Source organism: Staurois parvus, unplaced genomic scaffold (assembly GCF_062004578.1).
Source record: "Staurois parvus isolate SC_StPar_1 unplaced genomic scaffold, SC_StPar_1.0 ptg000682l, whole genome shotgun sequence".
NCBI classification, from domain to species: Eukaryota; Metazoa; Chordata; class Amphibia; order Anura; family Ranidae; genus Staurois; species Staurois parvus.
The window spans coordinates 5,770,238-5,914,416 of NW_028318478.1; the positions used below are offsets into that span (position 1 = coordinate 5,770,238).

Sequence of the window (144,179 nt, forward strand, 5' to 3'; positions counted from 1 at the left end):
CACACAGACTTTGGTATAACATATTATGATATCTACTGAGTAAAGTTCCGCATCTCCAAGCATTGATTTATTAGTGACAACAACCTGTGTTAAAATCATGTATAACAGGTAACCGAATAGGTATTGGTGAGGTGAGCTAAAGTCACCAGCACTGAACCTGTGCGAAGCACAATGGAGCCTTTTTGAAACAGAGATATCTTGCATCTCCAATCCTATAAATAATAGGTTTATTCCTTATTTTAGGATAATGGGCAGAGCCAGCCCTTTCTGCTCTTAGGCCAACTGTGCATCTAGAATTGCTGGTTTATAGCACAGATTAATATTATTAGGGTCATATAGTATATTATGTTATTAATATATATGGCCACACATAGTATCATAGAGCCGTATATTATAGATACAATAATGTAAGAAAGAACAGTCATATATCTGGAGAGCAGTGATGCTATACTACAAAAATATGGCTAATATTAAAATGGAAATAAAGGCAACATTTTTTATTAAAATAAAAAAGAGAATATTCTTACCTGCTGTGTGCAATGATATTGTCCCTTTCCTCTTCTTTGGTGGTTCCCTGCCTGCCCTGTCTGCTCCTTCTTCCTCTGGGTGCCCCCATAGCAAGCCCTGTGCTGTAGAGGCACTTCTAACCTGGGCTGTGTGCGTCCATAGACACACACAGCGTGGCTTGGCCATGCACCCACTACCTCCTCACAGGATTGACTGACAGCAGCAGAAACCTATGGCTTCCACTGCTCTCTCTTCTTCTTTTCACAGGAGACGATGAAAGCAGTGGAAACCACAGGGACTGGGACACAGAAACACAAAAGGAAACAGGTAAGTGTTCAGGAATGTGGGGGGGGGGGGCAGAAAAAGTAATGGGACATTCTTTACCTTAATGCAAGGAATGCATTGGGGTAAAAAAAATGACTCTATAACTACTTTAAAAGAGAAGTGTATAATTTTTCTTCCCCATTTATACTCACCTAGGTGGATGCAGCCTTGGTCTGATGCTGCATCTATCCCCCGCTGGATCTAGGGTGAGAACTCAGAGACAACTGCTGATTGCTGAGTTCTCACAGCAGAGAGCGGTGACTGTCAGTCACCACTCTCTGCTTTGCCTCCAGAGCAGTACAGAAGGGAATGACTGGCTCAGCCTCTCAATGGATCACTGAAAGACTGAGCCAGGTGCTGCTCCAAACTCTGAGGTGGATCCCGACTTTGAAGTCAGGATCTTTACCCAGCCTGGACTAGCTATGTGACGTCGGTTGAAAACGGGTAACAGGAGTGCAGAAATAACTGCACTCCCGGGATCCACAGGAGAAGTACAGCCAAAAAAGCTTTACTTTTAGTGTATTACACCTCTTAAAAGTACACATTTTTGTTTAATTCTTTTTTGTAAAGAGGTGAGCCATTTACCTGACAAGGTAAATGTTCTGCACCGCCCTATAGCAGAAATACTGCTACAAGGCGGCATGGGTGCACAAAATCACATATATATATATATACGTGATTTTGCAGTTCCGGGTAGGAGGCCATTCGCGGCCTTGGCTGTCAGCCACTGGGTCCCGACCCGTAATTACTCACTTTCACCTGGTGATTGCGGGGTAACTACAATGGGGGACAGACCTGTATATAAACAATTAGATCTCTCCCCTGTCAACTCCTGCACACTGCTTTGTATGGCTCTGCATATCAGAGCCATACAAAGCAGTGTGCTTACAGTGGAAACCATTCACACAACACACTGTGAAACAGCACACAGTTAACCCTTTGATCACCCCACATGTTAACCCCTTCCCAGTGCCATTAGTACAGTGTCAGTGCTTTTTATTAGCACTGATCATTGTATTGGTGTCACTAGGGATGCCAGTGACACCAAGTCAGTTCCCCCAGTGTCAGAATGCCCACTGCAGTCCCGTTATAAATTGCTGATCGCTGCCATTACTAGTAAAAAAAAAATCCAGTATCTGGAATCTGCCATTTGTAAATGCTATAACTTTCACGTAAACCAATTAATTTACACGTATTTGGATTTTATTTAGCAAAGACATGTAGCAAAATACATTTTGGCCTAAATATATGAAGAGATCTAATTTTTTTATTTTTTTACTGGACATTTTTAATAGCAAAAAGTCAAAATTATTGTTTTTTTTTCTCAATAACCATGGGACCATGGAGAATAAATGTAACCACCCGCTAATAGGAAGTTAGATCACAGCAGCAAAAAATAGCAATTTAGAGGTGTAGAGAAAGCTGAGAGCAACAGTAGGTACTTTTTGGAGTTAAAGTGATTGTAAAGTTATTGTTTAAATTGCAAACATGTTATCATGTTATACTTACCTGCTCTGTGTAATGGTTTTGCACAGAGCAGCCCCGATCCTCCTCTTCTCGGGTCCCCTGCTGGCACTCTCAGCTCCTCAGCTCCTTCTCGTCTCCACGTACCATCACAGGAAGCCACTTCCTGTGATGACACACATGCAGACTAAATCCTGAGCCAGGCTGTGTGTCTATTGACACACACAGTACAGTTTGGATCTGCCCCACCACCACACACACTCCCTCCTCACAGGGTTTGAATGACAGCAGCAGGGGCCAATAGCTCCTGCTGCTTCCTCCATGTCCTGTGAGGAGAAAGCGAGAGGAGAGAGCTGCTGTTTGTGGGAAAACGCTGACTCAAGATTGGGCTCAGGTAAGTATTTAGGGGCTGGAGGGAATGACAACAGAAGGTTTTTTTTTACCTTAATGCAGATAATGCGTTAAGATTAAAAAAAAAAAATCTTCAGTCTTTACAACCACTTTAAAAATACATACTCTAATAGAATTTTTTAAACCTGAGTTTACTGTCACTTTAATTTTGTCTACCACAGAACTCTTATAACTGTGTGGTGGAAGGTTCGCAGGTAGACTACAGACCTTGAACTGAAAATTCCTCACTAAGCTGTGGAACTCAATACACTTGTCATGTAAACAGGATTTATTAATATAACATTCTCCCATCTGATATAACTACTGCATAAAATGTTTCATGGGACTCTAGCTTAAATGTTGTGTTCCTTTCAGATGAGAAGATACTACAAGTCTTAAAGTATTTTCTAATGACTGCAGATCCACACTAAGATGATGTAGCCATTAAAGGGATTTGCACACTGTGATTTTCACATAAAAATGACTGTTTAAAAAGTTATTGTGTAAGGTCCATAAATATACAGTATAGTGATCATAGAAGTATTAGGTTTAATATAGTTAGATCTCGTAACGACTATATAAGTACATTTCTTCATGTGCAAAAATATTCTAATTGACTGATCCAGGGAAAGCAATTGTAGGTTTTGAAAGTATATTGTTTCTATTATTATACAGGATTTACAATGCTTGATTGCTGGCGTACCCAGAGTGGTGATGATGCCCATGTCTGTGTATAAACACAGCCAAAAGGAGACTGCATGTCTATGTCACAATCATTCTTTGTAAAGACGATGGTCAGATATTGTGACTGCTGTCACTGCAGCGGTCAGATATTGTGTCTGCTGTCATGACACCTGTCATGGCAGAAATGTAAGGGCTGCCATTGTTGGTCTCCTTTTAAAATGCTTATTGCTTGGCTGTGTCTGACTTCATTACTGACTGGAAACAAATATGCTGATTAAGTTTGGCAATGTATTATACAAATAATGAATGATAACCGCACAGGAAATAGTAAAATAATCATAGACAATAGCACTATAGTACACACTAGAAGGTTAAACACGCTTAAAGCGTTTCTAAACCTCATACATGGGATATGAGCAAAGCATATCCCTCTATAGTGTGTACTTGTTGCAATCCAGAGTACTAAGTACCATTTCTGTTCACTGCCTTATTTCTCTGCTATAAGCATAAGTCATTTCTGACAAGTTTTCCTGACACCAAGAGAATATTGGTGACATTGGAGGGCACAGCCTGTGATTGAAAGCCTCAGTCCTGATCCTGTGTGCTGTATTAAGTGGGGGGTGTTCCTTCCCTCCAATCAGTTGTCAGAGCTCCCCTCACTGATGTACCTTCAGTTTCCCATCCCCTGCTTTTCAGAGCTGAGAGATTCTGTGTAAATTATACACTTTGGACTGATGTAGAACAAAGGGGCCCCTGACGATGCCATTTGTGATGAAACACATGGGGTGGAGCTACGTCCTCTGACGTCATTGTGCCGCATACCGCAGCCATCTTGTCGGTTGGAAACAATAGGCAAACCCATATGCTTTTATCACTGTTGGTGTATATTGTATTGTATTGTACTGTATTTCTTCTATTAAACACTGCTTGGTCTTAATACTATGCCATGAGGAGCCTTTGTTTCTCTTTTACATGCACCTCAAACATTCTGAAATGGTCTAACAAAGTTTAATCTTACGTGACTGCCTGAGGAGTTATCTTTTGGTGGAAAAGCCTTATGGTTCCATATTTTCTTTCTCATGTTTGCATAACCACTATTTTGAAGTACAACCTTTGTGGTGTGAGATGTGGAGGTGCCTTCAAGTGAAGTTTTCTGGTCCTGTTCTTCCATTCGATTGATCATAAACACTGTGTAAGATCGCTTGCTCTGTGGTCTCGCCTTCTGGTAAGAGGTTGTGTATGGTGTTGGTGGAGGACGTTTATCTTTTTGTGACATCTATCACCTTTTTCCAAAATGTGATATATGAAGGACTTTACCATCACTTTAAGGACTTTTTTTCTTTTTAGGATTTTCCTTTATCTATGTCAATTATGAGAGTTTAAGTGCTACATTTTGTATAATGAAATTTAATTCTCCTGAGAATTTTCTTCCATGAATACCTAAAGATTTAGGCTAAGTGCATCGGAACAAAAAATAAAGAAGTGGTTTTGTTTTTTCTGGGTTTTTTTCAAATGTTTTACTCTTTTTGCCTTTATATAGTAAGGAATAAAAACACAAAGAAAAAAGATGTAAAACTCATATGGGTAAAGCATTGGAAGTCAAACTATCACAGCAATGAAAACTGAAACATTTCCTGTTAATATAGGAAGTTTAACATTTTCATATCAAGGTGGTTAAAATATGATAAATGTAAATAATGTTCCCTAATGTAAATCCATCATCAATGCTGAGGGACAAGGAAATTTTCCCAACATCCAATGGTCCGAGAGGATGTGGAAGTATGTGGGAGGGATTTATAGGAATCTGGAAGGCCCCTTTATAGTAGCTGCCATCCAGGGGAATGACTAAAGGGGTACTTACTGCTTACCCCTTACAAACTCCCACAAAGAAGTAAAAGTAAAAAAAAGACACCCACACCATGGAACAGTCATTCACCATCTGTAAATAATGCCCCCTGATGTAGATATTCAATAAGAATGAGCTTGCCTTTGGTCCAAACCAATAATCAGTCATTAGCAAAGCAAGCTGTCTGCAAATTAAGAAAAAAAATATTAAAGTGAACCTAGCATCAGCTATATTTTTCATGTTAAGTGCATGCATGGTAAGTGTAAATATAACATTTAAAGGTATTTACAGAGATCAGCATACTCCCCCTGACAATATTTTTATTTACTTTAATCTCCAAAAAAGCCAGTGCCTTCTTTGTTCAGGAATCATCCTGGCTCAGTCTGTACCAGGGGCGGACTGACAACTCATGGGGCCCTCGGGCAATAGGGGATCATGGGGCCCCTGTGTCTTTGCCCACACTCAAAGTACACCCACAAAAGCCTATAAAAGGTACCAGGGGCATTTCATGGGGCCCCTTACTGACCCCGGGCCCTCGGGCAGTGCCCGAGTGCTCAAATGGTCAGTCCGCCCCTGGTCTGTACATTCTAACTAACCAAGAAAAAAGTATAAATGCTATTTTTTATTACATACTTTTTTTAAAATTAGTCAGCAATGGTAGCCCATATATCTTTCAAGACAGGTGCACTTTAAAAAAAACCATTATGTTTCATTTGTAATTTCTCCTCACCCAGTAGAACTCTAATGATAATCACTACAATGTATTTTAATACCTATCACAATCAGAGGGACATTTTCCAACAACTGATCTAAAGTGTTTTTGGATTTTAAATGTGAACTGTGACAAGAGCATAACATCCATTTGCAGAAGCCTGATTATCGTGGTAACACTTTGGTTATAAAAGACTAAAGTTAGCTTAGAGATTTTGGTCTGACTATGTGTGCATGATCTTACAGCTGGATGGTTTGTTTTTAATAGACATGGGCGTAGACTTTTATGCTGCTATTGAATACATTTGTATGTCTAAGCACTCTACTGTCAACCCCAGTAATATTCTTGTCTTATGAAGAAAGTCAAGCCATAATGTATATAAACTACATGGATAACAAGTCAAAGAGAAATATGGGGGGTGCCATTGTTTTTGAAAAAAAGAAAAGTCCAGTTGCGTGGCTGTTATCCTCAATCAAAGCTTTCAAGTCACTGACTCTTAAAGAATATGCAAATCAAGAAAGTTAGGGTAAAGTGTATACTCTGGGTCAGTGACAGAAAGCACTGAAGGCAGCATGTCAGCTAGGCAGCTAGCATTTTCAAAGGGCAAGTTAGCAATTGCAGCCTTCTTGTTTATTATAGGTCCCTCCTTCTGTATTGAGAAAGTTGTATGGATGTTGACTTCAGTATTGTATAGCTTACAATTTTTCATAGTTTTCCTGAAAACTAAAAGATCTTTTGGGAAATGTTACACTTTTCTATATGCTGCATTTTATTCTTATATACACACCTGTTCTATCTCTCTCATCCCTTTAAAATACGTTTCCAGCATTAAAATGGCTAATACACAACTGGATTATATTATATGACAGCATATTTCTACCTGCTCAGAAGGTGATTATTTCAGTATTGGCAGCTTTGTTATATAAAACATAACTGAAAAAAGGTTATTTAACATGATGGATGACTTACATGTGACTGGTTACAGGTGGAGTTCAGGCAACAATTTTTATGTTCACTGCTATTGTTTCTTCAAGCTGGTGCCAAAGATGCCTGTTCCGTGCATCAACACACTAGACTGAGCTAAAATGCATATCTTGCCAAAAATGAGCATACGTGCCTATGCCATGATCAGCTCGGAGAGATACTCAAAGAGCTTATCAGATCAAACAGTTCAGTGGTCTGATATTTTAACTGGCATCTAATGTCTATGCAAAACTTTAGGTGCATATATGTCTAAAATGACTGCATTCCTGAGCTCACCCTGACTTTACTACACATTCTAACTTAATGGTGGTCACGGGTGACTCTCTGATTTCTTTGATATGAAATTTAGCAACAACCAAAAGGATTCTTAGTGCCTGTCTGAAAATATACACACTTTCAAAATCCTAAGCCAAGCAAATGCTTGGCCATTGTTTATCATCCGTTAAACAATTTCACATCATTATTAACTAAAGTATTTGCAAAGTTCTATTTTATTATATTATTTCTTCATTTATGTTTCTCATCATGGCTTGTTGCCAACTGTCATATTGATAAGTAGCTACTAAGCTGACAAATGCTTGAGACACTTGACCTAAACAATCCATCAACACATGTACCCACCTAAACAGAAAATAAATTTTACAAAAAATTTGATAGGACAAAAATTATTCCTGTGTCAGCTAGTAATAACCATATTAGTCAAAGCTACTAATTTCAAAAATCCTATATGCATTTTGCATTTTCATTAACTAAATCAAAATAGATTAAAACTATATGAATGCAAACTTACAAATGCAGACATAAATACACAGAAAAAAATTAAGTACCTAAAATTGAATTAAAGAAATCTGATTTTATTATCAAAATAACTCATATTTGTAGCATTTAATTTAATACAGATTATTAACAAGTGTACTCATGACACCTGATATTAAAATCTAAAAATGTTGTAGTGCAAGTAGTTAGTCTGTAACTTGAAATACGCCACACATTATGCTGATGTAATATATGCTCTGAAATTATTTGCTGTAAATAAAGCCAGTAGATAGTAGATATAGACACATTCTTAAAAAACAAAAAAAATCCAACTTTTTTTGTCATTTATTTTTTCTTTTGTATTTTTCAGTTATATTTTAGTGTCCTACCACATCTTTTGGGTAGATGGTAAAAATGTCCTTGATCTGAGGGGCAAATGGTGTCTGTAAAACCTTTACTTTTTAACAGAGGATTCCAATATAATCAGCACTGTAGTGCAAACAAATCCTAAAAGGAGGGGAGATAGCGTGAATTTAAATTCCAAAGGGGTTCCTTTGCTGGTTTCCTAGTGCACCAGTCAGTAATGTGTTTGTGGGAATTCAGTCTTTTTGTCTCTAAGAGGGGAGAAAAAAGCTAAATCTACATCGGTGGCCCAGTCTAGGTTTGCCATTCTTTAGGATTTCTATTGATGTGAATGAAGTGGCCTGGGCCCTTTATTTGATCTACTGAATTGCATAAAGTGACAGAATTCTAATATATTTGTTTAATGCTCTTCAATGGGAATTCACTTTCTAACTTGCAAAAAAAGTCCAGATCTTCTAACGTCCTCTCTTCTTCTCTTAGCACAGAGACATATTTCATATAACCTTGCCACTGATTAGAGCAGAATTTAAAAAGGTTTTACAAATCAACAGTAAGAAATAAAGAAACAGATGTGAAGTTAGTGTGAATTCCTAAAGTAAGATCTGAGCCTATTGTAAGGGCACTGCAGGAGGTCCAGAGGGTCTATTTTCTGTGCTGTAATTGAAACATATTAATTAGGTAATTTGTTGATAGTTCGGTGAAAACAAATAATGGTCTCAATATGAAAAGAATGACATTTAGTATACTCACTTTATTTTTATACATGTTTGGCTGCTCGATTTATCATTTTATGCCAAGGTGACAAACTAGTTTGAAATTACTGAAAAAAAAACTGGGAATAAATATATATATATATAAGTTTATTTTTTATAACAGTAAATTAACAACTGTGTAAGTTGGTGTGTGAGCATGATGATTTTGTGTGTCTGCTTGTGCTTATATACACAGTATTCAGTATATATATATACTGTATATAATAAACATGAACCCCTCCTAAATTATATCAAATTTGTGACAATGCACTTTCAACTAGGTTATTTTTTTTTGGCCATTTATAACTGTTTGTTGACTTTGAACTTGAGCCATTAATTGGGATTAAGTAAAACAAAGCTGTTGATTCATTCAGTCTTCAACCTGCTTACTCGTTGATAAGCTTGAAATTAAAGAATTTTAAAAGCGAACAACAGCGTCTTTACTTTTTTCACACATTTTCACTTTCAATTAACGGGTCTTAACATGTATTGAAATTTGCCTTTATTGAAAAATGTATGGTAGATGTCAAGGCAAAGTGAACTTTATGCAGCGCACATTTCTGTTTTAGGAAGATGTTGCTATTTTGAAAGTGGAAAGCAATAGATATATTTGAGTTGTATGTTCAGATTGTCCAGAATTATATTTTTTATTTAGATATTTGCCACATCCACTTGTAGAAAAGAGTTTTCAGGAAATATCTATTTTATTTTTAATTTACATAAATCATTTCATTACAGCAGCAGCTCACTGCTGTACTCCCTGAAATATAGAGATATATACGGTTATTTGTTGTTATTGCAAATTCTCTATAATCTTCTATGTTATAAATGTTTTTATTGAACTCACTAATGGCGGTTAATATCCTTCCATCCTGAAAGTTCCACCACCCTTGCATGGTTGATAATGTGTATCTATTGTAATAAGTACTATATATCCAACTTTCCTGTATGAGTTTAAATTTGTAGGCTGATATTTAAAATTATAAAAATAATAGTAATAATAATAATAAAAATACATTTAAAGGCAAGTTTGTCTTCATTTACAAATCAGATCAGTGAAATGAAAGGTGTTACCCCTGCTTTTTATTGTGAAAGTCCACAGAGGTAAATCAATTAAACTCATTCTATAGATTAAAAACAAAGTATATATATATATATATCTATATATATAGATATATATATATAGATATAGATAGATAAATAGATAGTAAATTCTGTAAAACTAAAAAGTCTGCCCTCAAATATTTTGTGAAAAACACGCATTTTTACCTAAACTCAAAAATGTATGTATTTTTTAATATGCTATGTTTTAAAAAGTTGCATAATATCTAATATTTCTCTACTACTCTTGCAATATTTTCAACAGGCATACCTAAGACATTAGCACACTATCAATGTTAAATTGTGGGCTTTTTTTCATGACAGCTGCTTTCTGTATTATTCAATTTGTAAAAATACACTGACAGGTCTCTGTTTATTTTGAGTCATAAAACATAACTTAAATAAATTATCTATTATACTTTTTTGAATATACCGTATCTATAGATATTATACACATATAAAAAAGCAACTGAAAAAAGGAAAAGACACACGATCATACAGAATTAACATTTTAATGAGAAAATATTATTTGGACGACTAGGTTCATAATTTAACGCAGACACATATTTTTTTCTTGTAGTCTGACATACACACATGCTGTGAATAATAACATCAAAATATGCAAATGTCATGCCTTCTGTACAACAAGGAAATAGTGTGGCCATTTCTTCACAGTTTAGATGACAGTAGGACTATTTGTAATTAAATTAAATTCACCAAAGAGCAACAGTGTATTTTTGAGTTTGTAAACCTTAGCAAATTGGCTCAATGAAAACTAGATTGCGTCAATTCAAAGTGCATTATACACAATTTATATTCATTCTTATTCACATATTACATTTACATTTCCCTCCTTACTGAACATTCTGGAAAGTCCTTTAAAAATATGAGTCAAATTGTTTATCCAATTTGACAGCGCATTTTGTGATCCCCCATTTAAAAGAATCAAATAAATAGGTATGTATTTTAAATCCAGTGATGTGTACTGATTATCCAGTGCCTTTCAATTAATACTATTGGCAGCCAACAGGTATAGATTTTTCTTTAGTGCACAAACGTAATATTTACATTAGGGCAGTGTTTTTGTAAACAGCCTATTTGTTTAACCATACTCTGATTATTTTTAATTAATTTCTACAATAGCATTATCCTTTATGTGAACATTTTAAAATCTAATGACTTCTATTATGCTGTCAAAAAGTTGTTGCACCGTTTCCAACATAGCTTAATACCTTTCTGAGTGTAGATAATAAACTGTAAGTATAAGTAAAGTATAGAAAAAACTTTGCACATTCTACATAAGAATACATTCTCTAGAAAAAAGGCTTGATGTTAAAGTAAAGCATTTTAATTTCAAAGTTTAAAGAAACTATAACAAAATGCAATCCCTGGGTGATACTAACTGCCTTTTTAATTTTTTTTCATGTGCTGTTGAAACTTGCTACCTGAAAATGCCTGCCCTTTACTTTTGAAATATGTCGGATAAAAGATGTTCAAACGTGTTTAAAATAAAAGATCTGCTATGCAGCAAAATGGATTCAAGTGTATGAGGATGTATAAGTGATACAAATCCACACTGGATAAACAACTGGAACAGTTAACATGATGTAATAAACTCATCTTGAAATGACATTTTTTTTCATTTAGGAGATAATTAAGGTAAGTAAACTTTATAGTGATGGTTTGAGTTTTCTAGTTCAATAGGTCAGTGTACAGCCACAGAAAGCAGAGCAGAAGAAGGGCTAGTGAGAGTTTCACTAGGGGTGGCTGGGCTGCTTTGGCTGGTTGCTGTTTGGGGAGATGTTGGACTCAGGGACGGAGAAGAGTTCGAGAGAATAGCTGGGATATGGGTTGGGAGTGCTGGAAGCCCTGGCACAGCTGCAGGAGTGGGCTTAATAGGTACTGGGATAGCAGGTAAAGTTTGTCCTCCATGGCAAAGTGGCTTGATTGGCACCCCATATGCACTCACACTGTAATCACTGTTGGCCATTGATATAGGGGTGGTAGTGTCTATCATGCTGGAACTGTACATGTGAGGCCAACCTGTGCCAATGGAACTGCCAACTGTAGTCAATTGGTTATGAAGCGGATATGCAGCTGTCATTGGCTGCATTGTAGAAAATGCAAGTCCACCAGGCATTTTGTACTCTCTAGCAATGATGTTTTCAATGGCAAAAGGGTGTTTGAAACTGGATGTTTGAGAGACTCCAAGGTTGTAAGTTGACATCTGTGGCAAGTGGGTACCCGAGGCAGCCAGAGCACTTAGTCTAAGCTTTGCTTGCTGTTGCAGGTACTGTGCTGCGTCTGATGGCTTAGTAGGAGCCAGGTGGTCCGATTTCATCACCTTGAACCTCTTTCTACGTCTCAGGAAACTACCATTTTCAAACATATCACCACAGCTGGGATGAAGTGCCCAGAAACTGCCTTTACCAGGCTGATCAGGTCTCCTTGGTATTTTGATGAAACAGTCATTGAAAGATAAGTTATGTCTCAGAGAGTTCTGCCATCTTTGTGTATTCTCTCTGTAATAAGGAAATCTATCCATGATGAATTTGTAGATCTCACTGAGAGGTAGCATCTTTTCTTGAGAGCTCTGAATTGCCATAGCTGTAAGCGAGATATATGAGTAAGGGGGCTTCTGGTCACTGTATGTATTTCTCCCTGGCCGAGGCATTGTCACTATATTCAGAGGCAACCTGTATGTAGAAAGGGAAAGGTGTTAAAGTTAACTACTCTAAAACAGGATAGACAAATGTCTAACCTAAGTTTTACATGTTTTAAAATTAACTATATTCAACATAATTTTACATGTACTGTAAATGACAGGTTTGTTTAGTACACAGCAAAACAGAAAAAAAAATAAGTTCAGCACAACATGCAAGTCATACCTTAAACTTTTCACAAGTTGATGCTCTGCATCTGTAACACGGTCACAGAGTTTTTCAATATGGTGCAGAAAAAGAAATCCTGAAGCCTCTTTTCTGATGCTGCAGGTCTTAATTCAATCCGTTGCCAGACTGGTCCCTTCTTGGATAAACTCCGATCTTGTCTTTAGCATCAGAAATAAGCTCCTTTTCTGAGCAGCAGCTGAATGGGAGCAGGAGAAAGTAGTTCTCCTTCACTGGGTGGGAGATAAGCTAAGTAGTTGTGTCCATGTCCTTCCTCAAACCATCTGATAGTTTTATGTGGTGACATGAACAGAAAAGACCCCTGTAGAGGCGCTTCATTAATGTGCCACTTCTTTGCTATCATATGACAATCGCCTTGGGAGGAGGAGGGAGGGAGCAGAGAAGAGGGAGAGTAGAGAGGAGGGGGCGTGGGGGAAAGAAAGGCATAATCTGGTTTCATTTACACCTATTTACATGGACACCTTGGGCCAATAGAAATAATTTCCATTTGAAGACAAGGCAAGGGGTGAAAAGGCTCAGCAACCGGAATTGAAGTGTGATGGCACCCAGTAACAGTGTGTGTGAAGGTATGCACCAACCTTCCTGTGTGCATTGCAGGGAGCTTAGTCTGCAATTCACACTTACAAATGGAGCTACTGAGCAGTGGGATGTTTGACATGGAAATTGCTTGGCTGTGGTATTCTGTTTGTTCTATATTGTTATCTGATTTGTATTGTTAGCTAACTTAAGGCAGCGCTTTTACTTTTAACAGGAGGGGGAGGTCACTTTTTCTCAAGCTAAGCAAAAATAATGCAGTACGTTTTATGTTGTTTTACTAGGTAGGTGAAATTAGTTTAATGTTAGAATAAACACTGTATAGAAACGTAGAGTTAGGTCAATATACTTGTTATTACTTTGTTAAGTGTAAGTGCAACTAAAGACTCTGTTTCTCTTTTTATAGCCATAGTTGCTTCCGGTTCAGATGATAGAACTGTGCTTCTCCTCTTTGTGTCAAGTGTGCATGTGAATACCTACATATATTATGACAGATGACAGATAGATAGATAGATAGATAGATAGATAGATAGATAGATAGATAGATAGATAGAAAGTCACATATCCATTCTTGTTGCATGTCAACTGTATATACCTGCAAACATTATATTTGCCTACTTGTTTTTCAACTTTACAGATGTATATTTTAAAACTTGTGCAATGGAAAGCAGAGCATTATTGTGCATTTCGCAAAAATAAAGATTTTTTAACACATTGTATATAAGTGTATTATTTTGCTTAAATGCTCTTATATCATAATGGAATTGCTGTTGTTAATAGAAATGTGCTCAGATTTGTTTAAAGTGTTCTCCCAATCAACAAGTCTATGATTCCTATGCAAAAGGACTTGCTTAGCAAAACAGGTATTTCACTATTATATGAATCAGTATTTTCAATAGTAAATGATATGATGTGACTTAACACTATCAATATAATGTGTACTGTATTAATGTTAGCATTTCTTTTATAACAGTTTCACTACAGTGTAGACTTGCAGCAATTTGTAATGCAGACAGATCTTGTGTACCTAAGCCATGAGTTGCTGGTCAGCAGGGAGAGTGTATGCAATGTGTTAGTAACACAATATTAACAAGTCACAAATAGACATCAATGGATTAATACAGAAAAAGAGGTATACTACGAATGGTATAAGAGCAATTCATTAGATTCTAATGCAGCCCTATTCTAAATCCCCAGGGATGGCACTGATAATCTCTAGTCATTCAGGCACATAATAACCTTGTACTCTATACTTAAACAGCCGATAAACAGCCAGATGTTAAAGCTTCAAGATGCATCTTTATCACCTCTCCTCAGCCATAATATCTGTAAGTCCATATAACGTAAACTGAGAAACATGTCCTGGATGAAAAATAACTGTAACAACAAAGTATTAGTAATCCATATAGGGGGTAAAACATCAAAAAGTTAACCTTACCTGAAACAAAATGTGAATGTGAGCTACCTAGAATGCAACTGTCATTGTCCTTGTCTCTTTGCATTTTAGCCTCAAATAACCCTTCCTTTCCCTTATAGTATGATACTCTGAGTCTTCTGCTTCACAGGGACCGAGCAGGTGATTATCATGATATTAATCATCCAAATCTCGCATTTCCTGTTGTTCCTGCTATAAGTTGTCAGTAGGTTTATGGATCTTCCTCATGTGCAGTTTCAATTCTTTTCTCCAAAGCCAAAAAAAATCATAGGTTTGTAATAGAAAAAAAGTAAAACTAGTTACTTATTTATAGCTTTATAGCTTTATATTTGAATACCAACTAAAGCAACATGTTTGCTAAATGACTTAAAGAGCATAATGTGTTCAACAAACACACAAACATGTCTATGTGAGGCTTTTAAAATTGTACATATACAAATATACAAAATATAAAACCTCTGTTGTTAAAAAGTTAAAATATACAATACGTTTTTAATATAATACATGACACGTTTGCAATAGCAGCAGCAACTGAAGTCTTAAAAACCTGCATGTTTGGCTTAATAGATTTTGTCATGTCTGAATAGATTACTTTTTTTTATATGATTCCAAAAAAATGATTTTAGCTTTATGTAGTCTTAAAAAAAATCACACTTTGTTAATAAGCAAAGGTTTTTGGTAGTAAGAACATATCTTTACTGTGAAAACAAACAAACCTAACATTATGATTATTGCATGTAAAATACCAAGTTTCATATTTACAGTTCTTCAGTCTGAAAAATTTTTAATTAGCTATATACATGCTTAAAGAAAATAAAATGTTTATGCGTCATAATAATTAAGGAGAAAAAAACACTTTTAATTTTTTTACAACTGATAATTTACAGTTTTACGTTTTATAATTTGTAGGCACTTGCTGGCGATAGTGTATGTTCAGGATACAATATATATTTTCACTTATTATTATTTTACCAGAAATGTTACTGTTAATTTTTCTATCAATTTTTGTTATGTTTTCTGAAAACTGATTTGTGGCTATTTTCTAGAAATAGATATTAATAATTAATATTTTGTTGTCTGTTCATTACTTGTAATGCCAGGTCAAACTAAGGATGTTTTCTTTAATCTTTTGACAGTCAATTCTATATAGCAGTTCACCTATGTGACTTTATAGTTTATTGCTCCCAGTTTGTTAACTGGGTGTAAATTACCTTTCAAATGAGGTATCTTTAACCCCAGAGGGCTTTGTACATTTAGATGTAGATGAACAAAAGATGTGTTAGGACAAGCAAAAACATTATTGACAGTTTTCCTTGCTGGTCAGTAAATCACCAAATCGTTACTTAAACACGATGAATTTAGGAGATTAAACAATTTCATTAATATTGAAATAGCTTCTGTGATTCAGATTAGTCACTTGAAATGCAGAATCACGTTTCCCAATATTAACAGAAGCACTTGAGCACTAGCATAATATGACCTCCTAAATTCAGGTAAAAGAAAATAATTCATTTGCAGAAATCCTGACCTATATGCTTCCCAATATTTCATCCCTCTGCATTAACCAATAGGGTACCCTAGAAGGGCCCTGGTATTTTGTTCTACCCTCCTAAAATAAAAAAGGGTTAAAATGTATTTTTATAAACAATTCATTGGTGACAGTCATTTATAGATGAATACATGAAAATAGTAAATATGAAAGATTAAAATGAATTAGCTGTGTACATAATTAAGGCTTCTAATTATTATAGATAGATACATACATTACATTATTTTAATTTCTTGTTGTTAATATTAATATTGTTAATATTAGTGTAGTAAATTAAGAGCATACAGTATTATTGAATAACTTGTTGATTGTACCCTTCGTTAACTTTTTTAGGTATTCATAATAATTTAAATCACAATATAAATCAAAATTTATACAATCACAATCACAAATATAATGGCAGGCTAATATTTTTTAAATTATTTTTTACAAAATTGCACAGTTTTTAACTAAAAAACATATTGTTTGGGTGTGCCAATAAAATGACATTTCTTTTCATATAATTGTTTGTCCATATTTGCAGGAAACATTTTAAATTCAGAAAAAATATATGTAATAAATAGCATACTGTATGAATCTATGTATATGTTGTACATATAAGCTTAATGTACTCAGATATTGCCGAGTGTTGTACCTCTGTTTAAACCAGATTGTTAACAATGGTCTATTTCAAGTTTTACTTTTTAAAACACATTTAATGCATCTCATTATATGTTATTATATAAAATAGAGCTCATTTATTATATTCACAATACGGTATTAATGCTTTGATGTGTTAGTGAGGAAAAAAGTTTGCTTCCATAAAATGTGAATATAGCCCAACTTTTTAGGTACATTTATTAACACCAGGATTAGTTTCTAGAGTGTTGAGTATAACTACACCACCACTTTCCTTGAAATATTCAAAACCTGGTGGTGTGTATTGGAAAATGTGTTTCACTATGGCTTGTTGCTGTTAATAATGGGTATGAATAGAATGTGAAATGTGTGTACTGGGTGTCTTTTGAAAGTGAACACATCTCTTTGTGATGGAATGCAAAACAAATATAAAAAAGAGGGCTTTCTGGAGTCTCATTTCAATAAAAAGATTGAACCGTTGTTGGGAAAACAGCATAAAATACACATAAGTCAATTATATCAATGTGCTAAGCAAATGGGAATCTTCTTCCAACCACAGCTATTCAGTCTTTCCATCATGATGTGTAAAGCTTAGCTTTCTGCATGAAAGGATAGCAATAGACTTCTGTTTTCCCCAAAAGCAGGACCCCACACGTTTACAGGTTTGGTAATAATTTATGCTAATTTCCCTGCAATAAATCCACAATTCGTTTCAGTAGCATGCAGCCTGTTCAGATGGCCAAAGGAGAGAGGGATAAAAGTGACTAACACAATATTGGTTTTGATCCCGTATGGTTTGAATGCAGGTGTGAGCACACAGAGAAACCAGGACCTACCCTCTGATTCTAACCCCAAAAATAAACTAGCCCTTCTTTCAAGCCATGTTAATATTTACAATATAGAGATGGGGACTAGATGTTAAGCAGCTTCTTAGGGTTTCCTAGGCTTCAAACAATACACAGATCCAAACCAGATTTCTCAACTTGAAAGTATCCCCCACACATTTCTAGTTAAGTCCTAGATTATATTTGATGAACTTACTTGTGCTCCCTCTTGCTTATTGGCAATGAAAAGAACGCTGATAGAATTGGGCTTGGGGATGGGTGCCTTTTGTTGTAGTTGAAGGTTTTTCAGTTTACCAAAGTGATTTTGCTGCCTATGGGAACTAGGAACACAGACCAAACCCTTTGTTGCACAACACTATTTAACAAATATACCACATTGCAGTGAGAAGCTACTTTGCTTTCATTTAAATGGGGCTTTGCTGTTTGCTGCTGAGTATAATCCCTCAGTTCTCTCAATAACTAGCCATGTCTCCATATATCAGGCTTCTGGACTTATAAGCAAAAGGTAACTTTATTGTGTGTGTGTATATATATATATATATATATATATATATATATATATATAGATAGTACATATACCATATATACAATATATATATATATATATATATATATATATATTCTCTTGTTTAAAAATTTTATTTTGCTATATTAAGGCTTTATAGACATTTTAGAACAGAATTTTATAACTAAACAATAATAGCTATGATGCTAAAAGTGTATTATTGTGTCTAGTATAATTAAAAATATTCATATTTGCATAGCATATATTATTGAAATATACAGTATCAGTTAAAATTGTTTTTTTTTAGCCAATACCTTTATTTTTTTTTAATAGGTGCAAGATCTGCTTTCTACGTTTTAGTATCCTGCAGTGACAGCACGTAATACATGTTTGTGATGTTGTTGTTCTATGCTTCTGCTATTATACTTTGTGCGCATTAGTGTTTCCTGCTTTCCAGTAATCTGCATTTTGTTGTTTACTACTGAAATCTGCAAAGAGACATTAATACAATTCTAAAATAGGAAAGTCTGTTAGATTATTTATAGCACTTAGTAAGAATAAACATGTCTGATTTCTGCAAAGATCATCATGTGTTATATAAAAGTAGCTAACCTGCAGTTCACCAAGTTCACTGAAATTAAATTCCATTTTATAACAGATTGGCAGTTTGGCATTGCAGATTTTAAACATCTACCATTGAGAAGTAGTGAGATTCATCGTTCTGCAACCCTTAGCAATCATGTTTTAGTCTTTTATAGTCAGATTAGTAAAAAAAAAAAAAAAACATTAATTCTAATTGGTTGTTATTGATTACTGCTCTTTGTGCATTGCCACTGCTCATTATTGAAGAGACCTGTTAGTACATTACATGCATATGTGCTGGTTCTCTGTAAATCATAACTATAGTGACAAACATTCAAGAATAAAGGACATGAATTATCACATTTTTTCTGTGACTCACAAATACTAACATAAAATGTATTGTATAAAGGTACAACAGCAAGAACTTAGAGAAAAATTGCCTCAAAACTGAACCTATGATGTACAATTACATAATTACTTTTAGTGAAATATGCATGACAAAATGGTCATTAGATCCAGAGATACAGGGTTATGTTATATGCAATTCCCAACTTTTCTAGCAACATTTAAATTTTACTTTAAAAATAAAATTCCTGAGCCTATCTTTTAATCAGTTAATGAGATGCATAAGCTTATTGGCCTTTTGGTAAGTTTGGGAAGCAGGAGAGTGTAAAAGAAGTGCAGTATTACAGAGAAAAAAATGAAATTCGCATACTACTTCAGTATATTATATCTCTGAATCTACTGATTGTTCACTTACGATAGCTTGTGCTTATCTATTCTTTTCATCCTATGCTCTGTGTGAATTACTTACATTTATTTCCTTTAACTCAATGAGCAACATATTACATTATTACTGTTATTATTAATAATAATATGAATATTATTACTATTAATATAGGATTTATATAGAGTCAACAGTTCGCACAACACTTTACAAACTGAAGGCAAAGATTGCAGGTACAATTTTCAATACAAGAGGAACCAGAGGACCCTGCTTGTTAGAGCTTACAATCTAAAGCATATCGGTCAAACCTGATTATTTATTATAGTTGTTTGTGATTTTAATTTTTTTATTTCAGAAACACAGCTAAATGTCTAATTACAAATTTCAGAACATTAACACTTTGGGCACAAATGAAGTCTTTTCCCATTACTTTTACAATTGTCACAATCTCTTGTTATGATTGTCATTCTTTTCTTGAAGTTTTCATACCTTTTCCAGCATAAACTAATCTTTAGACAACATCTTTCTTCTAGGAATACTGCCCTTTTAGGGCAGCAGATTTCTCCTAGATTATAACTGTTGACTCTCACTAGTGTGCATGTGCAGTTCTGAGTCTTTCTCCAACAATGTGTATTGAGGCATCCACTACTGCGCCTGCACATTTCTTGTGTCTGCAGCTCCCTCTTCTTCACATGTGCAGTTTTGTATTCAGCATTGACGATGTGTTGCAGACTTATTTTACTGCGCGTGCTCGGTTTTTGTGTCTGTGGCTCCTTCTAGTTCATGTACTGATTTGTGTCTGTGGCTCCTTTTAGTGCATGTGTTGTTTTGTGTCTGTGGCTCCTTCTAGTGCATGTGCTGTTTTGTGTCCGTGGATTCTTCTAGTACATGTGATGTTTTGTGTCTTTGGCTCCTTCTAGGGCATGTGCTGTTTTGTGTCTGTGGCTCCTTCTAGGGCATGTGCTGTTTTGTGTCTGTGGCTCCTTCTAGGGCATGTGCTGTTTTGTGTCTGTGGCTCCTTCTAGGGCATGTGCTGTTTTGTGTCTGTGGCTCCTTCTAGGGTATGCGCTGTTTTGTGTCTGTGGCTCCTTCTAGGGAATGTGCTGTTTTGTGTCTGTGGCTCCTTCTAGGGCATGTGTTGTTTTGTGTCTGTGGCTCCTTCTAGTGCATGTGCTGTTTTGTGTCTGTGGCTCCTTCTAGGGCATGTGCTGTTTTGTGTCTGTGGCTCCTTCTAGGGCATGTGCTGTTTTGTGTCTGTGGCTCCTTCTAGGGCATGTGCTGTTTTGTGTCTGTGGCTCCTTCTAGGGTATGCGCTGTTTTGTGTCTGTGGCTCCTTCTAAGGAATGTGCTGTTTTGTGTCTGTGGCTCCTTCTAGTGCATGTGCTGTTTTGTGTCTGTGGCTCCTTCTAGTGCATGTGCTGTTTTGTGTCTGTGGATTCTTCTAGTTCATGTGATGTTTTGTATCTGGCACAACAAAATGTGTTACAACTCCCTCTACTGTACGTGTGGTTTTTGCATCCCTGTGCACATATGTCAGTCCACTTACAAACATCCACTCCAGCCATTGACAGAGAAAAGGTCCATTAAAGAGGTTTGGAGGTCATGTGACTGCAGAAACAAAAAAAATGGCATCAGTTTTTAATAAATAAACAGCAGATATTGAACAAATAATATAAGAACTGTTTGGGTCAATGATTAAATATTGCCTACACTTCTCTTTGAAGATAATAGAAATTATTATTTTTTTTTATTTCCACAACAGATACAGTTTTTTAGGGTAGCTGGGGGTTCAGCTTCAATTCATACCATTTGTTGCATTTTCTATAATCAGCGATGAGGTTTGAGTTTGTGGAAGAGATAGGGTTCCACTAATTCTCCTTGGTTTCAATTCATTGGAATGAGGAACCTATGTGCGAATGATCAAAATGTCTGGCCTGTGAACTGTGATCAGGTGCTAAAGTGTGGCCAATAATGGGATTTGTTTGACACCCATTAATCTTGGTTAGTGTTATTTGTGTGTGCATGTGTCTGTGTGTGTGTGAGCATCAACTTCTTTTGCTATGTAGCTGCCATTCCTCCTTTTTATTTAGTTATTTTTTTGTAGAGTGTTTTATTGGGCCACTCAATGATTGTTACCTATTTTGGAGCAAAAAGTACTATAACTTTTTAATTGTAACATGCTGAATAAACAGTGAACAAATAAATAAATAACATTGCTGAGTATTGTTCTAATGTAATATCAAGATGGAATTCATGCAAAACATGGAAGGATATATATATATATATATATATATATATATATATATATATATATATATATGGGTTCCAGGTAAACTCTTAATGAATGACATATATAAGTAAGTTGTTTTACATGGAAAATGATAGCACTCTCTCCAACTAGTTCTGAGATTAACATTGCTCAGCCAGACACCAGATGATTTTGCACAGTGGCCTTATTTTCTCTACTGCAGTTAACCACTTGTCCTCCAGAGGATTTACCCCCCTTCCTGACCAGGCCATTTTTTACATTACGCTGCTGTGTTAGTTTAACCACTTGAGCTCCAGAGGATTTACCCCCCTTTTTGCTACTCGGCGCTGCACTAATTCAACTGATAATTGAGCGGTCATGCAATGCTGCACCCAAACAAAATTTACGTCCTTTTTTCACACAAATACAGCTTTCTTTCGGTGGTATTTGATCATCTGTGCGCTTTTTATTTTTCACGATATAAACAAAAAAAGGCCAAAAATTTTGAAGAAAAACAATATTTTTTACTTTCAGCTATAAAAAATATATAGTAAACTTAAAGTAGGTTATAAATTTAGGCCAAAATGTATTCTGCTACATGTTTTTGGTAAAAAAAATCCCAATAAGTGTATATTGATTGCTTTGTGTGGAAGTTATAGCGTCTACAAACTATGGTATAAATACTGCAACTTACGCCATTTTTCTGCTATACAGCGCTGCGCTAGTTTAACGGACAATTGCGCAGTCATGCAATACGGTACATAAATGAAATTTACATTCTTTTTTCCCCACAAATTGAGCTTTCTTTTGGTGGTATTTGATCGGCTGTGCGATTTTTATTTTTTGTGCTATAAAAAAATGGCTGACAATTTTGAGGGAAAAAAAAACAATATTTTGGACTTTTTGCTATAAAACATGTCCAGTAAAAAAAATGCAAAAATCAAATTTAGTCCTAAATTTCTGCCAAAATGCATTCTGCGACATGTCTTTGCTAAAAAAAACCAAACGTGTAAATTCATTGGTTTACGTGAAAGTTCTAGCATTTACAAATGGCGGGAAGATTCTGGGATTTTTAGAGTTTTTTTTATACTAATAATGGCGGCGATCAGTGACTTATGGCAGCGACCAGCAACTTATGGTGGGACTGCGGGACTGCGGCGGACATTCTGACATTGGGGGGTACTGACTTGGGGTCACTGACATCCCCAAAAACACTAATACAGTGATCAGTGCAAAAAGAAAAACACTGACACTGTACTAATGGCAATGGGGAGGAAGGGGTTAACTTTATTTTGCAGGGAAGGGTTATCTGTGTGAGGGGGAGTGTTTTACTAGGGGGCGAGGGTGTGTACTGCACAGGACACCACTGATCGAGAGAGAGAAACTCTTCTGTCTCGATCAGCTCGTCCTCGAGCTGACAAGGAAGTGACAGACAGCACTGCTACTGCAGCTGTGCTCTCTGTCACTGTTTACCGCCGATCGCCGGGAAACAGCAGCTAAGGACCGGCTGTGACCCGGCGACTGACATCCGCGGTGGTGATCGGCGGGACAGATAGGGCAGTGGCGCGCCTCGTGCGCCCCCTATTTGTTCACAAAACACACGTTTTGAAACGTGGTTTTGCCTGCTAGTGCCGCCCTGTCGCCATATTTCTACAGTGGCTGGGTGGCAAGTGGTTAACTGACAATTGCACGGCCATGCAATACTAGACCCAAATGAAATTTATGTCCCTTTTTCCCACGTATAGAGCTTTCTTTTGGTGGTATTTGATCACCTGTGTGTTTTTAATTTTTTGCGCTTAAAAAAAAAGACTGACAATTTTGAGAAAAATACAATATTTTTGACTTTTTGTTATTAAACATGCCCAGTAAAAAATTAAAAAAATCTAATTTAATCATAAATTTAGACCAAAATGTATTCTGCTCCATGTCTTTGCTAAAAAAAAATCCAAATATGTGTAAATTAATCGGTTTACATTAAATTTATAGCGTTTACAAATGGCGGTATATATACTGGGATTTTCAATTTTATTTTTTATTTTACTAGTAATGGCGTTGATCAGCGACTTATAGCGGGACTGCGGCGTGCATTCTGGGGGGACACTGGGGGGAACTGACTTGGTGTCACTGACATCCCTAGTGACACCAATACAGTGATCAGTGCTAATAAAAAGCACTGACACTGCACTAATAGCACTGGGCAGGAAGGGGTTAACATGTGGGGCAATCAAAGGGTTAACTGTGTTGCTGTTTTACTGTGGGCTGTGTTAGTGCTTTACACCTTAAGCACACTGCTATGCAGAGCCATGCAAAGCAGTGTGCAGGAGCTGACAGGGGAGAGAACTGTATTGTTTACATACAGTTTTCCCCCTCCATGGGTAATACTCGGTGATCACTGGGTGCCGGCGTGTAATCACCGGCTGAGACCTGGTGATTCACAGCCGAGGCTACAAATAGTGGCGTGACTCGCCCGGAAATGCAAATTCAAGTATATATATATGTGATTTTGCGCACCCCTGTTGTCCTGTAGCAGTACATCTGCTATAGGCTGGTGGGAAAGCAGTTAAGCAACAAAGCAGAGTCACCTCCTTGCCTCCAGCCTATGATTGGACAGTGAAAGAGCAGCAGCACATAGATGAAGTAATGCCTCTATCCTTCCCTCCCGTTGACATGTTCTTTGGCACCAAATCTATATACAGTACATTTGATTGGCTCCTAGTGCCTTCTCTCCCTTTCCCAATTTAAATTCTACTCTACAAAGAATTACGGAACAAAATTAATTTTTTTAAATGTCATAATTTGTTGTGGATAGCGGCATTCATTGGAGTCTTACATCTTTCTGACTGGGGTCACTCTGGAATTTGAAAGGGTATATATGGACAAAAACAAAAATGTTCAGTACATCTGAGCAAAGCATGTACCTTTCCCATGTTTTGTCTTTTTAAAAACACTACAGCACCTGTTGATCCTACCAGAAATACAATGAGAAACTAACTTCCTGTTTGATTGGAGGACCCTATTGCAATGAAATCTTAACCCCAGCTGCATGCATATATGCAGCCCTGTTAAAACTACTTACCGTAATGAGAGCATGCTCCCTGTGTTCTCCCAGCACAGTAGCTGGAAGTGATTGGCAAGTTCTTGATCCATACTTGCAATCGGGAGCTTTCCGATCATGTGACCACTGTGATGGCCAGTCAAAGTGGTCACATGACCCAAAGGCCCACATCCACCTCCCAGCTTTTAAAATCCTTAAAGCGCTGGGAAGTGGTCGTACCAAAGGGTTACAGAGTAACTCCATTTTTGTTGGGAAAAAAATAAATTCCCTCTGAGTGATCCTTTGCAGGGATTTTAGGAAGTCTGTTGCAGATTCCTACCTTTTTTGCTCTTAATAAAAAGTGGTTTGCTCTTCTTTGTCTTTTGGATCTGAATGGGAATGACTTTTTTATTACTGATCAGCTGATTCACATTCAGAGCTCTAATGAGGAGAGTAACAAGGTCTGCATACCTTTGGAAGTGATTAACCCTTTAGGAGCATCTCACTAAAAAGGACATTTTTGTTGCAGAGGATGCCAAAAAATGGACTTGTATCTTAGTACAGACTTCTTTGAAAATCAGTGAGCCAATAACACAAGCAGGAAAGGACATTTCAGGGGAGTGTTTGTCCACCAACTGTGTACATAATGCCTCCAGGTTGCCGTATTGCATTACATTTTACAGGAAATTACAGCGCTGAAGATTGAAAAGGAAAGGTCATTTTTAATCAATTACAATATGGCTTGTGTAGCAATTGTATGTGATATATGTCTATATATATATATATATATATATATATATATATATAAATATATATTTATTTCTTCTTTTTTTTTTGGGTTCTCTGTAGGACTACAAAAAAACTTCCCTCTATGAGATGAGGAAATGAGGTGTTATATAGTCCATCCCATCAGAACTAAGCAGGACTTGATTGTCAAAAGACGTATTATTTACTCTAGAACTTCGTAGAATTAAAGTAATTTAAAAAAAAAAGAGCTAGGCAGGGCTGACAACACTGCTTGGGAACTCAGTTAAGTTAAGAATGTTAGGAGCATACTAAGGTGTCCGTTTATGACACAGAGAATAGCTGCGATTCAGAGGATCGCAGCTATTCTCTGGTCATTCACAGTTTATGACACTCAGGAGATCAGCGGAGAACATGTTCACCCTTCACTGGAGATCTGTGTTCTCCCTCCATATTCTCTAGCCCAGAGCTGGAGAATCAGAGGGACCGCAAACTAAGCAGCGATAATTTGCCTCTGCTTAGTAAACTGATTTATTACTGTAATCTCGCAAGATTATAGTAAAATCAGCCGTTTTCCAGCGTTTGTAGACCGTTCTCCCTTCGTTCGGAGAACTGCTTCATAAAAGGCATTCACTGGAGGTCTGTGTCCTCCCTCCAGATTCTCCAGCCCAGAGCTGGAGAATCGGAGGGACTGCAAACTAAGCAGCGATAATTTACTTCTGCTTAGTAAACTGATCTATTACTGTAATCTCACGAGATTATAGTAAAATCAGCCGTTCTCCAGCGTTTGGAGACCGTTCTCCCTTCGTTCGGAGAACTGCTTCATAAAAGGCATTCACAGGAGAACTGTGTTCTCCGAGAATGCCAGAGAACTGAGCAGCGATCTATTACCGCTGGTTCATAAACGGACACCTATATTTTCAGCAGATCAATGGGTATTTTTCTTTACTTGTAGTATTTGTATAGAGATAAAACATTGGACAAATTAATGTATTGCAGAGATGTCAGTTCTCACTCTGCTCCTTGGCATCACTTTAAATTCTCTCTGCTTTAACCACTTGAGCTACAGAAGGTTTCACCCCCGTCATGACCAGGCCATTTTTTTGTTTTTTGGCACTGTACTACTTTAACTGGTAATTGCACGGTCATGCAATGCTGTACCCAAACAAAATTTATATCATTTCACACAAACAGAGCTTTCCTTTGGTGTTATTTGATCACCACTGGAGTTTTTATTTTTTGCGATATAAATGAGAAAATAAAGACAGTTTTGAAAACAAACAATATTTTCTACTTTATGCTATAAAACATATTCAACAAAAAATTTTAAAATAAAATTTCTTCATAAATTTAGATCAAAATGTATTCTGCTGTCTTTGGTAAAAACAAATCTCAATACATACAGTTGTGCTCAAAAGTTTACATACCCTGGCAGAAATTGTGAAATTGTGGCATTGATATTGAAAGTATGACTGATCATGCCAAAAAATGCTTTTTTATTGAAGGATGATGATCATATGAAGCCATTTATTATCAAATAGTTGTTTGGCTCCTTTTTAAATCATAATGATAACAGAAATCACCCAAATGGCCATGATCAAAAGTTTCCATACCCTGGAATGTTTGGCCTTGGTACAGAGCAGCCGGCAGCTGTGATGCTTCTGACTGAGCATATAAGAAGACACCTGTAGTTTTCCAGACTGAAATTTCATAGTGGAATGGCACAATAATTGGCCATATCTTGCGTACCTGCCTGGAGAGGAGGTTTACTACCACTAAGCCTGTCCTTGAGGGGGAGACCACTACGGGGAGAGGGACGTGATCCCAGAGGAGTCTCTTGCATGGAGGATCTAGTATAGTGATCCAAAAAGTGTTTTGGCCCCTGGCGGGTCGAGGCAAGGAGGTGAGCGAGCAATACAGCCATTTGTGGATACGTGTCATTACCCACTTTCACGGGCGGGGAGGACTGACCATTTGGAAACTCGGGCAATGCCCGAGGGCCCGGGGTCAGTAGGGGGCCCCATGAGATGCCCTTGGTACCTTTTTCATAGGCTTTTTTGAGTTTGGGCAAGGACACAAGGGCCCCATTATCCCCTATTGCCCAGGGGCCCCATGAGTTCTCAGTCCGCCCCTGTTCACGGGTGTTTGTTAATTTTGAAGGATTAGGTGTTTTTACACCATTTTGGACTTTTTTCCACCTGCATAAAAGGGACATGCGTTGCTCCTGGATTGTATATGATATTCACGTTTGTGACATTTTGTAAGCACTATCACGAATGCAGTTATGTGTATGTTGTTTGCTGACACTCTTTTTGTATTTCAGCTATTTGTTTTTGTCTTTGTTTATTTTTTATGTGTACACATGCGTTTTTGATTGTCCCAATTTGGACACACTTGGTATATTGGTCCCATTTGGACCTTTTTTTTTTTCTTCATTTATCATCACCAATAGATCCTATTAGGATCATTTTTGGGCACTATTATGCACTAGTCTCATTTGGACTATTCTGCACATTTACATAATTTATAGATCCCATTAGGATCATTCCATACACACAGTTGTGTGATTATTGAGTTCACTTACTTTTTCACTTATTTGTGTTTCACAGTACCCTTCTTCACATATTCTTGATCCTTGAGAGATCATGGTGTATATTTAGAATTCACAGCCCACAGGCTGTGCTTATTAGATAAAGTCACTATATATACTTTGTCATATGTCACATATATATTTATTTTATTTGTTTATAGAAGTTTTGATACATATTTCCACTTCACCAGTGCGTTTATATTTATGCAGTTCTGTTATTAGCGCTACGTCATTTATTTTACTATATTAGCAACACTATCAACCCATGCCAGGGTGCTAGGTGTAACTCTGGATTCTGAACTATCCTTTTAGGCCCACATTCAATCCCTGTCCAAATCATGCCGCCTCAACCTCCGCAGCATCTCCAGAATACGCCCCTTTTTAACCAATGATACCACAAAGCTCCTAATTTACTTCCTGGTTATCTCTCGCCTCGACTACTGCAGCTCCCTCCTCATTGGCTTACCTTTACATAGGCTATCCCCCCTGCAGTCTATCATGAATACTGCTGCCAGGCTCATCCACCTTACCAACCATTCAGTGTCTGCTACCCCTCTCTGCCAATCCCTCCACTGGTTTCTACTTGCCCAAGAATAAAATTAAAAATACTAACAACAACTTACAAATGCCCCCAGCTACATCACCAACCTGGTCTCACAATATCAACCAAACCACTCAAGACCTCTCAAGACCTTCTACTATCTAGTTCCCATGTCACCTCCTCCCATGTTCGCCTCCAGGACTTCTCCCAAGCTTCTCCCATCCTATGGAACTCCCTACTCCAATCTGTCCAGCTATCTCCTAATCTATCCACCTTTAGACAATCCATGAAAACCTTTCTCTTTAAAGACGACTATCCTGCTTCTACCTAGTAAACCACCTTTTATTTCCTCCATCAGCTCATCCCCCCACAGTTATTACCTTTTGTATCACTCAACCCTTCCTCCTAGATTGTGAGCTCTAACAAACAGGGCCCTCTGTTTCCTTTTGCACCACATTGTATTGTAACTGTAATGTCTACCTTCATTTTGTAAAGCGCTGCACAAACTGTTGGAGCTATATAAACCCTGTATTATAATAATAATAATAATAATAATACTAATTGACACTGGGGGAACTGACTAACTGACATTGACATCACGAGTGACAATACAGTGATTTGTGCTAATAATATACACTATCACTGTACTAAGGACACTGGCTGGGATGGGGTTAACATTTAGGGGCAATAAAGGGGTTAACTGTGTGCCTAACAATGTTTACTAAGTGTAACGTGTGCTGATTTTACTAAGAAATGTGCCAGTCTTTACTCTCTGCTTTGCAAGGAAAGAATCAGCACATTGCTGCTGTCTGTAGAGAACACTGTGTTGTTTGCCAACAAAGGGCTCTCTTCCGTCATTCACTCAGCTGATCATGTATGGCCTGGACCACCTTGTGCGCACCAAATGCCTTTGCATTAGGCATTTTGTGCACACAACTAATATTTTTATATAAATATTATCTTGTAAAAGTTGCAATGACATCATCACTGTGCTGTACATAGCCTGTGCAAAGATCAGAGCTGTGGGAGGGACCCAGAAGGACCCACCCACTACATATTGTCTGCAGAAAATACAGGAGGGGGGTGGAGACAGGACCAAGCACTCTGCACAATGAAAGAGAGCAGTGTCTGGTCTACAAGAAGCTCCTGAACAGAGGCAGATTTTTACATTGGTATATTGCATAAATCTGAAAGAAATATCCAAAACACACAAAGATTCAAGTAAGTGTCAGGGCTCCAGGTATGACCAGAGGTATGTGAACTGACGCAGGGAAACGCAGGCTTCAGATATGTGATAAACAATATAATTTATTAATACTAACAATACAAAACGCAGTGCAATACTAAAACATAACAGTGCAAACGAACCAAACCAAACCACCCACAGATAACAATACATACAATGCAAGCGTCGTCAGGCAGGCCGGGTCAATAACAATCGGGCAGGTAGGTACAGGGGGAGCAGGCAGAGAGTAGTCAGGTCACGAGCCGGGTACAGCAACTAATGGGCAGGTAGGTACAGGGGGTCAGGCAGAGAATGGTCGGGGTCACAAGCCAGGGATCAAAACAGGAGAAGTAGCAGAGGTCCAGATCAGGCAGGGTTGGCAACGAATCAGACAGGGACAGGAACAGGAACAGGAACAGGAATACAGGATACAGGGGCCCATAGAAAAACACACACCAAGGCCCAGACTGCAGGTCTGGCCATCCCTTAAATACACCTGCATATTCAGCTTCAGGTGTTTGGCTGGCGGCAGGGTTGAGTCTCTGATTGCTGGGAGCACCCGCTGGCCAGCCCTGGTACTGCAGCCCACAAGGCAGGTGAGTCCCACCATTACTGGCAAGTCCATTCCTGCAGTAAGAATGCACATGCCTCTTAGACAATATTTGCTTATATTTTCATTCTTCTACTTTTTCTGGAATACATTGCCATATCAACTCCTTATACAGTCAAGTCCATAAATATTGAATTTGAAATGAAACAAACAAGATGTGCTTTAACTGCAGACTGTCAGATTTAATTTGAGGGTATTTACATCCAAATCAGGTGAACGGTGTAGGAATTACAACAGTTTGCATATGTGCCTCCCACTTGTTAAGGGACCAAAAGTAATGGGACAGAATAATAATCATAAATCAAACTTTCACTTTTTAATACTTGGTTGCAAATCCTTTGCAGTCAATTACAGCCTGAAGTCTGGAACTCATAGACATCACCAGACGCTGGGTTTCATCCCTGGTGATGCTCTGCCAGGCCTCTAATGCAACTGTCTTCAGTTCCTGCTTGTTCTTGGGGCATTTTCCCTTCAGTTTTGTCTTCAGCAAGTGAAATACATGCTCAATCGGATTCAGGTCAGGTGATTGACTTGGCCATTGCATAACATTCCACTTCTTTCCCTTAAAAAACTCTTTGGTTGCTTTTGCAGTATGCTTTGGGTCATTGTCCATCTGCACTGTGAAGCGGCGTCCAATGAGTTGTGAAGCATTTGGCTGAATATGAGCAGATAATATTGCCCGAAACACTTCAAAATTCACTCTGCTGCTTTTGTCAGCAGTCACATCATCAATAAATACAAGAGAACCAGTTCCATTGGCAGCCATACATGCCCACGCCATGACACTACCACCACCATGCTTCACCGATGAGGTGGTATGCTTAGGATCATGAGCAGTTCCTTTCCTTCTCCATACTCTTCTCTTCCCATCACTCTGGTACAAGTTGATCTTGGTCTCATCTGTCCATAGGATGTTGTTCCAGAACTGTGAAGGCTTTTTTAGATGTCGTTTGGCAAACTCTAATCTGGCCTTCCTGTTTTTGAGGCTCACCAATGGTTTACATCTTGTGGTGAACCCTCTGTATTCACTCTGGTGAAGTCTTCTCTTGATTGTTGACTTTGACACACATACACCTACCTCCTGGAGAGTGTTCTTGATCTGGCCAACTGTTGTGAAGGGTGTTTTTGTCACCAGGGAAATAATTCTTCGGTCATCCACCACAGTTGTTTTCCGTGGTCTTCCGGGTCTTTTGGTGTTGCTGATCTCACCGGTGCGTTCCTTCTTTTTAAGAATGTTCCAAACAGTTGTTTTGGCCACGCCCAATGTTTTTGCTATCTCTCTGATGGGTTTGTTTTGTTTTTTCAGCATAATGATGGCTTGCTTCACTGATAGTGACAGCTCTTTGGATCTCATCTTGAGAGTTGACAGCAACAGATTCCAAATGCAAATAGCACACTTGAGATGAACTCTGGACCTTTTATCTGCTCATTGTAATTGGGATAATGAGGGAATAACACACACCTGGCCATGGAACAGCTGAGAAGCCAATTGTCCCATTACTTTTGGTCCCTTAACAAGTGGGAGGCACATATGCAAACTGTTGTAATTCCTACACCGTTCACCTGATTTGGATGCAAATACCCTCAAATTAAAACTGACAGTCTGCAGTTAAAGCACATCTTGTTCGTTTCATTTTGAATCCATTGTGGTGGTGTATAGAGCCAAAATTGTTAGAATTGTGTCGATGTCCCAATATTTATGGACCTGACTGTATGAGCACCTACCAAAATCAACAATTTATTATGACAAATTAACTGAAATCAATTTAAAAAAAACTAAGCAAAACCTATACAATATATTTAAACAAAAGGTAACATGCCAACAATATACACATCTTGTATTAGAATGTACTTGAATGATGATGAAACATTAACCACTTGCCCTCCAGAAGATTTACCCCCCTTCCTGACCAGGCTATTTTTTGTGATACAGGGCTGCGTTATTTGAACTGACAATTGTGCGGTCATGAAAAACTGTAATAAATTAAATATATGTCATTTTTTTCCCACAAACAGAGCTTTCGGTGGTATTTGATCACTTCTGACAATTTTGAAAACAAAATACAATATTTTTGGCTTTTTGCTTTAAAACATATCCAATAAAAAAAATGAAAAAGTAAAATGTCTTCATAAATGTAGGCCAAAATGTTGCTGCATGTCTTTGCTAAAACTAATCCCAATAAGTGTTTAATAATTGGTTTATATGAAAGTTATAGCATCTACAAATGGCAGTATATATACTGGAATTTTTGTGTATTTATTTTATACTAGTAATGGCGGCAATCAGTGACTTATAGAGGAACTGCGGGACTACAGCAGGCATTCTGACAGTGGGTGGGAACTGACCAACTGCCACTAACATCTCCAGTGACACTAATACAGTGATCAGTGCTAATAAAAAGCATTGACACTGTACTAATGACACTGGGCAAGAAGGGGTTACCATCTGGGGTGATCAAAGGGTTAACTGTATTAGGGAGTGTTTTTATTGAGTACTATGTTTTAATGTTTTAATAAGCAGACCCTCTGCTGTGCAGAGAGATAGAAAGCAGCACATCCATGCTGACAGGAGAGAGATCTGTGTTGTTTGCACACAGGTCTCTCCCTTCTCAGCTTGATCACCGAGTGCGGGTAGAATGGCATGCAGGCGTGAGTCCCCTACCTGGGAATGCAAAATCATGTATATTTACATGATTCTGGACAGTGAAGCCCCCTGTAGCAGTACATCTGCTATGTGGCAGCAGGCAAGCAGTTAATTGAACTAATTAAAGTGTTACTAAACCCACGACCCTGCATTTGCTATATCTGGTTTCCCACAGTACACAGAACATGGAAGTGCAATTATTTTAGTAAATATAAATTGCTAAATACCTTTTCTCATCAGCAGTTAGAGCAGTCTTGTGAGTTCAGCAGAGCACTAGTTAAAGCTTGTAGGAGAAGTTTTCTTTTTGCTCTAGAGGATGCAAAACCCCTGACCCTCTGTCTGGACAGTGCTGATTGGCCCAGTGCTGATCACATACACTCTCTCAAGAGGAAACAAAAAATACACACTACACTGAGCATGTGCTTAAGGGCCACAGGTTCAGTCTGTCTTATCAGCGTGGACATTTGAACAAGAGGAGTGGCAGAGAATTCGGGATCAAACAGTCTTTTTACACAAAGCAGAGGATTAACCTCTTAGGTTCCACAGTGAGTATAACAAGCATGCTTTACTGCATATACTGCATTTACTGCATTTTACTGTTGTGTGTTTAGTAACACTTTAATTGTTCATCTAAAAAAAGAAGATGGAAGGAGAAAGAAGGAGAAAGAGGAGAAAACATGTACTGAAATTGTTTTGCTTTTTTTAAAATATATTTCCCTGAATACATGTGTTAGTTTACCTTTACAGAAAAAGGTAAATTAACACTGTACACCCTCCTCACCTCCCTTGTCCCAGCTGTAATCTGCAAAGTTGCTGAGCAGCACCCCAGCAACTGGTCCAGTGGTCCAGGGAGTTGAAATCCCTGCGCTTCTCCCTTTTCCCCATGCAGCACTACCAGGATGAGCCAGATCGATTCTGATCAGTCAGCGCAGTCACAGTGAATGAATGAGGTCCATCTTGGATGCAGTGCATGGGGAAGAACATGGATCTCAAATGGGGGGGGGGGATTGTTAAGTGTTAGTTGATCTTAACTTTTTTTTCTGTGAAGATGAACTAACCCTTCAAGCTAGGCTGTAATTCTGTAGGAGAAAAATTCACCCATAAATTGTGAATATAATACTAGCCTCATCCAGTCATGCACACATAATAACAAGGCAATAGTCAAAAACCCTTTTTTGAGAAATGGTTAAGCTACCCTCGTTGCTCACTCCCTATGAAAATTTTTCTTGCCAGACTGTCCTCTTATCTTGTAATTAAAATACTTTGCTTCACAGATGCAAAATAAATGTGCAGATCATGAGTTTCAGCTTCACTCTGACTTTCCTGACTGAAAGCATGTTTAGGATTAGTGACTCACAAAGGTAAAATCCAGTGACAGTTAGTTAACTAACATTATTAGAAGGAAGCAAGCAATGGCAGCCTCTGTATAGTCCTAAGTATGGGTTTCCTTTATGTAGATGAGACTTTCCCAAGAATGGGCTACACATTTGGCAACAGGTAAAAGAAGATGTGACACCTTATGGCTACAAATGGCTCAGTTTGTTCTTTGTTTTGTCTCCTCTTGTTTATAGATGAACTTCAGATTCAGTTCAACTATGAGTTTAGCTTGAACCTGAGCTGAGGACACCAGTGGCCACACAGCCACTGATTGTTATGGTGAACCATAACTACCAATATCACTTTGCAAAATAAACAAAGAAAAACAAAAAAAAAACCATAGGGTTCCTCAAAAATTTATACCAGCCTTCTATACTAGATAGGGGTCTGGTATGGAATTTAAGAGGGGACTCCACACAAAAGAACAAAAGCATAGGGTCCCCCAAAAATCCATACCAGATACTTACTCAAGCATGAAGCCTCGCTGCACAGGAAAGAATGTGCATCAAGTGTGCAGACCCCTTCTTGAACCATACCAGGTCATATACTCTCAAATACGAGAGGGTAACTTTCTAGGGGGAACTCGGCAAATCACTTCATCTTCTAATTGAATGGGACAAGGGTCTCATCCCCACATCCTTGGTCCAATTGATGTGGGGCACTATGTGGAGAAAAAACTAATTTTAATGCATAATCTGAAAGCTCCTTTTTAAATATAAAAGGTGCCCCCAGATATACATCCCCTCCATGTGAATGAGTAAGAGGTAAATAGTAACTAAACACACAGCACATTTTATAAAGTCCTTTTTTTGGAAAAATGTCTTGTGATATAAATCCATTGTCAGTCATGTTGTCCAGCAACGTAGTTCCACATCAATCATGATTAATGAAGCGTGCCGTATGTTGAGAGCATGTGACCTGATATGGTTCAGGAGGGGGTCATGCTTGCTGCACGCTTGGATAAGGATCTGTTATGGATCTGTTGGTTTTATGCATAAGGTAACACCTTAGCAGATCTTCATCAATGATCCAGATCCAGAAAGGATTTTTAGCGGAACCCATGTCTTTTTTTAATTTTCATTTTGTGGGGGTCCCTCTTCCTCTCTACCATACCCTCAACTAGGATAAGGATCTGGTATGGATGTTGAGAGGAATCCTGGCCACTTTATTTACAAACAAACCAAAGCAGCTAGGAAAGATCATTTAGTGGCATTTTAAATTGTGTATTTTTTTTCTTGTAAACATTTCTTTGCTGTAGTACATTGTACAGGTGTGCCATTTAAGATGCAGGTTTAGGGCATCCACCAAACATGTTATTTAACAGTTAGCCTACAGGGCACTTATACCCCCTTCCTGCCCAGGCCAATTTCCAGCTTTCAGCGCTGTCGCACTTTGAATGACAATTGCGCGGTCATGCAACACTGTACCCATATGACATTTTTATAATTTTTTTGTGACAGATAGAGCTTTTTTTTGGTGGTATTTAATCACCTCTGGGTTTTTTATTTTTTCTTAAACTAACCAAAAACCACTGAAAATTTTGAAAAAAAATGTTTTTCTTAGTTTTTATAAAATTTTGTAAATAAGTGATTTTTCTCCTTCACTGATGTGCGCTAATGAGGCTGCACTGATGGGCACTGATAGGCTGCACTGATGGACACTGATAGGCGGCACTGAGGAGGAGGCACTGGTAGGTGGCACTGATGGGCATTGACAGGCATCACTGATGGGCACTGAAAGGCAGCACTGAAACATGGCACTGATACGCAGCACTGATAGGCGGCACTGATAGGCGGCACTGACTGGCACAATAGGCGGCACTGACTGGCACTGATAGGCGGCACTGACTGGCACTGTTAGGCAGCACTGACTGGCACTGTTAGGCGGCACTGACAGGCACTGATAGGCGGCACTGATGTGCACTGATAGGCAGCACTGACTGGCACTGATAGATGGCACTGATTGGCAACACTGATAGGCGGCACTGATTGGCATTGATAAGTGGCACTGACTGGCACTGATGGGTGACACTGAAAGGAAGCTCAGATGGGCACTGATATGTGGCATTGATGTGCACTGGTAGGCACTGATATGTGGCACTGATGGGCACTGGCACAAGGCACTGATGGGCACTGGCAGGTGGCATTGATGAGCACTGACATAAGGCACTGATGGACACTAACAGGTGGCACTGCTGGGGCTACACTGGTCATCAGGGCACACTGATCATCAGTGCCCTGATGATCAGTGTACATGTCCCCTCCACGGAAAGCCGATCACCGGCTCTCCTCTCGAGCGCTCAGCGTGACAGCTCGAGAGGAGAGAAATCCCGATAACCGGCATTTCCCTGTTTACATGTGATCAGCTGTGATTGGACACAGCTGATCACATGAACGAGCCGACATCTTCTGCTCTTTCCGTGATCTGTGATCCTCTGTGTCCGAGGGACACAGCGCACTGCCGATCGCCGCACTGCACACTCCCTGAGCCGCGCATGCGCAGAACGAGAGAACCACCTTGTGCCCGTCATATTACTATATGTTGGGCGGTAGGTGGTTAAATGATTGTGTATTTTTCATGTTTCACTTTAAGGCTGACCATACATTATACAATTTTCTTGTACAATTTTCCTTTAGATTTACCAAAACCATTTAATATGAGGTCAAACCTAAGTGCCTTAAATTTGTATGCAATCAAGCAGGCCCTTGCTCAAAGGAAATTGAACAAGTGAATTGTACAGTTTTTAGCCAGCTTAAAGTGTTACTAAACCCAGGTCCCTGCATTCACTATATCTGGTCTCCCATAGTACGCAGAACATGGAAATGCAATTATTTTAGTAAATATAAACTGCTAAATATCTTTTCTCATCAGAAGTAAGAGCAGTCTTGTGGCTTTAATCAGTGTTCATCCAAGCACTAGCTAAAGCTTGTAGGAGTTTTCTTTTTGCCCTAAGAGGATGCAAAACCCATGACCTCTGTCTGACCATTGTTGATTGGTCCTGTGTTGATCACATGCACTCTCCCAAGAAAAAAAACTAGAGAGCAATACACACCAAACTGAGCACGTGCAAAATGCCTGCACTTCAGTCTGTCTTACCAGGAGACAAGAGGTGGGTGCTTAGACAAGGGGAGGAACAGAGCAATCAGGATCAAACGGCCTCTTTACACAATGCAGAGGATTAACCCCTTAGATTTCACACTGAGCATAAAAAGCATGCTTTACTGCATATACAAGCTGATTTAACTGTTGTGGATTCAGTAACACTTTAAGCCTTATTAAAAAGCTGCTGCTTGACAAATGGTATTTTTTTAAGTTCAATGACTTTATTACGTTTTCAGACAGGTATGAATACAATATGCCATGAAAATTGAAAAGAAAAAGGAAAAGAAACATTATATATATATATATATATATATTTATATATTTATATATATATATATATATATATATATATATTCTTTTTTTTTTTTAAAGGAAGACTGTACATCCAACAATATACATACATTGGAAATCAACAGTAGAAGCAAAAAAGGAATCATATGAGTCAGATACGTATCTCCAGAACACAGTCAGTACATATCGATACGATATTCAACATTTGTAAGGGTTAACCCTTTGAGGACAAAGGGACGTATTTGTCCCATGTTTTTAATTGCCTGTATCATCTGATTAAGAACTTAAAATACTTTTTTTTTTGGTTTGAGTCAAAATATTAGTTCTTATCAACAAATGGATCTAGCTTTTTGCCAATTATTTCATGAAATGGCTTAGTTACAGCAACTGAAGTGTACGAACTTTAAAAACAAAAAATTGATTTTTTTGGCGTTCCATAATCTTATGGTCCTCAAAGGGTTAACAATTGCCAAGAATTACAAGCGCCTTTTTTTTTTTACAAATTGTATTTTTTTTAAATTTGTTGCATTGTTACATTTTTCACCTTGGCAGTGCCCAAATCCCCATATCCTTTTTATTTCACAATCCTTTTCCTATCAGCCTTGTAAATGGTTTTGTTTACAAACTTGGAAAATGTCATTGAGTGGCAAATGGTATATTTTTCTAAATGTCACTTTTATTTTAGTAAGTCCTCCAGGTATGCCATTTCACAGACAGCTTTAAGGCAACCCCCAAGCATGTTATGTAAATACATTGTGCTTTTCTAATGCGTCACTTTAAGTCTTATTAAAAGAGCTGTTACCAACAGTGATGGACTAAACACCCTCCTGTTCGGTTTGCTTTCTACCGCAAACTTCGAACCTTTACTAAGTGGTATCTTATCGCATCCAAGTATGCGGTAAGATACCGCACAGCATTTTCCCAAAAGAGTTGACATTCACTAAAATACAACATGACTTATTTTATTAAGTCATGTGGTATTTTAGTAGTGAAAACATGCAGTAACGTTTCAGCTGACAGCAGGGTTCCCCACTGGCAGATGCATATAAAAGGAATTACTGGCATTTAAAATTTTAGCAAAAAAATGGTGTGGACCCCACCCCCATCCATACCAAACCCTTCAGGTCTGATATGAATTTTGAGGGGAACCCCCATGCCATAATATTTTTTTCAAATGGCGTGGGGTCCCCCAAAAATCCATACCAGATTCTTATCTGAGCATGCAGCCCAGCAGGTCAGGAAAGTTGGACAACAAGCCCCCCCACTTCCTGAACCATACCAGGCCACATGCCCTCAACATGGGGGGGGTGCTTTGGGGCAGGGGGGCTCCCTCCAAAAGCACCTTGTTCCCATGTTGATGGAGACAAGGGCCTCTTCCCCACATCCCTGGCCTGTGGTTGTGGGGATCTGCAGCTGGAGGAGAGCTTATCTGAATCTGGAAGCCACCTTTAACAAAAGGGCCCCCAGATCCCACCCCCTTATGTAACAAAAGGGCCCCCAGATCCCACCCCCCCTTATGTGAATGAGTATGGGGTACATGGTACCACTACTCATTCACAAAAAAAAATGTAGTGTAAAAAATGACAGTAGACAGTCTTTGACAAGTCCTTCATTAAAACAGCAAAAAATTAAAAAAATGTCCCCCGAAGAAGATCCAACATCAATCAGTGCCTGCAGTGATGCCCGCAGTGATGCCCGCAGTAATGCCCGCAGCCACCGCCGACCTGAAAAGAGAGAAAAAACAGAAGGAAAAAAAAAGGCTCCGCTCTCGACTCTGGCTCCTGTCGTCTGACAGCTCCACTTCCAGCTTCAACTTCAACTCTTCTGAAAAGACTGTCAACAAGGTTTAGGAGTGTGTTTATGGGAATTTTTGACCATTCTTCCAGAAGCTCATATGTGAGGTCAGGCACTGATGTCGGAAAAGAAGGCCGAGCTCGCAGTCTCCACTCTAATTCATTCCAAATGTGTTCTATCAGGCTAGTCAAGTTCCTCCACCCCAAGCTTGCTCATCCATGTCTTTATGGACCTTGCTTTGTGCACTGGTGTGCAGTCATGTTGGAACAGGAAGGGGCCAATCCCAAACTGTTCCCACAAAGTTGGGAGCATGAAATTGTCCAAAATGTCTTGGTATGGTGACACCTTAAGAATTCCCTTCACTGGAACTAAGGGGCCAAACCCCAACCCCTGAAAATAAACCTCACACTATAATCCCACCTCCACCAAACTTTACACTTAGCACAATGCAGTCAGGCAAGCACCATTCTCCTGGCAACTGCCAAACCCAGACACGTCATTCAGATTGCCAGACAGAGAAGCATGATTTGTCTCTCCAGAGAGCATGTCTCCAGTGGCAGCTTGCTTTACACCATTACATCCGATGCTTTGCATTGCCCTTGGTGATGTAAGGCATGGATGCAGCTGCTCAGCCATGGAAACCCATTCCATTAAGCTCTGTACACACTGTCGTCATGCTAATCTGAAGGCTAAACATTGCACACAGTGCTCAGAAGTCATCAACTGTCTGCACAGTCAATAGCTAATATTGACAGTGCAGACAGTTGATGACTTCTGTGCACTGTGCTCTTCAGCATGTGCTAACCCCGCTCTGTCATTTTACGTGGCCTACCACTTCGTGGCTGAGTTGCTCTTGTTCCCAGTTGCTTCCACTTTATTATAACACCACTAACAGTTCACCGTGGAATATTAAGTAGCAAGGAATTTCACGAATAGACTTATTGCACAGGTGGCCGCCTATCACGGGACCACGCTTGAATTCACTGAGCTCCCGAGAGCGACCCATTCTTTCACAAATGTTTGTAGAAGCAGTCTGCATGTCTAGGTGCTTGGTTTTATACACCTGTGGCCATGAAGGTGATTGGAATACCTGAATCTAATGATTTTGAGGGGTGTCTCAATGCGTTTTGCATAGTGTAGTTACATGACAGCAATATAGGGTTTGTATTTAGAGCCCACATGGCACTCTTCTGCTAAACCATACAAGAATATAGGATTTCTGGAGTCCCCATCCAATTTAAATGTGAGCTTGATCTTAGAAAAATAATGTTTATTAAAGGCTTGACAGTTTTTCAGAGTGGACCTTCACTCCCTCATCTTGCCCATTATAAAATGACTTATGGCACATATAGTGCATCCAAATATCATTTTTAGACGTGTGATTTGTTTTGTTATGAATCTAAATTCAGACAAAGTATTCATTATTCGGATGTATCCAAAACCCATACCAGACCCTTATTAGAACATGCAGCCTGACAGGCCAGGAAAGGAGGGGACCAGCAAGCGCTCACCCCTCTCCTGAACCATACCAGGTCACATGCTCATTTGGCAATATAGTATATGTGTTTATTGACCCATAGGTGGAGTTGTGTGTTGGTTTGGTGGGTATATGCATCCTGCATCCCATCCTACACCCACCTTGTGGTGCGGGTTGTGAATGGGTAATGACCGTTCTTGTTGGTAGAAGACATCGTTTTGCTCCTCTGTCCATCTGAGGGCAGGATGATGCTCCATATGGCTGTGCGCACTCACACTGGTTTAGTGGATGGGCGCTGACCATGAGGGTGGCATTACATGTAATGCGCTACCATGCATGAGTGATGACGCAGGATGCACGCGCCACAGTGATGTCATTCTCTGCTGCCATTTTGTCGCTGGATGGGGTGCAATTCGCTGCATGGAGCAGATATGAGGGGCTGGGATCAGCCTCATTTTTGGTGCATTTTGGTGGTGGAAGGTAGGAGAATCTAGATTGACGGCCGGGCAGAACACTCGCTGTTGTGACTGGGTGTCATATGACGTCCTGTCAAAAGGAGCCGCTCACGCAGCTGCGGGGCAGCGCAGCAGCACGATCTGTCACCGGATATGTCACCGGATCTGTGACATATCACTACACCAGCCTGTTGCCAATGTCATGTGACCGCTGTGACCAATCATAGCAGATCACATGTCAATAGTATACTATGGATGGCTTCCTGTCATGCCATCCATTGTATACAACTATGTTGTTAGCTGTGACTGGTCAAGGCAGTCACATGACACAAACAGGGCCAATCACAGCCCATCTGTATCATGTGATCAGCTTTGCCCAATCACAGCTAATCACAACAAAATCAGTTTCATTCAGTAACAATGATTGCAAATATCAATGACATACATTGGAATTAGCAATCATAATGTGTTAAAAAAAAAAAAAATCCTGATCACTTGCCCAATGTTAATATGGTAACATTTTATTGCTTTGGTCACAGTGTGCTGAAAAATAAAATAGTAAAAAAAAGAAAAAATTTAATAAAAAATAAACAAAATAATAGAAACATTTGAAAAAAAAAATACAAATTCAATTATTATTATTATTTTCACCAAAGAAAGTAGCAAAATACATTTTGACCTGAATTTATGAAGAAATGTTATTCATTTGCAAAATTATATAACAGAAACTAAGAAAAGTACGTTCTTTTTCAAAAGTTTCAGGTGTTTTTTGTTTTATTTCGCAAAAAATAAAAAACTCAGTGGTGATTAAATACCACCAAAAGAAAGCTCTATTTCTGTGAAAAAAATTATAAAAATGTCATATGGGTACATTGTTGCATGACTGCGCTATAGTCATTCAAAGTGTGATAGCGCTGAAAGCTGAAAATTGGCCTGGGCAGGAAGGGGGTATAAGTGTCCGGTATTGAAGTGGTTAAAGAGATAACTTAGCATGGCCCCATTAAAATGGAAGGTTTGAAAGGTTTAGGGGACATTTCCAAATACTGCAGAGTTCAGAGGTCATAGTATGTAACATGTAGTGCAGAGGTCAGTAGTATATAATGCAGGGTTCAGAGGTCAGTAGTATGCAATTCACAGTTTAGGGATCAAGTGTAAGTAGTATGTAACTCAGAGGTCAGGAGTAAGTAATGCAGAGGGCAGGAGTGAGTAGAGCAGAGTTCAGAGGTAAGTAGTAAGTAACACAGAGGTCAGGGTCAGTAAAATGTAACAAACAGTGCAGAGTTGGCGTTAAGGGCCTGTTTCCACTGGAGCAGTGACTGGCATTTTTCTGCTAGGGCACATAGCACATAAAGAACAATTGTTTTCTATGTGCTCCATTATTCTAGAGGTGTGGTGCAGCGAGGTGTGATAAAATGCAGACATGCTGCATAATATTGCACCTCACTGGACGGCATCGCATGTCACTGCACAGTGAGTGCAATGCACTGGGCTGCTGTATGGTGATCTGAAGGAAGAATTCACTTCAAATAAAGTGAAATAAAGTGATCAGTGTCATGCAATAAAACACACATCACATCTCTCTCTGGTACACATCACTGTAGTCCAACATGGACTTCTACCTGTCCACTAAACCACTCTGAGTGTAAATGGACCCAAGGTCTTGGTTCATACTACTGTGTGCAGGACAGCCCATTCATTTTAATGGGCTGTCCTACCTGCAAGAAACGTGGGAAAAGAAGTCCCCGACCCTTTTGAAAAATTGCACTGAACCACATACAGTGGGGATCGAAAGTTTGGGCACCCCAGCTACAAATTTGTATTAATGTGCATAAAGAAGCCAAGGAAAGATGGAAAAATCTTCAAAAGGCATCAAATTACAGATTAGACATTCTTATAATATGTCAACAAAAGTTAGATTTTATTTGCATCATTTACGCTTTCAAAATAACAGAAAACAAAAAAATGGTGTCTGCAAAAGTTTGGGCACCCTGCAGAGTTAATATCTTGTACTGCCCCCTTTGGCAAGTATCACAGCTTGTAAATGCTTTTTGTAGCCAGCCAAGAGTCTTTCAATTCTTGTTTGAGGTATCTTTGCCCATTCTTCCTTACAAAAGTCTTCCAGTTCTTTGAGATTTCTGGGCTGTCTGTCACGCACTGCTCTTTTAAGGTCTATCCATAGATTTTCAATTATGTTGAGGTCAGGAGATTGTGAAGGCCATGGCAAAACCTTCAGTTTACGCCTCTTGATGTAATCCCCCGTGGATTTCGAGGTGTGTTTAGGATCATTATCCATTTGTAGAAGCCATCCTCTCTTTAACTTCAGCTTTTTCACAGATGGCATCAAGTTACCATCCAAAATTTGCTGAAATTTTATTGAATCCATTTTTCCTTCTACTCGTGAGATGTTCCCTGTGCCACTGGCTGCAACACAACCCCAAAGCATGATTGATCCAACCCCATGCTTAACAGTTGGACAGAGGTTCTTTTCATTAAATTCTGTGCCCCTTCTTCTCCAAACGTACCTTTGCTCATTCCGGCCAAAAAGTTCAATTTTAACCTCATCGGTCCACAGAACTTGTTTCCAAAATGCATCAGGCTTCTCTATATGTTCATTTGCAAAGTTCAAACGATGATTTTTGTGGTGAGGACGTAGAAGAGGTTTTCTTCTGATGACTCTTCCATGAAGACCATATTTGTACAAGTATCTCTTTATAGTGGAATAGTGTACCACAACTCCAGTGTCTGCCAGATCTTTCTGGAGGGATCGTGCAGTCAAACGTGGGTTTTGAATTGTTTTTCTCACAATCCTGCGAGCTGTTCTGTCTGATATTTTTCTTGGTCTTCCAGATCTTGCTTTAACTTCCACTGTTCCTGATGACTGCCATTTCTTAATTACATTCCAAACAGAGGATATTGACATCTGAAAACGCTTTGCTATCTTCTTATAGCCTTCTCCAGCTTTGTGAGCGTCAACTATTTTCAGTTTCAGTTTTCTAGACAACTGTTTAGAAGAACCCATGGTGCTGATTGTTGGGGCAAGGTCAGATGAGTCTGGGCATTTAAAACCTTTGAGACTGACATCACCTGGTCTTCCCAGACGATGATTGAGAACAATGCATGACACTGGCAGGTCTCAGCTTTGCAAAGGGGGCAGTGCATGCTATAAATTCTGCAGGGTGCCCAAACTTTTGCAGACGCCATTTTTTCGTTTTCTGCTATTTTGAAAGTGTAAATGATGGAAATAAAATCTAACTTTTGTTGACATATTATAAGAATGTCTATTCTGTAATTTGATGCCTTTTTGAGATTTTTCCATCTTTCCTTGGCTTCTTTATGCACATTAATACAAATTTTTAGCTGGGGTGCCCAAACTTTCGATCCCCACTGTAGTGCTTCGGCACCATGCATTCTGGTGCGTGCGTGCGTTTGATTTACGATGCATGGGGGTGCCATTAAGAAGTAATGGCACCCTCACGTGTCTACTAAAGAGAAGCGCATTTCTCTGTGTCAGGAACATGTGATTTTGCACACACTCCCAACACGCATACATGTGAGCTAACAGTAACACACAACAGCACTATTCCTCCTCTCAAGCGGATGCAAGAATAATGTAAAATAAATGTTGATGTCTCTGACAGGTACACACAGGTATCTGCATTGTCAACAGCAGCCTCAAATAACACTGGCAGCTAAGTACTAAAGACCTGTCATTAGCCTGCTGCCTCCTGTGTCACTGACCCCCTGCAAGTACCTGTTTTGCAGCACTTGAACCACCTCTTTCTCTGGACCCTGCTGTGGCTGCTTTAACATGGACAAGGCTCCGGGTTTTTCAAGGCTGGCTGGGGACTCGTTCTGCTCACTAAGTGGTGCTGAATCATCTGTTCTCGTCTGGTCCACCCCTTTCCTTGTATTTGCCTTGGCTCTATTGTACGGTCATGTTCCACCTGCCAGATGTTTGTGATCAACAGGTAGACCGCAATCGATGGCTTGCCGACCCCTGCTCTAAGTGGAGCAACTGGACCCTCTAACACTTCTGGGTTGGAGTGGATATACAGTTTTCTGAGTTTATTCAGGGAGTTTCAAAAACACATTTGGAATATATACAGTTCAAGGGTAGGTATTTGCTGCATTCCCTTCCTCTCTCCCTCCCCTGGTCTTTTTCCGTTTGTTTGAGATACAGTATATACTTTTTCTCTCTTTTCTCCCTTCCTCCTCTACATATATTTCACATACTTGTAATGACATTATAAAGGGGATGAATATCTATGTTTCCAGATATTTTGGGGGTTGTCGGTGGTCATCATGCACTCCTCAAAGTGGAATGGAATTGCAATAGTAAATGCCTCCCAGCGCCTTTTAGGAGTTTTTGGGCTACGACCTTGAAAGATCTGAGTGATAAAATTCTTGCATGCATATTTCAGTCAATACACTCTGAATATGAATATACCTCTTTCCTATATTGATCCAACTAGGGGGTGAGTATGGCTTGTCTTTGTTGTGTGAGAGAAGTATAGGAATTAAGGGATTACTTGTGATGAGGTTTTAAAGGTTACGTTGAAATAATGAGATCAGGGGCGGACTGACCATTTGGAAACTTCCCGAGGGCCCGGGGTCAGTAGTGGGCCCCATGAGATGCCCCTGGTACCTTTTTCATAGGCTTTTTTTAGTTTGGGCAAGGGCACAGTGGCCCCATTGTCCCCTATTGCCTGGGGGCCCCATAAGTTGTCAGTTCGCCCCTGAATGAGATCATTATTGTTTCTTTGTTTAAGTTGTGTATAATGATCATCTTTGCATATTAGAGACTAGTGGAGAGGAACCACTTGCTGTCCATTCCCTCACCCCTCACTCTCCCTCTATATATCCACCTGCCAGACTCCTCAGAGCCACTATCACATGTGGGTCAGTATTCACATTGATGCATACTCTATGCATATACATGACAAGTTTTTGGGAAAATCCTCCATTCAGACATCATATGATGAAGAATTATTTGCATGTTCTCCCTGTGCCTATGTGGGTTTCCTCTGGGTACTCCGGTTTCCTCCCACACTCCAAGGACATGCTGGTAGGTTAATTGGATCCTGTCTACATTGGCCCTAGTATGTGTATGGATGTAAGTTAGGGACCTTAGATTGTACTCCCCTTGAGGGTTAGGGACTGATGTGAATGTACAATATATATGTAAAGCGTTGCGTAAATTGGCGGCGCTATATAAGTAACTGAAATAAAATAATAAAAATAAATTATTCCTAGAGGAAGAAAACCAAAAAGCATGTGTTTGCTGGGGAATTTGAGATCAAATTTGGAACTTTGCCTGTCAACATTGACAAGTAGCTTCTATTATATGCTGAACCTGATCAAAGAGTCCTAGGGACACTTTTCCACAACATGAAGTTAGTGAAAAAAATCACATACAGTAAATACTATGAAACTAACTGCTTCGGCACCAATATTTTAGAATAAATATTTAAGCATAAATTATTTTTGAAAGGTTAAACCATAGTTGCAAAAAGGTTTTGAGTAGGAAGAAAAATCTCTGCATTTCTAATCCATAAAGATTCACTAAACAGTCTGAGAGCACAAGACACAATTGTTATGCACACTCAGCAAAGAAGAACAATTGGAATTTGATGATTATCAAAGAAGGATCTTTCTTTCCGCAATGTGATGGGGAAATCTAGTCCTAACCATGGACATGATAATGCTTTCTGTGCTGCTGTAAAAACACTTAAAAAGAAAATTAAAGGGAAGCTGTAATGGTATGATATATATGAAATAGTCTTTGTTGCTTTTTATGATCAGGACAAAAGGAAAAAATGTGTAAATTTGTAATATTTAATATTAGTTTTATATATATATATATATATATATATATATATATATACACAATTTTTCATAATATTATTACAATATTGTAATATAAACTTCCAATCTGCTCAGTTTAAGATTCCTCTTTTCACATAAATAGCATAAGTACCTTTCATGCTAAAAGTGACAAAGTAACCCTTTATTTATAAAAGAAGCATAGGAGCAATGATCCTTTATCAGAGGACTCAGTCCCAGGTTTAAATAAGGCAAATGCAGCTGCAAAACAAGCTGCTCTGCTCTGCTCTCTCTTTGGATAACTCATAATGCTTTGTCAAACTTTTGTCTTCTATTAAATGTTTATTTATAAAACAAAGACTGGATATAGGTAACAAGAAACAAAAAAGAAAAAACTGTTAAAAACTTAAAAGCTTAAAAAAAAACCCAACTGACTCCAACAATACAGTTTACCTTTGATGTTCTGATGCAGAACCTGTGACATTAGAAGATTAATTTAAATGTAAAACATTAATATTTGCTGTGCATTTTTACATATTCACCTAATTGGTAAGGTTGAATAAAGATACCAGTCTAGTTCAACTTGAGAGTGTGTGTTTATTTAACTACTATTTTCCATATCCCTGTACACTGAATTTATCTATATTCCCTGTTGACACCACCAACTATGGAAGGGAGTTCCACATCCTTACCACTCTAACAAAGAGATTCTTTTGCACAGCTTAAGATTGAATAACCTCTCGTGCGACGTCATCGTTTGACTGCATGTCTTCTTTAGAGACCTTAGGATAAATAATTTCCTCCCAATGCTAGAGTCACCATTTAAACCTTTCTAAATTGCAAACAAATCCCATCGTAAGCACCTTTCCTGCCGAGATGGGGAATAAGTTTAATGTATGTACTCATTCTGCATTACTGAGGTCCTCCAACCCCCATTTTAGCTTTGTTGCCCTTCTCTGAACTCTCTTCAATTCATGGACATTTTTTGGGAGAATTGATGACCAAAACTGGACCTCATACTCAAGACATGGCCAAACCAGAGTTTTGTAATATAGTTTTATCTCATGAATAAATACCCTTTTTAATGCTTGCTAATAGTCTGCTAGATTTATTTGTCATTGCATGCTATTTTTTAGGTTTTGATGTAAAGATTGAACTATTTATTCCAACCTCTATTTTTGTGTCTCTCATAATCTATTTTAGCTTCCCTAACTGCACTTTCGCATTACTTACTTTTTGTAGTTTTGGAATCCTTCGGACTTTTATTTAAAAAAAAAAATTTATTCTGATTAATATGCCTTTTTACCTTACTATTCAGAAAATCAGTTTTAACTTCTGCTCTGCTACATTTGTTGCATCGAAGAATGCTGTTTAAAGCACTCCCGATTTTCTTCAGCATTGCGTAGTGGTCAATGTGTACTCTAAAATTAGCTCAAGGTAGAACTAAAGGCAAAACATTTTTTAATATATTTTGGATAGAGTAAGGAAGATTTACCTTCACGTTCTGTCCCATAGCCATGGCACGAAGTGGGATAAGACCCAAGGTCACAAGAACTAGTGTCCCCTCTATTCCTGAAGTGGTGACAGCCCAACATTTGGGACTTTCTTTTACTTTCACTCAAGTTATAACAGTAAAAAGGACAAATAGAGAGAGAAAATCTTTCTAACAGGAATACGGACAGCAAGAAAAAAAAATGACAGATGTTTTAATCCCTCTCCACTCAACTCTATATTCCCATCTTTGGTACATGCAGTTTCAATAACTTTTGCAAACATTGCTATACCAGGGAGACAGGAACACAATGAGGCCGATTTACTAAAAAGGTTGAGAGTTTTCACATAATTAACTGTGTGAATGTTCACTTTAATTGTTTAATCATTTGAAAGGCAGGTTCACATTTACTTATTTTATTCCAACATATGGATGACTTATGTTCAGCATCTTAGTGAAAATCTATTGTACAAAACAGTGTTATCTGGATAGAGAATAGAGGTTCTGTTGTGACATATTTGCAGAATGTCTTTGTAGCTATATTTGTTTCAGTATGAGTTGTGTTAACATGGAAGTAAACTTTATTTTGCATCTATTACCTATGGGTAAGCCTTTCATAAGGCTTACCTGTAGGCACTGTAAATATCTCCTAAACCTGCACCGTTTAGAAGATATTTACTGTAGAAGGGCCGGTGATGTCACTGGCATATGTACACTGTGCTCCTAATGGATGGTATGCCATCCATTGAGAGAGTAGTGCTGAGGATAAAACTCCCTTCCCGCATGCACAGGAGTGATGGCATTGCGACTAGGTCAATCAGATGGCCAATCAGAACCTGGAAGGAAGACTGAGTGAAGATGGAAGCCTTCGGGGAGCAGTGACAGTGCTCTGCTAGAGGGCTTTGTTTTCAGGTAGGTCTTCCACAATGTGCTAATATGTGATGCATACTAGCACATTATGCTCTTAACGTGCAGGGAGAAGATTTTTAGAATTTTTTTCGTGGTTTACTACTGCTTTGAGCTAACATTAATATTTGTAATATAAATTTAATATGAATGTAACGTGCATCCTGTTTAAGATTACATCTATAAATTCCTCTCCAATTCATTTCAGGATCAGTCCACTATGATTATGGTGTGTAGCCATGATAATCACAGCTTTTAAAAAATCATTAACTGTCCACTTGTTTCCTATTTTGAATGCATAACATTTGGACATTAAAATTTAAATACACACTCTCCAGGCACTTTATGAAGAACACATGTACACCAGCTTACTTATCCTATTATCAGCCGATCGTGTGGCAGCAGTGCAAGGCAAGAAAATCATGTAGATACTAGTCAGGAGCTTTGATTCATATCAAACACTAGAAAAATAGAAAACATGTAATTTCAGTGATTTTAGTTGTGGCATGATGGTCAATGCTGGGTGGGTTGGTTTGAGTATTTTTCTGACTGCAAACCTCCTAGGATATTTACATATAGCAGTCTCTAACTTTTACTCAGAAATTGACAATTTACTACACTTGTTCCCATTCGATGGAAATGCTGGGTTGATTTACTAAAGTGGAAGAGCTTGTTACTTTTGAAAGTGAAATTTCACTTTTCAAGGAATTTTTTACTTACCATAGTGAATGGGGTGAGAATTCACTTACAAAGAATACCCAGTCACAAGCAAGAAAATTTTTTAAAAAGCAGCATCTTTTGTAAGCACATGATTGGATGATGGAAGTCAACAGAGTGTCACCTCCTTCACAAAGCTAAGTGAAACATGAACAGGCTATTTGTCTTTAGTAAATCAACCCCTTTATGTCAACTAGAAAGTTGGTTAGTGTCACTACATAGTTACTCCTCAGTTTATAAAATATAACAGAGGAATTTTCTGTTGTTCCCCATTAGGTCCAGTCACTTAATCCAGTCTTTCTCAACCAGAGTTCTGTGGAACCATAGGGTTTCTTCATAGTTTGCTAGGGTTTCTTTCAGCAGTGAAAAATTTCTGATTTTCAGGTCCAAAGATCCAAAGCAGCACTAGAAGTTCAGAGTCAGAAAGAGTACAGGCATCTCTGCACTGAAGTTTCCTCCAGGATCCAGCTGCCTAAACAACGTAGGATATACTTAAATACAGGTAAGTGATGGTACTAAAGCTATAGGGATTTTTTTTTTCTAGCTAAACATTTTTAAGAAAGACTGCTATCTAAAGTACAACTTATGGATCTGTGTGAAAAATAGACTGTGCACAGATGTCATGCACCTATCATTTTCTGCACTAAATAGAAAACACATGGAGCTTGATTAGATGCTGTAATCCAACCAACAAAGCCTAGTATGTTAAAATAATACTAGCTGTGACCAAAGTATTGGAAATGTGCATCAGCACCATGTGTGCAGCGGCATAATAAAAGTAGTAAAGTTCAAGTCAGTTATCAGGTCACAGGCTTAATTCCATACATCAGTGGTTCTCAAATATTCATCTGACTAATTCAAAAGGTATTCCTGCTTATATAATTCAACACTGTATACTGGTCTGAAATTAGTAGATACTACATTTTATACAAAACTTGTTACTGCCTTGTCTCATGTTCTGTCCCCCTTGCTACTGTACAGCGCTGAGCATACCCTTTGGCGCTATATAAATACTGTATAATAATAATAATAGTTTGAATGTTTGACTGAAACTGTGTCTTATACAAAACCATCCAGTCTTGGTAGATATTTTAAAATTGGAATTGACCAAAATAGATTAATATCTTAATATATATATTAATGTCTATTATGAATGCTGCTGCTAGACTCATACACCTTACCAACTTGTCAGCGTCTGCTGCCCCTCTCTGCCAATCCCTCCACTGGCTTCCAATAACCCAACGTATAAAATTCTAAATACTAACCACAGCTTACAAAGCCATCCACAACATTGCCCCTAGCTACATCACCGATCTCATCCACAGATATCGGCCAAATCACCCACTCCGCTCCTCCCATGATATCTTCCTCTCTAGCTCCCTCATCACCTCCTCCCACACTCTCCTCCAGGGCTTCTCCAGAGCCTCTCCCATCCTCTGGAACTCCCTACCACAGCATGTCCGGTCACCTCCCACCCTATCTGCCTTTAGGCGATCTTTGAAAAAGCACTTCTTCAGGGAAGCCTACCCCACCTCCACCTAAGAACTGTACTTGAATCACCTCCACCAGATCATCCCCCGCAGCTATCACCTTTTGTATCATCTCCCCCTTCCTTTAGATTGTAAGCTCCATGAGCAGGGCCCTCACATTCCTTCTGTACTGAAATGTATTGTAATTGTACTGTCTCCCTTATATTGTAAAGCGCTGTACAAACTGTTGGCGCTATAAAAATCCTGTATAATAATAATAATTAATATTCACACAGTATGAGCAATAAATGTAAACACTTAAGGGGCTACTTGGTAACTATTTGGTAAATACAGGGTTACCTAACAAAATAAATGCTGCCAAACATCACACATATCTGATAATTCCATGATACATAATTCATGCTGAATTAAGTTTTTCATATGCAAAGTATTTCCTCATTATTGTATCACCTCATTTATTAAAATTTGCTCTCAGCCATCCACCCAGCCTTGTCTTCCTACTTGTGAAAAGCATATCTGGACTACTGAATATATTCAGTACAGAAGTAGCTATAGCTATGGCTGTCTTTCTACCACCCAGATTTACCCTTTAAAAACCCACCAAATGATGGGTAGATTTTTTCATTGGGGTTTCCATTAACATACAGTATGCAAAATAAGGATGTAAATCTGTGCAGTGGCACGCGTATATTAACCCCCCGCTATTTCTTTGAACCTCCAAATTCCTTTTGGTTTAGAAATAGTATTGTAGGCTTAATTCAGGTACATATTTGGACCCAAACATGAGTATGCACCCTACTGTACCTTCCTACTCCATCTATTAGCATTCTTTTTCCCACTGCAGGAAAGTATAGCATTCACACAAAAAATATAAGTAATCTAACCTGTATAATATATTCTACAGTATTGTAATTACTTTATTTGCTAAATCCCATTTTCATATCTATTAACATATGCATAATATATTATATGACATTTGCCCAGAAGTTTATTAAAAGCAACACAATGTTGTAGTATTTAAATTCATATTTTCTGTTGTAGATCATTAAGCTAAATAATTAAGAGCTTACAATAAAAGGCCCAATTGATATTGGATTATGACAAACTAAATCTTTATGACAACCATCAATTTTAAATTTCCACATTTTTCCCTGTTGGAAGTAGTACCACCACAGAAAATGCCACCTTGATACTAGAGGGATTAGCTCTCTCCCAGCCTCTCAGTGCAGTGCAAAGGCAGCAGTAGATCAACTGTATAATGTGTACTCTGTTTTGTCATTTGTACAAGCAGAACAAAGGTTGAGCTTAGCCAAATTGCAATGCACTTGTGAACTGAGTCCCAATTTGAAGTATCTTTTACAGCAGGGGGAATGAGAACAATTTCGTGTGTGTCTAAAAAAAATGGAATAACAAAGCCACTTTCTAGAGCATCTCAAAGTGAAGTATTGAGGCGTAACATTCCCAGGGTGAGATGGGACAAAGACAGGGTCAGGGGGATGAAAAAGAGAATCAAACAGCCACTTTCACATGTCTGCCCTCAACTGCTGCACCTCTCCATAATAGAAAACAAATGTTGTAAAAGGGGGGATTGCTCCAATTCATTTAAAATAGCAAATGATAGCTAAACAACATTGTCAGAATGGAATCAACTTCTATGCAGTGCCACCCACAATTTTCTATAGTGTTTGGTTTAATAAAGGGCCACAGCACTTTTTCAACGCCACTAAAGCATTCAGTCAGTTTGTACACCAGAACTTAAAAATTTAAATAAGTAATTATTACATTATTAGAAGCATAAATACAATAAAATAAAAAAAATATTTTCTTTTTGACAATGCCAATTACTGAAACAGTGTTTTGCTTACTTTTGCTATTGATATGTAGGTTAGAAGAGTTCTTCCATTGTATAATATCATAAGCTTTTATTATTTTAAAATGAAGAATTCTTAAATGTATACATTGATGCTTGGAATGCTTGTGTTTTACTATTTATTCTGCTAATCACATACATGGTTTAAGTATACCAACAGTTTATTATTGGCTCTTGAAAAGGTTAATAGAACTCCATTCATTCCTTTCAACTTGTCTTCTTTATTTCTCTTTCCTCAGTTCACCACTGCCTTGCCACCCACAAAGCTGGCAAAAAGAGGTCATGTGATTATAAGTAACCTCCAGTGAACCAAAGGATGGCTAATTCCTAGTGTCTAAGAGCAGCATTGATCCCTTTCCAATGAATGATCTTTGCATTCAGCAAAAAAACAAGCACTTTCCACAGGAAAGAGGTCATTTGCAAAAAGTCTGGACATGAAAGACTTTCAGACACAATATAGAGTGTTTCATGTTAAAATAAGAAGGTATCAGCTTAGAATATTAAAACAACTCCAGTCTATCTTCTCTCACTGTGAAAAGACCATTGCATTCTCTTTTGATGATTTTGTTATTAACTTTGCAAAGCTTATCTAACAATATATTTTTATGCCTATGTATCTATGCATCCAACCATTCAGCAGATTAAATTACATACACAAATGTGCTTTACTAAAGTAGCCAGAAATTATCTTTCTTAGTTTTCATTAATTTACACTAGGAAAAAAAATTGATAGCTATAGGTTACTGATATCCAAAGAACATTGTTTCTGTAGTGCTGTCAATTATCTTTGTTTCTTGGAGAGCAGTGGTTCTCTCCATGGGGACTTCCAATGAACCTTTCTTGATCAGTAATTTTCTTGTAATAGACATGTTATCATGTGCAAGAAATGTCTGCAGATCCTTAGCGGTTACCATAGGATGTCCTTTCACCGATTGAAAGACATTAATTCATTTGGAGAATTGCAACAATGCTGTTTTTTCCATTTAAAAACCATTTGCCAAAAATGAGGACTCATGGAAGTCCAAGTTTTCAGAAATCCTTTTGAAACCCTTTCCAGTCCTATATGCTTAAAGTAGAACTAAAGGCAATTTTTTTTCATTTTCGATAGAGTAAGGGAGGGTTTTAACCCCTGTCAGTTTATTTTTTGCCATTTGTGTAAGAAAATCTCTGCAAATCAAGGGATTTCCTTGAGGGGCCCAAGGTTACAAGAACTATTGTCCCCAATTGAAGATTTCCCCTCTATTACTTTCCTGGGGACAACCCAAAATTTGGATTTTTCTTTACTTTCACTTTAAATGATAATGGTAAACAGGACAAATAGAGAGGGGGATCTCCATAACAGGGACGCAGAGAGCAATGAAAACCTAACAGGTGTTCTAATCCATCTCCACTCCGTCCAAAATTTAAAAAAAAAAGTTTTGCCTTTAGATATACTTTAACAACTCTTCCTTAGATGTCCTTTCAAATATATTTTGATTAGGTAATATCACATTTCAACAAGATGCTTTTGGAAAAATCAGATATTTTACAGAGTAAATTTCAAACATATAATCCAATATGGGATAAGATGTAAGCCAAACATAGGATAAATACAACAAATAATGAAATAGCGTACATATCAACAAATAGTACACGGTACTGGGTGTTAGGAAAGGTGAGGAATGTCTTAAAACTGACAAGACAAGCTGGTGGCACGAGCGTCCAGATTTGAGCTTGAGAAAGTAAAGTAAATCACCTTCCCTGGAGTATATGGGTACCCACCTCTAATGGGGCAAGAGGGCTGTAACATTGCACTCCTACCACGGAAGGACCCAAAAACTTCATGAAAAACCTGTATAAAAAATATGGAATAGAAGAGCAGGAGTCAAAGGGGGGATATGAAAGGAAGTGAGCATATAAAGGTAAATCCCCTAGGAGGGGCCAGGACCACCAACAGCAAGGGTGACTTGGGTCATCTAGATGGTGGCTGAGCTGTCAGGGAGCAGAGTATCATCAAAATCAAGGGTTCAAGAAACGTGTGATCCAGGGTTTCCAGAGTCTTTCATAGGAAGGCACTCTATCCAATAAGGTTGCTTCACTTTTGGCAAGAGTCATCGCCTTAGTAATACTGTGCTTCACTGATATGAGGGAAACTTCCAAGCGCTTGCTATGATCTGTTTAGCAGCAGTGGAGTAAAAGTTTGAATTGGCGGTGGGTAAGAACCGAGGGTTTGTTATTCAGGAGAGCCACAGTAGGTGTCAGGGACCATCGCGACGCATGGGTCTACACATGCGTAGGTGTCTGTCAAGACATGCAGGCAGCAGTGCACTAGGACCCAGGCGCACCCGTCGTCTATGACAGTACTGGGCAGGCATTAGGACCTAGGCTGCACCTGTCAGGTGCAGGGTGGGCTACTTAAATCAGCCCTGCACAGACACTTGTTGCCGAATGGTCTCTCTGCATATCCTGTTACCTGTGTTGTGAGTACTTTGATCCGGATTATCTGACCTAGCTGTCTTCTCCTGTCCTGACCCCTTGGCTTGCCTGACTCTGCTCCTGGATGTTCCCCTTTAGATTTGATCTCCTGTTATTGACCCTGCGTGTGACCCGACCATTCTTTGCTTACTGTTTTGTACCGCACCGACCCCCCGGCTACTGACATGGCTTGTTTGACTCTGCCCTTGCTCATTCCTCCATCCATCCATCCATCCATCCCTCAGGGATCCCCTGGGTCCCCTCACATCAGACTCTCACCCTGCAGGAGCCTCCGGCAGACTCCTCTACCACTGATAGAGATATCCGGTAGCTGTGACCTGGTCCCGGAGCACTCCAAGTCCATCCCCACCATCAGGGGCCCTGGTGAACAAGTGCTCCGGAACTTAGACTCCGCACGCTGGAGAGGCTCTATCAGGGGACTGATAGAGGTGCTGTCGGGTGGTCCGTTACAGTAGGGTCAGATGCCAGCAGCACTTCAAAGAGCATTGAGTAGATCTGAAACACTTCAGACCAAAAGGTTCGTACTAGAGGGCATTCCCACCATATGTGGGCATGTGTACCCAGGTTAGCACATCCTTGGAAGCACTCGGAGGGTATTGTGGGAAAAACTTAGAGATCCTGGCGGGGACCAAGTAAGTAAGTAAGTAAGTAAAGAGGTGGTGGGTCTGGAACAGTCCTGCTGTGGACCACACTGTGAAAGAGGAAGGCGAAGACCAAGCTGGGTAGAAGGATGTATTATGGAGAAAGGAGAGTAAAAGATTATGAAAGGATTGGAGACCAGAGCAATGTTTAAGCCTATCCCAAATGGCAAGGCTATGTTTGGTAACAGGGTTCACAATAAGTTTATGATGGATTCAACCATAAGAGGTTCGCTGTAGAGAGGGGGTTGCAATCTACAGATTTCAGAGCAACCCACAATGGAGTTTCCTTGGTGACATGATATTTAGGGAGTTGTGCTAATTGTTCAGTGTAATAGTATGTAAAAAAACTTGGCATGCTGAGTCCTCCTCTGAGTTTGGGGGTGTATAAAGTAGTTTAAGTTTACCCCAGACAAAATGTGAAGCCCTGCTTTGCAAACTGCGCTTGAAATGAGATGGAACTTGTATGGGTAGGACCCTGAAAAGGTAGAGAATTTTAGGAAAGATAGTCATCTTGAGCACCGTTGTTCTGCCCAGCCAGGCCAAGGGTAGGGATGACCTTTTTCGACATCAGGTTTGTAAGATGGGATAACATGGGGGGATAGTTTGTTGCATATAAGTCCGAGGGGTTTGCAATAAGTTTGATGCCCAAGTAGGAAATGAATGTATTGACTTATGAGAAAGGGAGGGTGTCTTGTAGCTGAGTTAGTAAAGGAGGTGGTAGGGCTGTATTAAGAGCTGAAGATTTTTGCGGATTAACCACTAATCCAAATACTCCGCCAAAATGGCATAGTATGTCTATCAAATTGGGGGTGGAAATCAGAGGGGATGTCATGAAAATTAGGACGTCATCTGTAAACAGACAAAGTATATGCTGGTGACCGCCCAGGTCCAGACCTTTAATATCAGGGTTAGTGTGGATTAGTTAAGCTAGGGGTTCGATCACTAGGGCAAAAGGAAGTGGAGAGAGGGGGCAGCCTTGGCGGGTACCTCGTTCTATGGGAAAGAGATCTGAGCGGAAGCCCGAGTAGTACACAAAGCTTTGGGGTTAGTATATAGAGCAAAAATACATTTTGTAAAGTGCACTCCAAACCCCAGCAATGTAGAACATAGTGCAGTTAAGACCAGGAGATGGTATCAAATGCTTTGCCTACATCTAGAGAGATAAAGCAAGAAGGAATTTGATGTGTTCGGGCAGTATGTGCTAGTAGTATTGCATGCTGAATATTATCCCCTGCCTGATAAGAGGGAGTAAACCAAATTGGTTTTTGTGTATCAGTACACTGGTGAATGGATTGAGGCAGGCAGATAGAACTTTCACCATGATTTTAATATCTAGATTCAGTATTGAGATTGGCATATAGTTGGACCAGGTGGTGTCATCAGTATTAGGTTTGGGGATCATTGCAACTGCATCAGTGAGTGTCTCAGGGTGAAAAGAGTGACCTTCCAGTATCGAATCATAGGCTCCCACAAGTAGAGGGGCGAGGAGATTCACAAATTTCTTATAGTATTTTGCTGATAGACTGTGAGGGCCAGGCCGTTTGCGTGTCTTCAAAGACCAGATGGTGAGGTGGGTTTCTTCGAGAGTTATGGGCCTAGCAAGGCTATCTCTTCGGGAATGAGAAAGAGAGGGGAGTCAAATAGAAGAAAAAATATTGTCTAATTTGGGCTGGTTGAACTGGTTGGATTTCTCATAGAGATCTGTGAGGCGCCTACGAAATTCTTGCTAGAGAAAGTATCCCTAGACAGTTTCAATGTCACCAGTTTAGGGGTGTAGTCAGCTTTGCGTAATGCCAGAGCAAGAAACGTATTTGGCTTGTTAGCTTTCATATAGAGTGTGTGCTGTGATTTACGGAGAATTTTCTCTGCCATCGTGGTCAGGAAGAGGTCTAGTTCCAAACGCACTTTTTCGAAGGTCCTCCTCATTAGCGGGGAGGGCTGAGCCTGAAACACTGTGGAAGCTTTATAAAAAGCAGGGTCTCCTTTTGTGTGATGCCCTCAGTAGTTGTTCCTTGCGGAAAAAGTGGAGTTTCACCACAATACCTCACGGTGGGACCTTCATCTGGGTGTGGGGCTAGGGTTCTATGAATTCTGTCCATCTCAAGGTGTTCGATGGTGATGGATGGAGCAAGTTCCTGAAATAAATGAAAAATTACAGGTTCCTGCACTACTAAGTGACTGATATGTGAAAAAATGGATGACATAAACTAGATATAAATGTATCCCTCATCCAGGTGTGAACATAACATACAGATGTGTAAGGTGGTGCAAAAAATGCCAAGTGACGATAACAGCCACAGGGAATCGGCTATGAAGTGCTAGTGACACAAGTGAATAAACAATGGCTAATAAATACAAAGAGTGACTCAATCCCAAAATCATTGTTCAAAAATAATAAGTGACAATACCAGATACAGAAAACCGTCTGAGAAGTACTTGTGACATAAGTGGATAAAGCAATGACTGATATAAAAAAAGTATCTCAGTCCCAAAATGATCAATCAAAAATAATTGATAGGTGACTCATTCCAAAAACATCAAAAAGTGACTCAGTCCCAAAGAATATATATGTGTAAATATAAAAATGAAAACGACAGTCCCAGAAAAAAATATGAAAAAATCAGGAAAAAAACCTCAGTGAATCTTCAGTGCATGCCGTGACAGATCCAGTGCTGCAAACATATATGAACAAATCCTCCACGGGCTAGCATGTGCGCTCACCTTCCAAGGAATATATCCTCGATACAATCAGAGAGCAAAAGGTCATCTCCAACAGCTGCGACAAACACTCATAACCATGCTCCAGAAATGACCGTAGACCTCTGTCATCCACAGTGTCTCACATGGAAGATGCAAGCAAGAAGACTCCCATAGTATAATATGTCACAAACTTTATTTAAAATAACATCTAAGAATCACTACTCACATTTAAAATAGGTCTGCAGACCAAAAAAAGCTAAATTCTTGCAGTAAAAAACTGCAGGGAAGGTGTAGGGGTTTTAGGAGTACCAAGATGGTGGCTGCCATCCGTACCGGTATGACGTCACCATGCGTCCATCCTACGCAAGACTTCACGGAACCCTGAGGTAGTCACGTGACCCGTGACGTAATGCATAGGATGGAAGCGTGGTGATGAACCTGGAGAGTGCACATTGCTGTTCAGTGTGCACCATCACTGCTGCATAATGGCAGCCTGAGCAGGACCCGGAGTACTGAGTTTAGAAACCGGTTCTACCACTAAAAGAAGTCATACTAAACCCTAGAAACTTGTGATGACCTGGAGAAAGATTGCAGCCAATATTATCTACATCTGAGGTCTTTATTACCCTTGGGAAAGTTGGTTATAGAATTTGTGTGCTAGAGTTCAGGAGCGCTTGTCCTGGGATTCTGTTTCAAGATATAGGGAGAATAAAACCTCACAGTGGTCTAATTTATTTCTTGAAAATCGTCTATTAAAGCCTAGTGTGCCAACCATGAGAGTGGGAGGTAACACCTTTTGGTGATTGCACACCTGAGAGGGGAGTAGTGCACGTACATTTATGTATTTACTCATTCGGCACAAGTTTTCCTCACGATGTGATCGTTTTGTGGACTGATTCATTTGGACTTTTCTTTTTGGATTATTATTAATTATTGTAATTTCATCAATTATTTTTTGTGTGGAAAATATTATGCACTCTATTTACCGTATTTTTCGCTCCATAAGACGCACCTGACCATAAGACGCACCTAGGTTTTTGAGGCGAAAAACAAGAAAAAAAATATTCTGAACCAATGGACTGCAGACACAGTACAGGGGATGACCAGAGACTACGGACACAATACAAGAGATGACCAGAGACTGCGGACACAATACAGGGGATGACCAGAGACTGCGGACACAGTGCAGGGGATGACCAGAGACTGCGGACACAGTGCAGGAGATGACCAGAGACTGCAGACACAGTACAGGGGATGACCAGAGACTGCGGACACAATACAGGAGATGACCAGAGACTGCGGACACAGTGCAGGGGATGACCAGAGACTGCGGACACAGTGCAGGAGATGACCAGAGACTGCGGACACAGTGCAGGAGATGACCAGAGACTGCGGACACAGTGCAGGAGATGACCAGAGACTGCGGACAAAGTGCAGGAGATGACCAGAGACTGCGGACACAGTGCAGGAGATGACCAGAGACTGCGGACACACTGCAGGAGATGACCAGAGACTGCGGACACAGTGCAGGAGATGACCAGAGACTGCGGACACAGTGCAGGAGATGACCAGAGACTGCAGACACAGTGCAGGGAATGACCAGAGACTGCAGACAGTGCAGGGAATGACCAGAGACTGCTGACAGTGCAGGAGATGACCAGAGACTGCGGACACAGTGCAGGGAATGACCAGAGACTGCAGACAGTGCAGGGAATGACCAGAGACTGCTGACAGTGCAGGGAATGACCAGGGACTGCTGACAGTGCAGGGAATGACCAGAGACTGCAGACAGTGCAGGGAATGACCAGAGACTGCAGACAGTGCAGGGAATGACCAGAGACTGCTGACCTTTGGGGAGGGAGGGGGAGCGGGTAGCTGAATTTGACAGGTACCCGCTCCCACTTCCGCGGAGTTGTCCTTCGCTCTTCTTCCCGGGCCGGCTTCTGTGACAGCCGGGTGCCCACTGCGCATGCGCGAGAAGCGCTGCGCTTTGTGAATGGCCCGGCGCCTTCTGGGACCTGTCATGTGTCCCAGAAGACACCGGATCATTCACAAAGCGCAGCACATGCGCAGTGGGCACCCGGCTGTCACAGAAGCCAGCGCGGGAAGACTGTGCAGCGCTGGAGCAAGGAACAGGTAAGGCCCTGCAGGAGAGAACAGCTGAGCGGCCGGCCCGGTATTCTGACATGGTGGCGGCAGAAATACCAGACCGGCCGCTTTATATTCGCTCCATAAGGCGCACTGACATTTTCCCCCCTTTTTTTGGGGGAAAAAAGTGCGTCTTATGGATCGAAAAATACGGTATATATTTTTATAAAGTTTTTGCACTGACAATTGATTTATGCGCCACCTGAATATTTTCTATATAGTTTTCAAAGCTAGAGAACTGACCACAATGCATAAAGAACAGGAAATTTTTCATACATGATACAGCAGCCAAATATCAGGTATATGAAATGGGTTTACATATTAAAAACTTTTAATATATTCTTTTTAAGAATGTGGATTTTTTTTACATCAATTAATTATTTAAGATGGTGTTTTGTTTCCTTTCTTTTGTTTTCTTTATTTTAAAATTGTGCTTCTTTAAAAGTAGCTAACCTGAGCATTGCCAGCAAAGCAGCACACCATGCAACAGTGCTATGAAAAAGAATACATATTCAATACAAAGATGCTTTTCTTTGGCAACTGAAGATGAAGCCTAAGACAAAGGCCACTCTCTGGTCTCCTGAATAGTCCAGCTGCTGTTCCCATTTATATCTTAGGTGCTAAGTTTTGATCTAGAACAACATGACCCTAGCCTACCTCGTAATGCAAAATTCTTTGCGAACAAAATATTATGAAAGTTAACAAAAAAGTTCAGGGAACATAAGACAAAGGAATGCTTTGTTTGGGTCACCAGTAGTAATTGTGCCCAGGTTTGATTCATGGGGGATCCTGATTTAGGGGCATTACAAAAAGCATCATCTCAACCTACTTTCATTTGTTTGATAAAAGACTTTTTAAGGTGACTTTACTGGCAATAGTAGTAGCCCAAAAGTACTGTGTTTATTTTTTTTGGTCAGACCTCCAATAATCCTACAGAACCCTTGCCTAAAGTAATGTGCGCCAGAGCAGCAAAAAGGGGTTAAATCTTTAATGGACTGTGATTAATCACATTTGTTTGGAAAGATGAGTTAAATTTGACTTACCTCACCCAGGCTTGATTACTGCCAGACCTGTTGAATAAAAAAATTACTTAAACAGAAGCAGTCTGATAAAGTGAAGCAGCTAAAAGATCTAAAAAAACAACACATCACGGATTTCTAAAGAAATTCAAGAACAGATGAGAAACAAAGTAATTGACATCTATCAGTCTGGAAGGGGTTACAAAGCTATTTCTAAGGCGGTGTATGTCCCATTACATCTGGTGTAAAACTAACTAAGGTGTACGTCCCATTCTATCTGACGTAAAACTAACACATCTTTTCAAAAAAGAACACTATACCAACAGTCAAACATGGTGGTGGTGGTAGTGTAATGGTCTGAGGCTGCTTTGCAGCTGCAGGACCTGGACGACATGCCATAATTGATGGGACCATGAATCCTGTGCTCTACCAGAAAATCCTGAAGGAAAATGTCTGGCCATCAGTTTGTGACCTCAAGCTCAAGTGCACTTGGTTTGTGCAGCAGGACAATGATCTGAAACACACCAGCAAGTCCACATCTGCATGGCTCAAAGAAAACCAAAATTAATGTTTTGGAGTAACCTAGTAAGTCCTGACTTAAATCTGATTGAGATGCTGTGGCATGACCTTAAACAGGCCGTTCATGCTGGAAAACCCTCCAATGTGGCTGAATTAAATCAATTCTGCAAAGAAGAGTGGGCCAAAATTCCTTCACAGCGATGTGAGACACTCATTGCCAGTTTTCCCAAATGCTTGATTGCAGTCATTGCCGCCAAGGGTGGCACAGTCAGTTATTAGGTTTAGGGGGCAATTACTTTTTCACATAGGGCTAGGCAGGTTTGGACAGCTTTTTCCCCTTAATAAATTAAATTATAATTTACAAACTGCTTTTTGTATTTACTCAGGTTATTTTTGTGTAATATAAATTTTTTTGATAATCTGAATCATTTAAGTGTGACATAAATGCAAAAAAAAAAATCAGGAGGAAGGCAAATACTTTTTCATAGCACTATATTTTCCAATTTCACAGCTGATTTTAGTTCAAATGTTTCCGCTGGTACAAGACATAGTTTACAGCTTAGAGACGAGAGAGAGGGTTGTAGAGCATGGTGACTGGAACTGTGTCATTATTGGAGGAAACCTCATGCTGCACCAAGGTGTATGGTCGGATAAAAAGAGGACCCCCCCCCCTACACGGTGTCGGACTTCCGTGGCTGTATCACTGGACTGGTGAGAGGACAGAGTGATCACAGCCTGCTGTTGGAAACTCAGAAACTAATCTTAAAAGGACTAGGCACTTATTCAACAGCTTATAATACTACATGCAAACTCCCATGAGGATTATGCTTAGGTTCATCAATTGCTAGAATGACCCCAATGTTAGCTGGCTGGAGGGAGGGGAGTATAGCTGTCCATCCAAATAGGCTACCCTACAAGGACTCTTAGTACTGCTTTTGGGAGTAGGAATAGTTCTGCAGTACACCTGAGATATAACTACCTCTAGAGTGCACCCCAGATTAGTTATAGAATTACCACTTGCAGTTGATATGCACTGTTTTATCCCTGAATTTGTTGAGTTATGAGTTTATCCCAGTCTAGTTGTACAAAACTCTGTTCAACCTACTTTAACATAGTGATTACCTTGTCTAGAAGACTGTGTTTGAATCTATCTGTTGTGTGGCCATTTAGCATTATCTACCCTAAACTGCATCAATACATTGAGTTCATTTATCACTTAATGGTCTTGTGTCTATTTCCTGATATTAGCACCACCAAGTCATATATATACTGTATATCCTTGTGTCTTTATAAGTGCTTGCAGTGACTTTAATCCAATCAGTTGTGTCAGAGGAAATAAGGTAATTCTTGGAAACGTGGCGCAGAACAGAGGAGCCAAATTACTAAGCGGCTCCTTCAGTAGTAGTGCAACAAGCAGGAAGAGAGCCTGATGCAAAGGCTTCTTCAAATGTGTGCCAAAGCTGGGGAGATAGTGTTATAGAATATTTCTTATACACTTCCATTGCAAGACTATGTCTAGGGCTTTGCTTGTAGGTAGAGAGTGCAGGGCCTCTGAGAGTTAAGGGTAAGATCAGAATACAGAAGGGCTCTGTCAGCCAAAGTCAGTTTGGGAGAAAGAGAATGTCCAAAAAAAAAATGAATTTCTGTTGGAATATAATGTTATTTGGAAGCTGAAAGATTTTGATAATAAGTGGATCTACCTAGAACCCCCCATAGTTTCTAGACAAACTCTCTTATGTTTTTTGCATGGAATGGGTGGAGTCATGGGTCCAAAAATTCTTTGATATCTGGGAATCTTTTATTCAAACCTTGCCTACAGATACCCAAAAACCAGTAGTACAATGTTTTCAATATACACAACGGTTTCAAACCAGACTGTTAAAAATGATCCTCCAATTGATATCCTACCCTCCAATTAAAATGAAAATATAATTTATGCTTTAGTAGCTAAAGTCTCTCCTCATTCCATCATCTGCTAGTTGTTAGACCAACCGCCATCCATTTTGTTTTTATTTTTTTTTTTCTTATGTTTCTTAATGTTCATCCTTTGAACCAGCACTGATACCTGGTTCTTATACAATAATAAGAAACTGTATGTTTTCAATTTTGTATTGTCCTACTGGCCAAATGTTATGGCTAGAGATGAGCGAATTATTCAAAAATTTGATTCGGCTGATTCGCCGAATTTGCGGGAGAAATTTGATTCGATGCGAATTTATTCGCCGCGAATTTAACTTATTTAAAGGGTTTCTAGGCTTCAGAGAGCCTTTATATTAGTGCAGAACACTGTACCTTTAATTTAAATGCCCTTGGAGTCTGCTGGGGAAGAGAAATAATACTGTCAGTCAGTATGACATGCAGATGAGTGCCGTCGATCTTAGAATCACCGCACACTTCACTCATTTGGGCAGTCACGGGGCACGACGAAGAAGAAGAAGAATGAAAAGAAGAATGAAAAGAAGAAGAAGAAGAATGAAAAGAAGAAGAAGAAGAATGAAAAGAAGAATGAAAAGAAGAAGAAGAAGAATGAAAAGAAGAAGAAGAAGAATGAAAAGAAGAATGAAAAGAAGAAGAAGAAGAATGAAAAGAAGAAGAAGAATGAAAAGAAGAATGAAAAGAAGAAGAATGAAAAGAAGAAGAAGAATGAAAAGAAGAAGAATGAAAAGAAGAAGAAGAAGAATGAAAAGAAGAATGAGAAGAAGAATGAAAAGAAGAATGAAAAGAAGAATGAAAAGAAGAATGAAAAGAAGAATGAGAAGAATGAAAAGAAGAATGAAAAGAAGAAGAAGAAGAATGAAAAGAAGAAGAAGAAGAATGAAAAGAAGAATGAAAAGAAGAAGAATGAAAAGAAGAAGAAGAAGAATGAAAAGAAGAAGAAGAAGAATGAAAAGAAGAATGAAAAGAAGAAGAAGAAGAATGAAAAGAAGAATGAAAAGAAGAAGAAGAATGAAAAGAAGAAGAATGAAAAGAAGAAGAAGAAGAAGAAGAAGAAGAAGAAGAAGAAGAAGAATGAAAAGAAGAAGAAGAAGAATGAAAAGAAGAAGAAGAAGAATGAAAAGAAGAATGAAAAGAAGAAGAAGAAGAATGAAAAGAAGAAGAAGAATGAAAAGAAGAAGAAGAAGAATGAAAAGAAGAAGAAGAAGAATGAAAAGAAGGAGAAGAAGAATGAAAAGAAGAAGAAGAATGAAAAGAAGAAGAAGAAGAAGAATGAAAAGAAGAATGAGAAGAAGAATGAAAAGAAGAATTAAAAGAAGAAGAAGAAGAATGAAAAGAAGAATGAAAAGAAGAAGAAGAAGAATGAAAAGAAGAAGAAGAAGAATGAAAAGAAGAATGAAAAGAAGAAGAAGAAGAAGAAGAATGAAAAGAAGAAGAAGAAGGATGAAAAGAAGAATGAAAAGAAGAAGAAGAAGAATGAAAAGAAGAAGAAGAAGAATGAAAAGAAGAATGAGAAGAAGAATGAAAAGAAGAATGAAAAGAAGAATGAGAAGAATGAAAAGAAGAATGAAAAGAAGAAGAAGAAGAATGAAAAGAAGAAGAAGAAGAATGAAAAGAAGAATGAAAAGAAGAAGAAGAATGAAAAGAAGAAGAATGAAAAGAAGAATGAAAAGAATGAAAAGAAGAAGAAGAAGAAGAATGAAAAGAAGAAGAAGAAGAATGAAAAGAAGAATGAAAAGAAGAAGAAGAAGAATGAAAAGAAGAAGAAGAAGAATGAAAAGAAGAAGAAGAATGAAAAGAAGAAGAATTCCAGTACAGCAAAAAGTGTATCTGCAGAGAGCTCCGCTATTTCTGACAGTTCTCTGACAGTTCTGACAGTTCATTTACAGCGGTTGAAACATTGTATCTATTTATTTCCGAATAAAAACATCTGTATCCTAAATGGAAACAAATAGATACAATGTTTCAACCGCTGTAAATGAACTGTCAGAACTGTCAGAGAACTGTCAGAAATAGCGGAGCTCTCTGCAGTGACACTTTTGCCGGCTGATCGGGGAAAATTCGATTCGTGCATCCGAAGTTTGCTAAAATTCGGATTCGATGCGAATCGAATTTTTCCTAATATTCGAAACGAATTCCACTTCGCCAAGTTCGATTCGCTCATCTCTAGTTGTGGCTATTTGTTAATTGCATTCTCGCATCAAAATATAAAATTAAAAAAAAAAAAAGATTTAGATAAAAGGATAGAATTTCTTCAGAATATCCTCGGTGCAGGATACAGTAGTTCCAACAATGGTTGAGATATGGCCTATATAATAGTGGAGGTGTTCTTGGAAGCACCCAGCATGGCTAGCATGTTGCCCATATGTTCTCCTTCCTCAAAGTACTGCTGCTTTACAAAGAATCGTTTATTTCTATATAAGTGATGTGTATTTTAGCATATCTTGAGCTGCCAGCCAAGTAGTTTGAGTAGATGCATTGGTATTTGTTATGTATTCCCTTTCTGCTTTTTTTACATCTTACATTAGTCCTACCTCCTATTGCTTTGAAGACCATTTAATTACCTTTTAAGAAAAATGCCCTAAGTGCATCTTATACTATGATAGAATGGGTAGAACCTTATTATAATCCAGAAATACAGAAACTTGAGAGAGTAAGTTATAATTCAAAGGGTACAGCTGAAGCCAAAAGGGACTGATCTTCGACATAGCCATCCTGACAAGTGTTCCAGTGAGCGACACTGATGATCAGTGATAAGGAAGTCCTTTTTACCCAGAGCCAAGTCTGTTTCTCAGGGAGTCCAATGGGTGTGGAAGCAGCTGCTATGTTACTTGAGCTTTGGTTTCTTGGAAATGAAATCTCAATCAGGTCTAAATTCCTTATCAGACTTAGTTAGTGAGATAAGTGAGCATCTGGGAGTGCCCACAGCAGTGCCGATTTGGACGCGTCCATAACAATTGTGGACAAGTCCCTATACACACTTCAAAATTAAATTGCATGTTTAAGTATTTCTAATGAGTATGGATGTAAACCTTAGAAAGGACAAGTTAAGTAATACCCATAGTGCAATGCAAAACAATGCAAAAAAATAGATCATCCTGTCTTGCCGCTTTTCATTTGCCTGCAGGCGATCTGTTTGTTCTTATGAATAATAATGCTAACACATCTAGAGTAAGGATGAGCTAAAAATTGGCCTGGACTGGAAGGGGGTGAAAGTGTCCAGACTTGAAGTGGTTAAGCGAACACGCTGGCTGTGGGGGGCTAACTTAAGCCATGACTCATGATGACAACTACCCAAGGGGATGAAATAGTTCCTATCTGTAGGCTTGGTAAAGGTACTTGTAGTTATAGTCCCTTAATTGACTGTGATTTACAAGTTCAAAAATGTATATGAGAGGTACTAGCTTTAAAATTTAAAACAATACCTCTATTATTAACATTTAATTCATCCATAAAGGATATAAGAGAATCATGGGCACTATCCCATAGGAGGAGTATTGCCCACCAAACCAAAAGTAGTTATGAGTATTACAAAATTCCAACAACTCATGATGTATTCTTTTTGTATGTCTGCAATACCTCCATTATTATCCAAATAGTAGGCAACTGCCTCATGTCCCAATTCATGTGAAATGTCTGTACATAAGGAAGAGATGTCTGCTGCCGGCCATCAAATATTCCTCCCTATGCTCCATATTCTTCAGAATATTAATTGCATGTTTAGTATCATGAAGATACAAAGTGATATTTTTCACCAATGGTTGGAGATAGAAATCTGCATATTTCCTGACCCATGCAGTAGTGGAAACTAATCCATTTATAACTGGACAACTAGGAGGATGTAAAGGGTCTTTATGGAGTTTGGGTATATAATATATAACCGGTACTCGTGGACAGGGCTGTGGTTAAGGGGGTACCACCAGTCCTCCTGTATGGGTCCTGGAACAGATCCCCCATATAGCTCTTTCTACAGCAGCTGAAAGCTGGACATTTCTCCTCTCCCTCCCTGTGGCTTTCAGCTGCTGCAGAGAAAGCCATACAGGGGATCAGTTCCAGTAATTGTCCCCCACTGCACCCATCACCCTCCCTGTGCACCATAAATTGCTCCATGCTGTACAGCCCCCCCATGTGCCCCCCCCCCCCCCCCACAGTGCTGCCGGATTTTCTCTTCTCCTTCCTGCAAGCACACGATAGGATCCTTCAGGATGGAGAGTGGGAGAAGGGTCCAGTAAATATGTCACATTTACCAGCCCCTTACTTTACTGAATGAACACAATGAGTGATAGGTGCCAATCATTCACTGTGTTCATTCATAAATTAAGCCTAGTAAACTGTGTTGTTTTTTTGGGGGGGCCCTATCAGGTTGGCTTATGGGGCCCTGTAGTTTCTAATAGTAGCCCTGCTCAAGGGGCTGCCGGATCGAAGTAGGCTTGCTCTTTTTTTATTCAAAATACCTTTCATAGAACCCTCAGAAACTAAACCAAGCAACTTATTTTTATATTTACCAGTTGGCTTACTATTTAAAGGAGTGTATGTGTCACTATACGACAACATTTTTTACATCTCTTTTAAATAATCTTATTTATTTACCACTACAGTTCCTCCACCTTTGTATATGGGGCCTTTAACTAAATTTTTTCTCTGGCACAATTGTTTAATACTGGTTTATATTGTATGATCACTAGGGGGACATTTAACCCTCAAATTTTCCACATCTCTCAGTGCAAGATCCCTGAAAACAGAGCCTGGTGGATTGAACAGTGATGCATTGGCAAAGTCAGAATGCAGAACAGGATCTACACAAGTCTTTCTATTAGTTTTGACAGGATTGGAAATAAGATATTGTTTAATATTTAATTTCGAATTTATGTACATCCATATAAGTCTGAAATGTATTTAATTTTTGGGGAGGAGCAAATTTAAGACCCTGGTCAAGGGTGACTTTCTTTTCATGAGTTAATGCACAGAACATAAATTAAAGATACCGGCACCAATTTCTAGATCCTTCTTTTTATTTCTAATTCTCCTGCCTCTCTGGTGTCTATATTCCTTTTTGGGAGCAAAAGGAACATGAAAACCCTTTTGTTGGCAGGGTCATTGTCTCTAGGGGTTCATAGATATTGTCAGGAATGGAGATTTTTTATTATGTATTGATGTCATACATATCCATCAGACTTATGTATAAAAGTATAAATATAAATAAATAAATACAAACTCAACAGAAAGGAAACTAAAATGTCCCAACAGTCCCTGGGGGAAAAAAAAAAAAAAAAAAAAAAAAACCTCAAATATAGCCTGAACGGCTCATAAATAAAAGTCCATAACCTGAAAGGAAAAAACGGAAACTATATACAATATTTACAGTACAAGGCCTTTATGGCCGAGACCACATGACTAAGAGCCTTTATGGCTCAGACAAAAACATAAACCATATGCAATTTCCATATTCAAACCTGCTGCTTACGGCCTATATGGCCTAAACTATATACAAAGGACCTAACCATACCATTATATACACCACAGGGGAGGGCTAAGGAACCCGCAGATCTTCCACGTCTGACCCCTACAACCTACCATGCAAAAGGCTACCAAAAAGATCCGAACGCAAAAATCTAGGGAGTGCTGAAGGCAGAAACTAGGGACAGATCCCACCACCCGAGATCAACAGACCGCAGCAACAGGCTTGATGTTCCTCCACGCCTCCATCCAAGCTCTGCGTCGCAGCCTGTCTTTCTCAAGACCCCGAATTTTCCCCACCTCACCAAGGATGTCACTCGCCACCACCTGAACAGGGAGGACCTTCTTCCGAATGGAGACCTGACACCGTGCCATCCAAGTGTGATAACGGACAACTAAGCTGACTAAAAACAGGGTGTCCAAATTAAAACCCATGCGACTCTCGAATGCTCCGTACACCCACTCCGCATATAACATGCGATGGAGGAAAGGAACACCCAGAGGCCCTCCCACCTGTTTATACACCTCTACCTTAAAGGGGCACTGAAACAAGAAGTGGTCCATAGTCTCCACTTCACCCCCACACTCCGACCTCGGACAACCACGGTCATCCGCAGGACGGTACTTCAGGTTACCCCTCACGTAGAGCCTGCCATGGAAGGCGAGCCAGGCCTAGTCCCGCAACTTCAGGGGGATCCGCTCCAGATTTATCAACCGCAAACCCTCCCTCATAACATGGCCCGGGCAATCTCTCAAGGCCAGCGGCGCATGGAAAGCAGATGCCACAATCCTCTCACCCAGGAGCCTCCTGGGGAGGGACCGGACCTCCTCCGCAGTCACATGCCACCGCCGGAGTAACTTCAGGCACGGGGCCACATAAGCCGGGAGCTTACCATGCTTGACCCGCAGGCTTCTCACTGGCCCGCCACTCTCCCAACTGTGCAGAAAGGGTCCAAACCAGATCCGGAACAGTCCTACCCATGCAGGCGGTCTCTCTGCCAGCATGTTACCAAAGTTATGTTTCAAGAACATCAGAGAGAAAAAGACCACCGGGTTGACCATACCTAGGCCACCCTCCCGCCTGGATGAGTAAGTCACGTCCCTCTTGACGAGGTTCAGCCGATTCCCCCATAACATCTGGAAGAAACAGCTATAGATCCTCGTATAGAGTGATTCTGGCAAGAGGCAAACGAAGCTGACGTACAAAAAGACTGGGAGCAGGAAAGTCTTGATCAAATCAACCCTTTCCCTCAAGGAGAGCCGCCACCCCTTCCAGCATCTCACTTTGACCTCGGCATCCGACAGCTTGGATTCCCAATTTTGCTTGCTGTAATCAGCAGAGCCAAAATTGATGCCCAACACTTTGATGTTCGGCTGAGGCACCGAGAAGGTGTCCGGGAGTGAGAAGCTCTCACCCTCCCTACCCATCCAGAGAACTTCACATTTGTCCTGATTGACCTTGGAACCTGATGCCTCGGCATACTGATCCATTACTGAAACCACCTCCTGCGCCTCCTCCGGTCCAGAAATGAAAACAGAAACGTCATCAGCATAAGCCACAACTCTCAAAGGCGGATCTCCAGTGGCACCCACCAGCACCCCACTCACCGCCCCGCCATCTAGCCTCCTGACGAAGGGGTCGATGGCAAAGGCATAGAGCAAGGGACTCAACGGGCACCCCTGGCGCACCCCAGATCCAACCTCAAAGGGCTGCCCAACCCAACCATTCACCAACATGAAGCTCTCCGCCCCTTGATACAATGTCTTCAACCAGCCGATGAACCTCCCCTCCAAACCATACCGGTCCAGGAGATGCCAGAGGTACTTGTGATCAACTCGATCAAAGGCCTTTGCCTGATCCACCGCCAGCAAGTACTTTCCCCATCCTTCAGCCTTACATCGCTCCAGAGCCTCCCGGACAGCTAACACCGCTGTAAAGGTACTCCTGCCCTGGACCGAGCAATGCTGCTGACGAGAAAGCAAACTGTCTGCCACTGACGACAAGCGCCAGAACAAGATCTTCGCCAGAACCTTTCTATCGACATTGAGGAGGCTGATGGGGCGCCAGTTCTCAATAGCCGAAGGATCTTTACCCTTTGACAGGAGAATAACTGCAGACTGTCTCATGGAAGGAGGGAGAGATCCCTCATCCAGACAGCTGTTATACACTTCCGCGAGACGAGGTGCCAGGCGGGATTTAAAAGCCTTAAAAAATTCGGCAGTCAGACCGTCTGGCCCAGAAGTCTTTTTAATGGCCAGACTATCAATCGCTCTGGACACCTCTTCTGCAGTAATCTCCCCAGTCAAACTCGCCAGAGGGACATCACTGTCCAGACCAGGCGTGGATTCCAAAAAGCTCGACATCCCTGTCCGGTCAAGGTGTTTCTCACTCAGTAAATCCGCATAAAAGGACCTGGAGACCTCCAGAATCCCTGACCTGGATTTAGTCAGGGACCCTGTACTATCCCTCAGAGCAGAGATTGTCTTAACTGCTGCACTCTGTTTGCAATTCTGGAAAGGGTCAGGCGAGTGGTATTTCCCATAATCCCTCTCCAGAACCAAAGAGGCACGCCGATCATACTGGAGTTTCCTAAGGAGAAGCTTCACCTCCGAGATTGCCCCCGAATCTCCACCGCTAGAAACAAGGCGGTCGAGCTTCCTCCGCAACCGCTGGTAGGCGTTATACTGTTTAAACTGCCATCTTACCAACGGCCTTGAAAAACCTGCTGATCCGCACTTTGGTGAGCTCCCACCACTCAGACTTACTGCCGCAGAAATCCAGCACCGTCTCCTGCGCCTGAAAGAACTCCTCGAAAGATCGTCTCACCTCCTCGTCCTCCAGCAGAGATGAATTCATCCTCCAGATGCCCTTTCCTCTCAGCGGCGTGTCTGAAATATTCAAGGTGACAGATAGCATAAGGTGATCGGAAAACTCCACAGCCTGACACTCAGGTGCCGAGAAGGCAGAGTTCTCCCTCAAAAAAAACCTGTCTATCCTACTCTGGCTATTACCTCTCCTAAAGGTGAAACCCGTGCCGTCTGGGACACTTTGAATCCAAGCGTCAACCAGACCTGCCTCCCTGACTATAGCATTTAGAAAATTGCTATCATATCCCAGCCCGTCAGTGAAGCCTCTCCTGTCCTTGGGCCTAGTAATGGTGTTAAAATCACCTCCAAAGACTACCAGCCGGGATGTAAAGAGGTAAGGTTTAATCCTCACAAAGAGGTTCTTCCTGTCCCACTTGGACTGTGGGCCATAGATATTAATGAGACGGAGCTCATGCCCCCTTACGAGAACATCCAGAATCAGACATCTTCCGATCTCTACCTCAATTATCCGCCGACACGTTACCATGCCGGTAAAAAGCACCGCAACTCCGCTGTAAAGCTCAGCCGCAAGAGACCAGTAGGAGGGCCCACGCCTCCACTCACGCTTGGCCAGATGGACATCAGCCAAGGTGGGCAACCTGGTCTCCTGCAAAAAGAAAATATCAGCTTCCATCCCACTGATCAAAAATAAGGCTGTTTCTCTAGCACTTACAGACTTCAGGCTGGCAACATTAATGGTTGCTACCTTTATCGGAGCGGGAACTGCCATTAAGATAATTGAGAGGGACGTTTCTTAATCCTCCTCTTGACTTTTTTGGCAGGGTCCCTCACTCTCTTAAGAGACCCCCCAGCATCCTCGTCCTCCATCGGGGAAGCGGGATCACCTGACCCCTCCTCCTCCCCCGACAAAGCCCCAAACCTATTCCCCAGGGCCACCTCCCCCGCCTCTAAAGAGGACACCGACCCTGCTGAGGACAAAACTGGCTTACTCCGCCTACCCACCAGGGACCACCCCTCCTCCACCTGAGCCCCTACTGGAGCAGAACCTTGGGACTCCCGGGACTCCCTACCGGGCCTCCTACTCCGCCGCAGCGGCAAGAGCAAGGGGGGAGCAGACACTGAGGGACTAGACCTAGCCTCAACCATCCCGGCCCCTTTAGCAGCCTCCCTCAGCTGTTTCTTAGTCCTGGGAGGAGGAACCGGCACACAAGGGGGAACAACAGGGGACTCCAAAGGGGTAGACGAAACAGGGGGGACAGAGACAGGAGGGGCCACAGAAACCTCCCCTTCCCTCACAAGGGCCGCCACAGCAACCGAAGCCGCTCTCTCCAATGCCGCCTCCACCTCTTCAGCATCTATCCGATCCAACTCTGCTTCAAGCTCCCCCACCGGAAGGTTGTGGAGGGCCTCCGGGCACTGGTTGTATGAATGCCCGAGCTCCCCGCAGAGATTGCATCGGACAACATTGCAGTCCCTGGCCAGGTGTCCTATTTCCTGACACAGGGAACATCTAATGACGGGGCAGGTGGCCGCAAAATGCCCCTTGCCCCCACACCGGTGGCAGACCCTCGGCTGACCCGCATAAAAAATTATCAGGCGGTCCTTCCCTAGAAAAGCGGAAGAGGGAATGTGCTGGAGCACATTTCCAACCACCTTTAAGCGGACGGTGGTCGTCCACCCACCTGTCCATATTCCCCTCTCATCCTTGATCTTCCCAAGGGGCCCCATCACATCCCCATATCTACTTAGCCAGACCACAATATCTGATGCTGGGATGGATTCATTTCTCACCAGCCCCGTTATTTTTTTAATCAGGGACTGGCGAGAGACCAGCCTCGGGGTTAGGCCCACCCACCTAGGGCTGGTGACAAAGGTGGCCTCATACCTCTGCCAAAAGAGGTCCAACAATTCTGGCCGCATGAAGGACACGTCATATTCTCCAGTACCAACTGGAGCAATAAACGCAAAAATATCCGCAGCACGGAAGCCCATTTCTAATATGCGGTCTATGACCTCTCTCCTGCTAAGGGGGGGGCCCTCCCCTGACCATTTCAGCTGAACAACATTTCGCCTTGCGGTGGAAGTGGGTAGGTTACCTGCCCTTGCCCGGGCCGATCCCACTGACCCCTGACCTCCCCTAACTGCAGCAGAGTAACTGAGCCCCGATCTAGCCCCAGGGGCACTCAACATCAAGGGGGCATGACCAGGGGAAGCCGCCACACCAGCAGCAGCAACTGAAGGGGCAGATGCTGATGAGCCATGACCTGGGGGAGCCCGGGGCTGGGGACCACCCATACCAGCAGGAGAACCCACCTGAGCCGGACCCGCAGGAGCCTGGACCTGAGAACCTGGAGCCCCCTGAGGAGAAACCGGGGGACCTGCTGGTTGCACACCAGAGGCCACCATGCCCCCCAAAGGGGCGGGGCCCAGTGGGACCACCACCGGAGGGGAAACACCCTTAGCCAGGACTGTAGGGCTAACCTGCACCTCAGACAATTTTGCAGGCATTATACCCGCTACCCCAGTGTCCAGAACCATCTCACCAACACAATCAGCAGAGTCCTTCTCCCCTTCCAGTGGCTCCCCTGCCTTTGCCAACACGTCCTTGGGGATGCGTTGCAGCATGACAAAGGCAGCATGCTCCTTCACCACCGGCTTAGCCGGCTTGCGGGGGATGACATCACTTTCAGCTTCTTCCTCAGAGTCCTCGGACGTAAACCTGAAGTCGGCTCCACGCAGCTCTGCAACCGCCTCTGCCAGGAACTGCAATCCACCCACTATCTCCTCCTCCTCCACCTGGGTCCCCCAATCCACAGGCAGCTGCCCAGGGGGGAGGGACTCTGATGATCCTGCCACCACGCTGTCTTCCATTTTAGACGCCATTTCCTCTGAGGGTGCTGTGGGCTCAACCTGCCCCTGCTCGCCTTCCACCAGCAACTCCCCCGACAATTCCTCCACCGAAGAGGCCTCCTCCACCGGACCCCGCATCGCTGCAACACTGCGGCTTCTTGCAGCCTTAAATCACGCTTCATTCATATACTTCTCGCTTAGGACGCCGCTCTGGCGCTGCAGCGCCGCCACATACCTCCCCTGCTGTGACACACGAAGTTCCAGCGCCTCCAGGTCCGGTTTCATGGCCTGCCGCTTAGTAGACCATACACGGTCGTAGGATGACTGGAACCTCTTTAGCTCCAGAGTCAGCTTCTGGAGCTTGGCTTCCTCCTTGTCTATTAACCTGGCCCGAGCAGCCACACGGTCCCGGTAGGCAGAATAAACTTCCCCCTTCCTAGGGGCCATTCCCAGGTCCTCTACTGGTGGAAAAGAGAGGCCGGTACTAGGCCCCTCCAGGGCCTTCTCCCCGCTGGACCCAGGCCCAGGATCCGCCATCCTACCTGGGCTGGGCAGGGCACTTTAGCCCCAGGCTTCTCGGGCCTTTCTGGAGCTCAGCAGACAAGTGCAACACACCCTCTCTCAGGAATGAATTCACCAATAATGGTGGGACTCAGCTGCCTTGTGATCTGCAGTACCAGGGCTGGCCAGCGGATGCTCCCAGCAATCAGAGACTCATCTTTGCAGCCAGCTAACACCTGGAACTGATTATGCTGGGGTATTTAAGGGATGGCCAGACCCACAGACTCTGCCTTGGTGTTGTGTTTGTCCTGGGCCCTGTATCCTGTTTCTGTCCTGCATCCTGTTTCTGAACCGCTGCTGACTTCCCCTGCTCTGATCCCGGCTCGCTCCTGACCATCTCTCTGCCTGACCCTCTGTATTACGCTGCTTTCTACCTGCTGAACCTGGCCTGTGACCCCGACCAATCTCCGCTTGCTCCCCCTGTACCTACCTGCCCTATTGATATTGACCCGGCCTGCCTGACGACGCTTGCTTGTATGTACTGTTATCTGTGGGTGGTTGGTTTGGTTTGCTTTGGTTGCACTGTATTATGTTTTAGTATTGCACTGCGTTTATGTTTGTATTGTTAGTGTTAATAAATTATATTGTTTATAACATATCTGAGGTCTGCGTTTCCCTGCGTCAGCCACACACCTCTGGTCACACCTGGGAGCCCTGACAGATATTACCTCCCCTTCCTCTGTTCTATGCTGAATTATACTCCAGTCTGGACCTTTATCTGGGGGTCTATACCAATATTCTCATGGAGATGATACATAATCTGCTCTATAATTCCTCCCCTGGGAATAATCACGTGATGAATCACACTGTCTGAAATGACAATTGCTTGCTTCTATATAGAATATTGTTCTTCCTCTAGATATTGTAATGGGAGGAATCTGTGCTGGAGAGGAACCTCTCCCCTACTAGGGGAATTCCTGTTCTGTTTATTATTATCCATTTCTGGGTTTTCTGAAGGGTGAACGACCATTCCTAGGGAGGACATCAGAATGCTAAAAAGACAGATGATTATTAGTCTGTGGATCTACCCTCACTAATGCTCTAGCTTTTTGTCCACTAGTTTCCTGTAAGGGATTTCCGGAAAGGAGAATCGCGATCGGGAATGCGCATGCGCACAGGCATTCCCGCAGGCGAAGAGTGGTGCCAGACGGCCCATTTAAGGAGTGCCTCTGCTCAGGTTCAGTGCTGACTGGTCTTCAGCTCCCCTCGTGTCCTGCTAGTTCCGTACGATTCCTTTGTTGCTGACCCGGCTTGTTGCTGACCCGACTCAGATTACTCTCCTGCTCCTGGTTCCAGACTTCGGCTCTGCTCCTGACTTTGGCTTCTCTTTCTGATTCTGTAACGCGCTGCCCGACTGTTTATGACCCCGGCTATCCTTGACTCTGCTCCAGTCCTGTGTCCTGGCTACCTACCTTGCTCTGCTGCACATCTGGCAATCCACAGTGCCTACCTGGTCTCTTTCTATGGTGCCCAAATCAGAGCATACTCTGCCTACCAAGGTCATCACCTACAAGAGCCGCAAGCAACAACCACTGGCGCTCTTGTCCCCCTGGTCCCTAGACTCCCTCTGTTCCAACTTTAGTGGGGTCAGGGCTAGTGACACAAGTGAGGCCAACCTCGTCAATTCAGTCTCCCATCAGGTACGTGACATTCCCTGTCTGGGACCATTGTACTCATTAGAAGGAGAGTTATTTGACTCTACCGGCCAATTAAACACCACACCTGTTCTGTAATCTGTAACATCTCTGAATTTGTTTTTTGTTTTTTTTTGTTCCTGTTCCTCCTTTTCCAGGACCTTTTTAAGATGATCAGAGTGCATAGAATATTCATTCCCCTGCTTGTATGGGGCTAGTTTATTTCTTAATTCCCCAATCTCTTTACTTGAGGACTTACATTTTACTGTTTTTTCATAATTTTTCTAAATTTACACCTGCTTTATTAAAATATTTAAAGCATTTATTGGGTTCCACTTCACCTTTTTGGGGATTAATATCCCATCTTAAACTATGGAGTACCTTGTTATCCTTAACATATTTTTCTAAAAAAGCTGCATCCTACCAGGTGTGGATTTCAGATACCATAAGCCTTAGAAAAATACCTCCCATATCGGTGTCAGCAATTGAGGTATAAGAAAAAACACTTTCAATATTAAGATTTCATGAGGACTAAAATTCAAATACATCCATAGTGTAAAATATGTGAGTACAAATAAGTGCAAAAAGGCATGCTGCAGCAGTATGTGTATCAATACAGCAATAAAAAGAATATGTAATCTGCCGCACAAAAAATAAAACTAAACAGTTAAATCAGCCAGCCCAAGGTATAGAATACACTATACAATTCATCAATATTTGATTAAATGCAGTGCTAAGTACCAAAACTAAAGTGAAAAAAAAAAACTCTCTGAAAAGTGGAACAACACTCTGAAGAGTGAGCTGAATTCTAAATAGTATGACTAGCAATATGTGAGCAGAACCACCCGAGTATTACATATTAGCCTAAACAAACATATTGGCACCATTAACCACTTGTGACCAGCCACAGTGTATATACTGCGACAGGATGGCACCACTATGCTAAACGATGTTTTAAAACGTCATTTAGTAAAACAGGTAGGGGGCGCGTGCCCGCCCTACCCGTGCCGCCAATCGCGGCCGCGAGTGTCAATCACCGGGTCCCGGCCGGTCATTACCCGCCGGTTCCCGGCGATTTCCGGCAAACAGTGACACAGAGCACAGCTGCGTTGTTTACCATTGCTTACCCCCCCCTTCTCCCCCAGCAAGTGCAGTGTCAGTAGGTCCCTGTCACTTGATACTTGCACACAAAACCGCAGTGTTCACAGAATCAGGCCTGATCTCTGTTAGCACTTGTCAGTAAATTTTGATGACTCTCATATGCAGCAGAGTGCCAGTACTAGTGCTGCGCTACCTTTTGGTGAACTGGCGAGTACTAGTGGCCTAGTACATCCTGGTCTTTCACATATCTCTTAGATTGTAAGCTCCCAGGATCAGGCCCTCCTAACCCTCTTGTATTGAACTGTATTGTCTCCTGTTGGCGCCATAAATCCTGTATAATAATAATAATACCAGCACTGCAGTATGACTTGGTGACGTGGTGAGTCCCATAAGTGCAGTACAAGCCGATGCGGTTGCGAGCACAAGTATTGTCCCACAGCCACCAAGAATTTGCACACAGGCCTGTAGAGCCCCTAGTATCCTTCCGGATGTGCTTGCCAATCCGAATGACAGCCCACAGATTCCGAAGCATCCGTACTGCCCCCATTCACTGCCTAACCCGGAATTCAGGTGGAAATAGCAAATTTAACTCCTCCCCTTAATTTTTTGAGCTGTTTTTCAAGTAATATCTGTATGCGTTGATTGTGGATCAAAGCAATTTATATGCACAATAATTTATTGCCGCCAACCCACATTCAAACCTTGCCAGACCAGTCGCATGGAAACTCATTACGGTTTTTGAATTTACTTTTTTTTGGGCCTAACCCTACACATGGGCATTACTAAAAGAAATGAATTGCGGTTGTATTGGACCCGATTCTTCATATGCCGTGTTCTCTGCTGCCATGGCCAGGCATAGATATGAGAGTATAATGTGTTTTATGCATTTCAACGACAATACACTCTGTCATCCTCGGGGTAACCCTGAATTTGATTGGCTCCACAAAATTCAGCCCCTCATAATTCACCTTAACCAAAAATTTGCAGATGTCTATACTCCCCAGCAAAACATCTGTGTCCCTGATTAATTTTTCTGGCCGCCTTGCATTCAAACAATTTCTTCCCAGCAAGCATGCCAGATATGGGGTCAAGATGTAGAAGACCTGTGAGAGAGCAAGAGGCTATACTTATAAGTTTCGGATTTATGAGGGAAAAGATAGTCACGTGGAGCCCCCTGGATGCCCAGACTACATGGGGAGCAGTGACAAGATAGTTTGGGACTTGGTGTCATGCTTTTTCCATATGGGGTACCACTTATAAGTAGACAATTTTTATTCAAGCATGCCACCGCTTAGACATTTGTACAATCTTGGAACTGGCGCTTGTGGCAACGTGTGACGTAATGTGTGCCCGCCATTAGAAGTGGGTGGATGCAGGGAGGAATATTCTAATGGTGAGCATACCACACTTTTTCTGGCAGAGATTTCTTCTCTTTTTTTCATTCAGCCCACAGGCTGCATACAAAAAAAAAGAACATAGCATATATAACCAACAAGGACCAGGGATGTACTGGTACATCAATGGATATTAAATGGTTATACCAGGATGATGCCTACAGCTGCAGGAATCATCCTGGTATAGTTTTTTTCAGCCGGCGATCAGCTTTCATGTAAAAGCAATCCTAGTGGCTAATTAGCTGCAGGATTGCTTTTACAAGCAGCGGGAGATGATGACCCCCTCCCCAGCTGCCTTCCAAGGCCTTCTCGGGCAGTCCTGTGCCATCGGGGGAACCTGAGAATGCAGCCAGTGTTTCTGCCAGCTGACCATAGAGCTGATTGGAGACCAGAGTGGTGCCAATCATATCTATAGTCTAAGAATTCGGAAGCTACGAGCATTTCATCACTTCAGTTTCGGAGGATATAAACAGCGCCATTTGTAAATTGGGAAAGCATCTGATCACACCAATTTCTCCAAAAATCAAAATTTTTCTCAAAAAATAATATATGACAATGCCCATTGAAGTTATAGGGGATATTTGCATTCCCTGTGATAGCATTAAAAGTGATCAAAAAAAATAAATGAAAGGTACAATGTAAAAATAATTAAAAAAATCAAAATAACTAAAAAAAAAAATTAAAAAATTAAAAATGCTCCCCTCCCTTGTGCGCACACCTGTGTGCACAAGCGTTGACCCTGTGCCGGTGTGTAAACAGCGGTTGCACCGTGCATGTGAGGTATCGCCGTGAACGTCAGGTCAAGGGCAATAATTCTAACACTAGACCTCCTCTGTAAATCTAAAATGGTAGCTTTTAAAGGCTTCTAAAGCGTTGCCTATGGATATTAAAAATGTATGCAGTTTGTCGCCATTGCACGGGGCATGCGCAGTTTTAAAGCATGTCATGTTTGGTATATATTTACTTGGCATACCATTATCTTTTATATTTTACCAAATAATTGGCCAATATATTGTGTTTTTGTGCGTTAAAAGTAAAAAAAGTGTATTTTTGAAAAATCACTGCGCGAGTACTATGTGCCATAAAAAATTGTAGTACCCACCATTGTATTCACCAGGGTGTCTGCTTTAAAAAAATATATAATGTTTGGGGGTTTAAATTAATTTCCTAGCAAAAAATACTGATATTTTTTCATGTGAACAAAAAGTGTCAGAAAAGGCTTGATCTTCAGGTGGTTAGAAGAGTGAATGATGTGTGGCATAAACGTCTAATGCTGGGCATAAAATGCCCCCACCCCCAAAAACAACCCCTTTTTGGAAAGTAGACATCCCAAACTATTTGCTGAGAGGCATGTTGAATTAATAGAAGAATTTATTTTTTTACCACAAGTTTTTGGAAAATTACAAAAAAATATATTTTTTTTTACACAAAATTGTCACTTAAATGATTTATTGCTGAAACATGCCATGGGTATATGTGGAATTACTCCCCAAAATACATTCTGCTACTTCTCCCGAGTACTACGTGAGAGACGTTTTGGCAGTCTAGCCAAGTACAGGACCCCAAAATCCAAAAAGCTTTTAAAGGGCTTTATTTCCTCATTACACTTCCAGACTACCTATCACAGTTTCGGAGGCCCTGAAATGCCAGGATAGCACGTAACCCCCCCCAAATGACCCCTTTTTGGAAAGTAGACACCCCAAGGAATTTGATAAGAAGCATGGTAAGTATTTTGCAGATCTCATTTGTTGCCACAAGTTTTTGGAAAATGAAGAAAAAAAATAAAACATATTTTTTCTATTCTTTTTCTATATTTCAAAACCTTGTGAGAAAAAATGAGATCTGCAAAATACTCATCATGCCTCTTTTTAAATTCCTTGGGGTGTCTACTTTCCAGAAAGGGGTCATTTGGGGGGGGGGGGGGGTTGGTACTATCCTGGCATGTCAGGGCCTTCAAAAAATTGTGATAGATAGTGAGGAAGTGTAATGAGGAAGTTACGCACCTTCAGGCTTTCAAAGTGGTCATTGGATTTCTGGCTTCTGTATGTGGCTAGGCTCCCAAAAAGTCTCACACATGTGGTATCCTCCCCATACTCGGTAGAAGTAGCAGAATGTATTTTGGGGTGTAATTCCACATATACCCATGGCTTGTGCGAGAAATAAATCATTTAAATGACAACCTTGTGTAAATAAAAAAATAAAAAAAATTTATGTCACTTTCCAGAAACTTGTGGAAAAAAATAAATCTTCCATGGACTCAATATGCCTCTCAGCAGATAGCTTAGAGTGTCTACTTTCCGAAAAGGGGTCATTTGAGGGTGTTTGTACTATTCCGGTATTTTAGCACCTCAAGAAATGTGATGGGCAGTCAGAAAGTAAAAGATGTGTAAATTGTAGTATTGTGCTTTTTATTTCCCTTTATGTTTATGGCTGCTGTTCTTTTTCCTGTTTTTACTATTTCCTGGCTCTAGAGGTCACTGATAATTGGTATTGAGGTTTAGGGCAACTTCTATGTATATCCGTGAGGCTTGCCCTCTACCAATATAGCTGCTGGAGATTTGTGATGATGTATTTCCATTTCTGGGGGTTTTTTTTGAATTTTAAGTGGCTCTGTTATATAAAACACATGGCTTTGAGCATGTTTCATACCCATGATGATGTCATTTTTGATGAAACATGTTGGGTGAAGCTTGAGGCCGTGACGTTACTAAACATGCACGCACATTGTCGAAGATTTTGGGATATGCAACTTTATATGCCGCTTTTCAAGCCATTCGTTTGTAAGTGTTTTTAACTGATTTTAATAAATGTAATAATCAGATTTACACTATGGGAGATGTTATTTGCATTCCATTACATGTATGATGCTGATGTATTGCTGCTGGATATTGAGGGAACGATTGGGAGGCGAGTGATTGTCCCATGTGCCACAGTGTGGAGGAACAACCTGCTTAATACAAATGCTGTTTATGACTTCTCGTTTGGAGGTCACATGTGCTCTGGTAAGCCTCAGAGTATTCTGTCTCAGTGAAGAGAACTTGATGAGAGTGGATTTACTGAGTTACCTTTCTACACAGTCTGTCAGTCTGTATATGCAGTAAAGCATGCTTGTTATTCTCACTGTGGAACCTAAGGGGTTAATCCTCTGCAATGTGTAAAATGGCTGTTTGATCCTGTCCTCCCTGATCCTCTCCTTCTATTGTACCCAATCTATTTGCTGAGAGAACAGAGCCTTGGGAGCAAGCTGCAATGCTCAGTTTGGTGTGTATTGCTAGAGATGTATTTTTTTTCTTGGGAGAGTGCATGTGATCAGCACAGGGCCAATCAGCACTGAGGGTCAGGGGTTATGCAGCCTCATAGGACAGTCAAGGGTGAAAATGAAAACTCCTCCTACAAGCTTTAACCAGTGCTCTGCTGGACACTGATAGAAGTCACAAGACTTTTCTAACTGCTGAGGAGAAAAGGTATTTAGCAGTTTATATTTACTACAATAATTCCATTTCCATGTTCTGTGTAGTGTGGGAGACCAGATATGGTGAATGCAGGGTCCTGGGTTTAGTAACAGTTTAAGTTCACTCTTTAGAGGACTACTATGTGGAGTCTCCTATCGCTTCTAATAAATGTATTAATCAGTTGTACACTTTCAGAAGCAATATTTGCAATTTATTACATGTATAATACTAAGTGCGGAGTGAGAGATCGGGAAGAAAGTGATTACCTTATTTACCACGGTGCAAAGGAGCATCTTGCTTGGCACAAAGGCTGTTTGTGACTTCTCATGTGGAGGTCATATATGCTCTGACAAGCCTCAGAGAGTTTTGTGTTTGTGGAGGATACACGTTGTGAGTGGAATTATCAAGGTATCCTGCTTATACAGTTTTAAATTCACCCTTCAGAGGATTATTATTTTGCATGGGGTTTACTTTTCAGAGAACCTTTTGTGTTATTGAATATTGATTTTATATTTATAGTGGTCACTGAGCTGTCTCTTCAGAGTGTTGGTTTCACCCTTTGGAGGGATATTAGTCATTTATTCACTATTGAGCTCACCTTTCAGAGTGTCTTTTCACCTTTTAGATGTTTTTTGTTTTTCATATTTCCATTATATTTTGTATTTGTGTTCACAATGGTTATTGATCTAACTCTTTAGAGTGTTGGTTCACCCTTCTGAGGAATATTAGTCATACTCTTTACTATTGAACTCGCTCAAGTGTCATTTCACTTTTCAGAGATGTGTTTTTTTTTTTCTTCACTTTAGTTTTGGAACTTAGAGCTACACTTAATCAAATATTGGTACACTGAGGCATGCCATAGTCACCGGTCACACCACTGTGATTTAAAGTAATGTGATTTGTTAAATTTCAGGTGTGATTTCAGAAGACTTTATTGCTACTTGTGAAGATTTTCAATGATTTCTTGTAATTTGCAGTGTGATTTCCATTATATTCTATGTATGTGAAATCGCAACAAATTTACAGAAAAAGTAATACTACTTTAGAAATTGTGCTTCAGCAAATCGCACATGGTAAGACATTGACATTCACATTCATTAGATGTGATTTCAGGTGCGATTTCAATTCGAAAATCGTACCTGAAATCGTACCAATATGACCGGGCACTTAGGGCTTTTTAGGTGTGATTCAACTAGGCTAAGGCAGTAGGAGCAAAGTAAAAAAGTGACTTTCATTCTTGGCATCCACTCTAAGCATGGGGTAAGGGGTGATCAAATTCCTCAGTGTACATTGTCCCTTTAACATTCAGGAACCTTGCTCTTTGCTATTGTACCTCAGAAAAGGATTCAGCAGACAAAGATTTTCATATTGTTGATGGTTAAACTAAGACAAACTTTGGCCAGATGCAGTGATTTAGAATTTTCATAAGGAAAGCTCTAGGAAATCTGGAATAATGTCTAATGGAAGAATATTATCCTCCATGTTTCTCATCCTTCGTGTGAGACAGAAACCCATTATCTTATTTTCTGGAAACCCTGTCTGAGTAGAATGATTTCTTCCCTAAGATTCTGAATTTTCCACTTCCAGGGTGGGCTTATTGGCTGCAATATTAGGCTGCACACAGGTAGCAGTAGAGCAGTACAGTACCTACCATGAGGTCTTTCCTTCCCCGTATCTGGTTCTCCCTTCTCTTTTGTTGTGTTTACAGGGTTCCCAAGGAGATAATAAGAGTCAGAGAGCACAGACAAAGGCTGGTAACAAATTATACAATTTTCGGAATGAGGCCTTACTCTCTCTGATATACATTAATGGATTTTCAGTGAACTTATTAGCAAAATCTGTTTGGTTGCATTAAAGTAGAACTCCTGCCTAACACTAACTAACTCTTAAAAACATCCCCTCCCCTTCCTGCTACTTATGCTGACTAGCCTGTGTAAAAAAGAAGTGTATACTTATCTATTCTTAGCCTGCTCCCTGCGGCAGTGCAGAGGAGGGTGCGTTTGACAAGGTTGGAACATGGGGGCCTAAGGGTGATGTCACCACTCCTGAAATTTTCAGCTGTTGCTGAGTTCTCTCTCCTCTCCCCTTCTCGCCACTCCTCACTGACGCGGGAGATCACGTAACTGGACCAAAGTAGGCTGATAATTGGTAAGTGTATACATTTTAGTCAGCATAGGGAGCAGAAAGGGGGAGGGGACATGTTTGAACATTGTTAGCATTAGGTTAGCCAGTTTTGGAGAATGTCTGGGACCACGGGATTGGCGCCATCTTCCTCCCCTCACATCTAGCGAACGTAGGTCCGTTTTGGGAGCAAATTAGGAAACACCACACCTACCATTCACCATATTTAAGGCCACAATTAGAGCAGCTGGGTAAGGATATCAGAATCCAGTTGGAGTGACTATTCCATGTTGTTGGATGCTTTGGAGGAACACTATTCTACCCTATTGCAATCATTGGTGAGTTGATAAATAGGCATGGGCATTGATTACTGGTATTTATGGCAATTTTTGGAACTTTAGTAGCTAATTGTACAATGTTTGAGCCTTTATATTTCACTTTTTGGCATTTCATAAATTTTCTTTGATGCCTTGTAGTATTAATGAATGGGAAGTACAAAATTAGTTGCAATATATGCCCCCATTACCATCTAATAAAGGGGTGCATATATTTATATGAATATATTGAGATTTATTTCTATTAATCTACAAATACTATTTGTTGATGATGATGCTGTTTCCCTGTGCTCCTAGCTGTTTATTATCCATTATATACTGGTAATCTTTGAACAACAAAATGATGGCCCCATTCCTGGAGGAGATTTATCTCTGGACATATTGAGACACTCATCCAGAATATCCATGATGGTTATGTAAGTTATATGTTTAACTTCTGTTAAATTTGGTTATCAATTATCATTTATATTTTAGAGTGGTATCATATCCCTGAAGAAGAATTTATGATAAATATTCAAAACTCGTTGGTCCCAGGCTGAATATATCTGTAATCAAACTTCGAGGTTGCAAGATGGAGATCACCTATGGGGGATACTACCAGATCAATGTTGGAACATATCACAAAATGTAAACTCAATAGGCAGCTTGAATTGTTCTGAAATGTATCTGGAAATATTTGGATATTCACTCAGTATGTGCTTGTAGAGCAAAACAAAAACTTTTAATGACATATTGTATGTATTAATAAAATGTTAATTCTTTTAAAGAAGTGGTTTCTCTTGTGCATTTAAAGGTTGCCTTTAAAATCCCATCAAATGTAATAAAAAAATATTTTGTACTATGGAAACAGGGATGATGGCAACCACACCTTGAGCTACACTGAATTATTTATTTCATAGCCATACATTTTACAATTTTCTGGTACAATTTTCCTTTAGATTTACCAAACCCATATAATATGAGGTCAAATCTAAAAACTTTCAAGGTGGGCCCTTGCACTACATAGTTGAAGGAAAATCTGAAGGAAACTGAATAAGAAAATTGTTTAATTTATGGCCAGCTAAAGTGGCATACTTGCCCACATTCTCCTTGGCATAGGTAAATCTCTCTTCACTGGCATCCATTTTCTTGCTTCTAGTACTGTTGGAACCAACACCATCTTGGAATGGACAGCCCACAGCCACAGAGTCCTCTTGTCGATCTTTCTTCATCATGTCTCTTTGGAATGTAGTAGAAGAGGTTGGGCATATGCTGGAATTTGTTTGGCAGCTCTTTAGAGGCTGCTGCAATATTTATCACAAAAGTAGTAGCAGATATTTCCTATCACATGAACAGGGAGCCAGGCCCCTCAAATGACTACATGTTATGCATTTATTGTAGCCAGTTGTTGGACATATACCGTATTTACTGTAAATGTTACTTGATTTTACATTTAACATTAATCTATTTCAATAACACTGGATTGAAAATTAAGGTAACTAAAATGATTGGCGTATCAAACTAAATATTAATCAACATTCGATTCATAGTCATATTTTCCTGTTCTGATTTAGTGGTGGTGAATGCTACAAACACGTGTGGTAGATTGAGAAAGCTGGTTGGGGGCATTACTGTATCTTATTGGGGTACACTGCTAATTTGGTTTTTCCCTACTTTAATGCATAACTTAGTAATTAGGTATGTGGTCCAAAATCAGTTAGTCTGCTTTCACACTGAGCAGTTTTTGAAGCTCTTTTGCGACAAAAAAAAACACATGAAAAGCTCATGAAAAATGCTTCTCTTTAAATTCTATGTATGTTTTTACACTGGGGCGTGCTTCCATTGTGGTGTAAAAAATCTTTCTTGCAGCATTTTTGGAGCATGTTTGCTCAGTTAAAAAAAACAAACTAAAAACACACCTCTCCATTAAAATCAATGGAAAGCATCACAAAAACGCCTCAAAAATATACCAGATATGAGTTTTTTTGTGAAGTTTTTAAGTTACATATCCTTTAAAAAATGCACCACAAACATGGAAAAAGTGCAGGAAAAAGGCAGCAAAAAGCATATGTGTTTTTGCAGCGGATCAGTGTGAAAGTGACCTTAGTCAAGGGTTGGGAACACTGTGACCATTTGGGAATAGATTATTTCCCATAAGTATTCTTGTGCACATACTTCTTCACCACCCATTATGTCTCAGTGGTGGCCTTTTTTGACCACTTGCCCTCCAGAGGATTTACCTCCCCCCCCCTTCCTGACCATGCTATTTTTTGCAATACGGTCCTGTGTTACTTTAACTGACAATTGCGCTGTCATGCAATGCTGTACATAAATTAAATTTATGTCCTTCTTTCCCACAAATAGAGCTTTCTTTCAGTGGTATTTGATCACCTCTGTATTTTTTATTTTTTGTGCTATAAACAAAAAAAGACCAACAATTTTGCAAAAAAATATTTTTGACTTTTTGCTAGAAAACATATCCAGTGAAAAAATTTTTTACATTTCCTCATGAATTTAGGCCAAAATGTATTCTGCAACATGTCTTTGCTAAAAAAAAATCTCAATACATGTAAATTCATTGGTTTACGTGAAAGTTATAGCGTCTACAAATGGTGGTGTATATATACTGGAATTTTTCTTTTTATTGTGTTTATACTAGTAATGGCGGTGATCAGAGACTTATAGTGGGACTGTGGCGGGCATTCTGACACTGGGTGGGAACTGACTAACTGTCCCTGACATCCCAATGATACTAATACAGTGATCCGTGCTAATAAAAAGCACTGACACTATATTAATGACACTGGGCAGGAAGGGGTTATCAACATCTGGGGCGATCAAAGGATAACTGTGTGCTGTTTTACATCATGTGCTGTGAGAGTTTTACTAGGAAAACATGCTGTTGTGTATTTCTCTGCTGTGCTTGTAGACAGGAGAGAGACCTGTGTTGTTTACATACAGGTCTCTCCCCTGTCAGCCGGGACCCGGTGATTGATATGCCTCACCGCCAATGGCGGTCCCCTCCCCGGAAATGCAAATCACAAACATATACATGATTTTGCACAGCCCTGTCACCCAGTACTTCTATAGGGCAGGAGGCAAGTGGTTAAAAGAGGGCTTTATTTTTATATTTATCAATAGAAATAATTATAATACGAATCTCATTCTATGTCCAAATAATACAAGTAAAATAGTAATACTGCCCTGTACATCTACATTATGTTTTTTTAATGCAAACAAAGAGCTAAAGATTATCTATCTATCTATCTATCTATCTATCTATCTATCTATCTGACCTTCTATGTATTTGTCTATCTTTTCAATCTACCTACACAAATTCACACATACACACATGTATGCATAAATGACTGCCCACACACATATTGTTTACTAATGTTCATTTTTTTATAGAAAAAAATGTTATTTTATTGAAATATAAATTATTTATGACTGCAGTGATCATTGATATCTGCTTGACATAATGTTAACGTTAATTTAATTGAAAGTCTTACCAAACCTCACTGCTCAAGTAGAAGGATATATTTAACTTCTTTAATATTTAATTCTGAGAATATGTTCCTTAGATTTGACTTTAGAAAGGATTTCCCCCTGCAGCTATTCCCTCCTTTGTGTTATTTTTCTGAAAGAACTCACACAGATAGGCAGGATTTAATCACTTGCCTAAAGTAGAGATTGTGGCTTAGACTTTTCTTGAGAGAAACTTTTATGATCATGGAATAGAAGTGGAAAGTTCATTTAAAAAGGCTTCATGAGTTGATAAATAAATGCTTTGTAAGTATTTTTTTAAACTATATGCTTAGGATACATTATTTGGCAAAAACCTCTACAATGATAAAACAGATAAACTAGATTCCTTCTTTAGTAGAAATGGAAATATGCATCAAGAATTCTTTCTAGAAGTAGCTCAGTAAATAATAGATATCAAAATCTAAAAGGTGACTGAATGGGACCTCTGATTAAGCCCAGCCTTGATATTAAAGTAATTTTTTGAAGCTCAAAATTTCAAACCAACATTTTGTAGAGAGTAGACCACACCTGCTCATGGTTTTCATGTCAAGGAAACTGTTAAAACATAAAAAAAGTCCATAGACTGTTTATCTCTGTACTATCATTAGTCTTTTATGTTCACTGATCTTATAAACAATAAAGCAATACCAGTGTGCCTGTATTCTCCAAAAGAGATGATGGAGATATATTTTGCTCAGATTAATAGTATCATCATCCTGATGCTTGATATGTATTATTCTTCAATATGCATCTCACGTGCTTAATTGGGTTACAATAGGATTGTAGAATTAAACAAGACCTCTTAAATTCTAGGGGTAGGGTAAAAGAGGAAAGGGTAATTTATATGCCCTGTAATTGGCCCTAGCTGGTATGTTGGGAATGACTGGGCTAGGACAGTTGGACTGTTTATTTGCTTATTTGCTTGAACAAAATATTGATCTTCTGCCACTATAATATGTTAATCTGATTACTGGCTGTATCATACATTTAAAGTAGTACCATAGACAACAGGTTTTTTTTCTCATTTAGGATAGAGTAAATACACTCCTGTCAGTGTATTTTTTGCAATCTGTGTCCCATTTAGGAGTTTTATTTTAACTGCCAATCCCATAGCCAAAACAGGAAGTGAGAGATAATCCTTGCAAATTAAGGAAATTCCTTGGAGACCCCCAGATCTCCAGAACTAGTGTCTGCAATAGAAAATTTTCCCTGTGTTACTTTTCTTTTACTTTCATTTTCAATGATAATGATAAACAGGACAAATAGAGAGGGTGCATCACCCTATCAGGGACAGAGACAGCGATAAAAACCTAATAGGTGTTCTAATCCATCTCCCCTCTCAATGAGGATTGCTCTTGCACCATTCAATAGCTCAGTAAAGCTAATAATTGTACGTCAGCAAGTACGGGTACATTGATGTTAGACCAAACGTAGTACTATGTGAGGTCACACTGCTGGAGGTGAGCAGACATCTGGTAGTGGAATTATTGCACTTATATGTGGAAAGAAACAATTAGAAGTGAGCTCTTTTCAAAGAAGCAGCTATACACTCAAGGCAACCAAAGGGAATCCTTCTTCAAATTAACAACTAATAGTGCAGCGCTAAAATGATGTAACGTAATAAACAATATTATATGAACAATAAATGAATCAATTATGAATTGTGAATAAAATTAATCATATATATCAAAATTAAATGATTATAGATATAACGTTCATAAAGGTGGTTCAATGGTGAAAGAAGTCCCCACTGCTACAGACCGGTGCGGGTGCTTTACAGTGAAGGAAAAAATGCGCACTCACCGGATGTGCACTATATTAGTGCAATATGAATGGGAAAATATGGTGTCATCAGGTAGCCATCTGGGTCAGCGAATGGAAAGCCCCCTCACAGGATGGAAAAGATCCAGGAATATATGAAGATAGTAATGCTCCTGGGTTCCCCTTTAGGGATGGATGAACGTTGCTATCTGCAGATAGGCAGGAAAACTCCCTCTCCTTAAGCACTGCTGTCAGCAGATAGGCTGGAACCTCCCTCTCTGAGCCAATGATGGCTTACCCTCTGATGATGTGCGTGGCACGTAACACATAAGGAGGAGCCGACACATGCCGTTGACGTCACGCCGTCGGAGCATCATGGAGCTCCGGCGGCCATCTCCTTTCAGGGACGGTTAGTCCTTTCCACCGCATTTATATTGTTTTATATTGTTTAGGCTTTTTGGTACGCATACACCTGGGGTGATTGTTCCTTCAGCTGAGGTTTAAAAGTTAGATTGTCTCTGAGCAAAGGATTGTTTGACTCCAAGAAACCATTCCTGTGTTGGCGGCATCAGAATTCATTGAGGAGGACCACTAGGTGACTACCCCAAGGCCCAGAGTAATATTCAGCTGATCCTGTTTGGAGCCTGTCTACCATAAGGAACCCCCAGATGTGTTACCCCCCATCACGGAACCACCTGTTCAGAGCTTCCTTCCATCTACAGCCGGAGTGATCCTTGGTGTATGAGATATAAACGCACAATTTAAATTGTGCTTCCGGTGAGTGCGCAATTTATTCATTTTTTCTGCATAACGCCGGACTATATGCATCACAAGGATCTTATAAAGATACATCTATCTGTGCTTTTTTGATTACTGGACTATATTGTGCATTCATATTGTGCGTTTTTAATGTGAAGTGAAGCCGTGTGGAGTACACGTCATTACTTCCCTTTTTTCATTTCTTGGGAAGGTCACATACAATATATGTGGCCTACATTAGTTGACATTAAAGTAAGGGATATTGCACCACCTCAAATACTGGTGCAGTCATATATCATCTAGCGCTGCACTATTTATCTTATATTGTCTATTTGAAGGTTCATGGTTTTTCCTTTTTAGTGTATCAGCCGCTGTGTTAGTTAGCGCTCCCAGCACCAAGACCGCGGTGTCACTGAGAGCCCCGGGTCCCGTTCTAACGATCGGGACACGGGACTCCGGATTCCGGGTCACGTGATCGCTGTGATAGCCTCTGATTGGCTATCACAGTGATCAATCACTGTGCAGCCCAGCCCCCTTGTTTTCTCTCTCTCTATGAATGGAGAAGAGAGATACATTGTATCTCTCGAACTCCTGACATAGAGAGAGAAAAAAAAAGTTTGTAAAAAAAAAAAAAAAGATAAATAAATATTAAAAAATAAAGAAAAATACCTAGATCAAGGTTTGATCTAGTTCAGTACCAGGGTTAGTGTTTGGGTCAAGGTCAGGGTCAAAGGTCAGGGTCAAGGGCAAAGGTCAGGGTCAAAGGTCAGGATTTAAAAAAAATTGGTATCAGTGTCAGTTAGTGTTAATGTCAATGTCAGTGACAGTGTGTTTTATGTAAAAAAAAAAATAAAAAAAAAGACAAAAACAAAATGCGCACTGTTGTTTCTGGGCTGTACTACGGGTACAAACAACAAATAACATACACATATATGGTATCGCTGCGATCGTCAAGAACTGGAGAATGTATTTTGGGTTGTTCTTTGGTGGTAGGTTATGGTCGTAACAAGAAACACACAGTTAAATATAAAAAAATGATTTTTTTTACTATTTTGGCCCAGTTTTCCTTTAATAATAAAAAAAAATTAGGAGCTATCCATGACCATTTAACACCAAATGAAAGCCCAATTTGTCCTGAAAAAAACAAGGTATAATCCACCTGGATGTACAAAGTAGTTGTGACGATATGTACGGTTTTACTAACATGTCAACGTTGCAGAATTGTGCTTAGGCATTTAGATTTGTTTTACCCTTAGGCGTGAAGGGGTTAAGGAGAGGGAGTTTTCCTGCCTATCTGCAGATAGCAACGTCCATCCATCCCTAAAGGGGAACCCAGGAGCATTACTATCTTCATATATCCCTAGATCTTTTCCATCCTGTGAGGAGGCTTTCCATTCGCTGACCCAGATGGCTACCTGATGACACCATGTTTTCCCATTCCTATTGCACTACTATAGTGCACGTCCGGTGAGTGCGCATTTTTTCCTTCAGTGTAAGGCACCCGAACCGGTCTGTAGCAGTGGGTACTTCTTTCACCATTGAACCACCTTTATGAACATTATATCTATAATCATTCAATTTTGATATATATGATTAATTTTATTCACAATTCATAATTGATTCATTTATTGTTAATATAATATTGTTTATTACGTTACATCATTTTAGTGTTGCACTTTTATACTTTGGGGCACTTCACTTTTCATTTACACTGAGGCAATTTTAGGAGGAGAGTAATTGTAATCCATAGAAGCAAGCAAGATTATATTATATTATTTTGTTTAATTAGTAACTCAAATAACCACTCGTTACAACTAGAGATGAGCGAATTATTAAAAAATTTGATTCGGCTGATTCGGCGAATTCGCGGAATAAATTCGATTCGAGTCGAATATATTCGCTGCGAATTTAACTTATAAAAAGGGTGTTTCTAGGCTTCAGAGAGCCTTTATATTAGTGCAGAACACTGTACCTTTAATTTAAATGCCCTTGGAGTATGCTGGGGAAGAGAAATATTACTGTCAGTCAGTATGACATGCAGATGAGTGCCGTCGATCTTAGAATCACCGCACACTTCACTCATTTGGGCAGTCACGGGGCCAAAACCAGAGTGTGGAGCCACAGTGTGGCGGTGGAGGCAGCAGCAATGGGAGGCCGTACAGGGACCCATGACACACTCTGGACCTGGCAGCAGCATGAGGAGGCGGTACAGGGGCCCATGACAGATTACGGGCCTGGCAGCAGCATGAGGAGTTGGTACGGGGACCCATGGCAGATTAAGGGCCTGGCAGCAGCAATGGGAGGCCGTACAGGGACCCATGACACACTCTGGACCTGGCAGCAGCATGAGGAGGCGGAAAAGGGGCCCACGACAGATTACGGGCCTGGCAGCAGCATGAGGAGTCGGTACAGGGGCCCATGGCAGATTACGGGCCTGGCAACAGCAATGGGAGGCCCGTAATCTGCCAGCACCCTATGACAAAATGGAACCCACCAGCAGTGTGAGGAGACCTGAAAGTGGCACATGGTAGAGTGTGGCGATGGAGACAGCAGCAATGGGAGGCCGTACAGGGACCCATGACACACTCTGGACCTGGCAGCAGCATGAGGAGGCGGTACAGGGGCCCATGACAGATTACGGGCCTGGCAGCAGCATGAGGAGTCGGTACGGGGGCCCATGGCAGATTACGGGCCTGGCAGCAGCAATGGGAGGCCCGTAATCTGCCAGCACCCTATGACAAAATGGAACCCACCAGCAGTGTGAGGAGACCTGAAAGTGGCACATGGCAGAGTGTGGCGATGGAGACAGCAGCAATGGGAGGCCGTACAGGGACCCATGACACACTCTGGACCTGGCAGCAGCATGAGGAGGCGGTACAGGGGCCCATGACAGATTACGGGCCTGGCAGCAGCATGAGGAGTCGGTACGGGGGCCCATGGCAGATTACGGGTCTGGCAGCAGCAATGGGAGGCCCGTAATCTGCCAGCACCCTATGACAAAATGGAACCCACCAGCAGTGTGAGGAGACCTGAAAGTGGCACATGGCAGAGTGTGGCGATGGAGACAGCAGCAATGGGAGGCCGTACAGGGACCCATGACACACTCAGGACCTGGCAGCAGCATGAGGAGGCGGTACAGGGGCCCATGACAGATTACGGGCCTGGCAGCAGCATGAGGAGTCGGTACGGGGGCCCATGGCAGATTACGGGCCTGGCAGAAGCAATGGGAGGCCGTACAGGGACCCATGACACACTCTGGACCTGGCAGCAGCATGAGGAGGCGGTACAGGGGCCCATGACAGATTACGGGCCTGGCAGCAGCATGAGGAGTCGGTACGGGGGCCCATGGCAGATTACGGGCCTGGCAGCAGCAATGGGAAGCCCGTAATCTGCCAGCACCCTATGACAAAATGGAACCCACCAGCAGTGTGAGGAGACCTGAAAGTGGCACATGGCAGAGTGTGGCGATGGAGACAGCAGCAATGGGAGGCCGTACAGGGACCCATGACACACTCTGGACCTGGCAGCAGCATGAGGAGGCGGTACAGGGGCCCATGACAGATTACGGGCCTGGCAGCAGCATGAGGAGTCGGTACAGGGGCCCATGGCAGATTACGGGCCTGGCAGCAGCAATGGGAGGCCGTACAGGGACCCATGACACACTCTGGACCTGGCAGCAGCATGAGGAGGCGGTACAGGGGCCCATGACAGATTACGGGCCTGGCAGCAGCATGAGGAGTCGGTACGGGGGCCCATGGCAGATTACGGGCCTGGCAGCAGCAATGGGAGGCCCGTAATCTGCCAGCACCCTATGACAAAATGGAACCCACCAGCAGTGTGAGGAGACCTGAAAGTGGCACATGGCAGAGTGTGGCGATGGAGACAGCAGCAATGGGAGGCCGTACAGGGACCCATGACACACTCTGGACCTGGCAGCAGCACGAGGAGGCGGTACAGGGGCCCATGACAGATTACGGGCCTGGCAGCAGCATGAGGAGTCGGTACGGGGACCCATGGCAGATTACGGGCCTGGCAGCAGCAATGGGAGGCCGTACAGGGACCCATGACATACTCTGGACCTGGCAGCAGCATGAGGAGGCGGTACAGGGGCCCATGACAGATTACGGGCCTGGCAGCAGCATGAGGAGTCGGTACAGGGGCCCATGGCAGATTACGGGCCTGGCAGCAGCAATGGGAGGCCCGTAATCTGCCAGCACCCTATGACAAAATGGAACCCACCAGCAGTGTGAGGAGACCTGAAAGTGGCACATGGCAGAGTGTGGCGATGGAGACAGCAGCAATGGGAGGCCGTACAGGGACCCATGACACACTCTGGACCTGGCAGCAGCATGAGGAGGCGGTACAGGGGCCCATGACAGATTACGGGCCTGGCAGCAGCATGAGGAGTCGGTACGGGGGCCCATGGCAGATTACGGGCCTGGCAGCAGCAATGGGAGGCCCGTAATCTGCCAGCACCCTATGACAAAATGGAACCCACCAGCAGTGTGAGGAGACCTGAAAGTGGCACATGGCAGAGTGTGGCGATGGAGACAGCAGCAATGGGAGGCCGTACAGGGACCCATGACACACTCTGGACCTGGCAGCAGCATGAGGAGGCGGTACAGGGGCCCATGACAGATTACGGGCCTGGCAGCAGCATGAGGAGTCGGTACGGGGGCCCATGGCAGATTACGGGCCTGGCAGCAGCAATGGGAGGCCCGTAATCTGCCAGCACCCTATGACAAAATGGAACCCACCAGCAGTGTGAGGAGACCTGAAAGTGGCACATGGCAGAGTGTGGCGATGGAGACAGCAGCAATGGGAGGCCGTACAGGGACCCATGACACACTCTGGACCTGGCAGCAGCATGACGAGGCGGTACAGGGGCCCATGACAGATTACGGGCCTGGCAGCAGCATGAGGAGTCGGTACGGGGGCCCATGGCAGATTACGGGCCTGGCAGCAGCAATGGGAGGCCCGTAATCTGCCAGCACCCTATGACAAAATGGAACCCACCAGCAGTGTGAGGAGACCTGAAAGTGGCACATGGCAGAGTGTGGCGATGGAGACAGCAGCAATGGGAGGCCGTACAGGGACCCATGACACACTCTGGACCTGGCAGCAGCATGAGGAGGCGGTACAGGGGCCCATGACAGATTACGGGCTTGGCAGCAGCATGAGGAGTCGGTACGGGGGCCCATGGCAGATTACGGGCCTGGCAGCAGCAATGGGAGGCCGTACAGGGACCCATGACACACTCTGGACCTGGCAGCAGCATGAGGAGGCGGTACAGGGGCCCATGACAGATTACGGGCCTGGCAGCAGCATGAGGAGTCGGTACAGGGGCCCATGGCAGATTACGGGCCTGGCAGCAGCAATGGGAGGCCCGTAATCTGCCAGCACCCTATGACAAAATGGAACCCACCAGCAGTGTGAGGAGACCTGAAAGTGGCACATGGCAGAGTGTGGCGATGGAGACAGCAGCAATGGGAGGCCGTACAGGGACCCATGACACACTCTGGACCTGGCAGCAGCATGAGGAGGCGGTACAGGGGCCCATGACAGATTACGGGCCTGGCAGCAGCATGAGGAGTCGGTACGGGGGCCCATGGCAGATTACGGGCCTGGCAGCAGCAATGGGAGGCCCGTAATCTGCCAGCACCCTATGACAAAATGGAACCCACCAGCAGTGTGAGGAGACCTGAAAGTGGCACATGGCAGAGTGTGGCGATGGAGACAGCAGCAATGGGAGGCCGTACAGGGACCCATGACACACTCTGGACCTGGCAGCAGCATGACGAGGCGGTAAAGGGGCCCATGACAGATTACGGGCCTGGCAGCAGCATGAGGAGTCGGTACGGGGGCCCATGGCAGATTACGGGCCTGGCAGCAGCAATGGGAGGCCGTACAGGGACCCATGACACACTCTGGACCTGGCAGCAGCATGAGGAGGCAGTACAGGGGCCCATGACAGATTACGGGCCTGGCAGCAGCATGAGGAGTCGGTACGGGGGCCCATGGCAGATTACGGGCCTGGCAGCAGCTATGGGAGGCCCGTAATCTGCCAGCACCCTATGACAAAATGGAACCCACCAGCAGTGTGAGGAGACCTGAAAGTGGCACATGGCAGAGTGTGGCGATGGAGACAGCAGCAATGGGAGGCCGTACAAGGACCCATGACACACTCTGGACCTGGCAGAAGCATGAGGAGGCGGTACAGGGGCCCATGACAGATTACAGGCCTGGCAGCAGCATGAGGAGTCGGTACGGGGGCCCATGGCAGATTACGGGCCTGGCAGCAGCAATGGGAGGCCGTGCAGGGACCCATGACACACTCTGGACCTGGCATCAGCATGACGAGGCGGTACAGGGTCCCATGACAGATTACGGGCCTGGCAGCAGCATGAGGAGTCGGTACTGGGGCCCATGGCAGATTACGGGCCTGGCAGCAGCAATGGGAGGCCCGTAATCTGCCAGCACCCTATGACAAAATGGAACCCACCAGCAGTGTGAGGAGACCTGAAAGTGGCACATGGCAGAGTGTGGCGATGGAGACAGCAGCAATGGGAGGCCGTACAGGGACCCATGACACACTCTGGACCTGGCAGCAGCATGACGAGGCGGTACAGGGGCCCATGACAGATTACGGGCCTGGCAGCAGCATGAGGAGTCGGTACGGGGGCCCATGGCAGATTACGGGCCTGGCAGCAGCAATGGGAGGCCGTACAGGGACCCATGACACACTCTGGACCTGGCAGCAGCATGAGGAGGCAGTACAGGGGCCCATGACAGATTACGGGCCTGGCAGCAGCATGAGGAGTCGGTACGGGGGCCCATGGCAGATTACGGGCCTGGCAGCAGCAATGGGAGGCCCGTAATCTGCCAGCACCCTATGACAAAATGGAACCCACCAGCAGTGTGAGGAGACCTGAAAGTGGCACATGGCAGAGTGTGGCGATGGAGACAGCAGCAATGGGAGGCCGTACAGGGACCCATGACACACTCTGGACCTGGCAGCAGCATGAGGAGGCGGTACAGGGGCCCATGACAGATTACGGGCCTGGCAGCAGCATGAGGAGTCGGTACGGGGGCCCATGGCAGATTACGGGCCTGGCAGCAGCAATGGGAGGCCGTACAGGGACCCATGACACACTCTGGACCTGGCAGCAGCATGAGGAGGCGGTACAGGGGCCCATGACAGATTACGGGCCTGGCAGCAGCATGAGGAGTCGGTACGGGGGCCCATGGCAGATTACGGGCCTGGCAGCAGCTATGGGAGGCCCGTAATCTGCCAGCACCCTATGACAAAATGGAACCCACCAGCAGTGTGAGGAGACCTGAAAGTGGCACATGGCAGAGTGTGGCGATGGAGACAGCAGCAATGGGAGGCCGTACAAGGACCCATGACACACTCTGGACCTGGCAGAAGCATGAGGAGGCGGTACAGGGGCCCATGACAGATTACGGGCCTGGCAGCAGCATGAGGAGTCGGTACGGGGGCCCATGGCAGATTACGGGCCTGGCAGCAGCAATGGGAGGCCGTGCAGGGACCCATGACACACTCTGGACCTGGCATCAGCATGAGGAGGCGGTACAGGGTCCCATGACAGATTACGGGCCTGGCAGCAGCATGAGGAGTCGGTACTGGGGCCCATGGCAGATTACGGGCCTGGCAGCAGCAATGGGAGGCCCGTAATCTGCCAGCACCCTATGACAAAATGGAACCCAACAGCAGTGTGAGGAGACCTGAAAGTGGCACATGGCAGAGTGTGGCGATGGAGACAGCAGCAATGGGAGGCCGTACAGGGACCCATGACACACTCTGGACCTGGCAGCAGCATGAGGAGGCGGTACAGGGGCCCATGACAGATTACGGGCCTGGCAGCAGCATGAGGAGTTGGTACGGGGGCCCATGGCAGATTACGGGCCTGGCAGCAGCAATGGGAGGCCGTACAGGGACCCATGACACACTCTGGACCTGGCAGCAGCATGAGGAGGCGGTACAGGGGCCCATGACAGATTACGGGCCTGGCAGCAGCATGAGGAGTCGGTACGGGGGCCCATGGCAGATTACGGGCCTGGCAGCAGCTATGGGAGGCCCGTAATCTGCCAGCACCCTATGACAAAATGGAACCCACCAGCAGTGTGAGGAGACCTGAAAGTGGCACATGGTAGAGTGTGGCGATGGAGACAGCAGCAATGGGAGGCCGTACAGGGACCCATGACACACTCTGGACCTGGCAGCAGCATGAGGAGGCGGTACAGGGGCCCATGACAGATTACGGGCCTGGCAGCAGCATGAGGAGTCGGTACGGGGGCCCATGGCAGATTACGGGCCTGGCAGCAGCAATGGGAGGCCGTACAGGGACCCATGACACACTCTGGACCTGGCAGCAGCATGAGGAGGCGGTACAGGGGCCCATGACAGATTACGTGCCTGGCAGCAGCATGAGGAGTCGGTACGGGGGCCCATGGCAGATTACGGGCCTGGCAGCAGCAATGGGAAGCCCGTAATCTGCCAGCACCCTATGACAAAATGGAACCCACCAACAGTGTGAGGAGACCTGAAAGTGGCACATGGCAGAGTGTGGCAATGGAGACAGCAGCAATGGGAGGCCGTACAGGGACCCATGACACACTCTGGACCTGGCAGCAGCATGAGGAGGCGGTACAGGGGCCCATGACAGATTACGGGCCTGGCAGCAGCATGAGGAGTCGGTACGGGGGCCCATGGCAGATTACGGGCCTGGCAGCAGCAATGGGAGGCCCGTAATCTGCCAGCACCCTATGACAAAATGGAACCCACCAGCAGTGTGAGGAGACCTGAAAGTGGCACATGGCAGAGTGTGGCGATGGAGACAGCAGCAATGGGAGGCCGTACAGGGACCCATGACACACTCTGGACCTGGCAGCAGCATGAGGAGGCGGTACAGGGGCCCATGACAGATTACGGGCCTGGCAGCAGCATGAGGAGTCGGTACGGGGGCCCATGGCAGATTACGGGCCTGGCAGCAGCAATGGGAGGCCGTACAGGGACCCATGACACACTCTGGACCTGGCAGCAGCATGAGGAGGCGGTACAGGGGCCCATGACAGATTACGGGCCTGGCAGCAGCATGAGGAGTCGGTACGGGGGCCCATGGCAGATTACGGGCCTGGCAGCAGCAATGGGAGGCCCGTAATCTGCCAGCACCCTATGACAAAATGGAACCCACCAGCAGTGTGAGGAGACCTGAAAGTGGCACATGGCAGAGTGTGGCGATAGAGACAGCAGCAATGGGAGGCCGTACAGGGACCCATGACACACTCTGGACCTGGCAGCAGCATGAGGAGGCGGTACAGGGGCCCATGACAGATTACGAGCCTGGCAGCAGCATGAGGAGTCGGTACGGGGGCCCATGGCAGATTACGGGCCTGGCAGCAGCAATGGGAGGCCTGTAATCTGCCAGCACCCTATGACAAAATGGAACCCACCAGCAGTGTGAGGAGACCTGAAAGTGGCACATGGCAGAGTGTGGCGATGGAGACAGCAGCAATGGGAGGCCGTACAGGGACCCATGACACACTCTGGACCTGGCAGCAGCATGAGGAGGCGGTACAGGGGCCCATGACAGATTACGGGTCTGGCAGCAGCACGAGGAGTCGGTACGGGGGCCCATGGCAGATTACGGGCCTGGCAGATGACGACGAGGCTGCCAAGTGCGATCAGCCTCATCATCATCAATTAGGGTCTCCGCCTCACTACTAGCCCCCTCGGCTGCGTGTGGGTCAGGAGACAGACCTGTCTCTAGACCGGCTACCGAGCCACTCTCCTCGCCACTACTTCTTCGCCTGGCTGCTGAAGAGGCGGATGTCTCCCCCCGTTCCTGACCGCCCTCTGTTAGCTCTTCCTCACTGTACAGTGGGGCTGAGCCCACAGCATGCGATACTTCGCTTGGTGAGGGAACACCAAAGGACAGGGGCAGGTAGAGGACACGTGATTTCAGTGGGCTTGCTCCCGGGCCATGCCAACTAACGGTTGTGTCTGACGTACCCACCGACCATTGGCTGTAGGTGTCAGAGGTGACCTGGGAAGAGGAAGACGACCGAGCCAACCAATCGATGATGGCAGGGTTGTCGGTGGAGACACGACCGCTGGATGACACCGGGAGCACTGGCCTCTGGCTGCGACTAGTGCTGGCTCGACCCCTTCCTCTGCTGCCACGTCTGCTCGCTCCTGAAACCTTGCCTCCTCTGCCACTCCTCTGCGTGTTGTCTGACATACTCTTTAATTCAACGATTCTGTGTCCCTGAGTAACGATTCTGTGTCCCTGAGTAACGATTCTGTGTCCCTGAGTAACGATTCTGTGTCCCTCAGTAACGATTCTGTGTCCCTGAGTAACGATTCTGTGTCCCTGAGTAACGATTCTGTGTCCCTCAGTAACGATTCTGTGTCCCTCAGTAACGATTCTGTGTCCCTGAGTAACAATTCTGTGTCCCTGAGTAACGATTCTGTGTCCCTGAGTAACGATTCTGTGTCCCTCAGTAACGATTCTGTGTCCCTGAGTAACGATTCTGTGTCCCTGAGTAACGATTCTGTGTCCCTGAGTAACGATTCTGTGTCCATGAGTAACGATTCTGTGTCCCTGAGTAACAATTCTGTGTCCCTGAGTAACGATTCTGTGTCCCTGAGTAATGATTCTGTGTCCCTCAGTAATGATTCTGTGTCCCTGAGTAACAATTCTGTGTCCCTGAGTAACGATTCTGTGTCCCTGAGTAACGATTCTGTGTCCCTGAGTAACGATTCTGTGTCCCTCAGTAACGATTCTGTGTCCCTCAGCAACAATTCTGTGTCCCTGAGTAACAATTCTGTGTCCCTGAGTAACGATTCTGTGTCCCTCAGCAACATTTCTGTGTCCCTGAGTAACAATTCTGTGTCCCTGAGTAACAATTCTGTGTCCCTGAGTAACAATTCTGTATCTGTCCCTGTGTAACAATTCTGTGTCCCTGAGTAACAATTCTGTGTCCCTCAGTAACGATTCTGTGTCCCTCAGTAACAATTCTGTGTCCCTGAGTAACAATTCTGTGTCCCTGAGTAACAATTCTGTGTCTGTCCCTGAGTAACAATTCTGTGTCTGTCCCTGAGTAACAATTCTGTGTCCCTGAGTAACAATTCTGTGTCCCTCAGTAACGATTCTGTGTCCCTCAGTAACAATTCTGTGTCCCTGAGTAACAATTCTGTGTCCCCGAGTACCAATTCTGTGTCCCTGAGTAACAATTCTGTGTCCCTGAGTAACTATTCTGTGTCCCTGAGTAACAATTCTGTGTCCCTGAGTAACGATTCTGTGTCCCTGAGTAACGATTCTGTGTCCCTCAGTAACAATTCTGTGTCCCTGAGTAACGATTCTGTGTCCCTGAGTAACGATTCTGTGTCCCTCAGTAACAATTCTGTGTCCCTAAGTAACGATTCTGTGTCTCTGAGTAACGATTCTGTGTCCCTGAGTAACAATTCTGTGTCCCTGAGTAACGATTCTGTGTCCCTCAGTAACAATTCTGTGTCCCTGAGTAACAATTCTGTGTCCCTGAGTAACAATTCTGTGTCTGTCCCTGAGTAACAATTCTTTGTCCCTGAGTAACAATTCTGTGTCCCTGAGTAACAATTCTGTGTCCCTGAGTAACGATTCTGTGTCCCTGAGTAACAATTCTGTGTCCCTGAGTAACGATTCTGTGTTCCTCAGTAACAATTCTTTGTCCATGAGTAACAATTCTGTGTCCCTGAGTAACAATTCTGTGTCCCTGAGTAACGATTCTGTGTCCCTAAGTAACGATTATGTGTCCCTAAGTAACGATTCTGTGGCCCTAAAGTCTCTCTGGCTCTAACTCTGTCCCTAATACAGACAGGTCTGTCTCTCTTGAATGACCGGAGGCTAATGGAGAATTGTAAGATGGCCGCAATTTATAGCTCCACCATTACACAGTGCTGGCTGGCTGGCTGCTGATTGGCTAATGCGATCACATGTCATGAATGAATGCATTATGGGTCAGCGCGCCTTGTCTGCGCGCCTTCCCAGAGATCCCCGCTCCGTCGCCACACATGTCGCCGCCATTTTTGGGAAAATTCGATTCATGCATCCGAAGTTTGCTAATTTTCGGATTCGGCGCAAATCGAATTTTTCCTGATCTTCGAAACGAATTCCACTTCGCCATGTTCGATTCGCTCATCTCTAGTTACAACCAAGGTATGCAGAATACCATCTCTGAATGCACAACACGTTGAACCTTGAAGCAGATACAGCAGCAGAAGACCAAACTGGGTGCCACTCCTGTCAGCTAAGAACAGGAAACGGAGGCTACAATTCACATAGCCTTACCAAAATTGGACAATAGAAACTTTGAAAAACATTGCCTGGTCTGATGATTCTTGATTTCAGCTGCAACATTCACATGGTAAGGTCAGAATTTGGTGAAAACAACATGAAAGCATGGATCCATCCTGCCTTGTATCAATGGTTCATGGAGGTGCAGCAGACAACTCTACAGCAACTGCAAAATCTTTGAGGAATGTTTTAAATACCTTGTTGAGTCTATGCCACAAAGAATTAAGGCAGTTCTGAAGGCAAAAGGGGATCCAACCTGGTACTAGCAAGGTGTACCTAAAAAAGTGACTGGTGATTGTATAGTGATAGTGCTCTTGTACTAACCTGATGCAACTTGACTTTGTAGTATGGCATTTATTTTACACTGAAGTGAATTTCTGTATTTTAAGGCCACCTTTTTTTCTAGTAATCCCTCTTTATTGGCAAAAAATGCAAAACACATATACTACTGTCAGCTAACACTGCTGTTATATTTTTTTTGCCCTCTATCTGTTCTTATTCACTATAATACCTATTTATAATCTGTACACCCCTGTGTATCTGTGTGTGTATTTCACATTATTATCCATCTATCTAGAGGCAATGTAGATTTTATAAAGATCTAATTAATATACACCCAGAAAATGCTGGCAGTGTAATTTACATTGTTAATGTCTACATGTGTATTATAAATATGCATTTCTATGTCTTAAGATAATATTTTTGTCATTTAGCTTGCCTTCCAAGTAAGCTCTTATTATACAACAAAAACTATTAGGGGAATCTAGACATTTTGGTGAGGCAAGTGAAATTCCTTTTGTTATTTTTTTTTTCAAATATATTAGCAGTAAGAAAGCTAGTAAGAAAGCTAGGTCACAGCATATTGGACAGATGAAAGATGATCAGGAAAAGTCAGTCACAAGTGAAAGGGAGAAGGCAACTGTATTAAGAAAAAATTATTGTCATCAGTTTATATGAATGAAATAGAGGGTTATAATAAACAAGACAGTAATGTTAATAATGTTATACTGAGTATACCCTTGTGACCCTTGTGGCTGACAGAAATCAATTTTGGAATAAGACAAAAAAATGGGAGTCAGGACCCGATGGCTTGCACCCAAAGGTCCTCAAAGAACTTAGACAAGACCATTGTTCCTAATTTTTAAGGACAGCTTACAAACTGGAACGGTACCAGCTGATTGGTGAAAAACAAATGTGGTACCAATATTCAAAAAAAGTCCAAGAAATATATTTGGGAACTACAGACCAGTCAGCCTAACATCAATACTGTGTAAGTTATTGGAAGGAATAATAAGGGACCATATCCAAGAATTTACTGTTTAAAATAGTATCTGTAACCAATATGATTTATGAAATACCATTCTTGCCAGACAAACCTATTAACATTTTATGAGTAGATAAGCTGTAATTTGAACATAGGAAGGCCTGTGGATGTAGTGTATCTAGGGTTCACTTCAATATTTCATACAGTACCCCTTGAATGTTCAATTTACAAGTTAAGGTCTTTTGCATTGATAATATTATACAATCTACTGTATGTACCTGGATAGAAAACTGGTTGCAGGATCACATCCTGAGGGTAATGATTAATGGCATATTTTCTGAATGGTCTGAAGTTATGAGTGGTGAGCCCCAGGGCTCTGTCATGGGACCAATTCTGTTTAACTTGTTCATAAATGATGCAGAGGTCGGTATAAATAGTCCAATCTCGGTGGTTGCTGATGGCACAAAGTTAAGCAAGGTGATAACCTTACAATAAGAGATAGCAACTTTACAAGAAGGCCTAGTAAAAATAGAAGTGTGGGCAGCTATATGAAAAAAGAGGTTTAATGTAGAAAAATGTAACGCAATGCAATAGGGAGTTAAAATATGCATGCAAGGTACCCTTAAAAAGGAGAACCTATGGGGGAATAGAAGATGGAAATTAGGTGGGGGTCCTTGTAGATTCCAGACTCAGCAATAGCATGCAATGCCAAGCTGCAGGAAGTTAGGCTAACAGATTCTTAGTATGTATTAAAAAGGATATTTGCTCAAACGATAAAACCATAATTCTACCACTTTACAAGGCTGGTTCAGCTACATCTTCAGTATGCCATCCAGTTCTGGTCACCAATCCTCAGGAAGGATGTGTTTGTACTGGAGAGAGTCAAGAAGGGCAATAAAACTAATATGGGCTTTAACAGATTTCAGTTACGAGGAATGATTACATACGTTAAACTTATTATCCCTGGAGAAGAGGCATTTATGAGGGGATATGATTACAATGTAAAATCCTTTAAATGGGGACTGTATAATTGGAAGAAAACCATTTCATCTTAGGTCTCTAAAGAAGACACATGGCCATAGGATGTGGAAATTCCTTCCACAGTTGGTGGTGTCAGCGAGTTCGGACAAGTTATAAGAAACTTTTAGATGTGTAGCTTAACAAACACAATGTACAGAGATATTGAAAATTGCAATGACACACACACACACCTTGAACTGGATGTGCTTTGTCTTTGTTCAAACATAATAACTATGCAATTATATAACAGCTTTTGTCCCAGAGGTGGCTATCTACAAACATAGATATATTTTGGCCTTAATAGATCATAGAGATAAAAAATCAAGGGCTTACTATGTGTGTTGCATCTCTAAGGGGTAACGGTTATTCGCCAGGATGACAAGTCCTATGTTTTTTATTTTGAAAATTGTAGGTATTCTTTCAAAGTCAATGTTCACTTTCAAATGTCTGTGTTCTTTTAACAAGGTATTAGTGTAGTTATATTTCCTGTGTCATTTGTTTTTCTTACCTTGTAATAATTGGCTCATGTGTTTTGTCTGCAGTTTCTAGTGCCATGGCTGATTGATTTCCCTGTATGTCCTGCATGTCCACGTATTCATTCAATCACCTATTCACCAAAGGGAAAATCCACTTCTTGATCCTGATCATGCAGCATCTAATCAATGCTTTAGCATTTGTCTGCGTTGCATGGCAATTGTAGCAGTGCTATTGTGATGAAAACACATATTTTCCCTTCATTGCTCTTGCGCTTGGTTCAGATCTAATTGCTAGTTTTCAACTGCGGAAAATAAGACTGAACACCCAGGGATTGTTAGATCTGTAGTTTCTTCATGGAAAGTGTCAGTTCTTAGGCTACAGTCAGAAGTCATACATTGAACTGTGCAGTTCCATGACATGCTTCATATTGAACACAGGCTGAAACTTATGCCAGTAGAATGTGCAGAGTTTCTCTGGAATAGGCTAAACATAAGGCTATCAAATGATACCATGAAACTGCATCAAGCATCACTGCTCATGTCCAGTGACTTCATCTGCTATTGCTGATGTGAATATCTCCTAAATAGTGCACGTTTAGGAAAAATTCATTGTACCTACAGGTTAGCTATATTATAAGCTTACTGGTAGGTATAATTTAAAGATGAGAGTTTACTACCACTTTAAGGTTGTTCATCAATGGCAATTATAAGTGTAAGATCTTTCTTTGTGTGCCAGAGACATCCAAACCTGCCATGTGATCAATCTGTGGCATTCCCCTGCCTGAAGGGAAACATACACCAAGAGTCATGTCCGATTTTTAGGAATTTCTGCTGCCCTGGGATTCTTTAAAAATGTTCTTCTGGAAGAGGACTGCTAGATAACAAGAAAAACATCAACCCAATTTGAGTAATGTCGTCATTGATAAACAAGTTCCTGATCTGATCATCAATATATTTTATTCTACATTTCTGAGGTTTCACTGACATCACTCTAACTTTCTTATTTAGTTTAATTGCTTTTATTATTATTATTATTATTATTATTATCCTACCTTATAATTTATACAGCTAGATTCCTATGCATTGTGTATACAGATTACAGCCAACTTATTTTTATGTACACAAATAGAATACAATAAAGAAGAAAAACTAGAGACACCACCAGTGTCTCTATAACACCGAGAATCAATATTTAAAATTTCCCTTTGAAACACAACTCAACCAACAGCTATTTGACAGCTCTGAGCCTCCTGCAGAACAAAAACAAAAAAAGAAAAATGTAATAGTATGCAGGCCATAGATGGGTCGAAAATCGGCCGATTTTTCGGCCAAAAATACAATCGGCCGATTTTCAGATCATTAGTGGGCTATTTGGTCGGCCGTTTTTCGGTATTTTGGCAGATTTTTTTTTTCGGTAAAGTTGGAAAAAAAATCGGCCGATTTTGCCGATCGGCCGATTTTCGCGGCAATGATGGGCAAATCGGCCGATTTTTTACCGATAAAAAATCTGCGCATGAGCAGTGACCTGCAAGAGGAAGACAAAAAGAAGGAAAAGAAGAAGAGGAAGAAGAAGAGGATGAAGAAGAGGAAGAGGATGAAGAAGAAGAGGATGAGGATGAAGAAGAGGATGAGGATGAAGAAGAAGAGGAGGATGAAGAAGAAGAAGAGGATGAGGATGAAGAGGATGAGGATGAAGAAGAAGATGAGGATGAAGAAGAAGAAGAAGAAGAGGATGAGGATGAAGAAGAAGAAGAAGAGGATGAGGATGAAGAAGAAGAAGAAGAAGAAGAAGAGGATGATGATGATGAAGAAGAAGAGGATGAGGATGATGAAGAAGAAGAAGATGAGGATGAAGAATAATAATAAGAAGAGGATGAGGATGAAGAAGAAGAAGAGGATGAGGATGAAGAAGAAGAAGAAGAAGAGGATGATGAAGAAGAAGAGGGTGAGGATGAGGATGAAGAAGAAGAAGAAGAAGAGGGTGAGGATGAGGATGAAGAAGAAGAAGAGGATGATGATGATGAAGAAGAAGAAGAAGAAGATGAGGATTAGGATGAAGAAGAAGAAGAAGAAGAGGATGAGGATGAAGAAGAAGAAGAAGATGAGGATGAAGAAAAAGAGAATGAGGATGAAGAAGAAGAAGAAGAAGAAGAAGAAGAAGAGGATGAAGAAGAAGAGGATGAGGATGATGAAGAAGAAGAAGATGAGGATGAGGATGAAGAAGAAGAAGAAGAAGAGGATGAGGATGAGGATGATGAAGAAGAAGAGGATGAGGATGAAGAAGAAAAGAAGAAGAAGTAGGGTGAAAAATAAGAGGAATTCCAGTCCAGCAAAAAGTGTTCCTGCAGAGAGCTCCGCTATTTCTTTGACAGTTCTTTGACAGTTCCTTGACATTTACAGCGGTTGCAACATTGTATCTATTTGTTTCCGAATAAAAACATCTGTATCCTAAATGGAAACAAATAGATACAATGTTGCAACCGCTGTAAATGTCAAAGAACTGTCAAAGGAATAGCGGAGCTCTCTGCAGGGACACTTTTTGCCGGCTGTAGACGGGATGAAAATCGGCCGATTTTTTTTTTTACCATTGATGGTAACGTCGGCCGCTTGAACGACCGATTTTTCGTTTTTTAAAAGAAAAATCTGCCGTTTTTCTCCCCGTCTATGGCCTGCAGTACTTTCATCAAACTTGTTTGACGTCCTTGAAATGGTAACTGACATCCACCCACTACCAACTATCCTAGTAAACTGACCAAGGAAAGTGATTCTAAGGCCATCCAGAATAGGAATATTGCCAAAATAATTGTACCTGGTCAAAGTTAATAAGACCCCTGACACCTTCTAGCATAATATCAAATGTAGCCATAGCTAGATAGCTGCTTCTTTTCTGTAAAATAAAGCTGCAAAATAATGTCCTGTCAGTACATAATAATTTGAACTGCTGGCATAAAAGAAAAGCTCTAGACCTAATACATTTATTAAATGTCTCTTTTTCATACAAGTGGTACATAAGTTGGTGAGTTTAAATGGATGAGAAAATGGAGGCATGAAAATCTCACCTGGCAAACTCAACTGCACATATATTTTCATATAAAAATACTTTCATCCTTGGCAGTTCTGGCAGCACTAGGGTAAAATCCCAACCACGGCACTACCTGTATGCTCTCCCTGTGCCTGCATGGGTTTTCTCCCACATTCCAAAGATATGCTGGTTAATTGGCTCCTGTCTAAATTGCCCCTAGTATGTGTATGTATGAATGTGAGTTAGGGACCTTAGATTGTATGCTCCTTGAGGGTTATGGAATGATGTGAATATACAATATAATTTATATGTACAGTGCTGCGTAAATTGATGGCGATGTAAGTACCTGTAATAAATAATAAACATAACATATTTACCAGAAATGCAAACAGGAGAGCATATTGTTTGATAACTCTGTGTTGCGTAAAATCTAATAAAAAGCTCATGTTACCTGGAGTGGAACTCCTCACATCTCATCTTGGTGGTCTATAAAAGGACCTCTCCAATGACCTTCAATTGATGCAAGTTAACCAACACATTTTGAGGGACAGGACCTCTTCCTCAGCAGTATCCTGCATGTACCCTTGCTTTTCTTTAAATAATCCTGATTCAGTACACTACCGACAATCATTCCCTCTGCCCCATTCACAAAGATCTCAAAGGTGTTGCACAAGGCCTGTGTGCTCCCTTATTTGCATTTTTAGTGTTGACAGAAAATTTCTCCGATCTGGAGAAAGCAGCAAAGCCATCAACAATTCTACAACACCATTGGAAATGGATTTGTGTATAAGAACTTTCTAGCCATGTTCCTAACTTATCTCATTTATGCTTGAGTACTGAAAATGTTTTTGTTTTTCCTTTTATATGACTTCAGCTTTAAATGGAACTTCAGGATATATTTTTAAAACAGTATGCTTACCTCTAATGATGACTATCATATGAACACATTGTTGCTGTTTACTGCAAAGCATTCTGCAAATGGAAGAGAAGATCCTATAATTTTTCATTGCATTTGTCATTTCATTTTGGAAGACTGAATATTACTTTACCACACATTGGTCAGAGTAAAGGTCTCTGCTTATCTTGACCTACCAATACCTTGGGGGTTAATGCATTTTTTGGCTCTTTTTCAAATTTGTTGAAGAGCCAACACCAAGCTTTGATATGTACAATTTAGAATACAAATACAGAATATAACATACATATATTTCGTGAGAGATTTGAAGTAAGCATTTTTCTGATTTAAAGATTTTGTTGCATATTTTAAACTCCTTGTATTTGCCATTTTTTCATATTTAAGCTAGCTAGGTGCCCTTTACTGAGGCTAAAACTTCTCATCTTAAGCATATTATATGTGGAATACATTATTTTAATTAAGTCTAGGGTGATTTGCTTTCCTCTGAGATCCATTTCACTGAGCAATTAGAGACCTATTGATAGTAGTACATATGAATATTCAGAAGGGTGTCAATTAATTAACAGGCAAAAGAATCTTGTTTTAAGTACCCAAACCCTTTATTGCTAAGAAAAATTATAAGGGCTTTTGCCAGTGTGTTGGATTAGTGAATGTTTTACTGTGCACTCATTTACCTTCATTACAAGATTAGTTGCAGTGACCTTTAATTTATCAATTAAAACCTCATTAGTTTGTACACAATATACATTTTTCTATGATCAGTTTTAAATTTGTTGCACTAACATTCCATGGCTTAAGAGCACCAATACGGGCTATGTAAAAGAGACATATATATTCTAGTTTCTGTTTCAATGTGCATAACTTATAGAGATTATAGTATATGTACTATCCCAATAAATCATACTGTCATATAATTACATGTATTAAATGATAACTGCCAATGTATTTGGTTTTAGTTTAGAAAATTTACTCTGTGGAAGGTTTTAAGTACAGTACTTCATGTTTCCTTTTATTGTGAGCTGTTGAAGTGTACTGATGAAGGCTATAAATCAATTCTGCAGTCATAGCTTTGTACAGATACTGTAGGAGATGGTCCATATTGAATCAAGGTGCATTACATGTGTAGCATTACCCTTGTAAGGGCCGGTGGATTTGGTTTGGGTCCCCCTATGCTCTATATGGCCAGGGAACATTTTCCACACTTGTACCTTCAGAGTCAGTAAACAGTTAATGAGCTAGTTTTAGTTGTTTTTATTAAGGGGTTAACAACTTGGATGGGGTCTAGGGGTATAAAGGATTCCTGAGGAACTTTAGAATTTGAGGATGAACTTCTTAGCAACTATATACAAAAATGGGGACTAGCAAAAATATATAACCGTCCCTTTAGGCAATGCTGTAGACCCTTTTTGGTGTACCTTCTCAGACCCCGGATGAATCATCTGGCTGTAGTAAAGGTATCCATGAGCAAGAGGTTCCAGAACAGGGGCGGACTGACCATTCCGGAACTTGGGCACTGCCTGAGGGCCTGGGGTCAGTAGGGGGCCCCATGAGATGCCCCTGGTACCTTTCATAGGCTTTTTTGGGTGTGGTTTGAGTGTAGGCGAGGACACAGGGTCCCCATGATACCCTATTGCCCAGGGGCCCCATGAGTTGTCAGTCTGCCCCTGTTCCAGAAGCTTGCAGTTAAGCAGTCCTGAATGAGGAAAAGTTGGGTATTGCACCTGACCGCCCTCTCCCCTTATCTGGCCCAGGGAGTGTAGGAGTATTCACACTGTCCTGTCCTGTTAGCATGGTGGGTTGGTAGCTGCTTTCAGGCCTTTTGCTGGGCTTGCTCCTTCCCTGCTGCTCAGGATGTCTTCCCCAGGAGACTTTAGGCAATGAAGATCCACTTGTCCTGCAACTAGCCTGTAGGTAGGCAGCCCTCCCTGGGGCCCCCTCCCAGGCTCCACACTCCAGCCTTCTCTCAATATATCTTCCACCTGACTGCACTCTCTCTTCCGGTTCTGTGATATTTGAAGGTTTTCTTGGTCACCATGCCCAGCCTCCTGCCAGGGGATTGGCCAGGGTCCCTCAAACATGAAGATCTGGGCTTCCTCCCCTCCTCCTCCCCTGTTCTCCAAAGTTCTCCAGTTTCTGGAAGGGAGAGAGGGTTCCAGAAAAACTAAACTGTAGAATCACCCAGCCTGTCCTTAGGTGAACACCTGCCTCACTCCCAGGCTGACTCATCCCGGGCTGCTATGCAGCCTCTATCTAACAAAAAAGCCTATCTAATTAACCTGGAAGGTGTTACACATGCAATGCTGTAATGTGTGCAGTGGCTAGTTTATGTCTACAACACAAAAAAACTGCAACCGTTTGTATGCATATGTCTCTTTTAAAGTAAAACATTATAAAAGTGTCCAATAATTTTTCTTTTATTTAGGTTCTTTATAAGAAGAGACTTTTTGCAGCATTACGCTCACATGTGAATGTGATGTCCTCCCGGCAGCCATCTGCATTCCAGCTTGGTTTCCATCACAGCCTCTGGACGCTGGATGCTAAGAGCGTGGAATCGGGAGACCTAGCTCCCCCAGCAGCCCTCGCTCCTAGATGACATTCTACCTTCTCCATCAGCTTCCAGAACCTCTTAAGGACGATGTCCATCTTGAGATACATGCCTTTCTCTATTGTTATCTAGTGGCTTACCTATTTTACCTTGCTCAATAAAACAACCTTCTAATACTGCAGTTAGTTTGGCGCCCCTCTCTCCTTTTCTTGTAATCAAGCCAAAGCTCCTTATATTTCAAAACCAACTATAGAAATCTGTGAACATGCTTTAAAAGAAAAAAGATGGAACACACCAAACTTGAGAACTTTTAGGGTTCTTTGGCTGTATGGATAAAATTTAAGGGTACCTAAAATCTATATTTTTTTTAACTTAGCGTTTTACATATAAACAAAATAGTCTGGAGCCCTCCCTGGAGGTGAGACAAAAAAAACAGCTCTGGCTTCTCTCTGCCTCAATCTTTTGGGCTGAATGATGCGTAATGTCAATCAACCTGTAAGACTGAGGAAAGACTATGAGTACAGGGTGTCATGACCCTTCCCCCTAGGAATAGTGCCTTGAGCTCACAGTTATTGCTGAAACAGAAATTTCTTCACATATCTGCACCTCTCTATTTCTATATTTTACGTATTCCACAAAATAATGTTTTTTTTTGCTTTTCTTTTGCTGTTTATATTGTCGGTTTGTATAATTTGCTCCTTATAATTGCATTTCTCTTTGCCTTTTATCTATTAACTTTATTTTTGCTTTCTACTTTCTTAAAAGAAATTAAATGTATAATAATATAATATAATATAATATATGTCTGGCAAACCAAACAGAGGCGTGAGCTGGAAGGAACAGGAAGTTGACATTGCCATACTTATCACAGCTTCCTTGTGACTTATTCATTATTTCACTTGTGGTGACTAAATTTTAAAAATCATTACATTTCTTTCCTAAATACCACTTTGGGGCTAGAAAAAGTGTTCATCTTTTCAAGTAACTGCATTAAATAACACAGTTTATAAGGCATAGCATTAACACAGTAGTTTGGGGTTTTAATCATAATGTTATTATCTGACAGTAAATCTGTTATATGTTTACCTCCTGTAATCTTTCCAGATAAAGTGCCAGTTAAATAGTTAAAAAATACCACTTTATTAGGTACACCTGTTCAATTGCTTGGTAGCACAAACTGCTAAACAACCAACCACATGGCAGCAATTTAATGTACCTAGATGTGGCAAAGACGACTTGCTGAAGTTAAAACTGAGCATCAGAATGGGGGAAGTAAGGGGATTTAGGTGACATTGATTGTGGTATGGTTGTTGGTGCCAGACGGGCTGGTCAGAGTATTTCAAAATCTGCTGATCTACTGAGATTTTCACATACAACCATCTCTAGGGCTTATAGAGAATGGTCCAAAAAAAAGAAAATATTCAGTGAGCTGCAGTTGTGTGGATGAAAATGCCTTGTTAATGTCAAAGGTCAGAGGAGAATGGGCAGACTGGTTCAAAATGATAAAAAGGCAACAGTAACTCATGTCAATATGGACCAAAATCTCTGAGGAATGTTTCCAACACAATGTTGAATCTATACCACAAAGAATTAAGGCAGTTCGAAAGGCAAAAGGGGCCCAATGCTGTACTAGCAAAGTGGCCGGTGAGTGTTTATAACATTGTGGAGGTGCTTACAAAAGTAAGCTTTTTTCATGTAGTGTAACCCCTTCCCAACAGCTGCTGGCAGCCCTTTAAGTGGGTTTAATGCTGGGTGGATTCCTGATCATGTGACCACTGCGATTGTCTCTTACAGTGGCCATGTGATTGAGAGACTAATCCACATGGTTCTCAATCAGAAGCTATGACCAAGAGCTGTTTGAGACTGCCTGGTCAATGTACTTGGAGCATGCAGTGAGCACACTCTCTGCACATACAGTATACTCAGATCAGTATGAACGCTTATATGTGGCGAATGGGCATTCAATTCCACTTTTTCTGCCACTGCATATCTGCATTGTGCATTCTGGAAGAGGATGAACCTTTTATAAAGAAGAAGAAATTCAGTTGCTGTAACTGCTTCTAAATGTTAGTAGGATCTGGACTGTGTTTTTTTACCTTTTAATATATAAAACTAAATGTCTATCCAAGACTACTTTGTTCACTGACTGATAGCTAGTAAAATTTCACTGCAAAACTAATAACCTTGTTACCATATTTCAAAAAGTGGAAACATAATGGATCTCCCAGCAGGATCAACAGGTAAAAAATTATATTAGTGCTGTGTTAATTCTAGAGACTAGGGATGAGATTTGGATCGGCCAGTTTACGCTACACTCCTAGTCTACATAAAGTACCCAACGCTATTTCCCCAGCTAAAAATAAAATTAAAATATATAAAATGATAATGCAGAAAATATATAATATAAACTGCAAAAATCATCTTGTGATAAGTGACAATATTTGAATTAGTGCAAAATACCAAAAAAGTGCAATGAAAACTTCTGAATCCACTATTCTCAGTGATTCCATGAAAACAGTAAAATACAGTTAGTTCAATAATACACAAAACTTCCTAACTAATAAGTGAAAACAGTCTTTGTGTCAACACTTTGGAGGAGATTTACTAAAATTGGTGCACACAGAATCTGATGCAGCTGTGCATAGTCAAAAATTACCTTTTAGTTTGTTCAATTAAGCTTTGATAATAAAACCTGGAAACTGATTGGTTACTATGCACAGTTGTGCACCAGTTTTAGTAAATCTCCCTCCCTGTGAACAATCCATCATTATAGCTTTCACCTCTTTTGTGCCAAAAAATGCTAGAGACACAGCTCACCAGATTAACATGGCCTCTTTTTTCTAAGTATGTCTCAATGAACTCCACTTATGTGCAATTCCACATCTCTTGCTACACAAATACACCACTTGATACATTTATCTTTATCATGGCTCCTTATGTTTAAGCAAATCTGTATAGGTGCCACTCACCATTATGTGTCAAATATAAAAAGAAAATCCTATTTTATAATACTGTTCAACACTTTATTAAAAAGAACAAAAACCAATACAATCACATTTTACAAGTGCTAGAACCTCAGTAAGCATGTGGTCTCTTCTCCTGAATCGTACCAAGCCACATGCCCTGCAAACAAATAAATAAATAAACACTTATGTGCCCCCCGAAAAATCTATATCAGACCTTTATCCTAGACAGGGGTAAGCTATTAATTTTGAAGGAAGAAGAAAAATAAACAAAATAATGAGGTGTCTGGCTAGCCAGGAAAGGGAGATGTGGAGTGACAGGGGAAGGAGAAAGTACCTAATAATAAAACTACAGTCTCTACAATTAAATATTTTTTAAATAAAAGAAAAATGTTGTTAGACGTGTATCAGATGCATACTGATGATCTATCCCTTGATGAGTTCTGCTTGAGAGAGAATACCCTTGATATGGTTACCAGCCATGCCTTTAGCAGTGGGGTTTATTGGGCCAATTGCTAATCCTCAAAGTAATGTAAGTATTATTTAATAGGTGTTAATGATCCAATAAACTTATTAATTTTACCATTGTTCCAAGACATAAATTATATGACATAGGTGATAGAGCATTTAAATCAGGCATCGTATTACTGACAAGTCAAGTAAGGGTTCACCTTAAACTGTGTTGTCCAGGTTAGTTCTATCATTTTATTTGCTGACAACAGTTGTATGGCAATAATTTTTTGCCTCATTTATAGCTCTTAACATCATGCACAGTATGTTCCCCAAGTTTAAAGTTCCAAGATAATGCTCTACTTTTTTTTAATTTTTGAAACAAGTGCCCACTGTAACAATTTGGTTGAGACACATGGGTGACATACAAATATAAAATACTTTAAATGACTGACAAGTGTTATTGCCAATAACTATTTAATTGTCAGTAGGTAAAACACTTGTCTAAATATCCTAGGGATATTGTTTTCTTAAAAACACACACAGTTTCCCAATGAAGATGCTTAATATTAATTATTCATTTTCAGGAAAGTAAAAAAAATGAAATTACAAAGTCAACTAATTCTACTGAAAGAAAGTTGATCAAATATAATATTGAATATGTAAAATTCAGTCATATGCAAACATACTTCAATAAAAAAGGAAGCATGTTAAATATTATTTGAAAAGTCACTTTTATTTGAACAATAACAGAGGAATTCTCCCCAAAAGGTTAGAAAGATAAATATTAAATCTGCTTTCACAAAGGGAGCTGCAAAACAGATATGAAATTAATATGCATGCAAAATTAATTAGCAGCATTTCATGACATCAAAACAAGTACTGGGATACTAAATACCTTCTGGGCATCTTAAGCATATGCTAGAAATATAGTTTAATTGACTAATTACATAAATTAGGCATTAACTTTGCCACACATCAACTGTAAAATGTATCTTAATTAATTCTGAATATATTACAAAACCAATGACATGATGGGCTCAACCCATAACGAAGAAGGAAAACTTTACATGTCGATTCTTGCCAAAATGTATGCTTCCAAATCATCTGTAGAATAACATAAAACTATCTTATCATGAGATATAGAATTTTTTTGCCACAGGCATTTTGTGTAACATATAGAAAGAAAGCCTAATTAAAATCAATTACACATCTGAAGATTAATTAGTTTCATATACATTTACACCAAATGATGCATGGTCTGTTTATCATAGTGTTCTTCATTGTTTACTGCATTCATCATGTTTTGTTGTTCTTTTCTAAATAACATGGTTATTTTGGTAAATGTCTATTAATAAAATGTCATAGAATATGTGTTTATCTTGTTTCCAAGTTAAATATGCATTGCAGTTCTATTTATTTATTATCAAGGATGAGTATGATACACTGAATACTGATGTAGTATTTTGCATAACAAGACGTTTTATACTGCTATGTTCATGGCTTAATGCATTATAAAATATACTAAAGGAGCTGAGAATCTTCATTCAAAAATAGTGTAAATATTTTCTCTAATTATCCAAACTTGTGCAAAGCAAATTCCTGTTCAGCAGATACTGTTCATATGATTGGATGGTTGAAGTGAATATTCCAACAATTGTTTAAAATGAGGAGTCTCAACTCCATTTGTAAATAAGTTCAAAGGACTCTTATTTCCATGCAATGTAACCTGTTCCATAACATTCAAAAACTCTGGCATATTCTTTTGACCATTCTAAGGTTTATGGTTTTTGAATGTTGATGGCCACTAGATCTGCGCCCTGTGGCTCCAGCAACAACGCCACCAGCAGGTGACCCAGGTCCTGACACTGGCACCTAGCAACATTGAAGCCACCGGGTTGCTAAATGTTTGTGCTTGGAGCAGTGCTCTTTATTAGTCCTTAGGATCGCAGTGTATATTTACATTTACATAATTGGATAGTTGAAGTCAATATTCACAAAATTTTTTAGAAAGAAGATTCTTAACTTCTTTAGTAAATACATTCAATGGACTCTTATTTTCATGCATGTTCAACTTGTTCCATAGCTTTCAAAAACTCTGATATAGCTTTTAACTATTCTAAGGTTTATGGTTTCTGAGTGTTACATGCATGAAGGTCAAAGGTGCTTATTAGGGATGGGTTTCAGGTTTTGACCGATGCAGGAGATGGAGATGCTGGCTGACATAAGTGACCAAATATGGTCATAGCCATAGTAAGTCAATAACTTCAGCTATATTCCCCCCACTTTGTTTGCAAACAAGATACAACCCAGTGATCTGTCAGTTGCAGCTGGGTAAGTGTCAAAGTAGATGAGCCGGTGCGTCATGTGTAAAGTGGAAGTGTAATTTATCATTGCTGGTGACTAGAGATGAGCGAATCGAACTTGGCGAAGTGGAATTCGTTTTGAATATTAGGAAAAATTCGATTCGCATCGAATCTGAATTTTAGCAAACTTTGGATGCACGAATCGAATTTTCCCCGATCAGCCGGCAAAAGTGTCACTGCAGAGAGCTCCGCTATTTCTGACAGTTCTCTGACAGTTCTGACAGTTCATTTACAGCGGTTGAAACATTGTATCTATTTGTTTCCATTTAGGATACAGATGTTTTTATTCGGAAATAAATAGATACAATGTTTCATTGTAAATGTGAAGGAACTGTCAAAGAACTGTCAGAAATAGCGGAGCTCTCTGCAGATACACTTTTTGCTGTACTGGAATTCTTCTTCTTTTCATTCTTCTTCTTCTTCTTCTTTTCATTCTTCTTTTCATTCTTCTTCTTCTTTTCATTCTTCTTCTTCTTCTTTTCATTCTTCTTTTCATTCTTCTTTTCATTCTTCTTCTTCTTTTCATTCTTCTTCTTCTTCTTTTCATTCTTCTTCTTCTTTTCATTCTTCTTTTCATTCTTCTTCTTCTTCTTTTCATTCTTCTTCTTCTTCTTTTCATTCTTCTTTTCATTCTTCTTCTTCTTCTTCTTCTTCTTTTCATTCTTCTTCTTTTCATTCTTCTTTTCATTCTTCTTCTTCTTCTTTTCATTCTTCTTCTTCTTCTTTTCATTCTTCTTTTCATTCTTCTTTTCATTCTTCTCATTCTTCTTTTAATTCTTCTTTTCATTCTTCTTTTCATTCTTCTTCTACTTCTTTTCATTCTTCTTCTTCTTTTCATTCTTCTTCTTCTTCTTTTCATTCTTCTTTTCATTCTTCTTCTTCTTCTTCTTTTCATTCTTCTTCTTCTCATTCTTCTTCTTCTTCTTCTCATTCTTCTTTTCATTCTTCTTCTTCTTCTTTTCATTCTTCTTCTTCTTCTTTTCATTCTTCTTCTTCTTTTCATTCTTCTTTTCATTCTTCTCACATCTTCTTTTCATTCTTCTTTTCATTCTTCTTCTCATTCTTCTTTTCATTCTTCTTCTTCTTCTTTTCATTCTTCTTCTTCTTCTTCTTTTCATTCTTCTTTTCATTCTTCTTCTTCTTTTCATTCTTCTTCTTCTTCTTTTCATTCTTCTTTTCATTCTTCTTCTTCTTCTTTTAATTCTTCTTCTTTTCATTCTTCTTCTTCTTTTCATTCTTCTTCTTCTTCTTTTCATTCTTCTTTTCATTCTTCTTCTTCTTCTTTTCATTCTTCTTCTTCTTCTTTTCATTCTTCTTTTCATTCTTCTTCTTCTTATTTTCATTCTTCTTTTCATTCTTCTCATTCTTCTTTTCATTCTTCTTTTCATTCTTCTTCTCATTCTTCTTTTCATTCTTCTTCTTCTTCTTTTCATTCCTCTTCTTTTCATTCTTCTTCTTCTTCTTTTCATTCTTCTTCTTCTTTTCATTCTTCTTCTGCTTCTTTTCATTCTTCTTTTCATTCTTCTTCTTCTTCTTTTCATTCTTCTTCTTATTATTTTCATTCTTCTTCTTCTTCTTTTCATTCTTCTTTTCATTCTTCTTCTCATTCTTCTTTTCATTCTTCTTCTTCTTCTTTTCATTCTTCTTTTCATTCTTCTTCTTCTTCTTTTCATTCTTCTTCTTCTTCTCTTCATTGTTCTTTTCATTCTTCTTCTTCTTCTTTTCATTCTGCTTCTTCTTCTTTTCATTCTTCTTTTCATTCTTCTCATTCTTCTTTTCATTCTTCTTTTCATTCTTCTTCTCATTCTTCTTTTCATTCTTCTTCTTCTTCTTTTCATTCTTCTTTTCATTCTTCTCATTCTTCTTTTCATTCTTATTTTCATTCTTCTTCTCATTCTTCTTTTCATTCTTCTTCTTCTTCTTTTCATTCTTCTTCTTCTTCTTCTTTTCATTCTTCTTTTCATTCTTCTTCTTCTTCTTTTCATTCTTCTTTTCATTCTTCTCATTCTTCTTTTCATTCTTATTTTCATTCTTCTTCTCATTCTTCTTTTCATTCTTCTTCTTCTTCTTTTCATTCTTCTTCTTCTTTTCATTCTTCTTTTCATTCTTCTTCTTCTTTTCATTCTTCTTTTCATTCTTCTTTTCATTCTTCTTCTTCTTCTTCGTCGTGCCCCGTGACTGCCCAAATGAGTGAAGTGTGCGGTGATTCTAAGATCGACGGCACTCATCTGCATGTCATACTGACTGACAGTATTATTTCTCTTCCCCAGCAGACTCCAAGGGCATTTAAATTAAAGGTACAGTGTTCTGCACTAATATAAAGGCTCTCTGAAGCCTAGAAACCCTTTTAATAAGTTAAATTCGCGGCGAATAAATTCGCATCGAATCAAATTTCTCCCGCAAATTCGGCGAATCAGCCGAATCGAATTTTTGAATAATTCGCTCATCTCTACTGGTGACAATGATGGATTTACACATTTGGAGAAACATTTTTTGTTTTGTTTAACTTTTTTTTTTAATTAAGGACTTATCAAATGTTTGTGTATGTATATTTACATCGACTATCAAAAAGAACAGGGAGCCGTAGGCAGACGAAGAACAGCATCAGCTTGTCTCCTTCCAAGCCAAGTCCTTGCCACCTTCCACAGGCTTAATGATAGTGGTCATGATGAAGCTCATGGGAGAGTGAATTGCATCAGAGGGATATGACTTGGAAGGAGACAAGCTAAAGCCATTCTTCTACACATGGTGATTACGCTGGCAACTAGTGTGTGATTCCCTATTCTCATTTGCGGCAGGCTGCACAAGCCAGCTGTAAGAGATGCCAAATGCAGGTATCTAACAGGGAAGACCAAATCAGAGTACGGTATATATTTACGTTTACATAATTGTTTGTTATTGAATAAGGGGTACCATATACCCCTTACTTATTCATACAGGAGGGGGAGAAGCCAGTTAACAAAGGGCCCCTTATCTTAAAGATGCTTTCATATTCCAGTAAGCCCCCCACGGACCCCCACATCCATCAGGCCAGGGATGTAGGAAAGAGGTCCCTGTCTCTATCAATATGAGGACATGCATTGACATATGTTTGGTATTGATGTTTAGGGGTAACCCACTTTTTTGGTACAAGGTCCCCTTTAGCCTCCATATCAGACCCAAATCAAGGATAAGAGTCTTGCATTGATTATGGGGGGACCCTATTTTTTTTTTCTGTGATCTCCCCTACAGTGTCTCTCCTGTAGGATGTGAAGGATATGCTGCAGCTAAGTTGACATGTGAAAGAAAAAAATGGCATTTGTGGTAAATGAAAATATGCCGCTGGCTTTTTTGGGAGGACCTCCCAATAACCTGCTGGTTTGTTTAAAAAAAAAGAAAAGCATGGGGTCCAATGCTTTTTTTTAACAAGCCAGCAGGAAAATGTAATTTACTGCAAATGCCATTTTTTTCCCATAATATCAGTTTTGCTATTAGCTTTGAAAATGACCAGAATAGATTTTAAAGATTTGGCTCCCATTTTATTCAGTGTGGCTTGTATTAACATTCAAACTCAGAAGGAAGTTTCCTACTGATTAGTTTATTTCTGAGGTTGGGGGGTTGTCTGAAAGCCAGTATTGGTGGTTGCTGGAATATTTCTTTCAGAGTTCCATCCTCTGTTATGATGGGTTGTAAATCTTTGAATATTTTTCTTATCCCTTCTAGTGCTGGGTTGTATGTGGTTACTAGAGGTACATGGTTGTTTGTTTTTTTCTCCTTGTACTGAAGTAGATTTTCTCTTCGGGTTCTCAAGGCTGTGTTTATGCTGTTGTACCTTATCCAGTGCAGAAAATGTAGCAAAGGATCTTATGTTGGCGAAACAGGACAGAAGTTGCAAACAAGAATGAATTTGCACAGACATACCATCAAGGAACATAAAGAAGATGACCTTTGCACACCTGTGGGACACCATTTCACACAACCAGGCCACACTTTGGGAGACCTCAATATTTTAGATCTTAATGGAAATTTCAAATTCATTCAGGAAAGAAAAACTTTTGAACTAAGAATGATAATTCTATTTCACACAAGAGATAACGGCCTGAATTTAGACATGGGATTCCTCAATTATTATACAACAGTTTTATGACTATCAGCTCAAGCATGACTGCCTCTGCTAGTGTTGTCTCCCCCCCCCCCCACCAGACTTTGCTTTTGCTGTGTCTTATCTTGTTTTTTTTTTTCCCAACCCCTACATCTCTTCTAATATTCTGCTAAATCTTTGTTTCAGTACTGCTTAGACCTGAAGAAGGGGACATTCCTTGAAAGCTTGTCCTCAAAATTGTATGTTAGTGCAAATAAAAAAAGTATCACAGACAGTACTCAATTGTTCCTGGGCTAAAGGTTTGATATACATGAATAAAAGGTGACCATTGTAAGCATCCCTGGTTTGCTTCAGACTTTAACTGCTACTTTCCCAGGAAAGCTTTGTCTGTTAAAGGAAGTTGAAAAATTACAGAATTACTGGCTGGATCACCAAGTGAAAATAAATGAAAAAGCCCCCAAAAAAGAAACAAATGCAGTCACCGCATATAAGAAATGGTAAGATGCAAATAAATGTATTAAAATTTTTGGGTTTAATACCTCTTTAAGGGATGGGGAAATCTGAAGGAGGTATGCTGCAATGTAAATGTATTCTTTGTGTTCTTAGACTGGCAGTGCTGTGGAATACTGTATATTTTACCGTAAATGCTTTCTTACTTTTTTAGCAATAGACAGCTGAATTTAGACACAACAAGGATCTAGGCAGATTACAAACTTTGACCTCCCTCTAAAGCTGCATTCCCTATTTGCACCCAGTTCACATAGTCCAGTGCATATTAAAGTAATGGCATACAGTATATGTGCTATATGTGAAAAAAGCATGTGTGCTATATAGCCTTTCAATTATAGATCACAAAAAAACATAAAGCAGAATTGATGCTCCCAATATAAAAGTGTACACATTGCATCAGATACCCTTGGTGAAGTCACGTAACTAGTGACACAACACTAGAAATTCTGAGGACCCTCTGCACACTGGTATATACCCTTCCAAGCAGACTCTGCAATAAATAGGAATATATAGTTCACACATATTGCAATGCATGTTTAAGCTGGCCAAATGCGTCAAAGTAATCCCTCCATGGCCAGTCCTACTGTGCTCTGCCAATGCAAATGCTACTGTGGACAAAATGCCAACATAGGGGAAAAGACAACGTGGGGGAGAGCTACCAGGTTTAGGTCTGGCTACTGACCCAAAATACAACAAACAAGATATACCTGTGCTCAGATCTCAATAGCTAGTACATGCATTTATCTATCAGGTGCTAAAGGGGTGTAACCACATATTACCATTAGAGATTCTGAAGGACCCTCTGTACACTGGTATATACACTTTCAAGCAGACTCTGCAATAAATAGGGATATTTTGTTCACACATATTGCAATACATGTTTGTTTGTTTTTTTTAGTGACACAACAGGTCGGGTGGAGACAGTGAAGTCACTTCTGGTCATGCGCAAACCACATGTTTGGTGAGATTCTCCATGTTTTTGTTTGGAATACTGCTAAGAGTTTTCTTACCCTGTGTGAGTGCATAATGATATTACAAAAAAGCTTTTCAATTCATTACAGGGTATGCTATGAGAACTTTCCCCTTCTTTTGAGTCACACTTTATGGAAGACAGCAAGATTACATCTCTTAAAGAGACCACGCATAAGAAGCAGCTGCTAAGGACCAGAGGTGGAAATGAACAGATCAAGCACTAACCCCTGTTTGAGAAATGTAACAGAGAAATTTGCACACTGACAAAATAGAGGCATTTACAATGCGTAACTACCTCTTGGCTGTGCTGACCATATTTACCATTTTAACCCCACAGTGTTTTACTGATTTACATATTTTTATTTTTCAAGTACATCAACTGCAAAGTTAATTGTATTTTTAAAAAAAACAGTTTATTTACAATCTGATGTATAAGAGTAGCAATTATGAAAAGTGTCATCTGTTGATTAGGAGATATAGTCAATGCATACAAGTGACAGAGTTGGGAAAAAAAGTCATAGTTTGATAATCCATCTAACTGTTAAATGTCTATAAAATGATGTTTTGACTTTGCCCATATAATCATTGTAATATTTAAGCAAAATTATTTAATTACAATAAAGAGGTATTTTTTTCTAAATTAATGGTGGTCATCACAGTGTGACTATTATTGGCAGTATCATAAAGGGAAAGGGACCATAGTAAGAATCCATCTTGGAACCATAATGTTCAGATTTAGCTGTGGACAGTTAGCCATTGACACTGCACCACTGTCCACCACTCAATGTGTAGGATCTGCATTCCACGTTCTTATAGAATGATATAGCAGATAAAGAATCAGTACATTGGGATATTGGGCAATTTCATAGACAATGAATGGGCACATCTGACAATATAAGGATAACAACTGATACATTATATAAACATATCAATACATAAGTGCAAAATAGAGAATAAAAAATGCTTCAAATAAAGTGCATATGCCTTTAAATTGATAAAACAATTCAATCAAAAATGTGTAAATCCTCCATGAAGTGATGGTATAAACTCCCTTAGCAATCCACAAAAATAAAGTGCATGTGCCTTTAAATTCATCCACCACTTATTAAGTAATCGATCATATACACATTATATCACCTAATAAATAAATACAAAATGGTCACATAACAAATTTAAAATAAAGTGCATGAACCTTTAAATTAATGCATTAGAGCAAAAACACCCAAATATGCCACAAAAACGTTCCATGTGCTGATGGTGAAGACCCTTTTATAGCAATCCACATATGCATGTGCCTTTAAATTTCTCCAGTGCAAAAAACTTCAACTAAAAGAGTCCTCTACAAAAATGGTGTGAACCCCATATTGCAGTCCGTGCTCTTCAATCTCATGTCCTTCCACAGTGCTCTAATAAAAATGAACACTTATCAAAATGCCATGACATTCTAAATATGAGTGTTCATGATTGGCATGTATAAGCACCCCAAACAGCTCTGCTCCTCCTTAATGCTCCTGGTGTTAGGCAATTCCACTTCTCAGTATTATTGTGATACAAAAATATGGAAAAGAAACATGCCTGCAATACTATAAAACCATAAAAGACTGTTTATTATATCCATAATTGTACTCATATAAATGAAGAATCATAGCACCTTTGAAACAATTCAGCCTGCATTTACCACAGATCCAAACAGTCCACAGTACGTGATGACATCACTACGCTTAGGCCACGCCCCTACATGTTTCATCAGAGGTAAACTTCTTCAGGTTCAACAACGTTGGCCTCATTCAATTTAAATTCTAAAAGCAGAACCAAACTCTAAGAGGTCTATTTATCAATGTTTTGCGCCCAAGATTCAAACAACCTATATATTTCTTTTTTATTTGGGGGAATCCTGGGTGGATTTTATTTGAAAAAAAAATATATAAATTGACTGTTAAAAATAAAATATTGCTAGGAGGTAGAGTTTTAGTAGAAAAAAAATGCAAAGTCTGTTCTGCCAAAAAAATGTGTTCCTCATTCCTGTAGCATTTTTTTTTAATTTTCTGTGTAGACTATATAGTGTGCCTGCATTACAGATGCTGGGAAAGGATCGGGGTGCCAGAGACGATGTAATTCTCGTGGGTAAAAAACACAAAAAAACACCAGTTTGACATGTCTGCTGCAATTCATCACTATGTATGGTTTTTAAATCACTCCCAAGTCCAGCGAATGCTACAAATAATTAAGTAAGTAATATGCATCTGTTTACTGGAGTTAAAATGCCCTTTACAATAGTGTCAAGTAAAGGACATAATGCTTTTATTGAACTGACAACGAAGAGCATTAATCATATGACTGCAGCTATATCAATTTATGTAGTTAGAACGTATTTGAAAATACATGGCAATAAAGTCAATTCTTCCCTTGCATTTTGTTACTATAGCAATTGTCATCTTACAGTATCTAAAGATTCATGTAAAAAAACATGAGCAGCGCTATATCTCTGCCTTGTATGGATGTGTGTGGGTTCCACAGTTGCCAGGAGAATGAAACTTTCCTGACTGCATTGTGCCAAGTGTAAAGTTTGGTGAAGGGGGGATTATGGTGTGGGGCTGTTTTCAGGGGTTGGTCTTGACCCCTTTGTTCCAGTGAAGGGAACTCTTGAGGCACCAGAATACCAAGACATTTTGGATAATTTCATGCTCCCAACTTGGTGAGAACAGTTTGGGGATGGCCCCTTCCTGTTCCAACATGACTGCGCACCAGTGCACAAAGCAATGTCCATAAAGGCATGGAGCAAGTTTGGGGTGGTGGAACTTGACTGACCTGCACAGAGTCCTGACCTCAACCTGATAGAACACCTTTGGGAGGAATTAGAGCAAAGGGTGGGCCAACTCGTCATTGAACCCTATCGACTAAAACTGGGATGCCATTAAAGTTCATGTCGTGCAAAGGCAGGCGTCCCAATATTTTTGACAATATAGTGTATGTAATTGCGAATAGCAGTGTATGAAATAGTGAACATGCATTTGTCATGGCCACAGCATGCATTTTTGTGCTTGTGAATTGTGTTGACCACTACAAAGCATGCTCTATGACTTCTTTATTTTGTGTTTTTTACAGTTATATTTATTGATATTTGTACACATATTATGATGCTCTGTTACATTAAAATAGAGAAAAAAACAACTTTTCTAAGTACATCAATGCTTATTCCTACATTTGCTAACAGAAACTGTTAGCAAACTGTAAGGAAATGACTGTATGTATGCTCTCATATATGTGCAATTCTCTGTGAGTATAGGGTGTGCTTTGAAAATACTATGAGAGTAAAACTGGATTGTTCAGCCTGGTTTGCATTGATGCCACTGGAAAGGCACATATCCTTTAGAAAATCAGGTCCGATGTGTTGGTGTTTTCATTGGGTTGATTTTTGCTTCTTACTTCACAGTTAAAAATGCCAGGTAATTGTTGGCATGTTGCCATATAAATTTAAGATGTAAAAAGATATTGCGTACTTAACTAGGATACCAGTGAATATACATAACACTCTATATGCTATCTCTCCTCTTCTTCTAGTAACCAACCTAATATTTTATTTATTGAATTAGCTATAAGTATTTATTAACAGCATAACAATCAACAAATCATGTATTGACTTGCATCATGTTTGCCTCCAATAACCGCGATTCTGCTCTGAGAAGCACAAACAATGATTTGAGAGAGGTAGTATTTATTGACCAGATTCTCACTTACATGTGTCTAATGTGCAAGACTATGAGTGGTTTTACAGGACAATCAGTTTTAAGTAACATCATCCATCACCTAATGGGAATGAAGGTACAACATTTCCTGTGATGCTATGAATTATACAAGGGTCAGCAAGTTAAAGTCGCGGTTGACAACACAAACATTGGCCTGAGGAATCAAACCCATCTTCACAGCTGTTCCTTTCCATATGGGTTCAATGAACTGCAGAGAGTACAAGACTTAGCTCGTTGACAATGCTTGTGATACTCTATTTCATGTCAACAATATCATAAAACAACCATCAGAAAAGGTGCCTGCAATTCATCAAAAACTCATCTGGTAGCCAGCTGCTGACAAAAGGAAAATATCGATATTAGTCCGAAACAGATGTGTTGTGTCATCTCAGGTGCTAGTGATGTTCACAAAGCTAAAATTTGAAGTATGATACATATTGGGCATTGCACCTGCACTTCCTTCAGCATATGGATGCAACACTGAAACCGTATTAAGCAAAACATGGAAAGATTGTATAAAATTAAGAATAAACTCATCTGTTCATATTGTAAGATTTTCTACATTTGTGCTTGAGGTGACTGTAGCCACATTGGTTCACTTGCAGCAAGAACAATTGAGTACTGTCCATTAATACTTTTTTATTTGCATTAACACTAAAATTTTCAGGACAAGCTATTAGGGGGCCCCCTTCTTCAAGATTTAAGTAGTACTCTTGGACCTTGAAGAAGGGGGCACAACCCAAAAATTTGTGTATATTGTCCTGGCTGTATCACTTAAAAATTGTGGATTTATTTCCATTTTTAAAGGTTTCCTTTACCCAGAAAAAAATGCCAGGGTTAAAACAGAAGGATGGATGACCAGGATGGAAGTGTACTGTAGTGGGCAGGGAAAGAGCGGAACAAAACATATTTTGTGTAGGGGGGCAGGACATGTATATAACATGTACAGTATATAACTGAACAGACAGCATCTAGCCAAAGTGTTTTCCCCAAGGGATAAACACAATTATTGATAGGCACACTGGCATTGAGTTAATAATGGTACATAGGCTGTTCACTTAGCAAAATGTTGAAGCTCTGTTATTGTGCCAGCAGGTTGATTGAAAACAAACTGACTCTTCCATCCACACAAGCAGGGTGGATGGAGAATCCCCCCTGCAAGGACATTGTATTCTGACAGTTTGACTCGCTACTGTCAGAATACACTGATTAGTGGCTGCAGATGCTGATCGACAAAGGTTTTTAAGAATGTTGCTTCAACAGAAGTTGAAAAAACAATTGAATTCTGTCACAGAGAGCCACACACTGATCAAAATGCAGTCAGTCCCTGCAGAACCAACCAGGTTTTGATATGTCTATGGCTGGCTTGACTTCTAACATCCAATCATGTGCAAATATACTGTTTTTTTTCAGTTTACTTTGCACATGATTGGGTATTCTTTGTAAAGTGAATTTTACACCAAATTCACTAAGTTTAGTGAAAATATTAACTTAAATTATTCAATCATGTGACAAAATTCTGTTTATTTATTCTGCACATGATTGGGCATTTAAAATAAGTAGTAATTTGTTTTCACATGATTGGATAACTGAGCTAAATATTCATCTGATTTATTGTGTGAAGATTCTCAGTACATTGTGTAAATCAGCCCAATTATTTCACTGCCTGTGGGCCAAAAAAGTTCTTAAGCGATTCCAACTATTTACTGTTGGATCGCCTGCATGTCTAGATATTTGGTCTTTGTAAAGCCTCCCTTTTCTGTACTTTGTGTTGTTTGACAGCACAGTTTATACAGTGTAGTGCAGGAAATAATGGAAACTGAGTATTATCCTTCCATATTCAGCCCTGCTCTGCTACGACATGCTGAGAAAGAGGGTGACACAGAAAACCTAATTTTCTTTACTGTTTCATAAATAGTAAAGGTACACTTAGACATTTTTAAAAATCCATATAAAATAAATCGATGATTTTTTTACAGTTAATCTTGTCTAAATATATAAATTTATATATAAAGAAATGGCATGCAAGCAGAATGTGTGAGTTCCTAAATCAAACATAAAATATGAGGTCAGTCAATCAATAAGGTAATTTTAACAATATTTTAACATCATGTAGTTATTACTGAAACATGTTTATTTATTCCATCATTAATCTGATATATATATATATATATATATATATATATATAGTTGTTTTACTTGAATGATCTTTTATTTTTTACATCAAAAGACATAACCTTCGTTCTTTGCTCCTGTGTTTAAAGGACTGCTAACAGCTTATAATGATTAGTGCAATTGAGGATAAGACAGGATATTGATTTTGTGTCACTGCAATGTAGGTAGAAGATCTAAGTATCGAGTAATGTTCCTTGGACACTTTCATTGTACCCAGCAGAAGCAGGAGAGCACAACATATTTAATGATCTGTAGCACACAGCCTGTGTGAGGTCAATCATGTGTACTTAACCTCTGCTCTTTCCATGTTGTCTGCTTGTCTAACTGGTTTATGAAGTGTGTGTTAACATGATTGGGGATTTAGGCCACTGATACCTTGATCTGAAAACAAAATCACAAAAGCTGTAATAATGATCTTTCAGGTTCAGAGAGAACATACTGCATTTTGTTTAATGCATGACATACAGTATGTGTTAATATAATGGTATAAAACATAACATTTATAGAACACATTTTGAATTATGTACTTGTCAAATTGTTCTTTTATTGATTTTCATATATAATTTCAGTAGGTATTTATAAATCTAGAACTAATTATTTAAAACTTTAATCACTTTTAAGGAATACCCAATTTCCACAATTTAAGGAAAGCAATGCGAAACAAGAAAACAATATATGCTATATTTTATTTTTATTACCACTATCCAGGTATGCATGCAGCATGGATGGCAGTAAGGGCAATGTGAATGCATCCCCAAACCATACCAGGCCACATGCCCTCAACATGAGAAGGGTACATTGCCACGGGGGACCTCTCAGCAGGAAAGTTATCTCTTTGTTATTTGGGACAAGGGCCTCATTCTCACATCCCTGGCCCAGAGAATGTGGGGCTCTGAAGGGAGGGGACCCTTGAGATATCCACCCTTTCACATGAAAGAGTACGAGGTACATAGTACACCTTGTTATACGCTTTCAAACATAAAGAGTGAATAACACACACATTGTACAAAAAGTGTTTTATATAAAAACAAAACATGTCCCACAGCATAAATCCATAGTCAATCATGTCAGGCAGTGGAGTGCAGCAGATTGATCATCAATCACAATGAACATGATCATGATAACATGCAAACATAATGGCCCACACCAAGACAATTAACTACCACCGCTAAATGATGACAGTTTCTCACCACTCACCAATGTGTTTCATATTTTATCCTGGGTGATGTAATTGGCCATGTACTGCATGGGCATTGCCATAAATAGCCAATGACATCAGCAAGATTCCTCAATTACCTTGTTGACATCCAGCTGTCATTTGTGACAGATTATCGATAGGAGAGTATTGATGAGTTGTGGGTCATCATGTGTACTCCAAAATCAGCAAGAGGGTTAAGGACACAGGAGCAGTGCATGGGAAAACTCACTTTGCTGGCTCAAAATTGTAATTTTTCTGAAAGCCAAAGCTTGGTCTGTCATTACTACTATGTTGGGGAGGGTGTTGATGGAGGAAAGATCCATATGCTAGTTTACAAGCATATATAGCAAAAAAATAAATAAATATGTGTAATGTTTTCTAATTAAAGTTATATCAAATATACAGACACGTGAGTTTACAATTAGAGATGAGCGAAGTATTCAAAAATTCGATTCGACTGATTCGGCGAATTCGTGGAAAAATTTCGATTCGAGTCGAATATATTCGCTGTGAATTTAACTTAAAAAAGGGTGTTTCTAGGCTTCAGAGAGACTTAATATTAGTGCTGAACACTGTACCTTTAATTTAAATGCCCTTGGAGTCTGCTGGGGAAGAGAAATAATACTGTCAGGCAGTATGACATGCAGATGAGTGCCGTCGATCTTAGAATCACCGCACACTTCACTCATTTGGGCAGTCACGGGGCCAAAACCAGAGTGTGGAGCCACAGTGTGGCGGTGGAGGCAGCAGCAATGGGAGGCCATACAGCACCCTATGACAAAAATGGAAACCACCAGCAGTGTGAGGAGACCTGAAAGTGGCACATGGCAGAGTGTGGCGATAGAGACAGCAGCAATGGGAGGCCGTACAGGGACCCATGACACACTCTGGACCTGGCAGCAGCATGAGGAGGCGGTACAGGGGCCCATGGCAGATTACGGGCCTGGCAGCAGCATGAGGAGTCGGTACGGGGGCCCATGGCAGATTACGGGCCTGGCAGCAGCAATGGGAGGCCGTACAGGGACCCATGACACAATCTGGACTTGGCAGCAGCATGGGGAGGCGGTACAGGGGCCCATGACAGATTACGGGCCTGGCAGCAGCATTTGGAGTCGGTACGGGGGCCCATGACACACTCTGGACCTGGCAGCAGCATGAGGAGGCGGTACAGGGGCGCATGACAGATTACGAGCCTGGCAGCAGCAACTTGGACAGGAGGACGTTCAGTTTCTGCACCGTCTGGTGCGTGCTCGCAAACTGTTGTCTCTTGGAAACGGATTCCAAGAAAGACTGCTGACGGAATCCGTGAAGAGGAGTAGCAGGAGAAGGAGCATCTGAACGAGCGGAATATGCCAACAAGCGACAACAGGGGCCCATGACAGATTACGGGCCTGGCAGCAGCATGAGGAGTCGGTACGGGGGCCCATGGCAGATTAGGGGCCTGGCAGCAGCTATGGGAGGCCCGTAATCTGCCAGCACCCTATGACAAAAAATGGAACCCACCAGCAGTGTGAGGAGACCTGAAAGTGGCACATGGCAGAGTGTGGCGATGGAGACAGCAGCAATGGGAGGCCGTACAGGGACCCATGAGAGACTCTGGACCTGGCAGCAGCATGAGGAGGCGGTATAGGGGCCCATGGCAGATTAGGGGCCTGGCAGCAGCTATGGGAGGCCCGTAATCTGCCAGCACCCTATGACAAAAAATGGAATACACCAGCAGTGTGAGGAGACCTGAAAGTGGCACATGGCAGAGTGTGGCGATGGAGACAGCAGCAATGGGAGGCCGTACAGGGACCCATGAGAGACTCTGGACTTGGCAGCAGCATGAGGAGGCGGTATAGGGGCCCATGGCAGATTAGGGGCCTGGCAGCAGCTATGGGAGGCCCGTAATCTGCCAGCACCCTATGACAAAAAATGTAACACACCAGCAGTGTGAGGAGACCTGAAAGTGGCACATGTTTGGGGCATGATTCATGGCGGATTTAGTCAGTTGTGTCAGGAACTGGTGGTTTGAAATCCAGACTAATCCACGCCTGATTCATTTTCACAAACGTCAGTCTCTCCACACTTTGGGTGGACAGTCGTGTCCTCCGCGGAGTTGCAATACCTCCTGCCGCACTAAACACGCGCTCCGATGCCACGCTACTGGCCGGGCATGACAGCCTTTCAAGGGCAAATTCAGCTAGTTGGGGCCAAAGGTCAAGTTTTGTTGCCCAGTAGTCAAGGGGATTGTCTACCTCGGTTGGCAGGGTGCTGTCCAAGTAGGCCTAAGCCTGTTGTTTGAGGTCCTGCTCCAGGTCCACCTGATGCTGCTGCTGCTGCTGCTGCGGCTGGTTAGTAGTTTCCTCACTGCGCTGGTGAAGAAAGCTACTCATCATCGACTGCAGACTGAGGCAGCCGCTGCTGGTGGAGCTGCCACTGCTCCTACCACCCCACCCCTCCCCTGCTGCCATGGCAGCGGAACGCGAGCGCACAGGGCCCACAGTGTCTGAGGATGGACGTTGGCGCAGACAGGCAGAGACCAGCTGACTACATAGGTGGTTTTTATAGTACGTTATTTTGGCCTCCCTCTCAGCAGGTGTGAAAAAGGCCACCATTTTTGAACGGTAGCGAGGGTCCAACAAGGTGGACAGCCAAAAGTCATCCCTCTGTCTGATGGTTATTATTCGGCTGTCGCTACGCAAGCAACCGAGCATGCTATGGGCCATTTGTGCCAAGGAATGCGAGGGACTCCCTGCCTCCATCTCCACAGCATACTGCCACGGTGCGTCTGGGTCCTCTGTCTCCTCCTCCTCCTCCTCTACCAGATGCTCCTGCTCCTCCACTCCTGTCCGCTGAGTGGAAAAACCACCCATTTCACTCAATAATTCCTGAGCACCAATGTCCTCCTCTACCTCCTCCTCTTCTTCCTGTCCTGCCCCCACAGGGGTAATGTGGCGTTGAGATCTGTGCGCCACGTCTACCGCACCCTGACCAGCCATTGTTAACAGCATTTGTTCCAGGACGTGCAACAGAGGAATGACGTCGTTCATCCCATAGTCCTGCCGACTCACGAATAGCGTGGCCTCCTCAAAGGGCCTGAGCAAGCGCAGGTGTCACGCATGAGCTGCCAATGGCTGACATCTAAGTTACACAGGGAGTACCTTTATCCGCTTTTAACATCAGGAAATCGGTGATGGCCTTTCGCTGTTCGTAAAGGCGGTCTAACATATGTAGGGTTGAATTCCACCTTGTTGCAACGTCACAGCATGAGGAGTCGGTACGGGGGCCCATGGCAGATTACGTGCCTGGCAGCAGCAATGGGAGGCCCGTAATCTGCCAGCACCCTATGTCAAAAAATTCAACACACCAGCAGTGTGAGGAGACCTGAAAGTGGCACATGGCAGAGTGTGGCTATGGAGACAGCAGCAATGGGAGGCCGTACAGGGACCCATGACACACTCTGGACTTGGCAGCAGCATGAGGAGGCGGTATAGGGGCCCATGGCAGATTAGGGGCCTGGCAGCAGCTATAGGAGGCCCATAATCTGCCAGCACCCTATGTCAAAAAATTCAACACACCAGCAGTGTGAGGAGACCTGAAAGTGGCACATGGCATGAGACACTGTGGACCTGGCAGCAGCATGAGGAGGCGGTATATAGGGGCCCATGGCAGATTAGGGGCCTGGCAGCAGCTATGGGAGGCCCGTAATCTGCCAGCACCCTATGTCAAAAAATTCAACACACCAGCAGTGTGTGAGGAGACCTGAAAGTGGCACATGGCAGAGTGTGGCGATGGAGACAGCAGCAATGGGAGGCCGTACAGGGACCCATGAGAGACTCTGGACCTGGCAGCAGCATGAGGAGGCGGTATATAGGGGCCTATGGCAGATTAGGGGCCTGGCAGCAGCTATGGGAGGCCCGTAATCTGCCAGCACCCTATGTCAAAAAATTCAACACACCAGCAGTGTGTGAGGAGACCTGAAAGTGGCACATGGCAGAGTGTGGCGATGGAGACAGCAGCAATGGGAGGCCGTACAGGGACCCATGAGAGACTCTGGACCTGGCAGCAGCATGAGGAGGCGGTATATAGGGGCCTATGGCAGATTAGGGGCCTGGCAGCAGCTATGGGAGGCCCGTAATCTGCCAGCACCCTATGTCAAAAAATTCAACACACCAGCAGTGTGTGAGGAGACCTGAAAGTGGCACATGGCAGAGTGTGGCGATGGAGACAGCAGCAATGGGAGGCCGTACAGGGACCCATGAGAGACTCTGGACTTGGCAGCAGCATGAGGAGGCGGTATAGGGGCCCATGGCAGATTAGGGGCCTGGCAGCAGCAATGGGAGGCCCGTAATCTGCCAGCACCCTATGTCAAAAAATTCTACACACCAGCAGTGTGAGGAGACCTGAAAGTGGCACATGGCAGAGTGTGGCGATGGAGACAGCAGCAATGGGAGGCCGTACAGGGACCCATGACAGACTCTGGACCTGGCAGCAGCATGAGGAGGCGGTATATAGGGGCCTATGGCAGATTAGGGGCCTGGCAGCAGCAATGGGAGGCCCGTAATCTGCCAGCACCCTATGTCAAAAAATTCTACACACCAGCAGTGTGTGAGGAGACCTGAAAGTGGCACATGGCAGAGTGTGGCGATGGAGACAGCAGCAATGGGAGGCCGTACAGGGACCCATGAGAGACTCTGGACTTGGCAGCAGCATGAGGAGGCGGTATAGGGGCCCATGGCAGATTAGGGGCCTGGCAGCAGCAATGGGAGGCCCGTAATCTGCCAGCACCCTATGTCAAAAAATTCTACACACCAGCAGTGTGTGAGGAGACCTGAAAGTGGCACATGGCAGAGTGTGGCGATGGAGACAGCAGCAATGGGAGGCCGTACAGGGACCCATGAGAGACTCTGGACCTGGCAGCAGCATGAGGAGGCGGTATATAGGGGCCTATGGCAGATTAGGGGCCTGGCAGCAGCTATGGGAGGCCCGTAATCTGCCAGCACCCTATGTCAAAAAATTCTACACACCAGCAGTGTGAGGAGACCTGAAAGTGGCACATGGCAGAGTGTGGCGATGGAGACAGCAGCAATGGGAGGCCGTACAGGGACCCATGAGAGACTCTGGACCTGGCAGCAGCATGAGGAGGCGGTATATAGGGGCCTATGGCAGATTAGGGGCCTGGCAGCAGCTATAGGAGGCCCGTAATCTGCCAGCACCCTATGTCAAAAAATTCAACACACCAGCAGTGTGAGGAGACCTGAAAGTGGCACATGGCAGAGTGTGGCGATGGAGACAGCAGCAATGGGAGGCCGTACAGGGACCCATGAGAGACACTGGACCTGGCAGCAGCATGAGGAGGCGGTATATAGGGGCCCATGGCAGATTAGGGGCCTGGCAGCAGCAATGGGAGGCCCGTAATCTGCCAGCACCCTATGTCAAAAAATTCTACACACCAGCAGTGTGTGAGGAGACCTGAAAGTGGCACATGGCAGAGTGTGGCGATGGAGACAGCAGCAATGGGAGGCCGTACAGGGACCCATGAGAGACTCTGGACTTGGCAGCAGCATGAGGAGGCGGTATAGGGGCCCATGGCAGATTAGGGGCCTGGCAGCAGCAATGGGAGGCCCGTAATCTGCCAGCACCCTATGTCAAAAAATTCTACACACCAGCAGTGTGTGAGGAGACCTGAAAGTGGCACATGGCAGAGTGTGGCGATGGAGACAGCAGCAATGGGAGGCCGTACAGGGACCCATGAGAGACTCTGGACCTGGCAGCAGCATGAGGAGGCGGTATATAGGGGCCTATGGCAGATTAGGGGCCTGGCAGCAGCTATGGGAGGCCCGTAATCTGCCAGCACCCTATGTCAAAAAATTCTACACACCAGCAGTGTGTGAGGAGACCTGAAAGTGGCACATGGCAGAGTGTGGCGATGGAGACAGCAGCAATGGGAGGCCGTACAGGGACCCATGAGAGACTCTGGACTTGGCAGCAGCATGAGGAGGCGATATAGGGGCCCATGGCAGATTAGGGGCCTGGCAGCAGCAATGGGAGGCCCGTAATCTGCCAGCACCCTATGTCAAAAAATTCTACACACCAGCAGTGTGTGAGGAGACCTGAAAGTGGCACATGGCAGAGTGTGGCGATGGAGACAGCAGCAATGGGAGGCCGAACAGGGACCCATGAGAGACTCTGGACCTGGCAGCAGCATGAGGAGGCGGTATATAGGGGCCTATGGCAGATTAGGGGCCTGGCAGCAGCTATAGGAGGCCCGTAATCTGCCAGCACCCTATGTCAAAAAATTCTACACACCAGCAGTGTGAGGAGACCTGAAAGTGGCACATGGCAGAGTGTGGCGATGGAGACAGCAGCAATGGGAGGCCGTACAGGGACCCATGAGAGACTCTGGACCTGGCAGCAGCATGAGGAGGCGGTATATAGGGGCCTATGGCAGATTAGGGGCCTGGCAGCAGCAATGAGAGGCCCGTAATCTGCCAGCACCCTATGTCAAAAAATTCTACACACCAGCAGTGTGTGAGGAGACCTGAAAGTAGCACATGGCAGAGTGTGGCGATGGAGACAGCAGCAATGGGAGGCCGTACAGGGACCCATGAGAGACTCTGGACTTGGCAGCAGCATGAGTAGGCGGTATAGGGGCCCATGGCAGATTAGGGGCCTGGCAGCAGCAATGGGAGGCCCGTAATCTGCCAGCACCCTATGTCAAAAAATTCTACACACCAGCAGTGTGTGAGGAGACCTGAAAGTGGCACATGGCAGAGTGTGGCGATGGAGACAGCAGCAATGGGAGGCCGTACAGGGACCCATGAGAGACTCTGGACCTGGCAGCAGCATGAGGAGGCGGTATATAGGGGCCTATGGCAGATTAGGGGCCTGGCAGCAGCTATGGGAGGCCCGTAATCTGCCAGCACCCTATGTCAAAAAATTCTACACACCAGCAGTGTGTGAGGAGACCTGAAAGTGGCACATGGCAGAGTGTGGCGATGGAGACAGCAGCAATGGGAGGCCGTACAGGGACCCATGAGAGACTCTGGACCTGGCAGCAGCATGAGGAGGCGGTATATAGGGGCCTATGGCAGATTAGGGGCCTGGCAGCAGCTATGGGAGGCCCGTAATCTGCCAGCACCCTATGTCAAAAAATTCTACACACCAGCAGTGTGTGAGGAGACCTGAAAGTGGCACATGGCAGAGTGTGGCGATGGAGACAGCAGCAATGGGAGGCCGTACAGGGACCCATGAGAGACTCTGGACTTGGCAGCAGCATGAGGAGGCGGTATAGGGGCCCATGGCAGATTAGGGGCCTGGCAGCAGCTATGGGAGGCCCGTAATCTGCCAGCACCCTATGTCAAAAAATTCAACACACCAGCAGTGTGAGGAGACCTGAAAGTGGCACATGGCATGAGAGACTGTGGACCTGGCAGCAGCATGAGGAGGCGGTATATAGGGGCCCATGGCAGATTAGGGGCCTGGCAGCAGCAATGGGAGGCCCGTAATCTGCCAGCACCCTATGTCAAAAAATTCTACACACCAGCAGTGTGAGGAGACCTGAAAGTGGCACATGGCAGAGTGTGGCGATGGAGACAGCAGCAATGGGAGGCCGTACAGGGACCCATGACAGACTCTGGACCTGGCAGCAGCATGAGGAGGCGGTATATAGGGGCCTATGGCAGATTAGGGGCCTGGCAGCAGCAATGGGAGGCCCGTAATCTGCCAGCACCCTATGTCAAAAAATTCTACACACCAGCAGTGTGTGAGGAGACCTGAAAGTGGCACATGGCAGAGTGTGGCGATGGAGACAGCAGCAATGGGAGGCCGTACAGGGACCCATGAGAGACTCTGGACTTGGCAGCAGCATGAGGAGGCGGTATAGGGGCCCATGGCAGATTAGGGGCCTGGCAGCAGCAATGGGAGGCCCGTAATCTGCCAGCACCCTATGTCAAAAAATTCTACACACCAGCAGTGTGTGAGGAGACCTGAAAGTGGCACATGGCAGAGTGTGGCGATGGAGACAGCAGCAATGGGAGGCCGTACAGGGACGCATGAGAGACTCTGGACCTGGCAGCAGCATGAGGAGGCGGTATATAGGGGCCTATGGCAGATTAGGGGCCTGGCAGCAGCTATGGGAGGCCCGTAATCTGCCAGCACCCTATGTCAAAAAATTCTACACACCAGCAGTGTGAGGAGACCTGAAAGTGGCACATGGCAGAGTGTGGCGATGGAGACAGCAGCAATGGGAGGCCGTACAGGGACCCATGAGAGACTCTGGACCTGGCAGCAGCATGAGGAGGCGGTATATAGGGGCCTATGGCAGATTAGGGGCCTGGCAGCAGCTATAGGAGGCCCGTAATCTGCCAGCACCCTATGTCAAAAAATTCAACACACCAGCAGTGTGAGGAGACCTGAAAGTGGCACATGGCAGAGTGTGGCGATGGAGACAGCAGCAATGGGAGGCCGTACAGGGACCCATGAGAGACACTGGACCTGGCAGCAGCATGAGGAGGCGGTATATAGGGGCCTATGGCAGATTAGGGGCCTGGCAGCAGCAATGGGAGGCCCGTAATCTGCCAGCACCCTATGTCAAAAAATTCTACACACCAGCAGTGTGTGAGGAGACCTGAAAGTGGCACATGGCAGAGTGTGGCGATGGAGACAGCAGCAATGGGAGGCCGTACAGGGACCCATGAGAGACTCTGGACTTGGCAGCAGCATGAGGAGGCGGTATAGGGGCCCATGGCAGATTAGGGGCCTGGCAGCAGCAATGGGAGGCCCGTAATCTGCCAGCACCCTATGTCAAAAAATTCTACACACCAGCAGTGTGTGAGGAGACCTGAAAGTGGCACATGGCAGAGTGTGGCGATGGAGACAGCAGCAATGGGAGGCCGTACAGGGACCCATGAGAGACTCTGGACCTGGCAGCAGCATGAGGAGGCGGTATATAGGGGCCTATGGCAGATTAGGGGCCTGGCAGCAGCTATGGGAGGCCCGTAATCTGCCAGCACCCTATGTCAAAAAATTCTACACACCAGCAGTGTGTGAGGAGACCTGAAAGTGGCACATGGCAGAGTGTGGCGATGGAGACAGCAGCAATGGGAGGCCATACAGGGACCCATGAGAGACTCTGGACTTGGCAGCAGCATGAGGAGGCGATATAGGGGCCCATGGCAGATTAGGGGCCTGGCAGCAGCAATGGGAGGCCCGTAATCTGCCAGCACCCTATGTCAAAAAATTCTACACACCAGCAGTGTGTGAGGAGACCTGAAAGTGGCACATGGCAGAGTGTGGCGATGGAGACAGCAGCAATGGGAGGCCGAACAGGGACCCATGAGAGACTCTGGACCTGGCAGCAGCATGAGGAGGCGGTATATAGGGGCCTATGGCAGATTAGGGGCCTGGCAGCAGCTATAGGAGGCCCGTAATCTGCCAGCACCCTATGTCAAAAAATTCTACACACCAGCAGTGTGAGGAGACCTGAAAGTGGCACATGGCAGAGTGTGGCGATGGAGACAGCAGCAATGGGAGGCCGTACAGGGACCCATGAGAGACTCTGGACCTGGCAGCAGCATGAGGAGGCGGTATATAGGGGCCTATGGCAGATTAGGGGCCTGGCAGCAGCAATGAGAGGCCCGTAATCTGCCAGCACCCTATGTCAAAAAATTCTACACACCAGCAGTGTGTGAGGAGACCTGAAAGTGGCACATGGCAGAGTGTGGCGATGGAGACAGCAGCAATGGGAGGCCGTACAGGGACCCATGAGAGACTCTGGACTTGGCAGCAGCATGAGGAGGCGGTATAGGGGCCCATGGCAGATTAGGGGCCTGGCAGCAGCAATGGGAGGCCCGTAATCTGCCAGCACCCTATGTCAAAAAATTCTACACACCAGCAGTGTGTGAGGAGACCTGAAAGTGGCACATGGCAGAGTGTGGCGATGGAGACAGCAGCAATGGGAGGCCGTACAGGGACCCATGAGAGACTCTGGACCTGGCAGCAGCATGAGGAGGCGGTATATAGGGGCCTATGGCAGATTAGGGGCCTGGCAGCAGCTATGGGAGGCCCGTAATCTGCCAGCACCCTATGTCAAAAAATTCTACACACCAGCAGTGTGTGAGGAGACCTGAAAGTGGCACATGGCAGAGTGTGGCGATGGAGACAGCAGCAATGGGAGGCCGTACAGGGACCCATGAGAGACTCTGGACTTGGCAGCAGCATGAGGAGGCGGTATAGGGGCCCATGGCAGATTAGGGGCCTGGCAGCAGCAATGGGAGGCCCGTAATCTGCCAGCACCCTATGTCAAAAAATTCTACACACCAGCAGTGTGTGAGGAGACCTGAAAGTGGCACATGGCAGAGTGTGGCGATGGAGACAGCAGCAATGGGAGGCCGAACAGGGACCCATGACAGACTCTGGACCTGGCAGCAGCATGAGGAGGCGGTATATAGGGGCCCATGGCAGATTAGGGGCCTGGCAGCAGCTATGGGAGGCCCGTAATCTGCCAGCACCCTATGTCAAAAAATTCAACACACCAGCAGTGTGAGGAGACCTGAAAGTGGCACATGGCATGAGAGACTGTGGACCTGGCAGCAGCATGAGGAGGCGGTATAGGGGCCCATGGCAGATTAGGGGCCTGGCAGCAGCTATGGGAGGCCCGTAATCTGCCAGCACCCTATGTCAAAAAATTCAACACACCAGCAGTGTGTGAGGAGACCTGAAAGTGGCACATGGCAGAGTGTGGCGATGGAGACAACCCACCGACTGTTTTGCTCGCTGCCAAGCTGCCACCCTCTTCTCCTGATGATGCGGAAGCAATAGCCTGATGACGACGAGGCTGCCAAGTGCGATCAGCCTCATCATCATCAATTAGGGTCTCCGCCTCACTACTAGCCCCCTCGGCTGCGTGTGGGTCAGGAGAC

At 41.8% G+C, this 144,179-nt stretch overlaps 1 protein-coding gene and 1 long non-coding RNA gene across 3 annotated transcripts; one reads left to right on the plus strand and one right to left on the minus strand.

Moving 5' to 3' along the window:
• Positions 1 to 10,379: 10,379 nt before the first annotated feature.
• On the minus strand, positions 10,380 to 13,099 carry FOXB1 (forkhead box B1). Its single transcript, XM_089652426.1, has 2 exons — positions 12,772 to 13,099; positions 10,380 to 12,579 (listed from the first exon to the last, which is right to left on the minus strand). The coding sequence occupies exon 2, from the start codon at positions 12,555 to 12,557 to the stop codon at positions 11,589 to 11,591; it is 969 nt and encodes a 322-aa protein (XP_089508552.1). The 5' UTR covers positions 12,558 to 12,579; positions 12,772 to 13,099; the 3' UTR covers positions 10,380 to 11,588.
• A 5,007-nt stretch (positions 13,100 to 18,106) lies between these two features.
• On the plus strand, positions 18,107 to 114,973 carry LOC149447564 (uncharacterized). 2 transcript variants are annotated; one of them, XR_016305853.1, is made up of 3 exons: positions 18,107 to 18,278; positions 51,042 to 51,159; positions 114,692 to 114,973. It is a non-coding gene; the product is annotated as an uncharacterized LOC149447564 (long non-coding RNA). The 2 variants fall into 2 exon arrangements; XR_016305852.1 differs by lacking the exon at positions 114,692 to 114,973 and adding an exon at positions 54,257 to 54,693 and having other exon boundaries at positions 18,109 to 18,278.
• Positions 114,974 to 144,179: the final 29,206 nt, after the last annotated feature.

Coding starts and splice junctions, on each gene's coding strand:
- FOXB1 (XM_089652426.1), bottom strand. CDS start 12,557: ATGCCTCGGCCAGGGAGAAATACATACAGTGACCAGAAGCCCCCTTAC.